The sequence below is a fragment of the Saccopteryx bilineata genome, chromosome 2 (assembly GCF_036850765.1).
Source record: "Saccopteryx bilineata isolate mSacBil1 chromosome 2, mSacBil1_pri_phased_curated, whole genome shotgun sequence".
In the NCBI taxonomy this organism is placed as follows: Eukaryota; Metazoa; Chordata; class Mammalia; order Chiroptera; family Emballonuridae; genus Saccopteryx; species Saccopteryx bilineata.
The window spans coordinates 390,546,554-390,690,732 of NC_089491.1; the positions used below are offsets into that span (position 1 = coordinate 390,546,554).

At 47.2% G+C, this 144,179-nt stretch overlaps 1 protein-coding gene across 1 annotated transcript; it reads right to left on the bottom strand.

Annotated features, from left to right (window-relative positions):
* Positions 1-6,013: 6,013 nt before the first annotated feature.
* HS3ST3A1 (heparan sulfate-glucosamine 3-sulfotransferase 3A1) lies at positions 6,014-91,919 on the bottom strand. Its single transcript, XM_066264291.1, has 2 exons — positions 90,265-91,919; positions 6,014-8,858 (listed from the first exon to the last, which is right to left on the bottom strand). Exons 1-2 carry the CDS (start codon positions 90,864-90,866, stop codon positions 8,207-8,209), a joined length of 1,254 nt encoding a protein of 417 aa, XP_066120388.1. The 5' UTR covers positions 90,867-91,919; the 3' UTR covers positions 6,014-8,206.
* Positions 91,920-144,179: the final 52,260 nt, after the last annotated feature.

Sequence of the window (144,179 nt, forward strand, 5' to 3'; positions counted from 1 at the left end):
TAAGACAATTGTTAATGAGCCCATTCCTGAAGCACCTACAATCTTTACTGACGGATCCAGCTCAGGAATAGCAGGCTTAATAATCAATGGACAGCTTTATACTGAAACAGTCACCTTAAAATCAGCCCAAAGAGTAGAATTACATGCCATTATCATGGCTTTTCAGCATTTGCCATACTCCTCCTTTAATTTATATACAGACAGCAGATATTTACTTATGGTTGTTTCCACTATAGAGACTGCTGTCTTAGGGACAACTGCTGATGAGGAACTATTTCAGCAGTTCCTCCTTCTTCAAAGACTTGTACGTCAACATACAGCTCCGTGTTTTATAGGACATATTCAAGCTCACTCCATGCTCCCTGGAGCTTTAGCGCAAGGCAATGCCCTTGTTGATCAAGCTACCCAAAAGAAAATTATTGGAGCAACCATGACAGATCAAGCAATTCAGTCTCATACTATCCATCACCAGAACGCTGCAGCCCTGCGTAAACAGTTTCAACTTTCTTGGGAAGCAGCACAGCAGATTGTTAAATCTTGTCCAAGGTGCCCTATATTACAATCTGTCCCTTCGTTTGGAATTAACCCTCGAGGACTTCTACCGGGGCAACTTTGGCAAATGGATGTTACTCATATACCTTCATTTGGCAAACAATCCTTTGTCCACGTTACAGTAGATACTTATTCTGGATTTATAGTAGCCTCTGCCAGAACAGGAGAGGCTGCTAAACATGTTATAGCTCACTGCTTGTATGCATTTTCTATTATTGGACTTCCTAAACTGATTAAAACTGACAATGCTCCTGCATATGTAGGAAAAGCATTTACTACATTTTGTCAGACTTTTGGACTTGACCTAAGGACGGGAATTCCTTACAATCCCCAGGGTCAAGGCATTGTAGAGCGTGCACATCAAACACTTAAAAACCAATTGGAAAAAATTAAAAAAGGGGAATTATACCCTCAAACTCCTGCAAATCTTCTTTGTCATGCTCTTTTCACTTTAAATTTTTTAAATACTGATGTACAGGGTCATTCAGCAGCAGAGAGACTCTGGAACCCTGCAAGGAAAGCCTTCCCTGAAGTGCGATGGAGGGACCCACTCACAGGAATCTGGCAAGGGCCAGACCCTGTTCTCTTATGGGGCCGAGGATATGTGTGTGTTTTTCCTAGGTCTGCTGAAGCTCCTCGGTGGATCCCTGAACGACTGGTGAGACACCATGATTCTAGATGAGAGACTCACTTCACAAGAGCAATTGCATAAGACTTATTTTACTATGCTCTTTTCCCTTTCTCAATTATTATCTAATTTTTTTAAATGTTTTAGATCATTTTATTTTCCTGATCTATTGCTTGAAAAGAGGGCGAAAGGGGGGCCTGATTTGGGTATTGCTGAATAGAAATCTCATACGGCCGTCTTGAGATTTTTCGAGAGAGATCTCTGTTTAGTATATATCCTTATTACGTTCCTATTAAGATAGCCCTACTTAAGATCAAGCAGGCCATAGTTCAATCTCTAAAACCCCGGGTTTCACTCTTGATTTGTGTGATTGTATGTGAAGTCTTTGTTTAATGTCTAAGTGTTTTTGTTTATAAGGCCTGAATTAAGTCCTTACATGAAAAGTAATGATGATAATAGTTTTGGAAGTGCCGGCTGTAGTATTGAAAACAAAACGGGAATAATTTCATTTCCCTATATAAATATAATTTTGTTTGGAATAAGTAGAGCACGCTCATTTTGGATCCAAAAGACTTGCTGGTTTGGCCAGGCTGCTCCAGGCCGCAAGTGAAAGGCTTGAAGCAGCATAGATTTACATAATAAAGGTGTAAAGATTTTTTTGCTGTAGAAGAATAATGAAGATCACAATGGGATTTTTCAGTTTTGATATGTACTCTCTAAAGTGCCTGTTAATTAATGTTAAGGGGGTGTTTTGATAAGTGTGGGAATGTTTGGAGGTGCTTTTACTCTATTTTTGTTAAAAGTTAACAAAGTCAAGAATTTCTTGCAATAGAAGTCAAAATATTGTAAAGTGTGATTCAATTGTAAATAATATAAAAAGAAAGGGGGAGGGAGTCATGTCCTGGAGCTCCTGCAGGTCTACCCTGTTACGCTTTTTACTTCAAACAGTTTATCTTGAATGCTGATGTACAAGAGATGCCCAAATTTTTGTCCTGCAAACTACTACCCTTTTTTTTTACTTTTATTTGATTCCAGCTAATGACACTGTTTTGTTCTATTCTGAATAGCTCCAGATATATAGGCAAATAGGGACCCTCAAGCCCCTCAGCGAGATCTTCTGAGCATGGCTTTTAAGGTACCAAGAGGCCGAAAAAGCCCAAAGGAGATCAGGTAAAATACTAGCTCTTGGCATACGCCCTCAGAGGCTCCAACGCTCCAACTGGAACTTCATCAGGGCCCTGCTTCAATAGTGGAAAGGATGGTCATTTAAGCCAAAGCCTGCCAGGCTTACATGCCTTTGCTGTGAGGAAGAAGGGACACACTGGAAGGTAGGCTTCCCCCTCACTCCTCTAAGGGAGGGTTCAGTCTCTTCCAGCCCTGCTCCAGCCACCTGTGACCTAACCTTGCCCAGAATACTGGGATTTGCCACTGAAGGCTAAAAGGTGCCCAGGGCCGTCAGCCCCATCTACGACACTGTGGACGAGCCTGGGGTATTTCTTCCAAGTAGCTGGTAGACTGGTCTCATTTACACAAGGGTCATTTAACTAGGTCTTGCCTGAATATTCAGGTTTTTTATTCTTCCCTCGAAGATCTCTGTTGTGGGTATTGATAGTCCTGTTTTCTGCTGCTTTGATTAATATACAGTCTTTCTTTTATTCCTCCTGCCTCAATGCCCCACTCATAGTTTAGGCTAGGACCTACTCCTAATTCAGAGCTCCTTTTTTCCTTTTTTGCCAATTTACAAAATTACCTCTGCCACCCAGCTTAGTGTATCCCAAGGTTCTCCTCACCACTCCATGGATGTAAAGCTCCAGTATAGGACCCCTGGGTTCATCTTTCCAGTTTAAAGAAAACGGAAGCTCCGTCTTCATGCGTGCTGCAGATGGCTTTTCCAGTCTACCTGGGTCATTGCCAGCTGGGAAGCAGCGGTCATTGGGACTTTGATGCTAGCTGCAGAGTGTGGAAGTGTGACAGCAATTCCAGTGCCATGTGGACTTCTCCTGAAAGTGGACTTTTCCTGGACTCCTGCTCCTGTGACAGTTTTTGATGGACTGAACTGGGGTTGGGTTGCATTTGCAGAGATTTGGAATGGTGTTGGTGCCAACTTGGACTTGGTGAACACTTTAAGGACATTACTCTTTTATAGATTCTTATTGTATTATTAGCTTAAAGAGTTTGCTTAAAGGCTTTAATTACTGTGATGTATTAGTATACTTGTTTTGGGTATCTGTTAGCATTGGCTATACTAATTTTGTGTTTATTCTGTATTTTCTCCGTCTGCCTCCAAATTAGAAAATCAAATGAGTGCAAATCTCCGCACACAAATTAAAAAGAAAAGGGGGATATGTTGTGGACCGGTAATGGCAAAAAGCCATTATAGATTCAAGGCTTGGCAGGGGGCTTAAGTTCTACCCCCTCCATCTCCATATTTGGCTTTGATGCTCTGTGTTTGCACCCACTCCACTTCCTTCCTTGGGTTGCAGGAAGCAATATACATACCCTTCCTCTGACTCTTTGTTTTCAGATGTTTGTAAAATTCACTAATGTATCCTGTTTTTGCCTTGGGAGAGTTCCTGTCTTAGCCTTTGATGTACAACTTTGTATCAGGGTCCTTGATTTGCATAGGTCCATATAATAAAGCGAACGGAGGCTGTGAGGCACTCAGATGCTGCCAGGCAGTTTGAGGAGTCCTCCCGGTCCCATCGGTTTTGTTCTGACAAAGTGTGTTTCCTTAATTCCGCACCATTATTTGGAAGCTGCGCTGGTCCGCGGCAACCCAGTAGTGTTCGAGTGTCCTCAGAGACATCTGAGCAGCTTTTGTTTTATTTTAATTAAAGTTACCGGGGTGACGCTAGTTAATAAGATCATGTAGGTTGCCAGTGTACATTATTTCTATGATACAATATCCATAGATGGCGTTGGGCACCCACCTCCCAAAGTCAGTCCTTCTTCCGCCCCCATATATTTGCCCCCATTCACCCCACCACCCCCTGGGTCTTTTATTTCTGCTATTATAATTTCAGCCACACATTTTTATGTTTGGGAAACCGTAAGCGCTTCCCTTCCCCGGTTCTATGGTGATGATACACAAAGTTCTTAGGTTTCTAGAAAATGTAAGAATTCTCCTTTCTTTGTTATTATTCAGCAACTCAGGGCCATCTGTAAACCACAGCACATCCCTCTGCCTCGAGCTGTGTAATGGAAGTGGAGACATTCACTTTGTCACTCGGCTGCGTGTCAGGTGACAAGACAGACTGTCACAGAGGCAAACTGAAGCTGAGACTTGAACTTGAGAAAGCCCTTAGACGTCGTCTTATTGGAAGGCGATCCTCCCACCTGGAGCTGACTGATGGCACTTCACACACATGCGCTCGTTACAAGGTGTTCCGGCACCTCGGTGATAAGCACCAGTTCACTGATGCTTTTCTCCAGGACTCCTGTCGGCCAAGCACAATGTGACAGGTCGATCTGCTTATTATAATGGAGTCACTCACGGAGTTACAGAGAGAAAGATTTACAGGAGAAGCCCCTTAAACTGGTGAGTGGAAGAACTACCATCAAGCTTTAATTCGAATCTGGTGTTTAGACCTGGGTCTGACACGCACGCGCGCGCGCGCACACACACACACACACACACACACACACACACCTGTGGCTGGTTTACTTCCCCCACCGAGAACCTCGGTGCCACTGACATTTTGGGTGGGGTGACTCTTTGTTCCGGGGGGTTGTCCTCTGAAGCATCCATGGCATGTGTCCACTTGAAGCACCCTGTACTTCTCCACCCCCTGGACAACCCAGATCTCCCCAGACATGGCCCTGGATTGCAAAGTCGTCTTCTGTTGAGAATCACTGTCTTAAGGATTAGTTTCCCCGACTGTAAAGTGGAACAACTGCGAGTGTGGAGCTGCTGGTGGTTTAAGGTGAAATGTTGCATTTGAAAGGTTAATCTGCTACTTACCAGGTACTATTATTTTATAGGCATAGTTATTTGTTCACACACATTAAATTTGGGTATTTTCAAGTTAACAGATTTGACAGGTCTCAGCTGACAGAGGAAGAGGGATGTGTTTAGAGGAAATGTATCTAATACACAACTACCAAATCAGGAGTTAAGAATGGATAGACTCATCAGTGATTTCATGCCCATTTAAAGAAAGCCTTCAAATACCAAAGGGGGAGAAGGGTGTGACCCACATTACCACTGAGGTTTATTCTAACTTTAAAGGTCTTTGAAATTATGAAAATTAGAGTGGGACTGATATGCTTTGAGTAATTAACATCTATTCTCCAGAAGCTTTTTTAAATCCCAGGTTATTAGAATACAATGAATCATTTTAAAAACTTATCTGGAGAGTTTATACACCGTACGCGGCACCTCAACAGTAAAGTGCTGAGAACGATGGTGTAGACTGCCAGTCGTTCTTCCAGACAGACAGCTCTCTGCCTCTAAGTTAAGGGGTCAGTAGGCGTGGCTGTGGAGCAGACAGGGAGACGGAAGGATGGTTGGTTGAGGTGTTCGAATCAAGAGCAACACCTATTATTTGACGTAGCGAAATGGACACAGAAATCTGAGGTCCAGTCCATGAACAGCAGGATTAAGTGCCACACAGAAGGAGAAATGGAAAATTTCCATCCTGGGAGGAAACTTAAGAGTACACTTGACTCTAGATCTTAATATATTTCCCCCCCCCGGGATCTATAACTTCCAACACCTTTATGAAATCTTAGACGTTAGAAGGTTTTCCTGGAGTGCTATTTGGTCATTCACTTAAAAAATAATAATACAAACAAACAAACTACATGCAAGAAGAGATTCTTTGTACTCAATTCTGTTTTTTTATTATTGTTATTATTTCTTAACACACCAAAAAAAAGATGAAGATCGCTGAATACAGTTGTATCCTTGTGCAAGCTACTTTTGCATAATGTCAAGCAAATGCTTATCAAAGAATCAGAAACACAAACAAAATGAGTTAAGAAGAAAAAAAAAACAATGAAAAGAGCTGGACGTGAATATCTGGCTGGCAGTGACAATCCGAATAGAGCAAAAACAGGCTGTGACACTGGAAAGCGGAGGACACAGAGGAAGTCCATGGGAGAAAAGGGACCCGGATTGGGGGTGCACTTCACTCCTGAGGTTGCGAGTTTAATACACAGAGCCAAAGATTTGGAGCAATGATGGGACATCTAGAAACTTCACTGGCTTTCCCCCGTTGTTTTAATCCTGTGTTAGGCTTCTCAAGAGATACTCACTTCACCTAATGCAGCATCTGTGGCAAATGAAAATCGTACTGCATAATTAAAACAGCATTCGTCTTTTTTTGATTGACAGCATTAGGAGAAAAAAAAGAATGCTACTTTAGAATCCGAGAGCGTTTGGTTCTTTAAAATTGGGCGGGTAGGGAGAAGTGAGATTGGGAGACATCTTCCGCTTGGGTTAAAACTTGTAATCAAACATTGCTGACAGACTAACGGCACACGTTTTATATATTCCGGGCATATGTGCTCCTCTCTAAAACAATTTAACTCCATTTAATCCGAATCTTGTTAACCCCACTCAGAGAAGAAAGGAATTCTTTTAATAAACGATTGAATTCATTTGAGCTTTTAAAAATGGGGGAATGGACAGAAACAGATGGGAGAAGAGGAAAAACCACCATTTTATCCCCATCTGCATTTCTAATACTATTTCCCAAATATCAATGCATATTAGGTTATAAAAGGTATGAATAAGAAATGTGAGGAGGGGATAAAGTGTCAAAGTGACAGGCCTCCCCCCATGAAAAATAAGGCCATTGTAAATGCTGTTTATTGATACATTTTTAGTACTAGCTCCAAGGTTAGAAGTGTGATATTAGAAAGAGAAGCAGATTTTTTGTTGGTTTTTATTTTGTTTAAAGAAAAAAAGAAATAAAAATGAGATTCATATTTGCAAGCTTTTATAGAAATAGGTTTTTCTTAGTTAAAGAAATAGGACACTCAAGTCAAAACAAGTAGATAGCTGTGCCCCTAACGCACTTGGTCCTGTTGCCAGGGCGACTGTCTACCTTGTTCTCCATACGAGAATCCAGCCATTTCTCTCAACTCCAGTCAAGCCAAGACTGGCTCTTAACAGGTGTTGTGTTCAGCTCTGAGGGGCTTCCTTGAGATGCTGGGGAGTGTGACTGAGGACCAGAGGGCTAGCCCGGAGCTGAAAAAGTGGTAGGACACCCTCTCTGTCCCATCTAGGTCCTTGCCAACTGAGCTAACCATTTTTAAAGGTACAGATTCTTACTTCCCAGTCTCCTGGGAAGGGTGGTATTGTCGAGATAAGCAACGAGGGGACGACGGGGTTTTGTCCAGGACGCACCATCTGGCTCTAAGATAAGTTATTTAACCTCCCTGAGACTCGGTTTCCTTATCTGTAAAATGGGGATAATAATCTCTGTGGACCATGTTCTGAGACCACATAGCATGATAAGAATCAAGTATGCATGTGCATATATATATATATATATATTTTTTTTTTATTGGAACGCATTGTGATAACTCAAGCAGTATACGACCATACAAGTCTTAATTACTTGGGAACCAGTTTAAGAAAAAAGTAGCTCAAGAAAAAAAAAAAAAATAATAATTAAAGAGAGAGATACTTAAGGCTGGAGAGCAATGTCCTCTGGGTCTTGTACAACCGAGAGATGGACTGATCCTCAGCATCCTCTCAAAGTCTCCACGGCCTCTGACCCTCTCCCTTTGTCATGATGTCTAGGAAACCGAGAACAGAAATTGAAAGTTGAAAAGTACATATTTAGACCAGCGACGGTTTTCCTGCTTCCTTTACCCAGACAGTGGTGGATGTGAGAACCACCTGTGAACACTCACTGGAAAACAAACAAACAAAAAACCCAAAAGAAAAATAAAAAAACAAGAAAAGAAATGATCAAAAGAAATATATGTTCAGCACACATATGATTAACCTGCCTTTTCCTTAACCGATCGGTAAAAAAATATATTATATCTTCTTTTTTTTTTTCTCCTTTTTTTTTAAAAGATTCTTTTGAAATGATCCTGTGATGCCGCGTCCCAGCCGAAGTCGTGGCCGGTCATCTGGTAGAACTTGCGGTTGAAGGGCCGGTAGAAGTCGCGCAGGCGCTGCAGCGCGGCGCGCTCGATCTCGGGGTGCGCGCGGCCCTTGGTCTTGCCCAGGCAGTGCGGCTTGCTGCTGCCCTCGGCCTTCTTGAGGCAGGGGAAGCCCTTGGTCTTGTTGAAGTAGAAGTGCTTGTCCGTGATGATGCGCTTGAGGCCCAGGAAGTCCTGCACGCGGCCCAGCTCGCCGGCCGGGTCGCGCACCAGCCGCTCGCCGCTCACGAAGAGCATCTGGCGCAGCGGGAAGTGGCGCAGCCAGTGCTCCAGGTGGCGCGCGTACAGGCCGATCTGGATGGCGCTCCACGACGTGTCGATCAGCCCCGCCGAGCGGTTCCGGAACGTCAGGCTCTCGAAGGGGGGGATGTCGGGCCGCTTGGACAGCGTCTGCGTGTAGTCCGAGACGGCGCGGGTCACCGGGTCGCGCACCACCACGATCAGCTTGGTGTCCTTGGACATGGCCGAGATGCGCGCGGGGGCCTCGCGGGTGACGAAGTAACTGGGCGTCTTCTCCATGGTGATCTGCCCGTCCAGGGTTCTGGGCATCAGGTCCCTGAGGACAGGAAGGAGTTAAAAATAATAAACAAACAAACAAACAAACAAATAAGGCATCGTAGAGGCTGAAAACTGAGCGACTTCCCCTGGTTTGCAGTCAGCTCATTCCAAGAAAGGGAGTGTGTGTGTGTGTGTGTGTGTGCGTGTGGGGGGAGACCTCGGGTGACCCTGGTCTCCACATAGCGCATTTGCTGGAGTTCACCACACTCACTCCCATAAAAATCTTAAAAAAAAAAAATGGAGACATGAGTGTTTTCAGCTTACACCTGTTCGCCTTGTACTCAGGGACTCCGTGGGCGAACCTTCCAGCCTAGCCTGGAACAATTCTTTAAGGCAGACAGGCCTGCAACAGATCCCGTACCCTCTACGTCAGCTGCTTCTCGAGATGAAACACCTGTAGTGCAGGTGGAATCATCTCCAGCGTCTCCTGCGTGCTCCTTAGGCAACCCTGAGTCACCTGACCCAGTATCTCCAGCACCTCCTGAGCTTCTCCTGCCTCTCCAGCTTCCTCCTCCCCATAGGTCCCTCTCTCCCACCTTGCAATGTCCCTTCCGGTGTGCAAGCCAACCACAGGAATAAAGGTCAGGAAACTATTTTTACACTCATTTTTTGGTCATTTTTTTCTGTTATTACAGTACAGTGTACAGGGCAGTATATTTACATCCTTTTCTTTTTTTCTATGGCTTAGTTGTGTTTCTTTGTTCTAGAGTATGATGTTAAAACTGTGTTAGGATAGGTAAGTGACTTAGGCTAGGGTGTGTTTTGACTTACACCAAAATTTGGTTACGTCACTGTCGTGGGAACGGAACTGTGTCCTAAGCCGAACACCCCCAGTGTATGCGTATTTTGGAGCCAGAACTACCTGAGTTGCAATTCTAGCTCTCCCCTCACTAGATGCGCGACTGCCAACAAGTTGTACAAACACTGTGCACCTCCGCTCCCTTGTGTATTTAATGAGAATAATAACATCAACACGTCATTGTTGTGATGATTAAATGAGTTAATATACCTCAGTAGCTCGGGAGGGTGCTATGTAATTTTTATTTTTCATTATTATCAACCCATAATGCTGTAAGAAAATAACCTTGATCAAATTCTTTAGGAAAATTAGAATATAGCAATAAACACAATTATACTGCCATGAGATGATATTAAAATACCCTGAACCCTTTTTTTTTTGATTGATGTTTTATTCTAATTTCGTTAACTCAATGCTTAGTTCATGTATTTTCAATCTCTCTTCTCATGTTAAAAAAAAAAAAAAGAAGCATTTTGAGGTTACTAATTTCCCTTTAAGGAAGCCTTAATCAAATGCCACAACTTTTGACATATACCATTGTCATTTTAATAACTTCATAAACATTGAGGAATTACACCTGTTATTTTCTTTTTCGTCCAAATATTATCTAGGATTGATTCTTTATTTTTATTTTGAATTCTAGTGGTTGATTTGTTAAGAAGTTGTGTTTTGTGTGGTTTTTTTTGGCAATTTTGTTATTAATCACTAATTTGTCTTTGCAATAAATGAATATACTTTGTGTTGTGTGAGTTTGCTTTTGCTGACTTTCTATGATTTTGTCCCATCTCTACAATTTCCAAGCTGCATATTATGAAAAATTTCAAACTTACACAAAAATACAAAGAACTCTTACATAACTTCCTTGTGCCTTACAAAGAGGTCCTAAAAGTAAGAACTAGTGGCCAATTTGATTTCATTGATAACTTTTCCATTTCTATCTCCCTACCTCCCCAATGGATTCCTTTGAACTCTGTCTCAAAGATCGTATGAACTGGTTTTCAAACATCTGCATTGTACCGGGCGCAAATTCTTCAACCTTTGTGGCCCCAACATAGCCTTAGTTTAATGATGCAGGTTTTCTCCCATTTTTGCTTTACTTTGATATTGTAGTTAGGTTATCTTTACACTCTTTTGGGATAATTAAATGTCTGATACCTGTTGCTATTTGTTTTAGAAGAAATCTGTAGTACCCTTTTCAAAAGAGCTTTTTTTTTTTTTAATTGAGAAGAGGAGAGATAGTGAGACAGACTCCCACATGTGTCCCAACTAGGATCCACCTAGCAACCCCTATCTGAGTATGATGCTATGCCCATCTGGGGCTGATGCTCGCAACTGAGCTATTTTTAGCACCTGAGGTGGAGGCTCCATGGAGCCACCCTCAGTGCCCAGACTGTCATGTTCAAATCAATTGAGCTATGACTACAGGAGGGGAAAAAAAAGGGGTGGAGAAGTAGATGGTCACTTCTCCTGTGTGCCCTGACTAGGAATCGAACCTGGGACTTCACATGCCAAGTCGATGCTCTACCACTGAGCCAACAGGCCAGAGCCTCAAAAGAACTTGTAATGTACCTTATTCTCCATTTCTTAAATACACTTTAAGGTCTGGGTAATATTAAGTAACAAGTTCAGTGTTGACACAAGCCAATGCAGCTATTACCCCCTGAGCTACTCTGGTACCCCTATGAGACAGGGACTCCCAGACTTTGTCACTGTGTATCTCCCCTCAGTGGACTTAAGAAGCTGGCTAGGCCGACCCACTTTGGAAGCTGAGCTTACACTTTCCTAAGATAAGCCAGGGCACCCATCCACAAACTGTTGGGACTGGGGTCGGTCGGGGAAGGAAATCTGATCAAATGTGTGAAAAAGTTTCAGACTGTAAAAGGAAACATCAGCTAGCACTAATGTGGTAAGAAAGATATTGTTGGTTTAAAAAAAATAGACCTGGCCCGTTGGCTCAGTGGTAGACATTGGCCCGGTGTGTGGATGTCCCGGGTTCAATTCCCCGGCCAGGGCACACAGGAGAAGCGCCCATCTGTTTCTCCACCCTTCCCCTTTCCCTTCCTCTCTATCTCTCTTCCCCTCCCACAGCCAAGGCTACATTGGAGCAAAGTTGGCCCCGGGGCTGAGGACAGCTCCATGGTCTCTACCTCAGGTGCTAGAATGGCTTTGACCACAACGAAGCAAGGACCCAGATGGGCAGAGCATCGTCCCCTGGTGGGCATGCCAGGTGGATCCCGGTCGGGCACATGCAGGAGTCTGTCTGACTGCCTCCCCACTTCTCACTTCAGATAAATAAAAAAAATAATTAATTAAAAGTCAGCCTTCCTGCCCCCTTTCCTAGAATCTTTTGACTTTTAACCATTTGACCTCCTGTGTCGGCCAGGGAAGCGGAAGTAACACACTTCCCTCCGGAGCTGGGGAACTCCTGGCCAGAGAGCTTGGCCTTCCTTCCCTCTGCCTCTGGGGGAAGGCGGGTCCCCGCCAGCCCAGCAGCAGAGAGGAGAGCTGCAGACTGTGCTAGGCCAGAGGCCATTCTACTGATATCTCTGAAAAAGAGAAACCATATTCTAAATGATCTCAATGGCCTAGGAAAAATAGCAATCCCAAAGAGGGGGCGTTAGAAGAGGAAAGAGCTAAAATAGAAATTCAGCAGGAAAACACATTAATTACTGTCATCCACAGGATGAGAAAAACGGACTGGCTTCGCGGGGGAGCGGGGGAGTCGAGGTTAACTATAAACGGACTGCAGCCTCCTTTTCTCAACAAGGACAAAGTGGTCGTCTAAACAAATCTTTAATTAAGCTTCCGTTGTAAGGAACGGTAGCTTTGTAAAAGGGCTCACAACAGTTTTCTTAAAATAGCAACCCCCTTCCGTTTCTTTATTCCTTTTCTTGTTGCTATTTGAATGTTAACGTTCAGAAGAGAGTTCATCTATCACCTAAAATGAAATGCACGTATAATCTGGAAAACCTTGTTCCAAAGAGTTCAGGAGAATGTGGAGACGGTCTTCCTTGTCCTGGGCGAAGTGTATAGAGTGGCTCTACTCAGTGTAAGAGCTTGGGCCTGAGACGGGCAGCGAATGCACCAGCCCAATGACAAGGGCGTTGGGAAAGAAGGAGACAGGTTATCGGAGCAGCAATGTGAGGATCTCCGAGGTTTGCCTGAAGACATAAAAATTCAGGGTGGGGAGTGAGAAATGCAACTGGAGGAGGGGAAGGGTGCCTCCTAGGAGGCCTTAATTTCCGGGCTAACCACGTGGGCCATTACGAATTCAATACCACTAAGTAGCAAGAAAGGACAAAAAGGATTTGAAGCTGTTTATAGGTAGTAAGTATTGGGGATGGGTAGATGGGTAGAACCCCCAAATTACAAGAAAAAATCAGAGAAACATATTCGTTCTCTTCTGAAGAAGACCAGGATAAGAAGGGATTTCACAAGCTAATTAGGGATTATTGTAAGGCAGGTGGTACACGGTCGATCTTTGTCCCTAAAAAAAAAACCAAAAAAAAAAAACCCCCCCCACACACAACAAGAATTCCGAGTAATCGAAAGGTAGAAGCAACATGCGTGACTGAGCGGATAAGTAAAGTGCGGTATAGACACCCAGCAGCGTGTTCTTTGGCACATGCCACAACATCGCTGAGTCCGGAAGACAGCAGGCTGCGGGACACAAGCCAGCCACAGAAGGACAGGTGCGGGATGACTTCACGTAGATGAGGGACCCAGAGAAGCTGAATTCCTGTACAAGGAGAGCGAGGTGGTGGTTGCCAGGGGCGAGGTGGTTGCCAGGGGCGGGGTGGTTGCCAGGGGCGGGGTGGAGGGACAGGGAGCGAGGAGTTGTTTGCTGAGTACAGCACGGTTTTCGTTGTGCAAGAGGAAGAGTGACCCCTGAGGAGTGCAGAACGTACCCCCCATGCTTCTGAACGGTTAAGATGGTCCATCTCCTGTGACGACTATTTTACCAGCACTTGTTTTAAAAAGAACTTCCCAAAGAGACAGGGACTCTCCCGTGGCCCCCGCAGAATCTAATTAAATGCAAGGATCCCTCCGGCGTTGACGATAATCGAGCTTTCGTACCAGGTGCTGGAGGAGGCCGCGGTTCGTCTTCCTCTTGCTACACCGAAGGGGGAGGGAACCATTTGTAACTCTACGATCGATATGAGACGCGGAGGCTTGTGGCTGTCCCGACCTGCTCCCAGTCGGGTGACCACGAGTTAGTCATGTAACTTCTGACATCTCAGTGGACTCACCCACCTCACTAGAAAAAAAATCAAGCCAAGGGTTTGCAACGTCGGGATGGTAAATGGGGTGTCGGCGTGACCATCACTACAGGGGTGATACCAAGCACTACAGGGGTGTTCCCAAGAAAGTGGCACCTGGTGTTCCGAACCCCCAGCTCCCAGGAGAAACCAAGTCAGTGCCTATGACTCCCGGGAGATCTGTTAGAAATAACAGAGGCGGGACAGCTAGACTCCATACGCGTCTATTACAGACCCACGCCTGATGTACTTACTCCCTGCATCTCACAACAGCGGGAGCTAGAACTGTTGTCACAGTCTCACCGATGAAGAAATCAGCTCGGAGAGGCGAGGGGACTTGCCCAAGAAACCCAGCAATGTGCGAATGGGCACAGAATGAGAACCCAGATCCCCTCGGCTCTGACCTTCCCCGGACACCCAGGAAACACCAGCGGCGAGTGCTCCTCCGGTTGACGTGACTGGGCCACCTTTGGCCTTTTGCCAGAACACACGAGTGTGTAAGGCACCACTTCCCGTTTATCTGAGTGCAGAGCATCCTGCCTGCAGTGTCGCAAGGAGGTAAGCCACATGCCGTCTGTCCCACTGGTCCTTCTCCCCGGGAAGGGCCTGCTGCCCCATAAGACTCCAAGCTGTAATGCAGACGTAATTCACCCCGAGGAATAAATAAATCTGGCCCGTGGACAAACATTTCTTTCTTTCTTTCTTTCTTTCTTTTATTTTTTTAAAGTCTGTAGAGCCAAAAAGAACCATGTGTCTGTTTTTGAAAGCTTTTTGGGAAGACTTTGGCAGTAAAAAAAAAACCACCCAACTAAAGAACTCTAGGAAAAACATGCTCTTTTCATGGCCATAGCGGGAAGGTAGTCCCCGGGGGTCCCTCACTGCGTGGGCTTGGGGCAGAGGGAAGGCTGAAACCGCTGGTCTGTCAGCCGGCCTCCCCTGGGGCCAAGCCCCAATCACATCAATATTTATCTTCCTGCCGTTGTTGTGGGGGGACCCCCACTCAAAACGTGACTTGTGAAGCTGGAAAGAGCACTCCCCTTCAGGTGTTGTCTGATCTGGCTTCCGTGGAAGAAGACGTATGCTTTTAAACCAGCCCCACAGCGACCAAATCCAGAGATACAAGTCTAACCGTCAAACCGCTGTCAAGATAAGTCACGCCGTAAACCTAAAAGCTGGTCCATCTCCCGGAGCCGGTGATCACGGGCTCCTTCTACATCTCCGGGCCATCCAAAGAGAGAAAGAAAGAGAAAAGGACAGTTCTTCCTCTTCACCAGGCTTCTGACAGAGGAAGAGTATTGATTTCGAGAAAGTAACCCCATGTCCCCCGGCACTTGAGGCAAGGAGAGAAGAGTCGAGGGTTCTTGGCTGATAACTTTGGGGGAACCGCCTATAAAGGCAGAAAACACACCTGGATCCAGGTCAGAGAGAAGAGCCGTTGGGACAGGGAAGGGGCAGGTGTTATCTTTGGGCCATAAATTCAAGCAACCACACTTGGTGTGTGTGGCGGACCCCATCGTTCCCCAGACAAGCCTGCACGCTGGCGCATTCCATGACTCGGGAAGCGCAAACACAGACCACGGTCTTAGAAGCCTCGTTGCTTCACTCTCTGATTTCCTCCTTCTCAGTTTACTTGATTGGGGAATATGTGCATTCATAAGACTGACACGAACATTTCAGACCCCGTTGTGTTACCCTAACCTTTGTTTTAAAATGCTGTCTGGCTCCTGGAAACCAAGGTGTTTCCTCCAGCGTCCTATCCAAGTATCAAAGAATATCCAGAAAATAAACAACAACATAAAAAACTAAAATTCATTGACAAAACTAACAATGTCAGAACGTGGGAGCCAGTCGGAGCCTAAGACACCACGGGCATCCTACCTCTCCACAGCGGCTCTGTCTCGGGATCTGAAGCGTTCTGCATGCAGCCAGCTAAGGTGTGACAGCTTTTCCTTTTACCCCTGTGCGCAGAATTCCACACTTCCGGACCCCGAGAGCAAGCCTCTCTGCAGTTCTTGTGCTACCAGAGCCTCCCCCGAATTCCTTCCTCGAACGCGGTAGACGCACACACTTTAAAAAATATCAGTGGAGCTTTTAGAGACCCGGAATGAAGGAAGCATTTCATAGGCATTCATGAAGAAAGAAAACAACACAGAACAAAATAACACAATAACTAGGTTATTGGCAAATTGGGAAGAGGGAGTTTGGCCTTAGACTTCAGTAATAAGTGCTCAACCGCGGCAAAGATTAAGGGGGAAAAAGACCTTCGTATTCAGCTAAGTTTTACTTCATTTGAAGTCCTCCCAAAGAGACATTTTCAAATATGCATTGACTCAAAAATCAGCACTCAGCGACGCTTAGTATCGAACTTGAGGAAGGCAAACCCTGCCGTCTCATCTCAACTGAACAACAGAGCCCAATTTAAAAGCTCAGGAGTGGGAAAAGTCAGCGTCGAAAAGCCTGAAGGGGCATCTCAGATCAGAACAGAAATAAGTCAAAGAATGATCTCAAATCTAGTGATTAAAAAAATCATAGTAAAGAAAGAGCAGAAATAAAATATAATTAAATATGCCAGGATCCAAAGCCTGTTATTCACAAACTCTTGGAAGTAGTGTGTGTGTGTGGGTGTGTGTGTCCTAAGCGGGACCCTTTCTAAACACTGGAACTCGGAGGAATCTCAGAAATCCCCTAATCTAGCCCCTGCTTCTCACAGATGTAGGAAACGTCATGCAGCTTTCTCCAAATAAAATATGTGCAGGGCTCAACCACCTTGACGTTCGAAATCCCTGAAAACGTGAAGTCCCTCTGCGGAGGGAACATTCCCTCGCGGGGCCGCTGACGGAGGAGAGAGCTCCATCCGACCCGAGCCCGGGGGGAAGGGCGGAGAGGACCCGACAGGCATCTCGAACCGCGTTACAGGTGAGATGAACCATCTAGGGGAAGAACCTGGAATTCTTGCTCCAAGCTGGGAAGAGCGTGGTGCCAGGCAGGGGCACCTACCTCCCCAGCTCTGTGGGGACGCCACAGATCCCCACCCCGCCTCCACTGAAGGATCACCGTGGCTCCTGACAGGGTTTACAGAGGATTCCTCTGGGAGCTGTGCTGTCAGGGCCTGTGCTACTGTGGACGGTGACTTCAGGACAGAGCTCCCCTATCAGCCGGGAGTAATCAGTGTGTGTGTGTGTGTGTGTGTGTGTGTGTGTGTGTGTGTGTGTACACACACGTGTGCGCATGTGTGCTGCCTGAGATAAAGGGAGGGCGCTGCCTCCTGGCCCGGAACCCATGGTCTCAGGAACGGCTGGGTGGGGGGACACGTCTAGGAGGAAACAGGAAGTAAACCCTGACACTTGAGAAAGGGTCTTTGTGACCTTTTGGCAAAGGTGGATTTTTCATCTGTTTCCTTGATGTTTGTTTGTTTGTTTATCACGTTTCGGACACAGAAGAAGTACTAAATCAGTGTCTTTCTTTGAGTGGAAAACAGGAAAAACCACCTAAAATGATGAGTTTCTACATGGTCTGGGGGCCATGGTATGCCTGGGTATTCTTTCTGGCATTTTCTACCAGGACCCCAACATCGGCTCCTCCCGGCGATGATCCGAAGAAAGTGATACACGATCTGTCTCACTTACGTCCAAACAGAACTCCCCCAATACCCTCACTCTTTTGATTTTAATAAAACAAAGTTCCAAAGCAAGGCCGTGCCAGGAAATGAGGCCTGCGGGCCAAACAAAGGCAGGAAAGAAGCAACGTGCGTGTCCCTCAGACACTGTCCCCCAGCCGGCTGGACCTCGACGTGCCACCGGGCAGGAGAAAACCGTCGCTCCGGCAGGGACTCGGGCGAGAAGCATCAGCCGTGCCGCTGCAAAGAAGAGCCCCAGCTCGGAGTCTCACCATTTAGAAAGTCCCACATGGCCCTGGCTGGTTGGCTCAGCGGTAGATCATCGGCCTGGCGTGCGGGGGACCCGAGTTCGATTCCCAGCCAGGGCACATAGGAGAAGCGCCCATTTGCTTCTCCACCTCCCCCCTCCTTCCTCTCTGTCTCTCTCTTCCCCTCCCGCAGCCAAGGCTCCATTGGAGCAAAGATGGCCCGGGCGCTGGGGATGGCTCCTTGGCCTCTGCCCCAGGCGCTAGAGTGGCTCTGGTCGCAGCAGAGCGATGCCCCGGAGGGGCAGAGCATCGCCCCTGGTGGGCAGAGCGTCGCCCCTGGTGGGCGTGCCGGGTGGATCCCGGTCGGCGCATGCGGGAGTCTGTCTGACTGTCTCTCCCCGTTTCCAGCTTCAGAAAAATACAAAAAAAAAGAAAGTCCCACACGACACACACACTTATGAAAGAAATTGTCCCTCAAGCGCCGGCACCACACAAAGCAGAGCCCTGAGCGTCCACTCTGGGGACTGACACGGCTCAGGCCCCAGGAAATCCTCCTCCAAACCTCTCTCCCTGTGTCTTCAAAACAAAGGGTCTGGATGCTGTGAGTGTCGATGGGCCTGTGAGGCTGCCCACAGCAAGATGGGTGGGGGGGGGCATCTCCGCCGGCCAGAGGCAGGTCTGAGCGAGGGGAGCAGCGAGAGAAAAGTCTAAGCAGCTTCGCAAGCGCTTCACGCCGAGAGCTTCTGCTTAAGAGTGTCATCTGCTCATAGGACTGACGGCTTCGACTCCCATTCGCAGTCCCGGAGGTGCGCACGCATTAGCGTGATACTCACAGCGGTCGCACACGGCGGTGGCGGAGGGACAGTTTTATATGATTAAGCAGATCCTGCAGCTCGGAAACTCGTGAGTCTGAAGGTTTAAGGTGAAATAGGCAAAGCCTGACAGATACGAAACGGTTTCCACTGGCAACCAGGTGGGCATTGCAGGTTAGACCTGACAACAGCTCCCCTGTTAGGAAAATCTTTAAGAAGATGCCGTTACGATTTAAAATATGAATAAAAAGTCAACTTGAATTTCGATTTGAAATTTTTAGAGTTATTCATTATTTTGTCTTTGGATGTGGTTAAGATAGCTTGGAATCCTTCAGAAGCAGAAAAAACGACTTTTAGAACTTAGGAAAATAATTTTAACCTTTACATGCTTAACATCGATTGACAGTTTGGATGAAGACAGATCTAAATTTGGACACTTTAGAGTTGCCAAACAATGGCCGACTGGTCAAATCCAATTTATCCAATGCTGATACTATGTTTATCAGTAACGTTAGATGGAAACATAGCCATGCCCACCTGCTTACATGCCGTCCGTGGCTGCCTTTGACCATCCACAACTGAGCTTTGCGCAGCGGTGACACAGACCATGTGGCCTGAAAAGGCTAAAATATGTACAGTTGTGACCATGCCAGACAGTCTGTCAACTCCTGCTTTAGACTGCTATGCTCAATAGAAGAAAATTAATATGAAATTTTGATTGTATCACAATTAGTACTTTGTTGAAATTGAGCATGAAGAGCAGACCGTGATGCATAAACACATGAACTCATGATTTGTGTCGGTCTTCATGACTCATCCAAACACTGCCGGCCCATCCACGGAGGACCCAGCTGCGCAGTAAAAATTAAATCTGGTCATCTTTGAGATTCTGCCAAAACTTTCAGACAGATAAAAAACAGCGGATTTAAGCTTACTTTCTGCTTTGTTGCTATGAAGAAGTAGTTATCAAAATAAGAGAATCGAATGTATTTCATCGGACAGTTTATTAGCTTGATGTATCACTATTTAAATGTTTAGACAGGTAAGGCGTGTGTGTGTATGTGTGTGTGGGGGCTCCATTTGTACTCTTGTCCAGAGTCTGACTATGCTAAGGGGGCATGAAGAGAGTGTGCCGGGGCTCAGATAAGTCGTTATAACAGGAAAGAAGGCAGAAAGTCGAGGCTCTGCTTCCCAACAAGCCTGAGGGCCTTCCAGGAGCTGGACTTGGCAAGTGAGGCAATGCACTTGAAGGTGGTGGTGGCTCTTCCGTAGAAGAGATGTTCACAAGCGTGCTCTCCCGACAGTTCTGTGATTAGACCAAGAGCTTCTCTTTTTCATCCCAGGAAGACAAAGCATCCCAGGCTCTAAGGTAAGAGCAGGGAGAAAACTGCTGCTTTCCCAATGGGTATCTTACGATTAAATGTTTCAAAAACTTGCCTGACCTGTGGTGGCGCAGTGGATAAAGTGTCGACCTGGAAATGCTGAAGTCGCCTGGTTCGAAACCCTGGGCTTGCCTGGTCAAGGCACATATGGGAGTTGATGCTTCCAGCTCCTCCCCCCCTTCTCTCTCTCTGTCTCTTCTCTCTGTCTCTCCCTCTCCCTCTCTCTCTTCTCTCTAAAAATGAATGAATAAATAAATAAAAATTTTTAAAAAAATGTTTCAAAAACTTAAAAGCGGCACAAGTTGAAAAGGTCCATTAGAGAATAATTAAGAAAATTCAAAGCAGCACATAATTCTACAAAATAAAATCACCCACTGAGCACTGAGATAAAACATGGTAAAAATATATCTATCCACACTATTCTATGCAGATCTTGGTAAATTATTTACAAAATAAATCATTTTGTACCTACATTATTTGAAATGCTTTTACTTTTTGCACTTGGGAATAAATTGGAAACACCATTCCTGATGTTCAGTACACGTCAACTTTATTTTAAATGGCTGTGCAGTATCTCACTTATATGGACCGTCACCCGTGTTTTGTGAATTCCTTATTGTGGGAGGGTTCAGTTGTTTCCAAGGTCAAACACAATGTCACCCCCATGTTGAGTTATTTCCCTGAAGTGCAGAGGCAAGCATGCATCTCTTTCAAGATCTTCATTCCTGTTACAAACGTGCTTTCTGTGAAAGTATTTAAATTTTGTCTCTGAATTTTAATATACCATTTTTAATATTTTATTTCTAGTTCAGTAGGTCAAATCATGTTTTCTCATGCACTCATTAATGCTGTGCATTATAATATTGCACAGTTACTGCCAATTAACATGGGGAAAGTGATTTTTCACCATTTCAATGCTTCTGTTTTAAACTAAAGAGTATTAGTGAGTATTGTCTCATCTATTATTAGAAATAAATATTTTAAAGACACCTCCTGGATATGTATTATTTATTATACACATATTATAAGATGTGCACATAAATATTAATTATACTTACCCCTTTTCTTCTTCTTTTAGGTAGCAAACATTTCAGTTTATTTTGTCTCATTTTCCCTTTCTGTGCTTACAAAGACCTTCCCAGCGAGTGGGCAGACAGACTTCATAGCAACTGTATTTCCATAGGAGAATGACTGTAATATAGGAAGGAGTGTTGATCACGTTCAAAGAAGGAATGTCTGATCTGCTAAAGGAATTCGGAGATGACTTCAGAAAGACCACAGTGCTTGAGTGACCGCTAGAATAATGAGGAGAGTGACCGCTAGAATAATGAGGAGCTCGAAGCAGCCTCCCCAACGGTTCAGCCACAAGTGCTGTGGAGAGGTGGCGGAGGGAGTCCGATTTTGGCGAGCGGGAGCCAATCACCAGTGACGTTCTGTGTAGATTCACCTTGTGGTGGGTTTCACTGCAGTGTGTGAGAGTCGAGGGAGAGAGAGAGAGGAATTCTAAAAGAAACGGTGCTTGAGAACGGGGAGGCACAGGAGGTAGTGGCATGGTCAGGGAACTCCAGGTGGCTCAGTTTCGCTAGAGGGTCAAGTATGAGGGATCCCACAGCCTTACTTCTACAAGTTCAACTGACACATAAGCAAGGCCAGCGGAGATCTTGAACTAGCTTGGATCAGCTGAACTCTGGAGACTTATAAAATAAATAACTGCTACGTATGTCTCTGAGGTTTTGTGGTAATGTGAGAAAGCAGTATTTTAGCCATATAGAACGAATATGTTGTGTTTGTATATAATATAGGCTTGCCAAAAATCTGGACAGATGCACACCAAGCTATTAACAGTGGTTACCTCTTAGTCCTGCTTCTACAAGTTCAATGGACAGAAATACAAATATTTCTGTAAATGAGCGTCCTGCAGAGTACTTTGACCAAAGCCCCCAAAACAGGAAACAAATGTCAATCATTGAGGGGACTGGATAAAAACTTCTGGTACAGTATATCCGTATAATGGAACATTTTGGAACAAGTTAAAAACATTGACTTACATCTGCTTCAGATTTTTAAAATTCTTCAAACTAGTTTAAGCCATACAATGATAGGATATTATCTCACATTTGTAAAAACAGGCAATATAAAACAATGTCTATGTGTTAATGTGTTTCATGATGGCTAGGCTGAGTGTGTTGATGGCTCCACTTTTTTTTTATCTTTCTCTGTTTTTACCCTTATCTATGGATTTTGTAGCTTATTCATCATGAGTGCAATCTATCTTCCCATTCCTTGATATTGAGTTCAGCCATGTAACCTGCTTTAGCTTATGAGCACAAACAGTTGGGACAAAGGAAGAGGCTTGAAAACTTTTTTAGTAAACCCACTCACGCTCTTGTGTCTGGCCGCCACTGTGAGCACATGTTGGGACAAGCCTTCTGGATGGTGAAAAACAAATGGTTGAGTCACCCAAGTTATCCCAGCAAAGACCACCCCAGCCGATTCCCCAGACACGGGAGAAGACCCAGCCAATATCAGAAAAGACATCTGGTTGACTTACAGCTGACCACCAGCATACGAGCAAGGCCAGCTGAGATCTTGAATTAGCTTGGCTCAGCTGAACTCTGTAGACTTAATAGAATAAATAACTGCTACGTATGTCTCTGAGGTTTTGTGGTAATGTCAGAAAACATTATTTTAGCCATATACAACTAATATGTTGTGTTTGTATATAATATAGGCTTGCCAAAACTCTGGACAGATGCACACCACGCTATTAAGAGTGGTTACCTCTAAGGGATGGAATTATTGGTCAACAATGTATTTCCAAACACTGGAAGTATTGCTGTACCCTTTAAGAAATAGAATTGCTACTTCTGACTTGATCCAGTTTTCCTTGCTTAACTTGTTCTTATAATGCCAAACACATATTGGATAAGAAAAGAGGTCCCAATCCCAGTAGCTGCCCTGGATCTTAAGAGTAAGTCTAAATAGCCACAGTACTGACTTTGGCAAAACTTATAGAATGGTTGGCTTTTGTTCTTCTCTGCAACACTGTTAGTCTGAAATAAGTAAACAAGCCACCTAACTCCTATGTTTACCTGTTTTTATTTTAGATAGATGCAAGTGGCTCCTGCGGAGGGTGGGGTCCTCGAGATAATAACTGTTGCTACTATGAGTAAGAAAGCCATGGACAGTTAAAGCTATACAAAATGCTGTCCAAATGAGCAAAGAAGTTGAAAGTGCTTAGCATGGCAATGATAATGATGATGAGGATGATGATGTTGATGATGATGATGGTGATGATGTTGATGATGATGATGGTGATGATGATGATGATGGTGTGTTTATTTTTATGCAGTCAACTGCCATATGATCTTTTAAACATCTTGCAGATGATCTAGTTTGGGCTTTCAGATTATTAAATGCATGAGATACTTTATAAATAACTGGATATTGATGTATATAGTTATTTCATTCATTCATGCCAACTGTCTGGGGGAAGATATAATTATTGTTTAAACTTTGTCAAGTCTAGAAAAAAGAAAATAATTACAAACTGTTATTGATTTGGTTGGATCGCTCTCCCCACATTAAGCCTCCACAAACACTGTTCGCTGCCTGCAAGGCATCTGTAATAACTGTAGAAATCCAAAATCTCAGCGGCTTATCCCCTGGTGTGCAGCACAGAACTTAAAGGGAATAGAATAAAAAAAATATATTTATAGTATGAAAATTTGTCATGTTTGGGGACGATAAATATTTGGTGCCATTTCCCAATAACTATGTGGCCCTTAAATGTCTTAATGTTTCTGTCTCGATTTCCTCATCCATGCCATGTAAATAATCAAGGTACCTGTGTTATAAAGTCAAATTCAGCCTTTTGCTCCATCTCCTTACATCTACCCTCAAATCAGTAAGAAGCGCGGCAAAAGATCAGTGAAGAACAGACACGCTATCGCTCTCGACACTGTCCATACTCCTTATAAACAAAGCATTTTGATTCCTTACTAACTTCCCTTTCTGCAATATGCTTTAGTTTTCGAATGTCTACTTTGATGGGTGTCATAAAACAGGATCTGCTGTATTTATGACAGTTCCATTATTATTCCATCCTCTTAAATCCATGGTTTTGTTCCAGAGGAAACAAGCCTTTAGCAATTCTACCAGTCCACACACACACACATACATTTAAATATTACAGGAGACAGAATCATGTGCCCAACATTATGCTAATCAAATAAGAACAAAAATATCAAGGACACTACCTCCTGATCAGGGTGACCTCTAAAATATTTCCCAACCCGTGTATGTCTATAGAACTAATCCATAGAGATTCTAGAGAAGAGTGCCGAAGAATATGTGAAACAATCCCATTTAGATTAAAAAAAAAAAAAAAAAAGAATGCCTTACTCATTCATGAGAAAACTAGACTCTCATCCACACACGTCAAGTTTGGTGAGAGTTCGCCGTGACGACATGGAACCTTCCAACCGAGCGCGCAACTTCATGCTCTCCCTTCCAAGTGCTCTGTTGTGTGCCTGTGTCCTGTTGTGTTCTTCTAGTCCCACTGTCACCCTTTCTTCCTATCCAGCAGCAGCTTCATGTTCACAAAAACATGCTTCTGAGTTCTGGTCACACCCCGCTCCTTGGCCACGTGGGTCCACAGACCACATGAGAAGTCCTCCTCCTTTGTGTTCTGTTTTCCAGATTCTTTGCTGACCTCCTATTTATTTTGAGGGGCACAAAAACTGCCTTACAATCCCTGCCCCAGCAGGCGGGATGCTCTCTGCTTTCGGATGTCTCAGCCCTTCCAAAATAGAGTCTTGATCTTGGGAAAGTAAGTAATTAGCCCAATGGGGAATCAATGGCCATTTCACCAGTCTTCTCACTACCGGATTTCAAAGTAACTGAAGCCCAAGCCGGTCAGAAAGGAGTTGAGTGCTGTTGGGTCTCAGGGCCCCACTGAGCTCAAATACCAATGTGCTGGCACCCGAAGCTCATTAGCTCTAACCCAACGCTGCTAAACGCCTTGATTGCTGACTCAGCTCTCACGGGCATGTGAGGAGGCATTTACTAACGTCTGAGCCTCAAAGTGCCCCGTCTGGCTTGAAGACCCAAGTTCACACATTGATATAGACGTAAGATGGCACACTAAGCACTACAGTGAGGGAAGAGGAGTCCACTCTGAAGGGTCCCCATAAAGACAACAATTGTGTCTATCATTCCTCTTGGAAGAACTTCGGCATTCTACTACAGACGACGTTCTTTTGGAGACCGTGGAATGAAAGTGTTTTGAGACCTGCGGGCACAACCTTTGAGATCAGGGTTTCTCAGCCTCAACACTATTGACATGTTGGGATAAGCAATCCTTTGTTTTGAGAACTGTTGTGTGTATTGTAGGATTTGAGCAGCATCCCTGACCTCTGCACACTAGACGTCTGTAGCAGCCTCTCCGGACCCCTTGGGCATGGCAACAACCAAAAATGTCTCCAGACAGACATTGTCCAGGAACCCCTGGGGGGAGGGGACAAACACCCCTGCTGAGAACCACTCTTTAGGAGATTGCCATCTGCATGAAAAATATAGAGTAGAATAAAATAAGGTAGGATAGAGAATGTCACATTAGATAAGAGAAAGCTCTTTTACATGAACACATATTTCATACTTATTTGTCTGTATGTCTCTGCATATCAATAATGTGAATCGTGGTTAAAAAAAAAAAAAGGTTTGAAAAATACTGATAGAGCATGTGACTCTCAAAAACCAATTATTTATCTGCACTGTTGCTGGGAGATGGCGATCATCTCCCACACAGAAATCTCTATTTCTGTTCTCAATAATTTATTGCATGCTTCTGTTTGGTTGTTTTTAATTTAGTATGATTTTATTTCAGCAATAAAAGGGCACTTTGTCTCCTATCGAATTAAGACAATTGTGATTTATCTCTATCTCAGATAACACAGAATTATCAAATAGAACATCATGAGTCTTCCAATAGATTAGTCAGTCTTGTCTATGTGTTGCGGGAGAATGTGTGAAGTCGAACCTTGCTATCTCAAGTTTATCATCTATTTCACGAGATAAAATCTATTAAACAATATCTAAGCTAGGTCTGTCTTTACAAACAGACCACACAGAGTTAGTTGATCCAGATCAGGTCATAAAAGAAATGGCATCTTCTCGGTTAGGAATGTATAACATAAACACATAAAAACTGAAACAAGTATAAAGTGGTAAAATCATATTGAACACACCACCAAAGCTTCAGTTCCAAGTCAAGCGCCATCGACACCCCCCCCACACACACACCCACACACAAGTGAGTGTGGAAGATATGCTCTTAGTTGTGGCCATGTTACAATAAAAAACAGAAGTTTGGTAAGCAGTGGTAGAGCAAGTTCTCAAGTTAAAAAAACAAAACATCTGGAGTGAACTAGAAATGCTGAGTGTTTGGCAATGGACTGGATAGGGGTAAAATAGACACCAGAGGCAGGAGGTACAGTCAAAAGTGAGAAGTTGTACACACACAGCCTGACCAGGCGGTGGCACAGTGGATAGAGTGTCAGACTAGGACACAGAGGACCCAGGTTCCAAACCATGAGGTCGCCGGCTTGAGCAAGGGCTCATCTGGTTTGAGGAAGGCTCACCAGCTTGAGCACAAGGACGCTTGAGCAAGGGGTCACTGGCTCTGCTGTAGCCCCCCAGTCAAGGCACATATGAGAAAGCAATCAATGAAAAACTAAGGCGCCGCAACGAAGAATTGATCATTCTTATCTCCCTTTCTGTCTGTCCTTATCTGTCCCTCTCTCTGTCTCTGTCTCTGTCACACACACACACACACACACACACACACACAAGTTGTATACACACAAAACAAAGGTTCACAAAAAAGAGAGGAAGAACTATATCTCAAGGGTCCAGCCTCTAAGACTAGAATCAAGCAAAAGATCAAGTGAAGAGCTGTCCATTTTCCCTCTTACATGTTTCCTTTCCAGAAAAAAAGGATGTAAAGATCCGGCCATGGAGTTGTAGCAGAAAGGGGGTGACATAAGGAAAAGACAAAGAACGTGACCCCTCCAATTTTCTGGAGTAGGAAACAAGATCTGTTAAGACAGAGGAATCACCGTTTGTAGGAGAGAGTGCGAACCTCTGTGGGCCCACGTGGGGTCAAACTGCAGGAAAGGCAGAGCAGGGAAGCCCGGTGTCGATGGAGAATGAAACCGGGACATGGGACCATGTTCTACACACTGCTCCTCATCAACAGTGCCAAGTATCATGCGCCAAAGATAGGAACAAAGATGGTAAAAGGTGACAGACTGGGCAAGCTTGGGGACTGTCGCTGCCCTTGGGAAGAACCCTTTACCTAGAACGCGTGCGCTCCGCAGTGAGTTAACGTGACAGGTAGAAAGCTCTAACGGGTCTTCTCAGCAAGTACCCTGTCCGCTTTTCTAGCTTGTTCTTCATTTAATCTGGCTGGTCTTTCAATACAGACGGCCCCTCTGTTTCCTTTAGTGTTGGTGACTTGTGTCTTCCTACACTGCTCACAAACATTGGAGGATATGTTATTACTTGATATTCATTTTTGAAATATCCCCTAATGTTTGTGAGCAGTATATAAGATGATAAATTATTTCAGAAATACTTTCAAGTCACTCTTAGAGAGTTACGTTTTCTAATTTCTATAATATTTTTTGGCCATATCTATTCTCCTTGTTTTATTATTTCTTTATCTTGTTTTGGATTTCAAATCTGAATGTCCACATTATTCATTTTCATTCTCTCGAACTTGATATTAAACTATATAAGGACATGAATTCATTCTACCTATATCAATGACTCTATAATTATAGCAGTATATAATGTTATCATGTGACTCTTATCTAAGTACAGATTTAATTTAATCTTATTTCAAAGGTCTTTTTGTTTGTTTGTTTGTTTGTTTGTTTAACTCCTTCACCTTTTTCCCCAGCCCTGAAAGCTCCTCTCCCTCTGACAGCTACCGGTCTCTTCTCTATTAGTATGTTTCTATTTTGTTTGTTTATTTTGTTTATTGAATTGTACATATGAGTGAGATTATATGGTACTTGTCTTTCTCTGATTGGCTTATTTCACTTAGTGTAATGCTCTCCAGGTCCATCCATCTATCCATGCTGTTGCAAAGGGTGAGATCTTCTTCTTCTTCTTTGTCTTCCTCCTCCTCCTCCTCCTCCTCCTCCTCCTCCTCCTCCTTCTTCTCCCCCCCTCCTTCATCCCCTTCCCCTTCCCTTCCCCTCCTTCTCCTTCTCCTTCTCCTTCTTCTTCGTCTTCTTCTTCCACGGCTGTGTAGTACTCCACTGTGTATAAATATACCACAGCTTTTTAATTTATACATATACTGATGGATACTCGGGCTGCTTTCCGATCCAGGCTGTTGTAAATAATGCTGCAATGAACACAGGTGTGCTTACGTGGTATATGCTTTTGAATTAGTGTTTCCAGCTTCTTTGATGTATTTCCAGAAGTGAAATCACTGGGTCATGAGGCAGTGCCATTTTTAAATTTTTGAGTAACTCCAGACCACTTTCCACAGTGGCTGTACCACTCTGCATTCCCACCAACCATGCCCAAGGGTTCCTTTTTCTCTACATCCCCGCCAACACTTGTTGTATGTTGATTTATTGATGATAACATTTCTAACAAAGAGTGAGGTGATAGCTCATTGTGATTTTAATTTGCATGTCTAAGTGGTTAGTAACGTTGAACATTTCTCATATATCTATTGGCCATCTATATGTGCCCTTTGGAGAAGTGTTTATTCTGGTCCTTTGCCCATTTCTTAATTGGAAATATATATATTTCAACTAGATTTTCCAATATGTTGGGATACAGTTGTTTATAATACTTTCTTACAGTCCTTTGTATATTTTTGGTGTCATTTGTTACTTTCCCTCTTTCATTTCTGATTTTATTTATTTGGGTCCTCTCTCTTTTTTTCTTGATAAGTTTGGTTAAAGGTCAATCAATCCTGTTTTTATCTTTCCAAAGAACCAACTCTTGGTTTCATTGATCTTTTGTATTTTTTAATACTGTATTTCATTTATTTTTCTTTTGTTCTCTACTGTTTCCTACTTACTATTCAGTGTGGGCTTTTACTTAATAGTTCTTTTCTAGTTCCTTTAAGTGTAAAGTTAGATTATTTACTTGAGATTTTACTTGTTTCTCAAGATAGGTTGCAATGCCCTCTCCTTCTGAGCACAAGTTTCGCCGTGTCCCATAGATTCTGGGTTGTCCTGTTCTCAATTTTCATTTGCTTCCAGGTGTCTTCTGATTTCCTCCTTCATCGTATCGTTAACCCAGTCATTGTTTAGTGACCTGTTATGTAGCTTCCATGCCTTTTGTTATTTTTCAGAGGTTTTTTTTTTCCTTGTGGTTGATTTCTAGTTTTATACCGTTATAGACGGAAACCTGATGTCCAGAGCCTTCCTACACAATTCCAGGTAGCAGCCTGAGACGGCCTATCCTGTGTCCAGGGCTCAAGCCCCTGGAGCGGAGTCTGGCTCCGAGGAGATCGGGGCGGGTTCCCCCAGGAACTGATGCGGGGCAGCTGGGCTCTGCCTTCCCTTCCACTGTTCCCCTTCATACCATTCAAGTACGCCCCCACCCCCATTTCTGCCAGGGGGTTTTAAAAGCACGGAACAGAGGCTTCCTACCAAAGGTCCTATTGTTCGTCCGCAGAATGACACTTCAGGGAAAGGAGCGGAAGGGCACAGGGCATGACAAAGAGAAAGAGAGAGAATTCTCAAGGGGACGCGGAGTTGATTCCATCTAATTATATGTTTTATGTTCCCTTAATCGCTCCGTCTAATTGTTGGCGGGGAAAGTGTCTCCTCGTAGGGAGTTGAGTAATCGAGAGCCCTCCGAGCCCAGTAGGGAGTTGAGTAATCGAGAGCCCTCCGAGCCCAGAAGACGGGCGTGCCTGCTCTGGGTTGGTAATTAAGCCGTGATCAGCCGCGGGGAAAGCAGGGCAGCCCCTGGGGGAGAGGGGAGCCTTGCGGCACACTGGCGCAGAGCTCGCCCGCACAGCACGGGGAGCCCGTGAGGACAGTCTCTGGGACCTGCAGGGAAGACAGCCTGGGGTCCAGCAGCTGCTGTGAGGAGCCACTGATGCCCAGGGAAGGAAACAGACAGTCTGCTGAGATCTGTTCCCATTCTGCTCCTCGATTTCCTTCCTGGACAAAGGTTTGTTCATAGACTCCCAATGATTGCTGCCGCTGATCTGGCTTTGGGACTGTCAGCCACCCCACCCCCCCTTTGATATCTGTAATTGTTTGGGGACTTCGGTCACAAAAGCATTCAAAGTGCCAAGCTGTTTGTTTAGTGGGTAATTGAACTAATATTCATAGTGTCAAGATTGTTTTTGTTTAATGTGTCATTGAACAACTAACTATGGCCTCTGCCGATAGCACTCGTAATTTCTTCCTTTTTTTCCCTTTATTTCTTTTTTTTTTTTTTTTTTACCCAACATCCTCCAACATTCATTCCTTTTGGTAGTGAGGAAAAGGCAGTGACTCCTGGGTGGCCAGAGAGCTGGATATTTGAATGCCATTGGAATAAGGGAGTCAGTCGAGGGGGGAATGGATGAACAGATCTGGTGGATTCCGATCTAGGATCCAATTCAGTGCGGGTCACCCAATGAAGGAACTCACAATCCGCTGTGGCTGACAAGTGTTTCTGTCTCCTTGTCTGTAAAATGTGGAGCCCCCCCACCCCGACCCCCACCCCCTTGCGGGATCTCAGCAGTGCCTTCAGTTCTAAGACTCCGAGTGTGTGGATCAAGGCGTGAACACGGGGACAGGTGGCCCAGAGGCGGACGGTGCAGACGAGCGACTGTGGCCTCCCTTCTTCGAAGGACTTGCGGCCCAGCTGTGTGGAGTGTGGTCCGCTGGCAGGTTCCCGGCCCTCGAGCACCGCCCTGGCTGCAGGCGGCTCTCGGCCAAGGTCACACAAGCTCGGTCCAGGCTGCCCTCCTTGCTGGGGTTTCTCTGATCAGCAATCTTTGCTCCAGATCTCTGGGAGGGGCAGGTCTGCCCAGTCAGCTTCCCTTTCTCCTCTTTATGGCTGGTGGCCTTCTCCAAAACACCTTTCCTCTCTTCCCTCCATCTCTGCATCTGCCCCCGAGAAAACCCGAAGCAAGACCGAGCAGGGGACGTCGGCAAAGAGGCAGACGGCTCAGAGGAGAGTGTGAGGACTTCGAGCCCGGATGCAGCCGCGGGGACAAGCTGCCGTCATCAGGAAAGTGGGGTTGATCCTTGAGGAACAAGTGAGCTGCCCGTGGGGAGAGAAGAAGAGCACAGGCATTTCGAGCAGAGGGATGGAGACGCGCACAAAGGCACAATGACACGAAGATGGAGGACGCAGTGTCGTGGGGGCGGAGGCGGGGGGGGGGGGGAGAGCGTGGGTGTCCGCAGCGGTGGGGGGCGGGGATGGGCTGGGAAGATAAAGCCAGAAAATATGGGACCCGAGATACCCAGCTGTCACCAGCGCCTCACGTGTGCCATCCTATTGGTTTGTAGACTCTGATAAGGAAAACGGTAACTCTGCCAGAGTAATGAGCCACCCCGAGCAGTAAAACGGGGACAGTTCCACAGCCTAGTACTTTTGACAGCCATATAAAAAAAAAAAAAGAAAGAAAGAAAGAAAAGAAAAGATGTTTTATTCTATGTAGGTGGTTTCCTTAGAGGAATAGCACCTGCTATTTGTTAGGGAGAAAAGGGCTCGCGTGGCCCAGGCTCCAGCAGCCTCAGGCACGTCACAACACCAATCCATCATGGGCGTTCCAGCTCTGAGACCGTGTCTCCAGGAAAGCAGTTGGCAGCTAATGTTCCTGTCACCCTAAGACCATTACCAGATTCTAACCACCAAATTCAACCATCCTCACACACGTTTCATTTTATAAATCACAATTTGCTTCAATTAAAGAAAATGATAGCCTTTCCCAAAAGGTGTTTCCGAAAGAACATATTGTCCTAGGGGTTTTTATGGTGAAGGCATTCTATTGTCGTAAAAGCTGCATGTGGTAAAAACCCACTGGGCTTGTCAAAGCAAACCTTAGAAACAAAACTCCTAAAAGTCTACCGAAAAAAAATCCATTGACATTTGTTGAATTCATTTCCCATTCACAACTGACCACAAAAATCCCCCTACTTCCATAACACCACGGAAGTAATAGTTCAGTGAATATATTTTGCCGGTTCACATTAAGGAATTCATAAACATTTCATATCAGAGTGTGAGAGCAGTAAACAGAAGAACTGTCATCTAGTTCCATCAAGTGTCACCTCTCCTTCTGGAACATGTCCCTGGACTCAGAAGGAAGTTAAAGAAGGGAATCTGATCCCAGCCAGGAACATGGATGGTCCTTCTCACTGTTCAGGCTGTGGACAGTCTTGGGAACAGTGGGACCGGGGATGGTTCAATATGCCAGTTTCTGTGGTAGAAAGAGAACAGCTCACAGCTTCCAGAACAGTTTAAAGGTCTCAATGAGATGTTCAAGGACCATGATTTGCTCGATTGCCGAGCAATTATCAATGGAAAGAACTTCCTCATCTGCAACATTTTAATAAAGTTGTATAAAGCTGTCTTCCTGACTGTGGCCACAGCACAACACTCTTGCGTTCACTTGAAGTTTCAGGGGTGTGGTAAAGGCTGCGCATTCCTAAGACGGTGATGGAAATACGTCCAGCAGAGCTAGAAAAAGGGCAGCCATGGAGCTCCACGTGCAGCTAACCTGGAGGCAACCACAGAAGCTGCCGGGTAATGTTTCAAGGTAGCTCTACAGAGTGAGACGGTGGGCCGAGCAGATGGGTTCTCAACTCCCTCTCTCCCGCAAGCAATTAGCACAGATTCTATTATATGGTAAGAGTTGGCGATATTAAAAAAAAATGTATCTTAGTGGTCCAAACATTTGAAACCGCATCTGTAAATTATAATCTACCCCCCCCCACACACACACACACAGACACATTGGAAGGTAAGTCTATTGTTAGGAGACAGAGGATGGTGGGGTGTTGATCACAGAGAAAGAAACACCCTCCTCTTCACCGCTCCGAATAGATACAACACAGAGTTTCCAAGGGGTTCTCCTGGTCAGACAAATACAATCCCATCTGAAGTAGAGTTCTGATGGTAACCCTGGAAAGTTAAGAGAAAATTGCAGGTCCCAGTATCTCCAATCACGTTCAGTCTAAAGGATATCTGCTCATGACAGAACCGAGAATTACAGTCTCATGAGATCCTGAGTCACATGATCCCAATCACAACCAGAGAAGCTCACACAGGCACAATCTCGACTCCCACAAAAGCTAAACAAGGCATAAGTTATCTCTACCTTTCCAGATGGCAAACCCAAAGTGTTGATCAGTAAATCAATTTGTCTGAAGTTACCCCAGGAAGAAGGAGGTTATGCTGAGTTTGGAACCCAAGATCAGCAGATTTCAAAGGCAGAGTTGGTACAAAGGCAGTGAGTCACATAGACTAACTTAAAAAACAAAACAAAAACCCTAGCCCTGGCTGGTTGGCTCAGTGGTAGAGCGTCAGCCCGGTCCAGGACACACAGGAGAAGCACCCATCTACTTCTCCACCCCTCCCCCTCTCCTTCCTTTCTGTCTCTCTCTTCCCCTCCCCCAGCCAAGGCTCCATTGGAGCAAAGTTGGCCCGGGCGCTGAGGATGGCTCCATGGCTTCCGCCTCAGGTGCTAGAATGGCTCTGGTTGCAACAGAGCAACGCCCCAGATGGGCAGAGCATCGCCCCTGGTGAGCATGCCGGGTGCATCCTGGTTGGGCACATGCAGGAGCCTGTCTCTTTGCCTCCCTGCTTCTTACTTCAGAAAAAATAAAAACAATTTTAAAAAAAAGCTTTTCAAGGTTAGCTTACTTGGTGGTACTTGGGGTAACCTGTGATTGCCCCAAATTTAAGTGCTCTAAGTTTCAGAAGCTTCTATCCCTGAATCACCATCTTTCTTGTCTTAACCCTCCCATGGGCCACAGTCAGCACGGAGCAGAGTCATTGTGAGTGGAAATGCCTCAACCTGGCAGTTCAGTAAAGGTGACTTTTCATTTTGCTGGTATGATAAGAGAGTTGGGGTAGGCACTTCCTCTCTTCTACCCAGGGGTTCTGGAGCACTGACTCAAGTCTCTTCTCTCTGTCTCTGAGCCCCCTGCGAGGAGAGCCAGCAAGGGTCCTGTTCACTCCAGTCTGCCAGGAAGGACCCCGACTGGCTTTCTCATTCTGATAAACAGAACCAGGATGCTATTGGGCGTTTCTTTCTGATCCAGTCAAACAGCTATTAGGGGGGTCGCTTCCGTGTCATCTGGAATGCAAGAGAATCCATCCCCTGCATGTGCCTGAATTTCTTGGTTAATTCAATCAAACGCTTTAGGGGATAAAGTATTAAAAATAAAAAGTGGCTGTGTAATTTTATCTTGACTTCTCTTGGAAATGAATCCAAGGCAAAGCGTGAGTTGAATTTGTTTGAAGGATAGCCAACCCCTTAGACATGCTTATTAATAAATAGCTCGCTCTTCAAAACCCAGAGCCGGGATTCTTTTCAACAATGCTCGTTATAGGTGCAATTCCGGAGTAGCGAGCTGCCCCCACGTGCGGCAACCCCTCTCATCGGAACCGCTGTTGTGTGTATCGGAGAGAGAGAAACTAAATAGGTCTCGTCCCCTTTAAAAGTGGTTCAGACGGGACAGACCTCCTTTAACGTTATAAACTTGAACAGGAAAAAATGTCTATTCGCCTCCTCGCCCCCACTCTGTTCCCAGCATCTTTGTTTGAACTGAATCTGAAAACACACACACACACACACACACACACACACACACACACACGTAAATCTTGGCCCAGACTAAGCAGATCACCTTAAAAAAGAAGGTTAGAGAACTGTTTATTATTTGAAATGTCTCTCCCTAGACCTTATTTTTGATAAATTGGCTTCAGCTTCATTACTTCATGATATATCTCCCTTGACATTTAATTATACTTACTCCAAACACATTAAGCGAATCAGTCTGAACAGCTTCTTATTAATATGCAAATTTCTTCTTTGAAAACCCAGGAATCTGTGAAAAATCTCTTTGGGCTTCCATTAAACCCACTCAGGAAGCTGTATACCTCACACAGGCACTTGACTCATTCACCGACTCAATGATTCAACGTTTACTAATTGTCTGGAGTTAACTCTGCTGTGGCCACATCAAGGGGGGTGGGGGGTGGGAGGCAAGGGGGGGGCGGGGCAGGGGACCAAATGGGATTCAGAAGCCGAGCACTTGAAAGATGAATGATCGGAAGGCCAGGCCTGAATTAGTGGCTGTAATTGGAGCTGGAAACCGAGCCTCTTGGCAAGCACAACCGGCCGGCTGAGTGAAAAGAGCCCACACGGAGGCACAGGAGCCGCGGCCACCGACCACCAGCGACTTCTCCGGCCGTGGCTGTCCAGGGCCGGGGCCGCGGCTGCTGCATTGGGACTGAGGTGGCCTCTGGCGCATGGAGAGAGCTCTCGTGCATTCATTCACAAAGACCCGCTGCGCCCATGCTCGTTTAAGATGGCATTTGCGAAAAAAACAAGCAAACACCTGGTTACCACGTCACATGGGGAGCCATCGACAACAGCCACTCCTGTGGAGCAGAGGAACATGGCGATGACCAGGAGTGGACCGCCGGGAAGTCCGAACTGCACACGGGCCAGTGGATGGTCCTCAGGCAGTCGAGAACACAAAGCCACAGCAGCAGCCAGCTCTCCCGAACTCTGGAGATGAAGTCTCCTGCTTCAGGAGGCGTCGCGGAAGACCAGGCGACGAGGAGACAGAGGCGTGTCGGGCGAGGGAATGAGTTTTCCAGGAGAACCCAAAGCCTCAGGCGTCAAAACTAAGGGGAACAAGGTAGAGATAGCCCAGAAAAGGAATCTGGATAGTTGGAGTTTAAGACAGAATTAAGAATTTCTTTGGGACTGATGAGGCAGTGGCGCAGTGGATAGAGCGTCGGATTGAGATGTGGAGGACCTGGGTTGGAGACCCCAAGGTCACCAACCAGCTTGAGCGTGGGCTCATCTGGTTTGAGCAAGGCTCATCAGCTTGAGCCCAAGGTCTCTGGCTTGAAGGCCAAGGTCACTGGCTTGAGCAAGGGGTTACTCAACCTGCTGTAGCCCCACGGTCAAGGCATATATGAGAAAGCAATCAATGAACAACTAAGGTGTCACAGCGAAGAATTGATGCTTGTCATCTCTCTCCCTTCCTGTCTGTCCCTCTCCTGTCTCTCTCTCTGTCTCTGTCACAAAAAAGAAAAAATCACTTTGGTATCTGTTGACCAGGTACCCAAGGTGGGGAAAGACCAGCATTCTTCAGAAGTCCTGAGACAAAGTGTGAGATGGGGACATCTGGGAAGCAGCAGATCAGAGTATCAAAAAGCAGCTTCTTAAAGTCAGGTTCCGCTAGTTTTAGAATCTCAGTGGTTTTGATTATTTCAAGGAAACATTTGCTTACTATAGCAATATAGAGACATATATGCTGACTCATGATGAAAACAAAGGAAACGTAGGTTATTTTCCGTGACGTGGTTGATCTTATCTGAATGATCCCATCCTCTGCAGACCCCATCTAATCAGCTCGCCAAAACAAGGCAAGGGCACCTGCTCTGTCCTTTGTTTCAAGGTTTCTGTAAGAATTAAATTGAATAAAATATGTCTGGGGGGTGGGAAGGGGGCTCTGTAGACTCTAGAGAGTTCTACACATGTGCAGTTTCCCTACCTAGCAATATCTGTCCGCGTCAGGTGTTCTCGTTTACACGCTAGTCTTCTAAATGGCCTCCACTGCTAACCAGAAATTAAACTGCTTAATAAGGAGAGTAGAAGAGAAACTAATATTTAATGAGTCCCACTATCATCCAGGTGCCGCTTAAGGTGAGTTTTAGAAATTATTTCACTTTATCCTTACAGCAACCTTGAAGGAACAGGAAAAAGAACACTGTTGTCTTAAGTCCTGATTGCCTGGGAAAGGTCTGGCCCACAGATGCTGCTTTAAAAAGTTTCCAAACTACTCTTAAAGGGAAGACAAGACAAGGAAATAATATCACAACTCCAGTAATCTGAAAAATTATTAAATTCGTTTTTAAAGGATTAGACCACTCCACAGGTACCTGCTATTTGAGGTTGATTATAATCCATTGCAAAGGGTTTACGTTAAAACAATATATACCAGAGGGATCTGATTATACTGGGATACAAAGACGTTACTTTCATGGAAACCCAACTTCCAAAAACTTTGATCAAAGAGGACAATAATAACAACGAAGTTCAGAAATATTTAAAATTGTAGCAAAGGATCGTCTCGAGTATCAAGTTCTTTGCTTACTTGTTTAAATTTCTTGGGTTATATTTAATGCAACAAGTCAGAAGAAGAAGGACCTGTATGGAGAACCGTACATGTTAAGAGCCCCGCTGAGAACATTCTTACAAATATCTCAGATTAAGAGAAAACCAACCAAACACATCTATTTTGGTACCTTCTTCTTCTCATTCTAATAGCGACAGTGTGTGAGTTTTCTTCTTGACGAGACAGATAGAAGAGTATGAAAGAGCGAATGCATGATTTCGGGACTCGGTGAATCTGGTCCAATGCCTGGCTGTGCCAACGTGAGTCTTCGTTCCTAAGACTAGTTCCATGCCCACCTTATAATATTGGTTAGAGAATTAAAGAACCTACTGATAAGGTGCATGGAATAAGTCATTTGTCAAAAACCGGTCACTAGGGTCACTAAAGGCACACCCCTGGCGGGTGGGACGCGCTCCTCCCTTGCAGTGCGCCATGTCGGGACAGGTGAACAGAGCGGCCTCTCAGCAAACACGATTGAGTCTCCTTGTTCAGTGGAGCTCTGTTCTGTACGGCCCCTGTGGATGCCAGCTGAGCAAATCCTGAACTGGTTCCTAAGGGGAAACACAGGCTCAGGTTCCCCAGAGCCTTGGGTCCCCACACTTCATCCACCAGTCAGCACGTCACCTTGTTTTCTGTGAGTCTGCTTCAAGAGACCTTATGGAACACGTCTGCACCATCGCGCATGCCTGAACAAAGTCGATCTAACACACACGTTTTCTGTGGGACACATCACGGCTCTCCTGAGCTTACGGGCACGAGGTATCACTTCAGCGTGACACGTGAGGGGCTCCTTACACAAGAAATCACCTAAGAAAAATTGTAAAAAGAACGAAAAAAGCCCTGGCCGGTTGGCTCAGCAGTAGAGCATTGGCCCAGGGTGTGGAAGTCCCCGGTTCGATTCCAGGGCAGGGCAGACAGGAGAAGCACCCATCTGCTTCTCCACCCCTCCCCCTCTCCTTCCTCTCTGTCTCTCTCTTCCCCTCCCGCAGCCAAGGCTCCATTGGAGCAAAGTTGGCCCGGGCACTGAGGATGGCTCCATGGCCTCTGCCTTAGGCACTAGAATGCCTCTGGCCACAACAGAGCAACGCCCGAGATGGGCAGAGCATCGCCCCTGGTGGGCATGTCGGGTGGATCCCGGTCGTGTCGGGCACATGTGGGAGTCTGTCTGACTGCCTCTCGGCTTCTAACTTTGGAAAAATCCAGAAAAAAAAAAAAAGCACCAAAAATGCACCAAACAAATAAATAAATGCCACGGCACTCAACAGACCAGAAAAAGAACACTTGTTTGTCGTATGCAAGCTAAATCCTGGTTTGACCTCAGCTGGGAACACAGGCAGCTGTTACTCCAGTTTTCTGTGCCCTGAGCATGCCTGCAAAGACCCGGGAACGCCCTGTACGTATTAATTTTGAGGTTACCAATAAATTTAAGCAACTGGACAAGCTGACAGATACAAATCTACGAATAACGAAGGTCAACCAACCGTATTGAGTAAACGGATGACTTTAAAAACCAACTTTTACAAGTAGACCAAATGTATCGTAAGACATTCTGTTCTTCCAGATCAGGTCTTCCCCTTTTACAAAAAAAACCCCCAAAACAATGAACATCCACCACCACCACCAACAAAAAAACATGAATAGGCCAGAGATACACCCATTGATACAGAAGCCTCACTGCTTTCTCTTTGGGAACGAATGACGTCATGGTCCCCTCCACTGGGGGCCCAGGGAAAGAACAGAAAAAGCAGGTCTTCTGCGGAAGGAAGCTCATTCGCTTTTCTCATCAAGACCGGAAATGGAAACATCGGCATGTGTTTCTGGCGGCTCAGGAACCTCCGAACTGTTCCTCGTTCTGCAGCTGCAGGACGCTGAGCGCTGCTTCTCAGGACGCCCCGCCCGAACCTCCGTGTGCGGCTGCCCGGCCCTGGGGCGGTTTCCGCAGGGGTGTCGAGCTCCACCCCGGTCTCATGTGTCACCTCCCAGGAGCTCGACCTCAGAGCCCAAGCCCCTGCGGAAGGCACGGGGGTTCAAGGTCTCTCTTCGAATGGATGACCTGCCAGCGTGGCCTGAAGTGTCCGTTCCAAGATAAATGAACATATGCTTTTTCTTTTTCTTTTTCTTTTTTTTTTTTTTAATGTCTGCTTGGGAACAAAAAGAGGTTTGAAGAGGTTTTAGAAGAAAAGGCCAAGACTAATTTTCAACACAATGGAATGGACTGGATTTTATTTTATCGATATGAGAAAAATAGGCTCTTTTTTTTTTTTTAAGTTCTTTTTTGCTTTATGAGACAAAGGCTGGGAGCGCTGTACGCCCCCCACCCCCTGGGCCCCCAAGAGAATCCGTGGACTTCTCTGCGCAGACACGTGGTTGGAAGAACAGGGTGTGGAGCCCTTAGTTTGGGATGAAGAGTTGAATTCCGTTACTAAGGTTGCTAACGGACTCCATGGACGTTTCTCCCCAAGGTGAGAGCTGCTCATCACATCGAAGGAGTTCATTTTTTTTTTTTTTTTTTTTTGCATTTTTCTGAAGCTGGAAACAGGGAGAGACAGTCAGACAGACTCCCGCATGCGCCAGACCGGGATCCACCCGACACGCCCACCATGGGGCTACGCTCTGCCTACCAGGGGGCGAAGCTCTGCCCATCCCGGGCATCGCCATGTTGCCACCAGAGCCACTCTAGCGCCTGAGGCAGAGGCCACAGAGCCATGCCCAGCGCCCGGGCCATCTTTGCTCCAATGGAGCCTTGGCTGCGGGAGGGGAAGAGAGAAACAGAGAGGAAGGCGCGGCGGAGGGGTGGAGAAGCAAATGGGCACTTCTCCTATGTGCCCTGGCTGGGAATCGAACCCGGGTCCTCCGCACGCTAGGCCGACGCTCTACCGCTGAGCCAACCGGCCAGGGCCGAAGGAGTTCATTTTAACACGTGGAAATGGACGGTCCCGATCAGCATCTTTCTGTCGCAGAGCTGGGGAGCCAGGGCGAGTCTGATGGATGTGGAGCCCGTCAAGCCTCAGGGCCCAGGCTTACCAAGTCTCCGCCCTCAGTTTAGTCCTCTCCTGGGGCAGCCTAAACCTTCTCCACACTTTTACTTTTTAAGGAGGAGCCCTGCATTTTTATTTTGCGCTGTGCCCCTCAAACGATGACCCTGTTCTTGCACGGAGCTCATTAGCGAGGGAGGACGCCACAGAATTTCGGTCCAGTGCTTACCCCACCGACTCGAAGGGACCCGACCTCAGGTCTGTCTGCGTGGGGTCAACGGTGTGCCTGGAGAACCCGTCCCTCCGCCGAGGGCGGGCTGGGCGCCAGTCTCTGTCGCACCACCCGGCGCGAACACACTGGAACCACGGCCTCCGCTCTGCTGCGCACTGGCCCGGCGTGTCTTTACTAAGAGAACGAGGTAATGGACAGGCAGGTCAGGAACACACCGTCTTCCTGCAGGAACGGCGCGGCCTGCAGTCGCTCCGGCAGCCTCAAGGGGCGCCGTTGCTGCACAGGTATTTTTATAATGTAGCCAGAGAAATACAAAGTGGTCTTCTATCCTTCTAAGAACAACAACAGCCTCCCCGCTGGGCCAGCGGCCTGCGACCTCTCCCTCCACAGTGCCTCTGGCCTCCTGAAGCCCTTGGTCTCCTGCCTGTCCCCGTGACTTTGCACAGAGGTGAATAAATCAATGTGAGACTCTTATTATCTTATCCCCCCCACCCCACCCCTATTCCCTCCTACTCTGTCCTTCCCCATCATGAATGCTTCCAGAGAAATTAATGCCAGTGTCTCTGGAAAACGGATTGCGCCTATTAACTCAGCGCTAAAACAAGCAGACCCGCGGTGGCCGAACCTCGTGCAGAAGGTTCATTTCTCACAAGAGTAATTGAATCTTTCCTTTCCATTTTCCTTCGGCTATTCAAGACAACTGATGCCTCGCTAAACACTCTTACAAAATTTCCACCAGAAACTTGTCAACGGAGGGTAGAGTTATCTCTTCCGCGGGAGAGGAGGTGAGGCGGGGGGAGGTGGCCCCGGAAAAGCATCTCCCTGTAGTGCATGGGAAGTGAAAGTAATGAGAAGCCTTTACTCCATCCGCCTCCACTTTATGCGATTCATATTTCTAGAAGGTTCAAATCCGGGGTTTGGGGTGTGTGTGTGTGTGTGTGTGTGTTTTAAGGAGCAACATCGCTGGATGTAACCGAGTTTCAACTAACATGATAAACATTCTTCAGCTTTGCCTGGCCAAGGTTTTCAAAGGTGTTTCCTATCGAGAAATATGTATTTAGTCTGGAAGCGCTGCATTTGTGTGTCTCAAGCGACGCATCAATTTTAGAGTGCTTTTGGTCCAGCAGAAGTAACACCTCTTACTCCGTAACAGTCAGACACGCAGCATCCGCGTTTCACGGGATGGCGCTGGCGTGGTACCGCAGGATAACTCATCTTTGTGTTTACGGATGCGGGTTCCACTCCCCCCTCCCACCCCCACAGACACGTTTCTTTTACAGCTGACTTCAAAGGCTCAGTGATCTTGACTGGACTCCCCGCCACCCAGCTCTGCCCCTGAGGAGAGGCCACCAGGAGAGGTGGAGTTGCCATTTTCCAAGTCACTGCAGCTGTTTCCGGATTTTTTGTGTGTGTGGTGTCACTTTCTTTTCCTAGAATTCATTTACCACCCTGACCCTCTAATTGTCTGCTTTTTCATTTCTGATCCTTTTCACGGCGTCCTTCTCCCCCGGCGGTGACCCCTTAGCGAGTCATCGTGAGCCAACTGGCACGATCTTCCTCCGCAGTGGAAACTGAAGACCAAGTAAAGTAAAATATGGAGTAATGAGTGACATGATGAGGAACGGGAAATTGATGAAACGTACACGCACGGCCTCTCCTACAAAGCTGAGCGCCACACCCAGGCAGTGGGGTCAGAGCCTCCGGCCCCGCCATCCTCTTGACATGGAAGATGAGAGACTGGGCGGGGTCTACCACTGAGGAGTCCCCCGTGTTCTGTTTCGTTTTTGCTTTTCTTCACCGAAAGTCTGGGCCATTTCGGAGAACACAAAAGGAGAAGACTCCACTTGGAGGAAGGAAAAGTATCAGGGTGGAGGTATCTACTGTTACTTTTATTTGTTTGTTTTGACTGTTATCTACTGTTGCCTAAGAAAGCAACAACATCTAAGGCTTAAGACACTACACAGCATTTATCTGCTCACGATTCTCTATTTAAGGACGGGCTTGGCACGGCGTTTCTTCTGCTCCGTGGGAGCTCAGCTGAGGCTACAATGACCCAGGTGGACTTGACTCACCTGTCTGGGTCCTCGGCTGTGGTGGCTGAAGACATGGGGGCTGGCTGGCCTCTGCTTCTAGTGGGATGGTTCTCCTTCTCCTATGGTGGGTCAGGGGTCCCAGGGAGCAAAAACAGGAGCTCTCAGACATCTACGTGGCTACAGGCGGAAACTGTCATAGGGTCACTTCATTGCACTGGCCACCGCCGGTCACAGGGCCAGCTCAGACCCCAGGGGAGAGGAAATAATTAGATTCTACCCCTCGATGGAAGAAGTGGGATGCCCAGGCACAAACGGGAGGACTCACTGGTGGCCACCATCAGAGACAGTGCTGTGCCACCTCCAGTGTCCTAGCTCGGGGGAGGGTCCTGAAGGTCACCCGAGAGGGTTCATGGTCACCCGAGGGGGTTCATGGTCACCCGAGGGGGTTCATGGTCACCCGAGAGGGTTCATGGTCACCCGAGGGGGTTCATGGTCACCCTGCATAACTTCTCCTCACGGGTTAGAAACATCGCCAGACAACACCTTTCCCCTTCAGCATCCATACACACTGCTCCCAAAGATTAGGGGACATTTTATCGCTTCCTAGCCATTTTGAGATAGCTCCTCACTTTTGTGAGCAGTCCTATGTGATAATATTATAGCCTCATTTCAAGTTTGAGTCCCAAGTCAGTGCCACCACCATGAGCCCATCTGTGGGTGAAGTATAGGAAACTCGTAGGGTGGCCTCCTATCACGCGCAATTCATTCCTCAACATAGTCGACCAATCAAGCTCAAAGAGAACAAAACAAATCGCATAGTTATGCTGCCTTGCTCAGTTAAAAAAACGGACCCTCACTTCCAACATCACAGGAAAAGTCACATCCCAGCGGAATCTCAAGATGCGGGATTTGTCTTCGAGCTTCTAAGAGCCTGCAGGACTCTCAAAGGTAGTTTTGACTTTTGCAGCACCTTTACCTTTGACACTGATTTTAGAAGCGCACCGCCAACCATGTATGTATCATAAGATGAGAGTTCACTCTCCACCTTCTAAACTTACCAGCGCGGAGCTACAAAGAGAGGGCGCCCCTCTGCTCCCCAGTCTGGCTGTAAATGATCCTAAGCTTCTTCCACCAACGTGATTTAGACTGTGGTCCAGATAGACTTACCTTTTGTGTTCCCGCAAAAAAAAATTACCCCTTGGGATCTATCTCCAGTATAGAGGAAATACATTACTGCACAAGAGAAAGCCTTTAAATTTGGCTGACTTTAAATTTCTTACTGACCTCTGAATACTGGGATTTTTTTTTTTTTTTTACAACTGATCAAAATGTCCTCGGGCAACAATCAATAATATTCTGGTGCAATCTGCACCACTGACCACCAGCTTGACACCGAGCGAGATATGTTTCTCCCTTTTCTGAGATCCAGTTAGAAGGTTCAGGGATGAGAGATCAAAGGAGTCGTAAAGCTCCAGTAAAAGGCAGGAGGCCAACGTTGTCATCATGAAGGCTTATCTTTGCAAAATGTTTTTTAAGTCACAAGCACTTTCCTCTAATCATCCCATTTGATTTCAATTTCTAGGGTTCTTCCGTTTTCACCAGTGTATGATTGGACGGATTAAGAAATGCATGCTCAATTGATCAAATACACCTGGTTTTCAGAAGTCTACATTAAACAGTCAGATCGTTTTAAATATTTCTGCGACGGGTGAAAATCTACGTCCCTTAATCTCTCCTTAATTTTGTTATTTATGTTAGGAGACCACCTACCAGTTTTGAAATGTTTTTTCAAAACCTGAGGAGAGGTGTGACTTACTACCGAATGATCGGCTTTTGCTCACCTGGGGGTCTGTGGTTTTATTGGAGAAACTCACTCGAGCCTAAGAATCTCCCAGAGAAAGAGCATTCCATCTATCTTCTTGAAAGATCTTGGCATTCGCCCCTGTGAATGTCCACCCAAAAGAGAGAAAGGGAGAGAGGTGGGTGGGGGGTCCCTGAGACCTCACATTCTTCTTGAAGCAGAACAACTTCCCTTTTATCAGTTCTGTTTAATTTTACCTCAAATGAAAAGTTTCATTTGAACCAAGAGTTCTAAGATCATCCAATGTTTGAAACCGGCTTAAGGGAACCCGCGCGGCTGCGTCAATCTTATTAACTCTGCGTATATAGATATAATTCTCCCTACTGAGAGCGTCAAATAATTTCTTTCTTACCAAGAGCTCTGATATCAACTATTCAGACTGACCCTGCGTATCCCCCAAAACCTCCCTTCCAGTCCTACCCTGTGGTTTGAGTGAGTTTTTAACAAATGCCAGACATTTCCTATCTCACTAGATAAAGAGATTAAGACGACACAAGCAGTCAAGCCAAAAAATAATTTTTTTTAAAAAATCCCAGTCCTACAGTTTTAAAGAATTCTCAGATGTTAATCCTGACCCAAGCGCCAGAGTGACTGACTCACTGGTGTGTGATGCTGAGTAATCTTCCACTGGACCTCTTAATCCACGTTCTATGAATAGATTTGAGCCACAGCTCCAGAGGTGAGGAATTAAAGGCGTCGTTTCCACTTCTCTTTGATTAAATTATTCTAACCTCATCCTGGGCAATTCATCACTGTCTCACTCGCTCTTGGTATCCATGTTGGGAACGGAAGGGCCGGTTGATGTCATTGCCCTCTCCACCTTCTCAAACACAGAGGAAGAAAACAAAGGCCGGGTCTGGTTTCTCTGAGAACTGAGACGGAGCGTCTTGTGATTTTATATCCTGTGCTGCGGAAGGGCCAGTGCCAGGAGCCGCGGGCCCCTTGGGAATCCCTTTCCCCGGGCGGAACTGTCCCTCTGGCCTTAGGCTTGATCATTTCCATGTTCACTTAGGCCGAGTCTTTGAACATCATGGCCAGAGGACCACCCGGTGACCCTTTCCGGGGCACATTCAGGGGACACAAATTTGAGGGAAGAAGATGAAGGTCAAGTCCTTCACAGCTGCAGGGAGCTTCTCCACTTATAGAAGGCACTGGCCTTCTGTCTCCTGTCCACGTGACGAAGTATGCTGAAGAACTGAAGGCCTTCTCTTCACTGGACCTGTTATGAGCTGAATGGTTTCGCTCTCCCCTGCTATAAGCCTGTGTTGAAGCCTTAACCCCCTACGGTACTATATTTGGAGATCAGGCCTTTAAAGAGGTAATTAAGGTTAAGTGAGGTTATCAGGGTGAGAGCTTTCATCTAATCGGACTGGTGTCCTTCTAAGAAGGGAGTCCCCAGGGACACGCCAGAAGGCCAAGGAAAGGCGCCCCAGGTTAAACCAACCCTGTTGACATTTTGATCTCGGACTTCCAACCTCTAGAATGGTAAGAAGATGCACTTCTGTTGTTTCCACCACCTAGTGTGTGGTGTTGGCTGTGGCATCCCTAGAGAAGGAATGCAGAGCCTTGGACCTGGCATTGGCCTAAAGGAGATGTTTCCAGGCTGCCTTTAAGTACCGGAGAGGCTACTATGTGGACAATCAGACTTCTTCCATGTATGCCTAGGAAGAAATCAAGAATCAGCTGGAAATGATAAAGATGTTGGCTGAATTATGAGAAAGATTTTTTTTAATTTTGAAGCTTTTCAAAAGAAGCAAGAGCTAGATACCAAAAGAGAGTGAGGGCCTCTCTCAGGAATAGCCGTTTGTCGGGATTTTGAAGCATCGCATAGAACGTTGGGCTACTACAACCTTAGGATGATATGGGGGGGGTAAAGCTAAGACTAAGGAGACCCCCCCCTACAGGGTTACCGCTAACCAGCTCATGGCCTGGGGCAAGAAGCATAAGGTCTCTTAACCTCCGTTTCCAAAATCTTTTTTAGAAAGCAAGTCCAACGTTTGTGAAAATCGAGAAGGGCCATGTCAGCAAAGCATCACAGCAGCGGAGAGCCTGGTCAGCGTTTCCATCGTGTAGAATGTGCCACCAGATCACACCAGACCGAGGACAAAGGCACCCAGCTTCCCCCGGGGGTTGCTTAAACATCTATAAGTGTTTGGGGGAAAGGCCCTCACCTAGACTCATTAAAAACCAAATGGAGAAAAAAAGAACGGACATCCAGGTGCGGCTGGACCGTGTTCCCTTTCTGGAAGTGGGTGCGATGCCATCCGCACAGGCTGTGCGTGTGCAGAATCCAGCATGCGCCCTTCAGCGGCAGGGTCCGGGGTGACCTTCTTCACCGGGCAGACGGGTGAGTCACCCTCGGCTGGAAGGGGCTCTCCGCCCGCCCGGAGCAGCTCTGCCCTGGGCCCCTGCAGTGTCTGGGGCAGCCCCCACCTCTCTGTTGGGACAGCTGGCTCGCGTGGCAGTGGGGATGTGATGTGATGTCAGGAGGCCCTGACTCAGGTGAACCCTGGGGAGCAGATGGGGTCCCCCACATCCCCAGCGTCTCTCCCCTCAGGCCCCGATCCTCGGAACAGCAGTAATGATGATAAACGGGCGGGCAGGCGATGGGATGAAGGAGAGACGGGTCTTCCTGAGGGATGGGCAAAGCTGCGTCCTCTACAGGGACACGCAGCCACCGGGGCGCAGGTGACACAAAGGCTTTGGTTATTGTTCACCAGCATGGTGCCCCTGGCTGGGTGACGGGCCCCACCTGATTAATGGAACGACGATGCTAAGGGGGTGTGTGGCGCGCTGCGTCTTGCGGCTGACTCACGTTGGGCAACTCCCCGCAGAGCATCAATTCTCAGCGCCCCTGTCGGGTAATTGTGTCTGCAGAGATGGATACGCGCGGCCGTCGCCGGTGAAAGGAGACTGAGGTCTGTGTTGCTAAGGATTGAAATCATCAGTCTGGTAATAACCAGCCCGGGTGTGCGCGTCACGTGCCAGCTGAGGGGCATTAGCATTCCTCGGGCACCTCTGTCTGACAGCCCCCCAAGATCACCTGTGAGTCAAGGCCGAGCCTTGCCCAGACGTAATTAAACTGCCAACGCAGACACACCTAAATAACCTTGATGTCCTAATGACACCAGATAGCATTCCCGTCATGAACAGTGTGAGGGGGCCGGGCACAGGAACGGGGGTCCGTGCTCTGCTCGCTCGGCAGGGAGCACGTCCATGGGTCTCTCCTCCCAGGGTGGGCGCACCAGCAGGCGGAAGCTTTCCTCTCGGGATCTCTCTCTCTCTCTCTCTCTGGTGGTTCGCCTTCGCCGTCTGAGAGCCCTTCCCTTCTCGCTTCCTGCCGAGACCTGGGAGCTAGGCAGGTTTATTTTTTCTGTCACACCCTGCTGGGGCCCCAGAGGTTGTGGTCATGTGGCTTCTAAAACCCAGCTGGGCTTGGGACACGCAAGGTCGTGGATCGTGGCTCTCAGGCTGTGTCACCTCTTCCCGTGACTTCCCCGAAGGGGCGGGCTCTCTTCTCCTTCCTGTCTGCATGACCCAGAGCATCTACCACAAAACTCAGAGAGCATCAGATGAGCCTTTGCTTCCCCGCCTCCTGTCCGTCTGGGGGATTGCTAGCACAGGGGATGAGGTCAGTGTACGTCTCTGCTTCATTTCCACCCGTCCTTCCTCTGCAATAGCGTAACATTGACTGTCGACTAAGGTAGACCCTCTCCTTACCACACAGATGTCTTATTCCTTTGTCTCCATATGCCAACCCCAAACTTCATTCCCACATTCCTTCTGTCGCCCTTGGCTCCATGTCCACGACCCCGCGGTGGATCCCCCCACCGGCTTCCTGACGGAAACTGCACCACCCCGTCAGCCTCTCTCTTTTCCTCCTCTTCTTACTGAAACCTGACCATCTGTAGGCCTAATTTCCTCGTCTGAAAAATAAAGAGGTTGGACAAGATCAACGTTTCTCCACAGGGTTCCCTAGAACACCAGGCGTTTGTAGCCCAGCGCCAAGGGGTGGGTGTTCAATAAATCTGTGTGGAATGGATAAAAATACATGTCCCATGAAAAAAAAAAAAGGGGGGGATTTCATAGACAAATAAGCTTGGGCAGAGTTGAGATACATGTGTTTCCTCTTTGCTCTAGGACTTCTGAAACCCTCTAATGCGCCAGGAAACACGGTGACGCTCCAAGGCCCCACGGTGTGCAGCGCTTAGCAAACATCAAACCGCTGGGTTCACGTTCTGCGGATTGCCGAGGGAACCCTCACAGAACACACATTAGACTCACTGATGGCCAAACTTCCTATTCTGTTGACTATTCTATAACCTATTAAATTCTACGACCAAGTATCGTACACAGAGACCCGCCCTCCACTCCCGTCATCTCAGAAGAAGGAAGGAAAGGGGTCTCCCACTCAGCCCCTCTCCCTAGCACCTGGCACTGTGTCTGACCTTCTCAAGTCCCCATTGTTTAGTTATATTAACAAGTCTAAGTCTCTTCTTCATACTCTATCGCCTTCCAGTAACCATTTACTTAGCCTTTAATGACTCTGTAGCTTCCCTGCTTTTATATATTGTCTTAATCAGTTCAGGCTGTTAAACAAGATACCATTGGCCAGGTTGCTTAAACAACAAACAATTTTTTTTTTCTTCTCACAGTTCTGAAGGCTGGGAGGTCCAACATCAAGGTGCCGGCAGAAGTGTTACTTGTTTAGAGCTCTCTAAATGTCTATCCACCTTCTTACTGTTCCTCACGTGGCAGATAAGGGCATCCGTCCCATTCTGAGGGCTCTGCAGCCATAATTTCACCTGAATGTAATCACCTCTCAATGGTCAAACCTCCAAATATCATCATATGTTAATTCTGGGGGAGGAGGTGGGGGGAAAATATTTAATCCATAACAGATAGCCACCATGTCTCTTAGCATCTCAGATATAATTCAGGGCTAAAGACCCATGTAGAACCTTGACCTCTGTCCACCGTCTCCCAAGACTTCACTGATACAGTCCCTACTCCACATCCGCCAAGAACAGAGGTGCAAACCCAGTTATTCACAGCAGCACTCTGTCTCTGAGCTCTGAAACAATTCCTGCTTTTTATGCAGACATCTCGTTCACGTAGACACTCCCATATGGGGACTTCTCCAGGGCCAGGACTGGCGTGAGATGAGTGAAATATTTTCCCCAGACGCAAAATGGAAGGGGGCACCGAAAATTCAGTCATCAAGATAAACAAGATTTTAATGCAATAGTTTTTAAAAAAATCAGAATGGATGCCAAATATACAGTGTGTCCATAAAGTCATAGTGCACTTTTGACCGGTCACAGGAAAGCAACAAAAGATGATAGAAATGTGAAATCTGCACCAAATAAAAGGAAAACTCTCGCAGTTTCATACCTATTCAGTGCAGTTCAATGTGGGCTCACGCACAGATTTTTTAGGGCTCCTTAGGTAGCTGTCCCGTATAGCCTCTACAGACTCGTCACTGACGGATGGCCTACCAGAACAGGGTTTCTCCACCAAACTGCCAGTTTCCTTCAATTGCTTATCCCACCGAGTAATGTTATTCCTATGTGGTGGCGCTTCGTTATAAATGCGCCGATATTCACGTTGCACTTTGGTCACGGATTTGAGTTTAGCGAGCCACAGAACACACTGAACTTTCCTCTGTACCATCCACATCTCGACTGGCATGGCCGTGGGCTGCTCCGCTGTATACACGGTGTTACGTCATCATCTGCGCATGCTCACATGCTGCCGCATCATCCTGCAGAAACTGGGAGGGTTTTCCTTTTACTTGGTGCAGATTTCACATTTCTATCGTCTTTTGTTGCTTTCCTGTGACCGGTCCAAAGTGCACCATGACTTGATGGACACACTGCATATCTATCTCCATCATGAACAAGTCACCGAGCTGTTAAGCACAGACAGGATCCCCTGGCTCTGCTGCAGTGGGCACGTTTCCCTGACTGATGGAGTTTCCCACCGGGCACACGGCACAGACAAACCGTCCACGGCACCCCTTCGGTCACGTCCCTGTCCTGCTCAAAGGGCTCCCAGATAACGTGCCACGGCTCAGCCAGAGCCCTCTACTCTCAGGCTCCAAACCATCACCCCGCTTTAAACGGAGCTCCCTCTCTGAAAAAAGTAAAAGTAAAAGAGAAAGACAGAAAGTAATTTTTCAACCTTTCTTTTGAATGCATTGTTTTCACTTCCGTCCACAGGCTGTGCTGTAACTGTCCCCCATACTCGGATTTCCAGCCTTAGCCTCTTCGTCACACCACTCCCTTCTTCATGAAGGTTCTGCGGCCCCCTTCACGTGACTTGATCCCAATCATCTTTCTCTTTTGCCTTTGCGACATTCCCTTTCCCTCTTTCCTATTTTTCGTGTATTACGTAACTCAAGACTGACGACTGAACATTGCAGGGTCTGAATCTATTCTCTCTGAATCAGCTTCATCCTTAGTGAAGTCGGCACCCTGTCTCCATCCTCTTTCTTGATTTCCACACATCACTTGGCGGGCACTGACTGATTCGATTTAGACCTGAGTTTATGGCCGTCTGGCTGGCAATGGCTGTATTTGGTTATTGAACACGTTTGTTTTCTCCTGGCTGACCGCGGTCCTGCGGATCTAAGTGCCAGGCATGTCGGGGGTGTGTGTGTGGGGGGGAGGGGTATGATTGCAGCGGCGATCAATACACCTTCTCCATGAGAGCGTTCTCCAGGGTGATGTCGATGTGTGCGATGGGGTTGAGAGGGCGGGGCTCTCTCCACCTCTCCTTAGGTGCCTGGCTTCTGCTCTCTCACTGTATCTGTAGATTTATTAACAGAAAGGAGCTCCCAACTGTAAGGAAAATGTATTTTTCTCCAGAACCCTGCTTCCTGGCTAAAGAGACACTGCCCCAATCTACCTTCCTGATCACTCAGTGCTGTGTGTGTTATTCATCTTCTGGGGAGACTTGTTCAAATGCAAATGAAGACAAGGAAAGAAAGAGGCACCCAAGGACACCTCCTCACCAGCAGCCCCGTGGGCTTGAGACGGGGAGTGGAAGCAGCAGACTATGGTGACAGGCTTCCCAGACCTGGCCTCTTCCGCTCCAAGCAAGAAACGTGAAGCTTGGGGAAACCCAGGTGAGTCGTTCCCCTGTGTCTGGTTCCTGCCGCTACCGCTTCCCCTCCCGCGGGGAGCAGAGCTGCAATCCACTGCCTGGAATCAGAGACTTCGGGACCCCTAGGTCTCAGGCTTCCTGGTCTGCCCATGATCAGTGAACTTCAATTCCTGCTGCTGTTTCTGTGTCATGGTGCAAAGTCTACGCAATAAGCAGGAGCTGCTGTGGCCCACAGCTGCGAACACAATCCGGAACCTCATTCACGAGAGCTGAGATGCTGTCTCTGAGGCTGAGTGTGGCGTGGGGGCCTCACTGATGGTGCACGTTTGGGAGAAGTGAGTGAGTCAGGGGCACTGTGGGCTCACCGGACTGGACACTTGGTGCCACCCAACCCAACAGGTATGACGGGGGGATGACTGAGGGGAGCCTCTCCACAGACCCTGTGCAGGATAAGCTGCTTAGAGAAAGGAGCGCTCCCTCAGTGGTAGAGCGTCAGCCAGGTGTGTGAAAGTTCCAGGTTCAATTCCCAGCCAGGGCACACAGGAGAAGCGCCCATCTGCTTCTCCACCCTTCCCCCTCTCCTTTCTATCTCTCTCTTCCCCTCCTGCAGCTAAGGCTCCATTGGAGCAAAGTTGGCCCAGGCACTGAGAATGGCTCCATGGCCTCCGCCTCAGGCGCTAGAATGTCTCCAGTTGTAACGGAGCAACGGCCCAGATGGGCAGAGCATCGCCCCCTGGTGGGCACACCGGGTGGATCCCAGTTGGGTGCATGTGGGAGTCTGTCTGACTGCCTCCCTGCTTCTGACTTTGAAAAAATATAAAATAAATAAAATAAAAAAAGAGAGAGAGAAAGAGGTGTGCTCCATGACAGCACCCACTGATGGTGAAGCTACAGTGGGCCGTCGCTGCAAGCTTTGTGACAGCATTGATAAAGGTGTCTTTGTGATAAATACGATGGCTTTCCCCTTCATTGGCAAAACTGAGATCTTCCGTACCTGTTGTTCACGCAGAGTTCTCAAGACGTGTCCATATACCACTATTCTAAAAAAGAGTTCGAATCCCCCTGGATATCTCTGAGACTGTGCCTCCCTAATGAAGTCCCACCCACACTGCTCATTGCTTTATAGACATTTCCCCTGAGGAGCCGCTGCCAGCTAACATGCCCCTTTCTGGACGCTCCTGGAGTTCTTCCGAGGCACTCACTCTTTCAGGACCTTCCTTCTAAAACCGTCAGTAGGCTCTTGGCTTAACTATCCATCTCTTTATCAAGCATCCCTTAAAATGATATTCAGAAGAAATTTTATTCCTTTGATTTCCCCTTACAGATAAGGATTAGAACAATAGATAATCTAATAATTTTTCTCGATAGCAATCTGCCAAAAAAAAAAATAGTTCAGACAGCAAGAGGAGGGAACAGTGCCATCAATCTGATTGTCAAGTATGGGCAGTGGAGACATCAATCCAGGAGAAGCAGAGCTTCAGAAGGAAAAAGAACATTCCTGGACCACCAACCAGAGTTGGGGACTTCTGCCACCTAAGTAAGACAGCTTAACCATCAAATGGGCTGTAGGTCTATTCTGTTCGGTTACCTTGCTTGTTACTTTGTTTTCTTCTGCTTTGTTTCTAAGAGTTTCTGTTGAGTAATTAGCCCACTCTCCAAGCTCAGAGCTTCCACCTGTCCGGCTGCAAAGCCCACAGATGGAGTCCAGTGGTTTGGGCAGCCCTGAGCCTTCTGCCCATTGAAGAAAAGTAGCAGGAAATTTACTACGCTCAGAGGTTATTGGCAATTATTGCTCTACTGATTCTAATCTTAGTAGCAAATGGGCAATGTATAATGTATCGAGCTTATTAAAAAATAAAAAATGAGAATAAAAAGTGCTCACAAGAGGGAAGGGTGGATCCACGAAGATTTCCCGGACCCAGTGGTTACCAGAGCCAGCATCCGAGACCCGGGTGGAGCTGACTTCCCCACATGCATGCCCCCCACGGATGCCTAATGGTCAGTGTACAGCCCCGACACACACAGCTGCTCCCTGCCCTGTTCACTGACTGCTGGCCACCTACTTCCAGTCAAGTCTCAAACCTACGAGGGCAACCCAGTTAGAAGCATGCTCAGCCTTCCTTCAAAAGTGAGATAAGGCAGGTAGAAGAAAAGCTCACGCCCAAATATGACACGACTCCCCCCTCTGACGTCACTGTGGCACTATTAGATGCAATAACGAACCTAAGAAACATATGTATACACACCAGAGAGTGAATTTAAGTATTTGAAACAGAAATCGAGTTCTCTCGGCACCTCTCACCACACATGGAAGTAAACTCCAGCTGTGTGACGAGGGACACGTGTATTTTAATATGTCGCGGCGTGTGTGAGACCTTGGAAGCAGACGTGGATACGTGGCCATTCCTGGAGAAGTGTCTTCTACGCACGAAAGCGAAGGAACGAATCGTGAAGGTGAAAGACACCTCTGAGCACATGAAATCTCTCCCTCTCACGTCCTTCATCCAATCTGAGGCATAACGCCCGGGGGAAGACGCCAGTGTGAAAACCCGTCCTTTGGTACTGACACCCAGCTAAGGTGACCTCCACGTGCAGACGCAGACCAGACCGAGCTAAGAAATGGTGCCTAGGGCCAGGGTACCTGGGCGTCTCTCCTCAAACGGTGCTGTGGGCGTGACGAGCAGTATGTGCTCACCTGAGAAGACTCCCCTGAATCTCCGTAGCCTGAGGAAGGGTAAGAAAATGAGGAGAACGTCGGCCTACCGTGCGGAGGACCCGGGTTCGATTCCCGGCCAGGGCACACAGGAGACGCGCCCATTTGCTTCTCCACCCCTCCGCCGCACCTTCCTCTCTGTCTCTCTCTTCCCCTCCTGCAGCCAAGGCTCCATTGGAGCAAAGATGGCCCGGGCGCTGGGGATGGCTCCTTGGCCTCTGCCTCAGGCGCTAGAGTGGCTCTGGTCGCAACATGGCGACGCCCAGGATGGGCAGAGCATCGCCCCCTGGTGGGCAGAGCGTCGCCCCTGGTGGGCGTGCCGGGTGGATCCCGGTCGGGCGCATGCGGGAGTCTGTCTGACTGTCTCTCCCTGTTTCCAGCTTCAGAAAAATGAAAAAAAAAAGAAAAAAAAATGAGGAGAAGTCATAAAAAAACGGAGACCCACTCGGGGACGCAGGGAACATGGTGCTGGCACCCAGCGGCAGTCTTCACGGCACGAGCAGGTAGCAGCACCGGAGGCAGGGTCACAGTCGTATCGTTTACACCCGCGGAGAAGGCTCAGCCACACCCAGTGAAAACGAACAGAAACAAAAAGAGACTGCCAACAGGCGAAAAGCCCCAGAGAAGGCAGCCATCAGCCCAGCAGATGCACAAGGATGAGGAGGGGGTGGGCGACGGACAGTCCCGGACCCTGGCCCCGGCGTGCGCTCTGAGCTGCGGCCTCTCTCCCCCTTCTCTCCGTCGTCTCCGTGGCTGAGTCACGTCATTAGAATGGGTCTGTCACAAACAGGACCTCCTGCTTATCGGAGGTGAATCACGCACCCTACTTTCTGAGCAAATTAAAGACCTGAATAAAACCTTGGACAGTCAAGGATGAGTCAGCAGAGAACAGCAGACGTCGGTTCTAGAAAGAGAAGCCACAACGTGAAAAGGAGCAAAGCCCCTACATAAAAAGAGACAACAACAGTATATTTTGGGGGGTTGGAGAGAGAGAGAGAGAGAGAGAGAGAGAATAAACAAGAAATATGACAATAAACAAAACTCGAAGTTTTAAGTGATTCTCGTCAATATGCTCACAAAGTTCAAATACAGACTTTACAAAATCAGAAAAAAAATGAAACACTGAGGATAAGACGGGCTATAGAGAAGCTACTTGAAAGGGTGAGAGAAATGAAGAGAATGTAGGTGAAATCATGAAAAGAAGCAAAACACACAAGTCGAAAGTTAATCATCCTTGTGGAGGCCCAGTGTGAAGTCATCGGCCCTGCAAGGGCAGAGATAACTCTCAGGAGATGAGAACAGGACGAGAGATGGACAGACAGACAGACAGAAATCGGAAGTCAGAGCTCTCGGAAGCGGGGGACTGGGTGTTCCGGAAAGAGTTCTCATCACGTTTCGTCTGCAGAAAGGACAGGTCCCCCACCGACAAGGAAGAGGACTGAAGAGGGAACAAACTCATGAGGTGTCCTGTCTGGTCAACGGTTTTAAAATTTTAAGAATAAACCCAGAAATGCAAAGAGTTGCCTAAAGGCAAGACAAACTAAAGTAAAATTTAAGGCAAAAAAAAGTTGAACAAGCAAAAATGAATAAACGACTTAAGTAGAAGAGTAACAGACAATAAATCAGAGTTTAAGGACGAAGGCGCTAAGTGATGGTAAAAGTCAAAAACCTCTGTTGCCCAGGCGGTAACTTGATACCAAGTTGCAGAAACACCGCCCTGAGCCAGGACGCTCAGTGTGGCTGTGAGCACCGGTGAGTCAGCACGCGCTCCCACTGAGGGAGCCCAAGGAGGACCACTTCATATGACGGACAGCACCTCCCCAAGATATCAAGGCTCTAACGTGTCCATGCCAAACTCTTTTGTCTAGGCTACGTTTACAACTAAAAAATGAGATTAACATAGATATTATATGAACAGTCAGCCCTCCAGATCTGTGAGTTGCAAATACACAGATTGAAAATATTCCAAAACACAGTTGCATCGGTTGTGCCTGTTCTGAATACACGTATGCATGCTTTCTGGTCACCATACCCTAAACACAATACAGTGTAACAACTATCTACATAGCGTGTCATTGTATCAGGTAGGATAAGTAATCCAGAGATGGTTTATGGGAGCCTGTGCATAGGTTCTATGCAAACAGTGCTCCATTTTATATAAGGGACTGGAGAGTCCAGAGTCTGGGATCTGCGGATGGAGGGCTACTGGAACTAGTCCCCTGTGGATAGTGAGGGACAACCGCAGTATATATATTATGTAATGTATACATGTATATTTATATATTATACATGTATAAAGGCTTTAAGCAATATATCATCTCAAGGACATCCTTCCCCTGATAAAATTCTAGAAATGGACACATTGTTAATAGATAGCTTCAGTGGACCCTTGAGGCAAAGAGCGCTTTCTTCAGCACCTTCTGGGCACAAACGTCAGCCCACACTCTCCTTAATGTAACTGAGGAGCTGGATACACAGTACACAGATGTCAGTTGCTATTTACTTACTTGTTTTGCTCAAATTGCATAGGGAACAATAATCCCTTTTCCAGGGATAGTTTACAGTTGGGTCACCAACTTTTTAAAATCAATGCCTTGATTTCTAAAAATTTTTACTGGGAAAAATTCCAAAGTTATAAGACTCACACAACCACAATAGTGAGAGAAAACTGCCTATATATTCTTTACACGCCCATTGTTTTTCTTTTCTTTCCTTTTTTTTTTTTTTTTGGCCACACATCTCTGTATGTGTGAAAAATATATTCTTTTTGCTGAACCATAATCGAGTGGCAGGCATTGACATCTCATACTTAAGTACCTCTGGGTATATATTGTAGGAACAAAAAACATTTCCTAAATAATCATATCACAATTAGCACACTCGGAATATTTAACATTGAGACATGGAGACCTTTTACTCTATTTCTTTTTTTCAGTCATAGCCTGTGTCTATGTTTTTGGGTCAGAGTCTAGGGTTCCCATTCATCTGGAAGGCCTTGAAGATGATACCCATGCTAACGTGATCCGTCCTCTTTCAGCGCAAAATATAGCTCCATTACTCGAGGCTGTGGACAGCTATCTCTAACTAATTAAATAGTACAATCCTATTTTACTCAAAGTACAACAGTAATACAGAGAGATGCCGAATCAATAACCTGCTGCTGAACTGAAGAGACTTGGTGCCACAGGAGAAGCCTTCCAAACGCTTTCTTCTTTTATAAAAGATAAAGACACCAAGGTTGGAAAGGAGACAGTGACATTTCTCATGTCTAAGGAGTGGGGGGAAGGTTTGGTGACACTGAGACTTAAATCCCAGCAGTACTGACCAGCACAGCACAAACACCTTCAAATGCTTAGCCTACGGGGGTGGGGGGTGCAGGTGTGAAAGAGCCACTCCGTGCTCAGAGACAAGCTGCCTCTGTCACTCTCGTTTCTGTTCGTGCCGCATCCAAGCGGAGGTCCTTATCCCTGGTGCAGGGCAGAGTCATCCTGGGACCTTTGAAACGACGCCAGGTGCACTGGAGCCCACCAGGACTGACTGAACTGGAGTCCCTGGGGAAGAACCAGGCAGCAGTAGGTGAAGGTCCCAGGTGCCTGAAATGCAGCCAGCACGGGCCCGATGCCCCGGAGGGGTGGAAGCCCAGACATCTGGCTGCAGCTGTGCCTGTCTGTCCACCTCCAGCAAGGGAAGTGTCTGGCCTGCGGAGGGGACACGAGGCTGTGTGCTTCTCTCCCCGCGGCTGACCCTCTCGCCAGCCACTTGCTCTGCGATTCCGCCAGGCCAGAGCCCTTCCTGAACGCATTGGCCACAGTCCTCCCTCCCACCAGGCTGTGGGTGCCAGGGGACTCGAGCAGGAGCAGGACGTCCCCGCAGCTGCCCACAGCCGCCTTCTCGCTCACGCAAGCATCCGAGAGACAACGGTGCATTCCACCAGCACACGTGTCCCCAAAGGCAGAGCACACGTGTCCCCAAAGGCAGGCGAGGAGAGGAGAGACACCAGCGGAACGACGCTGTGACGTGCGGTCTCCGTGGTGCTGAAGGCAGCTTCCTCAGGGGTTCTTGGCAAGGGCGGCGCTGTCGCCGGGCCAAGGAGATCTGCCGCAGAGGAAGCCACAGCTGACACGGCGCGCTGCACGGGTCCCTACGGGCGGCTGGATCCCCGAGCCAAGGCCAGTGTTGGTAACGGCCTCAAAATACCTACAAACAGGGACACAGATGGGTGGCCATGGCCACCCTGCCTTTTTTTGGAACCAGCAAGTGGTAACAGAGGCTCTGTCTCTAAGTAAGGGGAGCCCGCAGCCTGCCACCTGCCAGGAGATGAGTCAGGCGTGGGCCTGGCCTGGAGGGGCCCAGGTGAGCCCGCTCCGCACAAGGCACCATGGACACGTCCGCCTGGACAGACAGACACCACAGGCCATTCTTCTTTTTTTTTTTTTTTTTTTTTTTAAAGAGACAGAGAATCGGAGAGAGGGATAGATAGGGACAGACAGGAAAGGAGAGAGATGAAAAGCATCAATCATTAGTTTTTCGTTGAGACACCTTAGTTGTTCATTGATTTCTTTCTCATATGTGCCTTGACCATGGGCCTTCAGCAGACTGAGTAACCCCTTGCTCGAGCCAGCGACCTTGGGTTCAAGCTGGTGAGCTATTGCTCAAACCAGATGAGCCCACGCTCAAGCTGGCGACCTCGGGGTCTCGAACCTGGGTCCTCCGCATCCCAGTCTGACACTATCCACTGCGCCACCACCTGGTCAGATCCAGGCCGTTCTTCTGTGAACGCTTCACATCCTGTCCGTGGGGTGGCCGGGCACACACGGAGGAACCGTGGGCAGGAGACAGTGGCCCTATCCGATTCCCGACACTGTGGCCCTTCCCACCCTCGCTGACCCCCCTTACATCCTGGGATGGAACGGCCCCGAGTACGTGCTGTGAGCAGGACGGTTTCAGAAACCGGAGAATCGTTATCGTGAGGGAAGTCCTTGGACACCCTCCCCCTCTGCCTCCCGGCCCCGCCACCGCTCCCCTCGCCCCCACATCTGCCCAGCGGAGAATTTACGGGCTCGATAGTAAGTCCTGTTTTTCTACATGGACGGGCAGCACTGGCCAACATTTCCACGGGGCCAAACGCAATCCAGAGTCCAATGTCAAGGCACCCAGCGGAGCTCCAGAAGTCGGGGTTCAGGAAGCCGGGCGACACCCACCCCGTGACCGTAAACCGTCTTAGCTTTGCTGTGACAGAGCAGCATTCGAGTTCATGAAGAGAGGACTTCTGTCTGATGCTTGTCGCCTGGAAGGCCCTAGCTCAGGGGTCCCCAAACTTTTTACACAGGGGGCCAGTTCACTGTCCCTCAGACCGTTGGAGGGCCAGACTATAAAAAAAAACTATGAACAAATCCCTATGCACACTGCACAGATCTTATTTTAAAGTAAAAAAAAAAAACAAAACGGGAACAAATACAATATTTAAAATAAAGAACAAGTAAATTTAAATCAACCAACTGACCAGTATTTCAATGGGAACTATGCTCCTCTCACTGACCACCAATGAAAGAGGTGCCCCTTCCGGAAGTGCGGCGGGGGCCGGATAAATGGCCTCAGGGGGCCACATGTGGCCCGTGGGCCGTAGTTTGGGGACCCTTGCCCTAGCTCCTTCTACAAAGGGGTCGTGTGTCCGTAGCAGAGACGGCCCCTGAGGAGTCACGCCGGCCACCTGTGATCTGCTCATTTCGTTGGGGTAAAAGAGTCAAGTCAGACCTCCAGGGGCCCCAGACAAGACCCCCTAAAAACCCTCGGGGGTGCACGGCCAGTGAGGAGAACATGGGCTGGGGCTGCTGTCTGCCACAGGGGACGGCAGGGGCCAGGGAGCCCACCTGACCCGCACCCCCAGCTCCTACGCCCTCCAGGTTGGTGTGGCTCCCCCGTGAGAGGGGGCATGGTCAGGGATGGACCCGCATCACGCACCAGAAGCCCACGGAGGGAAGGGAGACCACAGGTGTCTCCACAGTGGCCCCAGAGCTGACGGAAACGGAGGCTGGGGTACGAGGAACTGGAGGGTGACCCTGCAGAAGGGGGCCGGGGGGCTCTCTGCCCTTCCAGTCACCTGACGGCTTATGTGCGGGCTGTGCAGGACGCAGATCACGTTTCACTCGGGTCACTGTGCGTGAGGACTGCCTGTTAGCTGCGGCCGTGGCCACCAGAGGAAGGATTTTGTCGGCCATCTAAGAGCGGGAATGTAGAAAGGTAAACAGGAAATGTCAGAGACGTCCAGCTATTTTGGAGGGGCGGGTGTGGGGTAGGGGTGACTTCCTTTTCTTCATCACCGTCGCAGCTCGAGCGGTTGGCTATTCGAAAGGTTCCTACAAGCTCTGACGAGCTCCACTACTAGGAGCTGCTACGTGGTTGGAGTCCAGAGGACCTTGAGCCCTAGCAAAGCGTCACCGAACGGCCTGACCTTAAGACACAGGTCCCCGACGCTGGACGGAAGGCGGCTGTTCTCTTCCTGGCTCTGAACATCCGTCCCAGGCGAACCCAGCCGAGTCCCTGCCCTTTCTCCGCGGACCTTTCTGAACTTTGTAAGGGCTTCTAATGAGCTGCGAGAGAGTCGCCGAAAAATCACAAAACTGCAACCGGTTCGCAGTGGTGCCCTCGTGAAGTTTTTCCTGGACCTTCAATAAATGAACGGCCCGATCTATTAGGGACGCAACGGGACATTTGGACGCAGCCCCTTCGCCCGAAAATCTGCATTGCCGTGGCTCTGAAGAAAGAAAAGAGTTTAGGACCAGGTTTAGGAAGTTTTTAATGCGGACCCAAGAAAAACAATTCTTCTGTCAGCAGCACCTTAGCACATGTGGTAATAATATGTTTCTATACACAGATCTCTGCTCTGTCTGTGCACAGCGGCGTGTGTGTTTATTCCTTGGTGAAGGCACTCGACGTGAAGTGCACCGAGGAAGTTTGAAGGGAAGCCACGAGTCTTCTCCAGAGATCCAGGTTCTTTGTGACGGAGGCCTGGTTTGTTTTTTTCTGAGAAAATTATCCTATCAGAGAATCTTTCAGTGTCTGAGTTTGATCCACTGACACTCCTTGTCCTGGCTGATAAATGTGGCTTCTGTTTCCTATCACCTGCTTGACCCATCGAGCTTAGTTGTATTTTGATTTACCGTCTCTCCAGTTTGAAGCTATTTGTTTTTCTTTTCGTGGTGACGTTTCAAGGTGTTGCACGGTGTGGGACTTGAGAAAAATCTCAAGTTGGCATTCCTATCCTTCTCGCTCTCCACACAGACTTTACAGTAGTTTAACATTGCCCTCCCTCCCTCCCCCCCCCCACTTCCTCTCTTTCTAATTCTCATGAGTAATCCAACCGATTCCAGACTGACGAATCTTACCACCACGGCTCACTTAGGTGTTCTAGCGTGTTTACCAATGTCTTGGCCTGATCTTGCTTCTGTTACATCAGGGGGAGTCAACCTTTTTATACCTACCGCCCACTTTTGTATCTCTGTTAGTAGTAACATTTTCTAACTGCCCACCTGTTCCACAGTCATGGTGATTTATAAAGTAGGGAAGTCACTTTACTTTATAAAATTTATAAAGCAAGAGTTACAGCAAGTTAAAGCAGGTAATAATAATTACTTACCAAGTACTTTATGTCAGATTTTCGCTAAGTTTGGCAGAATAAATCTTTGTAAAACAACTTACTATAGTTAAATCTATCTTTTTGTTTATACTTTGGTTGCTCCGCTACCGCTCACCATGAAAGCTGGAGCGCCCCCTAGTGGGCGGGAGGGACCGGGTTGACGACCACTAGGGGGTGGTAGAGACCAGGTTGACCACCACTAGGGGGCAGGAGGGACCAGGTTGACGACCACTGTGTTACGTCATGTCTTCCTTCTGGCTTCGGTCTTCCTTGCTCAAGTATGTCGTTTCGTAGTTGGTTCCGTGAAAGTCTGGGTATAGTTAACGCTTTGCTTATCTGAAAGTTCTCCATGTTCTGTCTCATTAAGCCTCTTGGACACAGTCTCTTCTTCGGGGCTACGCACCACCTTGTTCTTGCTCTAGTCCTCCACCTCTTTATCTCTTTGGAGACATTGTTGAATATTTAAGTTCCTGATATCACTCAGCTGTTTTGATCTGGTGTCTATCCAGTTGATCTTTTAGTTATCAGGATGGTTTGCTATTTTATCTTCTCCACTGAGTTTTTCATATCATCTCCGTTTTTCATTCCACATTTTATTTGGCTCTTTTTCCTATCTTCTTACGCTGCCATACTTGTTCACTATGATTTCTTTATTTTCTCTCATTTCTTTAATAATTTGAAGCAAGCATGTATGTATCTTTCAGAATATATATATATTTTTGTTTGTTTTTTGTTTTGTATTTTTCCGAAGTGAGAAGCGGGGGGAAGCAGACAGACTCCTACATGCTCCCAACAAGTATCCACCCAGCATGCCCACCAGAGGGTGATGCTCTGCCCATCTGGGACATTGCTCTGCTGTGACCAGAGCCATTCTAGGACCAGAGGTAGAGGCCATGGAGCCGTCCTCAGCGCCTGGGGCCAACTTTGCTCCAATGGAGCCGCGGCTGCAGGAGGGGAAGAGAGAGACAGAGAGGAAGGAGAGGGGGAGGGGTGGAGAAGCAGATGGGTGCCTCTCCTGTGTGCCCTGGCCGGGAATCAAACCTGGGACTTCCACATACCAGGCGACGCTCTACCACTGAGCTAACTGGCCAGGGCCCCGTGTATATATTCTTGAGGTTGGTCTTGTGGTTTGTTGGGTCTGCAGCCTCCCTCTCATGGTTGATTGCTGTCTTAAAAGTGACTGAAGTTGCTAATTGTGCACTTGTCCTCAGCTGGAGTTGTTCATCTTGGGGAAGTCTCTGGGAAACAAAATTATGAAAACTCATCCGGCAGGTCTCAGAGTTTTCTTTGGCCAGAGACACCAGGGGGGTCCGTTATGTTGACTTCTAAGCGGGTGGCTCTCACACTTCACAGGATATGTAAACGCTGACCACATGCAAACGTATGGGTCTGAACTGTGGTTTTAACTCCTTATGGGAGATTTTAGAAAATTTCCTCCCAAATCCTGTATCCTCACCACTGCGGTCTGGTCCTGGGAGGGGAGTCTCCCCAAGAGCATGGGGGTTTGAGCAGGCATTGGGCATGACAAAGGGAGCCAATTGCGGAGCCCCGCCTCCTGCCTGCAATGGCCCCTCTCCCGCCCACCACCCTCTGTGGGCTACTGCAGCCCCTGTCTCCACGGAGTGCCCGGCAGACGTCCCTTCCTTTGAACTTGGCTTGGTGCGCTTTGTTTGCTGTGGTGGCTTTCTAGTTCATGCGGCTTTCCTACGCGTTGATGGTCGGCGGGACGAGGGAGGCGGGAATGAGACCCCACCCTTCCTCCGCGAGGTCCATCTCGTCGTTGGTGGAAGTGTTTCTGAGATGATGAAGGGTTCTCACTACGAGGCTGTATTGGTATCGCATCTCATGAGCGGAGAGGCTAACCACCCACCATCGGCGGGGCGCTGGGACGTGGACACGACCCGAGCCCTCCCCTCCGGTAGAAACTTCTCGGGAATGCTCTCTGCCACACACACCCGGATGTTCTGGGGCGACGCCAGAAGGAACAGAGCACCCACCACCGCTCGTGCCCCCAGGCTGTGCCGGCTGGCTCCTTCCATTTTCATTCATGTACAACAAACATTAATGGTTTTTAGGACACTCGCTTTTCACAACGACCCACCTCTGAAACTTTAATACAGGAAGTGAGAGTGGGGGGTAGCGGGGGCTGGAAAGTTAAAATAGAACTTTTGCGTAGCGTGCCCTAACAATGTCAGTGCCACCTCCCCCTCGGTGACCTCCTCGGTTTTCACATTCTTCGCTCTAAAAATCTAAATTGGGTCTCTGGCCATTCCATCCGCCTCCCACTTTCCTGTTCACAGAAGCTGTGCTCTGAAGGGTAGACCGGGGATTCTATTCCGGGAGTGGCCGCTAAGCCAGCTTGGAAAGGAGCACCGTGCAGAAGACAGGAGCTGGCAGGGTCATCAGCAGTTCATCTGACCTCTCCATGTCTCCTTGTAGTTTAAAAGTGATTTTAAAAAATCCTCTAGAATTATTGATATTTGAATGTTCTCACCCCACTGGTGAGATTCCATCTGTTACCAGGGATGCAAAATAAACTATATTTATAAGATATAAAAGGTATAATATCAGCGTTACTATTTCGCAAAAAAAAAGTTTCATCTCTATATTTCAACTTATCTCCCAAATGACTAGCTGTTTCCTTTCTCTACTATCTACCACAAAACTTTTTACTTGCTTTTTTTCCTAAAATGATTGAGAACACCAGATGCTTAGTTCTAATACACTTTTCTTTTTTCATGAAAGAGGTAATAACACCTTATAAACAATTTTGGAAACAATAAGAGGAAATTATCACTCATCCATAATTCTAGCACCTGAGCATCTTAATGTACTTCTTTTCAGTCTATTTCTGTCTTATGACGTTTATTTAAACAGCTAAGATCATAGTACCTCATGTATTGTTCATGCCTTTAATAAACCAACAAACAAAATAGAAACAGACTCATAGACAACAGACTGACAGCTGTCAGAGGGAAGGGGTTTGGGAGGCTGGGGGGAAATGGTGCAGGGAGTAAGCCCCGCCCCTCCCAAAGTCACAGACACAGAGGACACTGGGGAGACAACCGAGGGGAAAGGGGGTGGGGGACGTGGAGGAGGAGGGTACAGGGGGCGAAATGGTGATGGAAGGAGACTTGACTTGGGGTGGGGACCACACAGTACAGTATACAGAGGAAGTGTTATAGAACTCCACAACGGAAATTTACGGATATAATTTTATTAACCAGTGTCGCCCTAAAAAATTCAATAAAAAAGAAAAATGAGTTTGGGGTTCTTGAGCATCTCATTCTTTTTTGTTTGTTTGTGTGTTTCTAATCAAACAACACTCTTAACTAGAAAACCAGGCAAAGGTCTCTGGGCACAGTTTCCAGAGAAAGAAACAGAGGCAGACATTTGATGGCAAGTTGCTCAGCGTGACAGGGAGACAGACACAGGAGAAGCTTGTTGTTATCACAGCTCTTTGTATTGATAGATGTCTGCACCCCCCGGGGAGCCCACGTCTGTGACGTCAGTCCAGGCAGACTCATGAGCAGTGAGAGTGAGTGAGAGAGCCACAGCTAACATTAAAGGGAGAACGCTTGACAAAGGGCAGCTTTCAGGAGCAGTAACTATGTATCCAAGCAGTGTCTGCCAGCAAGAAGCAAAGACGGCCAGTTTTCTCATAAGATGTTTAGTCCTGAAGGGAATTTCAAAAGGAAAAAAAATTCCCCAAAGCATACTTTGTGTGAAGGCAATACTGGAACAGGTATATAACCTCTGTGTTAGACTGCTTCAATAAACTTGGCTTATTTGGATCTACAAATTCTGCATGAAAACCAAAACAAAAAACCTTAGTCTCTTTATTTTCACATTTTATATTGTTCAGTGGATGTATTCTATTAGGAAAGGAAGAAAATCTCCTTCAGTGGGCATCCAAGATGGCGCTGGTTACCAGTCTGCCAACCCCCATCTGCCTCAGTGGTTACTTAGCAAGCTTCCCTAACTCTCCCACAGCCCCGGGAGAGTCTGAGCAGTCATCCGTCCTGAGGAACCGTGAAAACAAAGAATCCACATGAACAGAGAATATATAGATGGAAAGATGTATGATAAAACAAGCACAGTAGAATGTTAAAAATAAACTCGAGGGGGTGAGTCATTGAGTGTCTGTTGTAGAACTTCTTTCTGCTATGCTATATACTGAAACTTTTTGTAATCAAATGCTATTTAGCCACAGAATAAAACAGAAGAGAGAAACTTCACAGGAAGCACAACGCATCGACTTTCCTAAGGAGAGACTGCATCGCCGACTGTCCTGTCCTCACCTCACCCTCTGACATGTCTTTATTTTTTATTTTTTATTAGCACTTACCCACTGCTTAAAAACATTTCTCTGAAGATGACTAAATAGGATCAGAAGACATTGAGTCAAACCCATTTTGGAGAGAACAAAACTGAGTCCGACAGAGGGGACTGACGTGCCCACTTCAGAGCGGAGCACAGGTCCCTGTCCCAGGTCACACGGTGTCCCCACCCCCCGCCCTTCGGAGGCCGTGGAGAGCCGGGTCTCTTTCTTGTGAAACTTTGCCTGGGACGGTCAGGAAACCAACACCGCTGGACAGTCTCAGTGGAGGTTTAGAAGAAGATGGGGCGCGAAGGACAGCCCACAGGCCGGCGGAAGGGATCGAGAGCTGCACTGGTGGTCAGATTCCACGGTCGCTACGTGGCTCACGGCTGCGCGGGCCGGTAGCGAACCTCTGGTCAGATTCCACGGTCGCTACGTGGCTCACGGCTGCGCGGGCCGGTAGCGAACCTCTGGTCAGATTCCACGGTCACTACGTGGCTCACGGCTGCGCGGGCCGGTAGCGAACCTGTGGCTGCTGTTCACAGAGGCCGACTCCCCAGAGCAGATGTCCTGGCTGAAGGTCATCTCACCTGCCTGACCTTTGGACCCCTTCTCTCCCTGGAGAGGATTCGGAAGAGGGGGAATGAATTCAACCGCTGTTTTCTGAGTTTCCACCAGGTGCGAGGCCCTGGGCCAGAAACCTCAGGAAAAAAATTTTTTTTTAAATGAGCAAAACACAGATTGAAGGAGCTCCCCATCCAATTAGGGACATGGGAACATAAAAAAGAGGGAGTGAAAATGTCCTGTCTGGAACTGCAGAAAAGCGATGCCCCTTTTCCGCCGTAAGACCGTGCTTGTGTAACGCCCGATCCCCAGTGGGCTGAGGGGAGCGTCACGCACAGCCCCGCAGTTCAGAGGGGCCCCGGGAAGGACACAGCACACCCCGCGACAGCTGCTCCCCTTATATCTGGATCGCAGTCAACGTGCTGAATGTCCATGCGGTGGCTCACCGTCAAATCTGCTTGATTCTTGGAAATCTTGGCTCTTCCTAGCCACCGTCCCGTCTCTGCATTTCAGATGACCACTGTCTTGACCTCCAGGGCACGACAGCTGCCCCGTGTGTCGCACCTGGCCTCTCTGAATGCACGTTCAGATACTGTTCCAAAGCTCCACGCCCCCACGAAGGCTGCTCCCGAGCCTCCTGCCCTCCGTCTGTGGAAAGTTCAGTCCATCGTGGTGTCTCCTCTTACTTCTGAGCTCACTCGCGTCCTCATGTTACATCCCCGCCTCAGCCCCCGACTTCTCTGGGTCTTCACATCCACACCCCCTTGCCCATACTCACCCCGTCTCATGCTTTTCTTGATATGATGTAATAACAGAAGTTTAGGAAGGGTCATTTTTAATTCTCTAAACAAACCACCCGGATCCCACAATGCGGCGACGCTTCCTCTCCCGGCTACCCTGGCTCGGGTCTCCGTTAGCTGTGGCCAGAAGGGACGGCAGTGGTCCCCCTGGCGACGGTCCCACCTGCCGCCCGGTCTGCCCCGCCCTGAACAGCACCCCAGTTAGCTCGGTCTGTCCTCACTGCCACAGCACTCTTCCTAAAACACGGAGGGGCGGGTATCAGTGCTTACTCGGAAACTTTTCTTATTTCCATAGGGGAACAAAAATTAGAAACATCTAAACTAACTTTTGGGGTCCTGCACAGTAGGGTTCTCATTTTCCTTTCTCATCTTATCTCAGAATACTCCTCAGAGACAAAACTGCCAGGCTAGTTCGATTAACCCTCCTACCACTGCCTCCCAAACAGCACCCAGATAGACCCCCTCTCTCCCCCACTTTGCGGGTGCCCCTCCCTGTTTATCTAAGTCCCGTTCCGCTGCCTGATCGCATCTCCTTCCGGATGTTTCCCTCGTCGTCTCAGCACACAGAGGCCTCTGCCAGGCTCGGAAGTTTTCCCATGTTTACCCCGCGCACGCCCTCCCTGGGCATGTACCCGCCACCCTTCCCTGACATTCCTTCTTGATTCCCCAACCCAAGTGCACGCTGGGGCCCGGGGAGGGGGAGAGGGTCCGTTAGTGGCTCCAGAACATCTGGATAATAGTGCTTGAAGTCAGAAAGTGGTCACATTCCCAGCCTTCATTTCGATCTCGTCATTTTGCCAATGCATAAGACAGGATGCCCAGAACTGCACGGCTCAGATAAAGGTGGGTGCGTGCTCTGAAGAGAGAAACACAGAGAGACACAAGCTTGAGTCTGCACCCGTTAGACACCTGCTGCCAGGCAGGAGGGTTTGTTCTCTCTCTCTCTCTCTCTCTCTCTCTCTCATTAGGGTGACGTGTTGGGAAAAACGATGGGAAAACCATTGTTAACTTTCAAATCCTACCATTTCAGCTTCCAGCTTATTCTAAAAATCATCCCGAGATCTTCGCTCCTTCCGCCCTAGTCTAAGAGCCTCCCATACCAAGGGCTATCAAGAATTCTGCCAACAGAAGCTAAGAAAGGAAGGAAACTGTCCTAGGAAGGAGTGAACTTCTAACAAACTAAATATTGGTGTAAAGGTATTTTTCCCCGCCGAGAAGGAAGGAAGAGGGCTCAGAGCCACCAAGTGTGGAATAACAAAAAGGCTTCATTCAGTACAGAGCGTGCATCCCGCCCGGCAAGGTTCACTGGCCCCGAGGAAAGATGGAGGCCAGGGAAGTCGCAAGGATTAAACCGCGTGGGAGATATTTAAAGGGTCCCTCTAGGGAAGTCGAAGCTAATATGATGTGGTGAAATCTCACTGGCTGGCAGACGGTCGCTTTTTTCCAAACAGTTCCTGCGAAGCTTCTTTTGGCGCGCTTGGTTGTGGGTGGTCCTAGCCAAAGTTCGTGGGTCTGGGTTCCCCACGTGACCATCCCCCATTATCCACCGACCTTACAGTTGGATTGCTACCAACGGTCCCAGCAGGTTTCGAAGCCTCAAAAGCTTTCATTGTACGTGTTAGCCTTGATTCCCAGCTTCAACGCTGGGGAGCAAAGAGAGGCTCCAGGTGGATGGGGAAGGCTGGGAAACTTTCCGAGGACGGTGCCATGAAAAGCTCGGCTCTGCTGTGGGGACAGCAAGGTTGTGTAGGCAGCAGGTGATGACCGTCTCGTTGAAAGGACGGCCCCAAACTAGCAGCCTGAGAACGCGTTGTCAGTGAACCACTAGAGCCAGCCCACACTCAAGAGGAGGAGTCAGGTCCACCGCCTGGGAAGGGAGGCAAAGAGCGTGTGGCCATCTTTCTTCTGAGACCACCACAGCACGGCCGGAGACGTCCACCCACCTTCCACAGCACGGAGTACACGGAGCACCCCATTTTCATTAAGGTCTCCTAGTTATAAAATAAGTCATGAGGATATCATGTACAGCTTGGTGGATATTGTTAATAATGTTGTATATGTAAAAGTTGTGCCTGGCCTGTGGTGGCCCAGTGGAGAGAGTGCTGACCTGGGATGTTGAGGTCACCGGTTCAAGACCCTGGGCTTCCCTGATCAAGGCACATATAACAAGCAGCTGGTGAACAGCTAGAGTGAAGCAACGACTTCTTGACCCCCCCCCCGTAAAATCAGTAGTTAAAATTTTTAAAAAATAAAAAAGTTGCTAAGGTAGTTGATCTTAAAAGTTCTCATCACAAGAAAAAAACCGTATACTGTACTCTTAAATTATAAATTAGAAATTGTCTATATGCCCTAAGCCTAATTAGGTTAAAAAACTTCTTTAAAACTATGTGATACATATTTGAATGCCTGCGGAAGGGCATGAACTGCTCAGAAGGGTAGTCTTTACTGTATTTGCTGTAGTTTCTGTAATGGGGCAGCATATACAGTAGCTTGAGCTAAAAACTCCAACATATGCCTTTCTAAAATCATCACATTGTATAAAATCACAATAAAATTTATAGGGCTTGTGGGGGAAGTAAAGGTAAGGTATAATACTCAAAAACTTCATCAGTAGCATGGTAAAAAAAAAAAAAAAGAGGAGGACCTTAATAACAAGGCTGCCCAGTTTTATATACCTTAAGTGGTTATGAAATTCCTAAGTACCTTGAAAAAGCCCAAAGGTCCTCCGGTGAAAGTGGGCATTGGAAGGGCTGCAGCTGGTGAGTTACTGGGAAGTGGTAAAAAAAAAGGAGGGGGTCTCTACACTGGGAGCTAAAGGTGGACACCAGAGGTGTGTGTGTGACTTGCCACTTGTGATGAACTGAGAAGCTGGTAGATATTTGTGGGGTGTGTGTGTGTGTGTGTGTGTGTGTGTTCTTGCCTGGCTGGTTTCAGCTGGTACAGTGTCCGGCACTCACCTAGTGTTTCCAGATGAAAACACACAGAAACAAAAGCAAACTGCACACTTTGCACCAGTTATTTCCTAATAACTAATTCTCCTGGAACGGCTTCACTTTTTTCAAGCATTATAGCAGAAGGGACCATAGTGTCTTCCTAACAAACGTTCATGCGCGTTAATAAAGTCTTATTTCTAAAGCTGTCTAGACACTCCACGTGGTCGCAAAGCAACTAGTCACACGAGTGAAGAAATGTGAACCAGCTCGGCCACCGGAGGTAAAAAGAGCAGTGAGCTGACTGAAGGAAGAGGTGACTCTTCAGATACGTCATGCTGACGTCAGGGTTCTGGAGGCGTATCTCAAAAGCATTATCTGGTGACTAGAATTAAAGCAGCTAGGGAACTGCTCTAATGAACTTTGGTCTATCAGATAAGTATTGGGCTAAATGAGCCGAGGTCACTTTTAAGGCTAATAATGAGATGTTATGAGAATGCACTTTTTTCTTATTAATAAACTACTTTGCCTGACCAGGCGGTGACACAGTGGATGGAGCATTGGATTGGGATGTGGAGGACCCAGGTTCGAAACCCTGAGGTCACTGGCTCAAGCAAGGGGTCACTCGGTCTGCTGGAGCCCCCCGGCCAAGGCACATATGAGAAAGCAATCAATGAACAACTAAGGTGCGGCAACAAAGAATTGATGCTTCTCATCTCCCTCCTTCCTGTCTGTCTGTCCCTGTCTGTCCCTCTCTCTGTCTCTCTCTGTCCCTGTCACAAAAACAAACAAATAAACAAACAAAAAACTAACAAAGTACTTTATTTTGGATAAGAATGAACAAGCCCAGCTCCCAGCAGGCTGAGATTTTGTACAAACTCCATCCATGATTTCCACACAGGAACTGAATAGAATAAAAATAAATCCAGTCACACCATCCTGAGCCTAACTATTTCAAATTCACAAAAATATGTTTAGAGTACAGTTTACATTTCGTTGCGATGTGACTCTAAGCAAACTGCCAATACGCAAACATCTCATTTCTGTCATTTTTATGTGAACGTGCTATGCTGGTAAATAGTCCAGACTACTTGCCTGATTAGGGAAGATGCTTACTTCCTTAAACATCTCTCTTCGCATCTCTCTGCCCATCGAAAACAGACCAGCGACTCAAACTTTTTATTTTCTAAATGTCACCTGAGAACAATGCGAAGTTTCCCTCTGGGTTAAAATCACCTTGACTTAAACAAACCCAGGGAAGCCCTTTCCTGGGAAACAGCTTGTCCCAGGGAGCACTTCCGCCTTTCTGATGGATGTCACAAAGGGGAAACCACTCATCTGGCCGAGCATCCTACATCATTACTCAAACCTGAGTTCAACAGTTCAGTTTCGGAGGCCGTGCGGAGGGAAGAAAAAGAACTTTCTGTTTTCAAGGGAAATGGTTTTGGCCCCAGCTTTCATAACTGAGCTAGTACAGTCTACGAAATTCTGATTGTGGGGGCTCAGCAATCAATATATATCGAAAATGCTCCCGTATCTCATTATTATCTGACGGAGAAGAACTTCCTGTTGGGAAAGGCAAACGAGTTCACCCAAAGCTTTAACACTGTTGCTGGCTTATTATAAGCGTAGAGAGACCTATGTCACCATGTTCAAGCCAATACACTAAGAGATGAGCTATTGGTTTCTTGGCTTCTGTATACAAGAAGGGGGAACATGCTTGCAAGAAGACAGCTGAAATCTCATATGATCTATCCATTGATATGGTCTGCGGAGCCAGTAAGGGGTTGCCCACGGAATGAGAGACTGACCGTCCAATAGAGTTCTAAGCATTTCATAATAATCATCCTTTATCTTTGCATGGCACTGCTCACACATTAGGTCAAGGGTCCCCAAACTTTTTACACAGGGGGCCAGTTCACTGTCCCTCAGACCGTTGGAGGGCCGCCACATACAGTGCTCCTCTCACTGACCACCAATGAAAGAGGTGCCCCTTCCGGAAGTGCGGCGGGGGCCAGATAAATGGCCTCAGGGGGCGGCATGCGGCCCTCGGGCCGCAGTTTGGGGACGCCTGCATTAGATCATGTAATTAATGACTTCCATGCTTCCTTTCCCTGAGAAATCGATAATCTATTCTAAGAAACAATATTTGAAACACTGTCCTAGTTTTCCAAGTGGAACAACAAGTCAATGCTTCTCTTTTTCTTCTCTCTCTCCTCCTCCTCCTCCTCCTCTAAAATCAATACATGAAAAATTAGAAAAAAAAAAGATCAAGTGAACAAAACTATGGTAGGAACTGAAAAGGCAATACATTTAGGGTCTGAGGAAATTTACTGGAAACCCATGGCCAGAGCAAGGACAGGGCTGGAAACACAGATGTGGAGGAGCAGGTATGAACGCGTCCAGATCTGAGGGCTTCAGAGCTCGCAACAGTCCCAGAGGCACCGCTGAAGACATGGAGGCTGACCACGAGCGCGCTCCGGGACGGCTTCCGCGTCCCGCTCCGCCACACACGGGTCTCTCTGCCGCGACCGCTGGCCCTCGAGCCTATTGACTAGTTTGGTGCGGTTTCTCTTTCTCTTTCTCTTCCCCTCCACGTTCTCCGCTTTCTCCACTCCTGCGATCACGACGCGTTCTGGTCACGCAGTTGAGCTCTCTAAAGCTCTGTGACAGGGAGACAGGTTGAGATGACAGCTGGCTTGATTTCAACCAGGATATTAGAGTAGAGAAGGGGAAAATGCAGTTCTTTGTAGGAATGCAGACCCACTAGATTCTTCACTCTTCACTCTCTGGATGTCACACACTCTTCCTCTTCCCTCCTTCCCCATCCTCCCCAGTGGCTCCCCTGCTCTGTCGCCCTGCTGCTGGAGGCCCGTCCTGCCATCTCCGCGTGGGCTGGAAAGCGCAATCGTGGTAACATGGAGCTGTTATTTGCGACACTCCAATACTAAATCCAGAGAGATGTCAGGGGAACAATTCCTGGACTTTCCACACAGCAAATCCCCTTGTGTAAGATATTTCCAGCTTGACACGTCTTCCAAGTCCTTTCTCTATGATCTTCTATGAATTGTGGAGAAATTGTTGCCGTCAACTAAATGAGAAATTTTTTTTTTCTCACCGACCTTTCAAGTGAGGTTCAAAATGATGGAGATTATTAGAGCAAATTTGTTTTTTTCCACACTGACCACAGAGTTTATCAAGGCCGTTGAAGCACACCTTGAACAAGAGCCACTATGTGGCAATAGCGTGAACACGCCTTAATGTAATAAAGACCATCTATGACAAACCCACATCCAACATCATACTCAGTGAGGAAAAAACTAGGAGCATTTCCCTTAAGATCGGGAACAAGACGAAGGGATCCATTATCACCGCTCTTATTCAATATGATACTGGAAGCCCTAGCCACAGCAATCAGACAAGAAGAAGAAGAAATAAAACACATCTAAATTGGAAAGAAGAAGTAAAGGTATCATTATTTGCAGATGACATGACACTGTATATAGAGAACCCTAAAGATGCCATCAAAACACTACTAGCATCGATAAATAAATTCAGTAAGGCAGGATACAAAAATAAATATCCAGAAATCAAGTGCATTTTTATACACTGATCATGGTATCAGAAAGGGAAACCAAGAAAATATTACCTTTCAAAATTGCTTCAAAAAGAATAAAATATCTAGGAATGAGTTTAACCAAGGATATAAGAAAAGTTGTACTTGGAAAATTGTAAGACACTGAAGGAAGAAACTGAAGAAGATACAAAAAAAAGCATATATCATGTTCATAGATACAGAGAATTGACACCATTAAAATGTTCATATTACCCAAAGCAATCTATAGATTTAATGCAATTCCTATCAAGAGATCAATGGTGTATTTAACAAACTAGAATAAATATTCCAAAAATTTATATGGAACCACAGAAGAACCTCTAGCAAAAAAGGACAAAAAAGAAAGAAACTCATGTGGTGTTTGCTGGGGGGCCAGGGGAGGTAGAGGAGGATATGGGGGTAAGGGGTGACTTTGACTTGGGGGGATGTAGACATACAAAACAGTGTACAGAGATGTGCTGTATAACTGGTCACCTGAAACGTGTATAATTATGTTCATCAGTGTCACTTGAATGAAATTCAATTAATTTAAAAAAAGAAAAAGAGCCACTATGCTTTTCCCAAAATTTTCAAGAAAATTAAACAGGCATCGCAGTCACTACTCCTGTTCAATAATTAATGCTGGAAACCTTAGCATTCATCCAAAGTGCACAATTTTCAATCAGAAAGAAAAATCTGGCCAGAATCTTCTGATAAAAAAAGCTGTAGATTAAGTCACCATGCCTATGGAATCATATCAGTGCAGAAAATAGACACACAGTATGGGAAGCGGAACAAAAAGACACACAAAATACATTTTAAAACCTCCTTTCTTACAAGGAAGTTTTATTTACATGGATAGACTAGCCATGATGGTCATAAAACAAGTTTGAGAAACTCACTGGTTGACTCCAAGTCCGGCAGAGAAGAGAGAAACAGCATAGATCAGACACCTGCGTGATGTTCATCCCACTCTGTCTCCTCTGAAGCGTTTCTACTTACTCTTCAGCCTACTGTTGGCTGGCTTCAGTCACCCCACAATAGCCCGTCTGGCCTCAGGGTTACCAATATATAACTTCCTAACTGAAGGGAGAAGCATTCTTTTGTTTCACACCTCTATTTACCCCTTCTGTAGCATCCGATACCACTGACCTTGAGATCATCTCCTCCCCACGACCGCCAACATTTCACTATGAGAATCAGAAACATGGCAAACATTGGAGCGACTTACACAGCAAGCACCGAATATACCCACCAACTAAATGCTAAATGTATATTTCTATATTTTTATTACCATCTCTCTTTCCACCCATCGATTCACCTTATCATTGTTAATGCAGTTCAAAACTGTAGACATCAGGACAGTTTCTTCTGAACCCTTCTGCCTTCATGGCGTAAACTATAGCAAGTGTCTCCTTTTGGGGCAAGATTGTAAACAGGATGTCCTGGTTCCGCTCTCCTTCCAGCCTCTCCTGCGGCCCTGCCCTGCACCTGCACATCCTGGCCACAGCCACAGAATGTCTCGTTGACAAGGTTTTACTTTTGATGGCAGGTTGAAATTGTCGTACTGTCCAGACATACTGGCTTTCATAATAATATTATTGAAATGAATTTCAACTCTTCCTTCTTACTTCTTTTTTAAAGTGGCGACTAGAAACTTTTAAATGGCGCGGCTCCTGTTGCATTTTCACTGGACGGTGCCAAACTAAAATAGAGTCCAAACACCCTAACCAGGCCATAAACTAGAATAGAGTCCAAACACCCTAACCAGGCCGTAAACTAGAATAGAGTCCAAACACCCTAACCAGGCCGTAAACTAGAATAGAGTCCAAACACCCTAACCAGGCCGTAAACTAGAATAGAGTCCAAACACCCTAACCAGGCCGTAAACTAGAATAGAGTCCAAACACCCTAACCAGGCCGTAAACTAGAATAGAGTCCAAACACCCTAACCAGGCCGTTTAATCCTCCTCAGTGACCTTCCTCCGTGCTTTCGTCCCAACCTGATGTCTCGCTCTAGCAGATGGTTGAATTAAACCACATGGTGGGACCGTTTCTCAGAACGGAGGTCGGAGGATGAGGCATTACCTCACTGTGTCTCCGATTACATCCTCCAAATAGGCATGTTATGAAACAAAATTATGAAAGACAAAAAGAAAAGAAAATGGAAATAAACATGTACAAAGTCAAAGAAATGTCAATAAAATATTAAGCTTTAAAAAAAAAAATGACAAAAGATTGCTTCGGTTTGTGTTTATGTGATGTCTTTCCCAAAATAGAACGTTTGCCGTGGAGCGTATAATCACCGTTCCATGAAATGCCGTCATCCTGAACAACTCGACAGATTTCAGAAAGTCCCCCCAGGTCACGGCCCTGTGGTTCTGGGATGGCCAGTCCCCTTGTCACACAGCTGCAAGCAGCTCTGTCCCCTCTGACTCACCTCTCCGGGCAAAAGGTTAATCGTCTACATCGCGCATTCACGATACCTCCCATGAATGTTGGGGTGCATACTCACCCGAAAGTAGCCAAGTCAGTAAGGGAAGATCGCCCTTAGCCTAGCCTAGACGTCTTCATACTCTGACCCAGGAGCCAAGGGCCTGTGTTTGTAAATAAAGTTTTATTGGAACACAGCAATGCCCACTCACTGACACGTCGTCGCAGGCTGTCCTTTCGCTACAAGAGCAGAGCTGAGTAATTAGATGGAGAACGTAGAGCTCACAGAGCCTAAAATACTTACCATCTGTCTGGACCTTTCCAGAAAATAAAAAACCAAAACTGCTCACCTCTGTCTTAAAGGTCATTAAAATTTTTTTTTTCATTAAACGAATAGTGGCTGTATCATGTGACAGGCACAGCTTCCGGCCCCGCAGAGACACACGGACGGAGACGGAGCCCTGGACCGTGGCGTGGGAAGCCCGCCCTCGAGTTCTCCACGGGCCCTGAGCAGAGTCAGCTCAGCCTTTCCCCACAGGACTTCTGTTCACACCAGCTGGTCGCTTCCAAACGTGGTTTCTCTTGAGATTCTCTGCAGCAAACACATCTTCTCGCCCACCATTTCTGCACACACACACACACACACACACACAACGGAACCATGTTGTTGAGATAATATGTGAATGACTAGCTCCCTGAGACTCACTCTCCTATTTCATCCCACTCTAGCCCCTTCCATTTACAAATTCTGATCTTACGGCACGTTAATGTCTTGCGACTCAGAGTGTGAGAGACTCTCGGGACCCCAGCCTCTGATCGTCCAGCTCTGGGCTTCCCCAGCAGCCAGAGGAGAGAACCCAGCAGCTATGGACACCCTAGTAAGAATGATGTGCTTCCTCTATGCTGCAGAATCTTGTCTTGTTTTAGCTTTGGTTTTGGTTTTTAAAACATGAATTATTTCCTAATGTTTGTGAGTATGTGTGTTTTCATCGGTGTCCCAAGATCATTTCAAAAAGTCGGAGGGTGGGCCTGACCTGTGGTGGCGCAGTGGATAAAGCGTCGACCTGGAAATGCTGAGGTCGCCGGTTCGAAACCCTGGGTTTGCCTGGTCAAGGCACATATGGGAGTTGATGCTTCCAGCTCCTCCCCCCTTCTCTCTCTCTCTCTCCCTCTCTCTCTCCTCTCTAAAAATGAATAAAAAAAATTTTAAAAAGTCGGAGGTTGTGGCAACAGCGAGCCCACTCTCCTCCCTGGCCACCCCCACGCCCCCACCTGACAGCTCAGGACTGACCTGGCGCTGGCTCCCAACACGCTGTCCTTCGCCACAGGAAAAACGCACCTGAAAATCCCAAGAATTTTTATCACGAGCATTAACTCCCCAGGACTTCCCTCCTGGAGAAATATAAAACAGATCCAATTTGTTTTCTTTCCGTCATTAAAACCTGAGCAGGGCATTCTGGTAGACCCTCTGGCTTCGAGCAAAGCCTCTAACAGATACTGTTGTAATCCCCAATCCTCCTACACCAAGAAGAAAGCAAGGTCTCATTAGAAAACACACACACAAAAAAAAACCCCCAAAACAAGTGGCCTTTCTTTCTTAAAAAAAAAAAAGAAAAGAAAAGAAAGAAAAACCCACAACATTTGATGAAAGAAACTACAAAAAATAATTAGAGTCCACCAGGAAATTAAAAAAAAAAAAAGTGCCGGTTTTTGTTCACGGAAAAGCTTTGTTTGTGAGATGAAATCTCCTCACCGCTACCATGCCTCTTACCATCCGAACTTTGCAGAAACACAGAGAGCAAACGTGGGTTCAGTTAAGGAAGGTGTTGAGGGGAACACTTCGCTCCGGGAATGTAACTTTAGCGGCGGCCGAAGCCAGTCCCCGTTTCTAAATACCTGCACTTAATGAGAATCTGCGAAGATTTACGGCCGTAACAAACACAGCACCTCTTGACTGTGCCTTTCAAACCAGCCTGGCAACTTTGATATTTTCTGTTGAGAAGGGAGGACTAATCCGAGTAAGAACTCAGGAAAAGGAACAAGAAGTTTTATTCCCATAATTTGATTGATTCCTTCCTACCTTGAACACTCCCGAGAGAAAAAGCAAATGGTTTTTTTTTTGTTGTTTTTTTTTTCCCCTGTCTGGACTCAAATTTCTCTCCCTAATCTTTTACAAGCAGGCAACAACCATAAACACAAATTACTTACAAGGATCCGTATAGACCAATCATGCTAGCGGGGTTCTAAAAATCTGGACGCCTCAACAGATTGGAGAAGAGGTCGAGATAAAAACCAGAAACTCAAAGGTGAATTGAACAAGGACTCCGTTCAAATCAATGCTTTCATTCACTGTTCTTGGAGGAGAAGAAAATAATGCTATCGCTTGTTCCAGTCTCTGAAAAAAAATGTTAGGGTTTTTGGAGGGTTTTTTTTTTTTTTTTTTTTTTTTTTTGGTCCCTGGTGCAAATTCTCCAAAATTAAATTTATGCAACTCATAGTGTGCAATGTTTTCCCAGTTGTAGTCTCCAGACTCGTACCCTGGCGATTAGAAGTTCTGTTTGGCTTAACCTTGGGTAAGCCTCCTCAGTCTCTTCATATGCAGAAGACACTTCTCTAAGTTTTAATTCCAACATCCTTGACAATTTATGAGTCTTTCTGACTAGAACCAAAGAAAGTTCAAATCCAGAGCCCCACTCGAGGCGGGAATTACCTGACCACAATAAGTAAAGGGCTTGGCACGACTCCTGACCAACTCGGCAAGAAATCAATTAGAGGAAAGCGATTAATGACAATAATAATGGAAATAGACACAATAGTGTGTAGAGATAACAAATGGGCCATGTCCTCATTGGGAGTACAAATATATCTAGAGAATTTTTAAAAGTGTCATCAATCAAAAAGTGTAGCTACAGAAAACGGTGAGAAAGATGGACCCAGAGAATGACTCAGCCACAGTCAGGGGGATTGTGGGGGCCTCCCGCAGTCAACAGAGAGCATGGGTTGTTGACAAGAGCAGCCAAGGGGCCCGCCCACCCACTCCCCCCCACCCCACTCCAATTCCAGGAGCAGCAAGCCACTGTCTAATTATATTTCTGATAATATTTGGGTTTCCTTATGTAGCTATTTAGAAGGAAGACTCATACTCATTTGGACCAATGACTAGTTGAATGTTTTCATGGTCGCTGTTCTATTTTAATGGATGGGGGAGGGGGGGAGAGAAAAATCAATGGAATGGTCCAGGATTTCTAATATGCTCAGTAGGATGAGTTCTGTGGATCAGATTACTTCTTCGAAAGAATACCACAAAATAAAGGAGTTGGCTTTAATTATTCTATCATCTAGGGGCCAATGAGCTCACAAGGATAGTTCTTAACTACTTTAAAATTTTTACTTTTTAACCATATGTGGATATGTTGTTTTGTCTTTTAACTGAAGGTTCAAATCTGGTCAAGCCACTCTGTCACATGGGACAGGCTTCCAATCCCTGTCGTCGCTGAGCCACTGAAGGCTTGCTGTTCAGGTGGGAGCCACACGTGGACGCTTCTGTCTGATACTATAACATAATGTAATATCCTCGTGGTGAAGCAAGGGCATGCTGGAGGGAGGTGGATGGACCTGGTCCAGCACCAGCTCGACGACAGATGTGGCCTCGTGACCTTGGGCACGTTGTCTTGCCTTTGTGAGCCTCTGTTTCCTGATCTGCAATCCGACCTACCTAATAATATTATCAATAATATAGTAATGAAACAGCCGGACGATGTGCAGCAGCTCACGTAGCATCACCCAGCACACGGCGAGGGCTCAACAGATGTAGCCATTGCCACACATCTAAAACGATAGGCAGGTCATCCAGAGAGAAGACCAGTAAGGAAACAATGGGCTTGAACTATCCTTTGGACCAGATCGATCGGACACAGAACAACCCAGCCAATGGCGGCAGAAGGCACATGCCTCTTGCATGCACACACAGAGCGTTCTCCAGGACAGATCACATGTTCGGCCACAAAACAAGCCCTAGCGAACTGAGGATCGAAATCACATCACGTGTCTTCTCCAGCCACAATAGTCTAAAACTGGAAGTCGGTGACGAGAAGAAAAATGAAAAACCCACTCACAGGTAGCGATGGAACAATTCGCTCCTGAACAAGTCAAGGAAGAAATCAAAGAGGGAAATAAAGCAGAAAAGAACGGGAGACGCGGCCTGCGGAGATACCGCACATCAAAGCTCAGCGGCGTGCAGCGAGAGCCGTTCAACGGGACGCTCGTGGCGACAGATGTCTGTTAGGGGGAAAAGAGAGATCTCTAAACTACCGAACTGGACCCTTTAAGAAACCGGGAAAAGAAAACAAACAAACAAACAAAAAACCTAGGTCCAAAGTTAGCAGAAGGAAGGAAATAAGAAGAAAACAGTGGAAATGAATGAAACAGAGACTAAAATGATAATTTTTTTTAATCAAATTTTCCTTGCAAGGTTCAAATCTTGGGCTATTTAAAAAAATGGTTCAAAATGCATGAAGAAAAGTGTATACCAGGGGTCCCCAAACTACGGCCCGCGGGCCATATGCAGCCCCCTGAGGCCATTTATCCGGTCCCTGCTGCACTTCCGGAAGGGGCACCTCTTTCATTGGTGGTCAAAGAAAGGAGCACATTGACCATCTCATTAGCCAAAAGCAGGCCCATAGTTCCCATTGAAATACTGGTCAGTTTCTTGATTTAAATTTACTTGTTTTTATTTTGAATATTGTATTTGTTTCCGTTTTGTTTTTTTACTTTAAAATAAGATATGTGCCGTGTGCATAGGGATTTGTTCATAGTTTTTTTTATAGTCCGGCCCTCCAACGGTCTGAGGGACAGTGAACTGGCCCCCTGTGCAAAAAGTCTGGGGACCCCTGGTGTATACCAACCAAACCACCACACCAAACACACCAAACAGCAGGCTGAGAAGGGGAACTGGGTTCAGTCTCAGAAATGAATGCTGTCTGCACGCGCACCCACAGCCTGTGTCTGCGTGAGACAGGGTTATGAGACAGACTTGATGAGGACGAGCGAATCAATGATTAACAACAAATCCTGTTACATTTCCCCGAGTCTTAAGATGTGGCCAGAGCGCTGTCTGTCTTGCTTAAGCAAAACTGTAACGCGGATAAAACTATTTTCATCATCATTAAAAATATCAAAGGAAATGCTTCGAGTCGGGTTTTCATGACTCCACCGGAGCAGACCCTCAGCGGCACAACCGTGTGTTTAGAAACAGAAGCAGAAAACGCCAGCGTGCCACCCAGCAGGCTGTGGGGCCTGGAAGACTGGCATCCCGGGCTGGGCGGTGCCGGCAGGAAGGGCCACCCAGGAGGCCCAGGTGCTGGTGCTGCGGGTGCCGGATGGGACACGTCCCTCTGTCTTCTGCCCTGATCACTCCAGACCTGCTTTGCTCCAGCTGGTCTCCTGAGCCAGAGTGTCCAGCCGAGGGCAGGCAGGTCAAGGTGAAGGAAGCAGACGGAATCTGGAAGCTGGCCCAGGAAACTGGACTGCGTTGTTCACCGAGCCTCAAGGAACATCTCCAGCAGCCGTGAGCCTCTCTCCACCCCATAACCAGCCTCTTGACCCCTAACAACTGCTCCTCCTCTGTTTGTAGCAAAACAACAACAACGCGCCAGACGCCTGACGCCCGTGTCGGATTCTTCTCTGACCCCTGCTTCGGTTCTTCGTCCTCTCGGACACCGGTCATTGGCCTCAGTGTCTGCTTCCCGGCACAAGAGGGGATTCGGTCAGGGGTGGGCCACTGTGAACACCTTCTCCGCACTGGCCAGGGAGAGAAGGAAGACAAAACGATCTCTGTTCTGGTTTCAGAGACGAGAGAGGAGCAAGGGGGCCAGGAGCCAATTTTATTATGAAATCGGCATGTCTGGAAGCAACAGGTGCTGGTTGGCCGAGCGAGGGAAGCTGGCAGTCTGGGGTTGGGGCCAAAGGGGAGGGGAGGGGAGGGGAGGGGAGGGGAGGGGAGGGGAGGGGAGGGGAGGGGAGGGGAGGGGAGGGGAGGGGGAGGGGAAGGGGGAGGGGAGGAGGGATCGGAGGAGAAACACGGAATAAAAGGGAGTTGGCGCAGAATATTCAGCGTGCATCTGTATCCCTTGGTGCTGTTACGCATCTCTTGCCATCTTTGTTGATGGAGCTGTTTTACTTTTTGTTTTAGCATCATGTTAGATGTTAAACTCGTAAAAAAATAAATAAATACAGTAGAGAGGAGTCTCATAGGCACCTGTGCCCTGATTCTCCTAAGGCGATTTATCTTCCACGACTCCGACACAACGGATGAAATCGAGAAATTAATCTCAGTATCATATGATTGACTAGACCAGTGGTCCCCAACCTTTTTTGGGGCCACGGAGTGGTTTAGTGTCAGAAAATATTTTCACGGACCGGCCTTTAGGGTGGGACGGATAAATGTATCACGTGACCAAGACAAGCATCAAGAGTGAGTCTTAGACGGATGTAGTAACAAGAGGGAATCTGGTCATTTTTTAAAAATAAAACATCATTCAGACTTAAATATAAATAAAACGGAAATAATGTAAGCTATTTATTCTTTCTCTGTGGACCGCTACCAAATGGCCCACGGACTGGTACCAGGTACCAGTCCATGGCCCGGGGGTTGGGGACCACTGCACTAGATGACACACACTGCTCACAGTTCTCCACTTTTTTCCGTGAAGGGACCCCTTTTCTCTTCCAGGACCCAGCCCAGAGCACCACACTCGATGTACTCATTTAGTGACTAGTCTCATCTGTCTCTTGGGATGGTTTCTATCAGTCTTACTCTGTTTTTCATAGTCTTGACATTGTTCAAGAACACTGGTCAGGGGGTTTTGTAGATGACCCCTCCACGTGGGTCAGCAGGTTGGTCTAATGTTTTCTAGTGAGTGGAGGGCAGTTGTGGATTTGGTGGGAGACTTCCCTACAGGTGAAGTGTCCTCCTCACTGCCCGGCCCCAGGGGTACATCACACAACAGGCCACGCTAACCGTGCCACGTGGTGGAGGTGGCCTGCCATGTTTCTCCACGGTGACATCCCCATTTTTCCCTTCCCCTCCCAGCCTTACTTTGGCCCTGACCACCCACCGCCCCTCATTCCCCTCTACAGCCCCGGGAGGGTCTCTCCCGTATAGAACCGCCCCCCGCCCCGCCCCGGGAACCAGGTCTGCGACACCATCTCTCAGGTACACCAAGGGTTAAGCAGACTGCTGTGGGGCCGCCTGTCAGGGACCCTGGGACCCTCCTCCAGCGCGTGAACAACACGGGGGAGGACCACGCTGCCAGTTGAAATAAAATCATCTGGAAGCATTTTCATTTTGAAGCTGGCTTTCAGAAACGGAGGCAAAGCACACTAACACAACTAATCTGGGGCATATGGGCATTCGTTTCAGTCCTGTGCATTTCTGATATAAATCTCCTAATCATTTATATCTTGTTTTTCAGATTTATTGTGAAGGCAGGTCTCTTTTATTCCTCTCCAAAGAATTAACTCCCAACCTAAGAGAAGTGAGTTCAGGCAGAGAGTCAAAGCACAGCTCCGCCACACTGAGCAGATCTTAACTCGCTGTAAGTGCTACCTAACACACACACACACACACACACACACACACACACACACACACACTTTGTCAGCTGAAACTGATAATGAGGTTTTTGAAGTTTTAACCCTTGCTGAGTCTCCCTCCCACTAGATGGCGCTACAGGTCACATTCAAAGTAGGCACCGCGCAAGAATCAGTGAAGAAGTTATTTTTAAAATCTTCTCAAGAATATCACAAGCCTGATGTCAATTACAAAACCTCATTCCTAATGAGCATTTACTTCCCTCTTTCTTTCTACATTTACCGTCATCTGACAACTTCTGAAACATGTCAAATCTGAACTCCTGAAATACTTTCCTCAAGGGTCCACAGGATAACTGTAAACATTAGAGGCATGAGAGTCATGACCATATGAATAAAGTAAAAAAAAAAAAAAAAAATAGAAGTTGCAATCATTCGGGGCAAAAAAAAAAGCCCCCAAAAGCTGGGAAGATGCTTCCATTCACTGAACTTGGCATTTCTTCCATTTCTAAGTTCTGATTTCACATAAGTTTATTTATTAACTGTAGCACTATCCCCTGCAGAGATATTTTTTTAACTGTTTCAAATTTAAAGTGCTGGCAGGCATTGGTAAAGACATGTCTTATAGAGAACTAAGATTCTACTTAGGTGTGATTTCCTTGTATTGCCTATTGAAGACATACATTTAATAAGAAACCTCAACTTCCCAAGTGTAGTTCTTCACTTAAGCAGCCACAAATTCCGAAAAGCTTGAAGTCTATCGAATATCATTGGGAAACATGCCTCAGAAAAGGATACTTCTTAGTAACCAAGTTACTATTACTCCGCCGAGGAAAGGCTCTAAGTACCTAAAATTCCCAAGTCAGCCCAGCAATCTGACTGACGGTAACAGCCATTTGCCATTGTTCAGACGTGTCCCTTAGAGATAGGAAGCTCTGTGTTGTTGATATCAAGTTGGTTTGTTGGCTCTGTGACTCTTTTCTTCTCCTGATGTGAACATCTGGTCTACGGAGGGTTAGCCCCTGTGGCTTACACCACTCCCCTGACCCCTCCAAAATACGGATGTGGCCCATGTCTTTCCTAACCAAACAACAGACTTACAAGACCAAGATTTTAGCCAGAGGGTTTTCTTTTTAAGGGGAGGGCAGAAGATTGCAATATAGTGGAGAACTTTTATTCGTAGATGCCTCCGCATTTGACACAAAACATATCAGCTTGTTATAAATCTCACTCTCACGAAGGAATATGCACTCACATGAGGTATTCCGGGGTCAGGTTCTACGTGGTTTGTTTGCTCTTACTGTTTCTAATGCCTGGACTTGGTAGTCCCAAAGCCTGCTCCACACCCCGGCTGTCCGACAGTGGTCAGAAATTCCCTAACCCCTTAAAAACTTTGCTGTTATCAGTTCCACCACCTGTCCCTCCGACTAGGTGCCTGGTCATACGTGCAGAGTGTGTGGGACGGGAATCCACAGCCACCCGGAACTAAGCCATGTGGCTTGTTTGTCGGGCAGTCTACCAGGATGCTGAGTCCAGCGCTCAGACATTCAGCAAGAGGATGGCACTGTGGCTGGTCCAAGGGCCTGCTTTCAACCTCTCAATGGCTGTAGGGCGTCCCACCCCCGAGAGCTCCTGGGAACTATGTGTAGCAGAGAAATTATACCCTCTCCCCCTGCAGACATGTGCCCTAGACTCAGGGTCCAAAGCAACATCCTCCTGAGCCCTCTTCCCCTTTGACCTCCCCCCCTACCCTGTCCTAACTCAGCCCGAAGGACAGAGAGACCTCTTTGGACCTCAGTCCATATGACGTAGCATGGGTGGCCAGACTTTGCAGCTCCCTGGGCTCCAATTTCAGGTCCCACCCTTCATGCAGAAGGGACTTGTGGCTCAGGAGGGTGGGAAACTCCACACGGAGGCACTTTACAGCTGCTCCCAGCTGCCACGGAATGCCCATTTCTCCCGGCAGGAACCAAGATGCCTCTGTTCAGCCTGCCTCCCTGGTGGACTTGAAAAACAAGGAAAGGATTCTCAGAGGCCAGAAAACTTCAAATTTCGATGACACTGGGGGAGAACTAACTCTTAAATACCAGGCGAAGTAACCTTTGATGTTCCCGAATGCTACGGAGTAAAACTATTTAAGTGATATGAATCTCTACCGAAATTATCCAATCTGATTAAAGAAAACAAACCAAAATATAGGAAATAGACCCCGGCCGGGTAGTTCAGTTAGATAGAGTGTTGTTCTGAAACACCAAGTTTGCAGGTTCGATTCCCGGTCAGGGCACATATAAGAATCAACCAATGAATGCATAAATAAGTGGAACAACAAATCGATGTCTCTTTCTCTCTCATTCTTTCTCTCTCTCTCTCTCTCTTGCTCTGTCTCTCCTTTCCTCTCTCTCTCAAATCAATAAGTAAATTTTTAAAAAACCCATAAGAAATAGATATGCTAGTATAAAAGATAGGATAATAAATACTATCGTGTCCCAAAATATGAGATTAACTTGTTACAGAAACCAAGCATTTATATCCATACACATATATAAATGTACATATATGTATACACACATGCACACACCCCGTATAAAAATGCACACGTATCTTTAAGTACTTCATGAGCAGGTACGTTCTGTCTCAGGGGACAGGAAGCGCACCTTCTCATTGGTGCCAATGTACACAAACAGAATGGGAGGCTCTCTTGTTAAATTCTAACCTCACGTGCACCAGAGGCATTTGGTCTTGACTTCCGGAAAAAAATCTGAATGTTTAGAAGCCAATGAAATAGTTCCCCCACTTTCCGTTAGGAAGCCACCACACAGACGACGGAGATGGAGACTGTTCGTTGCGGAGGATTGCTTTCCCATGACACGCTCGCCGCAGACATTTGTTGCTCGTGTATCATGTCTGCTAAATTAAGTAATGTGGAATGTTTTCTAAACCCCATCCGGGCGGAGTTTCATACCCGGAAAACGACACGGAGGGACCCTAAACGATCATGCGCACATTTACTGGCGTATTGAAATCTCTTTGTTTCATTTATTTTAGAGTAATATGGGAGCATTTCAAATGACTTAGAAATGTCTCCTTTATAAAATATTTTGAATAAATTCATTTTCTTTGCCTTTAGGACAAAATTTTTTTCAGACCAAGAAAGGGTGGATCACGCGATTCTGAGGAGGCAGTGTATAAATCATTGTTTTCACCGCATGATAAATTTATGGGAACATCTCAGCGACATGTTTCTAAACTCTTAAAACTCATTCTTCAAGGGATTTTCTCAAACTTCCTAACAGCAACAGATGCCTCCCTCTGTCGGGACAGTAGGGGGCGCCAGCACAACAACCTCTCACGGCAAAGGGTGAGATTTCCTGGGGCCAAGAAACAAGGCTGGACGCTGACCTATGGCTCTCCAATGTCGACGAGCATCTCAGAGACATTAGACAGATTTTCCTCTTCCATAATTCACTTTGGGGTTTTTTGGTCTGTGCTTGTGTGTGCATGCGTGTGTACATGTGTGTGTGCACGCAACATGCACGCACACGTGTGTGGTCATGGTGTGGGGTAAAAGTCCTGCATTACACATTTTGGGCCCACTCAAGAAGGTCTAACTGAATCCCTTATTCTAAAAGACCGGCTAATTATATACAAGCAGCTACCCTGGCACATAACAGCCAAGTGGCACTCCGTGTGGGAGAATTTTTTTTTTCCAGGTTAATCTTCATTCTTTCTCACAAACATCCAACTCTAACTTCAGGGCCCAATGAAAGTGAACTGGGGCAAAATTTCATTAAATAATCCAAGCTCCATGGCTTGGAATTTTTTTTTTTTAATAATAAGAGTCTTCCATGTAATTGAATTAAACTTAAATTTATGCATCCAATAAAAGAAAAACAAAACACATTGCAAATGGTAAAACAAAGACATGGCTCCAACCCTTAGAAAATTAAATTCACCAAACCGTGAAGTCTACCGTGCAGTTATTTTTGTGACCACCATAAATTGCTTTGACGAGTTCCTCTGCTGGGGTAAACAAGCTGAGGAAGGAGAGACTTTTCAGTGTCCCCACAGCATGCACCCCGTTTCCAAGTGAGAGCCTTGTAAACGTTTATAACTCTCTTCTCCTTCCTCCTCTTCTTCGTCGTCTCCTTTTTTCTTCTCTCTCTCTCTCTCTCTCTCTCTGTTTTTTCAGTACTTGTGTGTCTAGTAATCTTGAAGCCTTCCTTCTCTAACACAAGCTCAGAAAGGCCCACGAAAACTTAGACACAGTTCCGCAGATACACTGTGACCCCAACACACACTTCTGGAGAGAGGAGCAACAACCCTACTTTGCGGAAAAATCAAGTCTCAGTGGTAAAATGTAAGCAAAGGGTTCCAGCACTACATAAGTCACCATCGATAATAGCACCCCAGAGCCAAACACTGCCTAAGATATTCCAGGCAGTCCGCTTGAAATGTGTTCACTTATAGGCACCGTACCAGGCCGCATTCAGTGCAAACTGCTACAGATAAGAGTTTTAGGGGGTCTTTAATCACTTCTTTCTTGTGTCCTTGATGGAAAAAACAGAGCTGCCTTTGTGCGAAAAAGAAGGACCTGTTGTTTTCAGATTCAACAGGTCATTTTTATACGAACTTCCCAGAGGATACAACATAAATGACAGGAACACAAGGGAATTTTTTTTTTTTTAAGAGGCTGATGATTTTAAATGATATATACTCTCTATTAAGGGGCGGTTGTTTGTTTTTCTTTCCAACAAATGGAAAGTTACCGTTCTAAAGCCTTCAGCGTTTGAATTAGACTTTTAGGACCGAATGTTTTCTCACGAGTTGGGTTACTGTAAATTCAGCTCCTGAAATCTATCTGAGGGGGCATGTGACCCCCTCATCTAAGTAAAATGATCAAATCATGTCCATTTCTGTTTGGGGGGGCAGGGTTGACTAAGTGAGCTCTTCAAATGTATTTAAGTTGCTGTTGTAACTTCTGTAATATTGTTTCAGTTCGGATGACAAGGAGACTGCACATTTAAAGGATACAATGACAAGTTCTGGCCACATGATTTTTCCTTATTCTCAAGAGTCAAGAAGGCCAGTATTTTACGGCAAACAAAATCCAGGTGACATTAGGATTTATTAGAGTTTGGCTGATTCTACATATTATTTAAAGTGAGCTGAATTTGAGAAGACTGGTAAATTTAAAATTAAAACCTAAATCAAATGTACTTCCTAAACTCTCTTAGGAGGGATTTCACATTGTAATTGATGTCTCTATATTACCCCTTTTTCTTCTTTTTTTTTTCTTTCTTTTTAATATCTACCTCATTTCTAAAGAGAATTGTTTGAAAAGCTTTGGAAAAGTTTTTGCCAGTCCAGAGAAGAGGGAGAAAAAAAAAATGTGCTCCCTCTTATAAATATAGATAACACTTTACAAAACCCATTCTTCGCCCCAGACAAAAGTATGGCCGAGAATGCCTCTTTCAGACACAGCGACCCGTGGCTGGCATTTGCTCCAACATCTACTTTCCAGAGACCGAGACTCTCGCTCTTGACACTTGGACAAAGTTTCTGATACCACTTACCACTCAGGACAATGATCTGGCCAAGGGTCAAGGTAAATAAATATCTTGTGGCGAAGACCGCATTAACCACAGGGAACTAACTGCCCAGAAGGTAAAAGAAGAAATAAAAACAAGCTTTTTTGGGGGGGAAAGGGGTTGACCTTATAATTGATAAACAAGTTCTCACTTAGGAGAGATTTTTTTTTTTTCTTTAGCTTAAAACAAGGATCTTCTCACAGAGCAAAATAAAAAGATGAGATTGGCTATTTGGGGGAAAGGGAATCCCTAGCACGAAAGGAAAAAAAAAATCACAAAGGCCTAAATTTGCCACCCGTCCACCTGGAGAGCAAGAGTGTATCCAATAACCTGGAGAAAGGCAGGCATGGTGGGGAAGGAGACCCTTCAAGTTAAAGACAACTACGGATGACCCTTGGCCTTCTGCAGGAATTGGGGAGGGGAGGTGAACTGGGGGGGGGGGGTCCACGTGGACTCTCTCAAGCCCTTCATCTCCACTCCACCCCCAAACACACCCGCACCAGCTCACCGGTACCAGGCGAGGCCCTTGTCGTAGCTGCGGTCGAAGAAGTGGGGCTCGGCGCCCACGGCGCGCACGTCGGGGTGCACGCGCAGGAACTCGAGCAGCGCGCGCGTGCCGCCCTTCTTCACGCCGATGATGATGGCCTGCGGCAGCTGCTTGCTCCCTTCGTCCAGCAGCAGCGCCAGGGTCCCCGGCGGGGCCTCGACCACGCTGCTCCCGGCCCCGGAGCCCCCGGGTCCACCGGCCAGGCCGGGAGTCTCCTCTTCCCAGGTCGCCTCCTCTCCGCCTTCGTCGTGCCCCGCGGGCCGCCGGCGCCTCCGCCACTGTCGCAGTTGCAAGAGGTGCTTTCTCTGCGCCACCGCGGGCCACACCGCCAGCTCCCTCGGGCCAACGGTCAGGACGCCGCGCCCCGGGGCCCCCGCCTCCTCGCCACCGCCCAGCAGCCCCACGACGGGGCCGGACAGGGTCTGGCTGCGCTCCGCCAGACAGTAGAAGACGTAAAGGGACGTGAGCAGCGAGCAGAGCATCAGCGAGAACTTCCGGGAGATTCTGCGGGACAGCGGCTCGGCCGAGGCGGGGTGGGCGCCGGCCGGGCCCGGGGGGGCCATCCTAGCCGGAGGCGACGTCGGGAAGCGGGAGGGCCATGCTAGGCCGGGACTCCTCCAGGTGCCATGACATCCTCCGGGAGGGCCTGCGCCCTGGACGGAGGCCACATCACCCGCGCGTCCCTGCAGCCGTGCGAGCTGCCCCGGGAGGCGGTGGCCGGGGAGCCAGGCTCGGGGTCCCTGCCTCCAGTCGAGGGGGCGGGAAGGAGGACGCGGGACCGTGCTTAAGAAACCATCGTCTTAGACTCGCCGAGTCCTGAGTCCCGTGGTGGGTCTGCGCGCCCCTCTCCTCTCGGACTCCCGGAGGTGGCGAAAGCGTGCGTCCCAGCCCCGGCCCCGGGCGGCCGCTCGGCTCTGGTCTCCGCTCAGCGACCGCGCATCCCTCGCTCCGACCCGGGAGGGCACGCGCCGACCCGGCGCTGTTGAGCTCGGTGCGCTCCAGACAGCGGGGCGCGATAGCGCCTCCCTGCCCCGGCGTCCTGATTCCCGGGTCCGCCTGGCGGCGTCCTCTCGGCCCTGGCGCGAGGTCCCCCGACCCCGGGAGCGAGTCCCGCTGCCCGAGCGGCAGCCAGCAGGCCCGCGCCCAGCAGTCCGCCCTCTCGGTTCGCGCCCGGCTGCTCCAAACTGCTCTGGCTCCCTACCTGGGAGCGGCGCGGCGGAGCCGGCTGCGCGGGACCTGTCAGCGGCCGCGGCCCCTGCGCTCGCGCGCACTCCCTCGCCGCCTCCCAGGCCGTCGCCGCTGCCACACGTGGGGCTCCCGGGTCAGCAAACTTGGCGGTGACGTCAACGGCCGGGGCCAGCCCAGCTCCCGGACGAGCGGGGTGGGATGGAGAGAAGGTGGCGCGGACCCCGCAGCCGCGGTCCAATGACATCGGAGAGGGCGGAGGCGGCCGGGGCGACGCCCCTTTCCCACTCGGCTTTCCCCACCCGGTCCCCGCCGGCAGCCTCGCCCCCTTGGAGCGGAGCCGCGGGCTGCGGCGGCCCCCGGGGTCCTCTGAGTGACAGCCGGAGCTGGCCGGATCCCCGGGGGCCTGACTTCCACCCAGCGGACCACTCACCGGATCAGGGGCTCTCGACCCCTCCAACTCCGCTCAGCCTTTCGCAGCCGGGACCCCCTCGAGTCCCCTGCTCTCAGCTTCCCCACCCCCACCCCCTGCCTGGGTCGCTGCATCCCTCCCGCCCCCGCCACCGCCCCCGCCCCGGACCTTTGGAAGTTTTGTTGGCTGCGGTTCCCAGAAGCCGGCTGCACGCCACGCCCCCGTTTGTCTCGGGCGAACCGAATTCCTCCGCAGCAGCTTCCACTTGCACCTTCCCCACGGCCCAGGGCGCCCGGGAGCGCACCGGGGCTCCCCTCCGCGGCGTTTTCGTCTTGTGGTCGTTCCTCTGATGATCAGAAGTTCCCCCGGACCTAGAAAGGAACAACCTATTGTGAAATAAGCCAATACATCAAGGGGAGAAATTAAGAGTTGGAAAAAAAAATACAACAGCTCTGTTTCCAAATAGATAAGCTCCGTTTTGGATGAAGGAATTTTTAAAATGTTGGTTGTACTATGAGTGTGTGTGTGTGTGTGTGTGTGAGTGTGTCTATGTGTGTGTGTGTGTGTGAGTGTGTCTGTGTGTGTGAGTGTGTCTGTGTCTGTGTGTGTGAGTGTGTCTGTGTGTGTGTCTGTGTGTGAGTGTGACTGTGTGTGTGACTGAGTGTGTCTGTGTGTGTGAGTGTGAGTGTGTGTGAGTGTGTGTGTGACTGCGCGCGCGCGCTAGCGTAAAGGAGGTTGATGTCCTTGCATAGCTCGCGACTTCCTCCCTCTCTGGCCTCCCCTGACCCCGTATCCTTTCCTTTCCTCCTGGGAGAGCAAGTCAGGAAGGGATACAAATCGCCTTACCGTTTAATGGAGGGAGGTGGCCCGTGGAACCTGCATGAGGTGGGTTTCTTTTCATTCCAATCCGATTTGTTTCCGATTTCTTGGCTTCCTTGTCTCAGCGGGGCGCCCCGCAATGCGGGCGGTAGCCTGGCCCGTGGACGCCAACCCCTGTAAGTACTGGAGGCCACTTTCCGGGCCCACTGTGGGTGGGTGCTGAGCCGGCCCGTGGCGGGCGCAGCGCCGCTGTTGCAGGAGGCTCAGGGCTGCCCAGCCTGGGGACCTTGCAGCCGCCCTTCTCCCAAGCTCTGTTTGAACCTGGAAGTGGAAGTCAGGGAAGTTTTTTGTTGTTTATCTTTTAAACCTTCCAAAGGGGTCCGAGTGTTTCTAACTCTGCCTGGGTGAAACTGGGGTATGTGTGTCCGCTGGAAAAATTCTCAGTGCGGAACACAGGTTTAAAAACGTTTATGAAGTACCAACCGGAACCTATTCTACCAGCCCCGGAAGAGCTGACGAGCTTCTGACACCGTAAAGCAGTGGGCTTTCACAGGGATGAGCAGGTCTTGTCCAGCTTTAATGCCTCCTTGTGTGCTAACACTGGGTATCGACAAAGTAGTTGAGGTTTAATGCCAACTGGAGATGCAGCATATTCTAAAGTTTTTCTCTAGGTATTTCTTTCACTCTGCGTTCCACCAGGAACACAAACAGAACACATTAGATCATTTTAAAGTTACTCTGAAGACTTATGCAACGCCATAAATGCCTACAAACACGCCTCAGTGTTCTCATCCTGAAAACAAGGGTCTCCAATTCCCTTTTAACTTCCACGTGGTAGGATATTGTGTGTTTATGCTTTCACATTTCAAGCTTCCACGACTCCTTAATGTGGGTATTAAGAATATGCATTGTGTCTGAGATGTGGTTCTCAGAACCATTCATTCCTATCTGGGGCCTCTCTGTATATTAGACAGAAAAGGAGCCACAGTGACAAGCCTCATGGGTAATTTAAAATTTGTAGTAACCACCTTTAAAAAAAAAGGTGGAAAGAAGGCCCTGGCTGGTTGGCTCAGTGGTAGAGCGTCGGCCTGGCGTGCAGGAGTCCCGGATTCGATTCCTGGCCAGAAGCACCCATCTGCTTCTCCACCCCTCCCCCTCTCCTTTCTCTCTATCTCTCTCTTCATCTCCCACAGCCAAGGCTCCATTGGAGCAATGTTGGCCAGGCGCTGAGGATGGCTCTATGGCCTCTGCCTCAGGCGCTAGGATGGCTCCAGTTGCAAAGGAGCAACGCCCCAGATGGGCAGAGCATCGCCCCCTGGTGGGCATGCCGGGTGGATCCTGGTGGGACACATGTGGGAGTCTGTCTCTCTGCCACCCCACTTCTAGCCAGAAAAATACAACAACAAAAAAAAAAAAGGTGGAAAGAAGCAGGTGAAATTAATTTTAGTAATGTATCTAATATACCTAAAAATGTGATTTTACATGTAGTCAATATAAAAACGATTGAGGTCACTTAGATCTTTCTTTTCATACCAGAGTCTTCAACATCCAGTGTGAGTTTTATATTTCCAACACTTATATTGGCAGGAGCCGTATCTCCAGTGCTCAGTACCTACGTGTGGCTAGTGAATACTGCGTTAGACGGTACAAATGGGGGTGTTGTTTTTGAATGAGAGGGGGTATCTCTCAGAGTTACAACAGAAAACATACGGCACGTTCAGATGTGTCCCTTTCTCTCTGTGGCTTCTACATTATGTTGTAGTAGCTGACTACACATTCTTGTCTCTCTCTCTTTCTCTCTCTCTCTCTTTTTTTTTTTTTTTGGTTACTCACAATTCCTGAGAATGAAGTTACCAGATGAAAAGCAATTTCCCTTCTTCTGTAGTGTACTCACCCAATATTTCTGCTTAAACCAGTTCTTTCTCTCTAAAGACTTGCATCAGACATTGTGTTGCCAGAAACTATCTTGAAGACCCGGAAGGATAAACTGTGCTCAAGAAATGACCAAGGGACCTTACAGCAATGTCCCTGTTCATCTGAAGGGGCACATGAGGACCAGAAGGTCAACCTTCTGGTCAGACTTCGGTTCTGCCCGTTGAGGCCCACCTTCATTAATTCCAGGAGACATCATTCAACGTTTTGAGAAAGAGGCACCTTTATCTGTGTCTCAAGGACTCACACGGGTGCTGAAACTCCCCAGAAGGAAGTTTGCCTCTGACATGCTGGGTCCTGGGAAGGGGTACTTTCTGCCATAACCACTGAGAAGTCAGACTAGAGATGGGCCGCTATTTTATGCATATTCTGGTAAATAGCCATACTTTTTTGCCTGTTCTTCTAATAATAGCACCTGGATTATTTTTCCGGGCAAACACTCCTCCTTACACTCATGCCATAAAATCTGGATACAGCTGAACTCAGCCTTTGGCTTTCGCTGTCAAAATAGTCTATCCTCCAGTTCACAGGAATCTGCTACAGAAAACGTAAATAAATCAAGCCAGGCCCAGAGGTTCAATGGCAAGACTTTGCTGGAATTACGGAAAAAGCTTGTTTTATGCAGTAGATTTCCTGAGCTGGCAGGACATCAGCCTGGGCTGCTGGTGGCCATACTTTCCTCTGTGAAGCAAACCTTCCCTTGAGCATGAAATCAATACAGGAATACAGAGGTGAGGGAGGAACAGATCAATTCTGGGAGACTTGGTCTGATCTCATATCTATCTGTCCCCAGGAGTAAACTCTGTTGTCATTCATCTCACATTGGGGGCAAATTATTTTCTCAACCTCAAGTGACGTGGTGGCAATTCAAAAGGTATTGATTACTAAGCCACGAGTTATCCAGAATTCAAATAACATAGCAATATCACTAAAGATTCCCAAAGCCAGTGGGATTTCAGTAGGACTTGGTTAAAGAAGGAATAAGATTTTACAGATGAAGACGAGAATGGCGGTGGATCCGGGCTGGGAAGCAACCATCGCGCTAAGGGAAAGAAGCCAGTCAGAGAAGGACAAGTACCGTGTGACCTCACTCATCTGTGGAATCCAGTGAACAGAATGAACTAACAGGGGAAATAGAAACACTCAGACACGGAGAGCAGGCTGACTGCTGTCAGGAGGGAGGGCTGTGAGGGAGGTGGAGGGTCTTACAAAACAGGACAAAATTAATAAATAAGTAAATCAACCCTCCTGGACACGGAAAACTGTAGAATTTGCTGGGGGGGGGAAGGTGGAAGGGGGTACATGGTGAAGACTTGACTTGAAGGGGGGTGGACACACAGTATGGAGTACAGAGATGTGTGGCGGAATTGGGCGCCTGGAACCTGTATAATTGTTAACCAGTGTCACCCCAATCCATTTTTTTTAAGAAGTTGCACTACTTAAGCATTCTATTTAAATTAAGAAGAAGAACCAACTGTCTCAACTGGATCAAATGGTGCCGTTGATCAAAAAGAATTAAGAGCCTGACCGGGCGGTGGCGCAGTGGATAGAGCGTCGGACTGGGATGCAGAGGACCCAGGTTCGAGACCCCGAGGTCGCCAGCTTGAGTGCGGGCTCATCTGGTTTGAGGAAAAGCCCACCAGCTTGAATCCAGGGTCGCTGGCTCCAGCAAGGGGTTGCTCGGTCTGCTGAAGGTCCGCGGTCAAGGCACATATGAGAGAGCGATCAATGGACAACTGGGGTGATGCAACACGCAATGAAAAACTAATGATTGATGCTTCTCATCTCTCTCCATTCCTGTCTGTCTGTCCCTGTCTATCCCTCTCTCTGACTCACTCTCTGTCTCTGTAAAAAAAAAAAAAAAAAAAAAAAAGAATTAAGAGTGAGAATCGGCCTGACCAGGTGGTGGAGAGGTGGATGGAGCATTGGACGGGGACACAGAGGACCCAGGTTTGAAACCCCGAGGTTGCCAGCTTGAGTGCAGGCTCATCTGGTTTGAGCAAGGCTCACCAGCTGGAACCCAAGGTCGCTGGCTCGAGCAAGGGGTCACTGGGTCTGCTGTAGCCCCCCCCCCCCCCGTCAAGGCACATATGAGAAAGCAATCAATGAACAACTAAGGTGCTGCAACAAGGAATCGAGGCTTCTCGTCTCTCTCCCTTCTTATCTGTCTGTCCCCTCTCTCTGTCTCTCTCTGTCTCTGTCACCAAAAAAAAAAGAAAGAAAGAAAGAAAGAAAGAAAGAAAGAAAGAAAGAAGAAAAAGAGTGAGAATCGGAGAAATGTAACTTTTTTCTTGAACTGACAAGAATGGTTCCATCAGAATGGCAGGATCTGTGGAGGGTTTCATCTCTATTAGATGGCAAACATTATACTCATGAAGCACACTTATTTCGTGATGGAACTGATCTCTCAGGGAGGAAAATAATTGTGCGTAACCTTGGAGAGAATTCTGTCAAACAGAGGGTCTAGAGAAATGGTCTGTGAACTGGAGACGGTGGAGGGAAGTTTCTGGAAGGGGAGACAGGTTACAACTTTACATCGATGAGCCTGACTCTGTACATTGGGAAGAGAGATCATTACAGAAGCTACGACCTGGGCAGGTGAGAAACGAGGAGGGCTGCTACCCAGGTGGAGAAAATGAGCTTGGGTGGAAGCAGGCACTAAGGCAGAATCTGTGGGCACAGGTAGAGAGGAATCAGACAGCTGGTGGTGAGAGGAGGGAGCACAGCCATCTCTTAACCACCTCACACTCTGGTCGGTCACCGCTTTCTCTAACCCGCCCTCACCAAAGTCATCCCGCTTTAATTTTTCTCTTCTCGTCAGGACATCCAGGACCTTGTTCTCTGACCAGGTTTTCCGCTGCTCCCTTCTGGGTCCTCCAGGCCGAGCCGGGCGGTCGATGAAGGAGAACTGGGGTAGAGAGGAAGGCGTGAGGTTGTGTTCTCCGAGAGCAGGAGGCTGGAATTACTGGGGAAGGGAGTGCCGAGTGCCCACAGCCCACCTGGCATTCGTAGTGGTCGTGAACTTCACGCACAAGGAAGAGCGAGAGCTGGGTTTTCTTGAGCCTGGTGGAGCGGGACGCCCGCAGGCTGAAAGGGATCAAGATTCCGGACCAACTGAGGTAGAATCTGCTCAACAAAACCTACGAGGGCAGAAAGCAACGGAAGTCAAGGGAGGGATTGTATGAAGCTCGTGGAATCTAAGCTGGGCGGGAGGAAACGGAGGCGTGAACGGCTCTCAAAGAGAGAAAAATGGTCAAACCCAATTTAGAAAACATGGTGACCCATAGCATCCAACTTAATGTAAGGTATTTCCCACCAAGGAAGAAAGAAGGAAGCAGCCGCCAAGTGTGGACAGGCAAGAGCTTTACTTAGAGCGCATCCTGGGTGAGGTGCGCTGGTCCAGCAGACAGGGGCCAGGAAGTCACGCAGATCCCCACGCGGGGGTGGGGGTGTAGTTCATAGCGTCAGTAGGGTGGTGGCAGGTTGATATGACGTGGCGAAATTTCGTTGGCTGACAGACAGTCGTTCTTTTTCAGGGTGCTCCTGGGCCCCTTCTTTTGGCCGCATGGAAGTGGGCAGTTCCAGCTAAAGTCCCCGGACCTGGTTCCTCACCTGACCTTCCCCCATGGCCAACCGACCAACACACTTAATGTGCGATATGCTACAAACGTGGGCCATACTAAGCCCAAAGGAGAGACACACTGTCACTGAAGAGTGACACTAATGAGCATAATAGTTTGTTTTGAGTCCGGCGGATGACGGAGGCAGAGGAGCAAGATCTCAAAGGCTCCAGAAAAGAACAGTTTTCCGGTCCTGTCCTGCACTTGAGATGGAGGCGGGGTGTAAGGAAGATTGCATGAAAGGTGGGGAAAGGCAAGTCAGGGCTTGGATTACAGGACACTTAACAATGTTCTGTGCTCTCTTGAAGGTGGCTCCTGCTTATTTCAAAGGCGTGTTAACCTCTGCACAGCAACAACGGTCAGGACTTGCTTAGGGCAACTAAACCTTTTACAGAAAAAGTGGTACGCCTGGGGTGTGGCTTCTTCCCCCTGCAGCCTGTTCAGTTAGGACTTTGTGATCCAGTCACCCTGTGAGCTTTCTTTCCATAGACCCTCCCCTTATTTTATCCACAAATGACACAAATTTTATTCTTTTTAATACTAATTTTTAGTACGCATGCTCAGTCATTTTAAAAAATATATTTATTTTTCACTTGTCCTTCAAGTAGATTTTCTTACATGAATATAAATATACAATATTTTCTGGATTACTCAATATTAAAAAATTTTATTTCTTTTCTGCAGGGAAAAAAGAGCTTTATTAGGTATATAATATTTAAAATAGTTTTTCTTTAATACTTTTTTATTTTTAAGTTTTTTTTTAGATTTTATTTATTCATTTGAGAGAGAGAGAGAGAGAAAAGAGAGGGGGGAGAGGACCTGGAAGCATCAACTCCCATATGTGCCTTGACCGGGTAAGCTCTGGGTTTCGAACCAGTGACCTCAGCTTTCCGTTCTTCAAACTTTATAAAAGTCCTCCCACGGTTTATTAGTATTTAAAGTTGTAGGGTAGTCTGAGGCTAATGGATTTCTCATCATGTTTACGTAGCCTTTCTTTTCAACTTGATTTACCCAGGTATTTTATTCTTATTAAACTTGTTTGGCATCTCTTCCCTTTATTATTTTTTTTAATTTGAAAAAAAATTTTTTTTGGTGTATTTTGTTTTGTTCAGCCAAAAGAAGTTCTCATGTATTTTAAATTAATTCTTGATTTGGTAAGATTTCTTCTAGAGAAGACCTCAAGAACACTTAAGAATTCAATCTTTTAATCCCTCTTTTAATTCTCAGATTTCCATTTCTATCATCACATATTTTAAATTAGCTTTCTTCTTCTTTTTTTTTTTCCAACCACCCTGGAATCACTAATTTACTCTCCATTTTCTAATTCTCTTCTTGAGGCTAAATTTTGTTTTTACTGCTCCTAATGAATCTTCGATTATTTTAAAATCACTTTTTAGAGATCGTATCATCAAGCCTCTCTTTTGTTTGCTTTGTCCTACAAGCCTCCTCTTAAATCTCAGTTTGTTAACCTGCCTTCCTGTAAAGCCAGCCCCCAGGGCCAGGGCTGCTATCACAGCAGCGGCCCGGCCCATGCAGGTCCACATTGGATTCGGACAGTCGGCAAAGAAACAGCAGAGCCAAAAACTGATGGGCCATAGTCTTTAATCCTAGCTTGCACCCGGCGGGCAAGTAAAAACACACACTGGGCTCCAAAACCCAGTCACATTCAGTGCTCACAAAGCCACTGACTTATCCGAGTTTCCTAGAATCAAAGGTTTCTAGATCACCAGCCTTATTCTCCTCAGTTCCCCATCTCCTTCCTTATCCCAGATACAAACTCTACACAAACTGGCATCTCACTCAGCACTCCGCCATCTTGGCTGCTTCTCCACATGGCCTCTTTCTGCTCTCTGCTCTGCTCCCTCTGCTCTCTCATGTTAATCATCCCAGGAACCAAGAGAGTAAACTCTCGTTCTGCCCCCATTTTATAGTGTAGCTTCACAACCTTTAATCCAATATACAAAATAGGGAAGTCTCTAATACAAAGTCACTTCTCTGAGGCATGATTGGATTGTACCGCCCTACATCAAAAAGGGTGGGAAAGGCTTAATGCCAAAACCAAGCCCCAGGCTACAACGATCCTGCCTGCCCACAGCCCGCCCCAACACACATTAATATCACCTGGGCAACGGCCTCCACGTGGGCAGCGTCATCTTTAACAAAGTGAGCATAATACATTTTATCTGCCCAACACTTCCCATTCTCATCTTTTAGTTTCAGGGATCCAGCATGTTTTATTTACTTATTTTTCTGTTTTTCTTTAAAAGCTAAGCCAACAACATACTCTAAAATATACCAGAGACTGCCGTTATGAAAATGATACATTTCATCATGTATCATGTCCTTAAAGTTATTTTTCTTTTTCTTCGTCCATGTATGATGAGACTGCTATTTAGGAATTATATTTAATTTCCACCAACAGAAGAGAGAACTGAGGACCAGGTACCAGGAGATAGACAGCCAAGAATGGCAGGTAAAATGAAAACACGCATCCCAACGTTTCAAAGTCCAAAGTGGCCCCAGACACCTGAGCTACACGGGTGGACAGACAGCACCACGAGAGAACAGGCAGAGTACGGTGGTTCCAGTTCTATGTGAGACCCCTGGTCACCCCGGAGACTGCTCGCAGACACACTCCTGGGCAATGTGACTCCGGGTTTTCTGTTGATCAGACTCACCTGGGACACAGGGTGGGCATGCTACAGCCCCGTGTCTATTGAGCAAGACTCTCTAGCAGAGGGCCCGGAAGTCCTTTGACATGCCCTAGAGATGATTCTTATCACTTAGGGACATTTGGGTGACACAGCGATGGAAGCGACTTGCAGAAGGATGCCAGGGTGTAGGGTGGATGCGGGGACACTTCGCACGCAGAGGCCAGCCACACGGCAGAGCCGTCACAGGGGGTGACGCGAGCTGGTGGCGTGCAGAGGACACCTGGGTGCGGGCTGTCAACGATGGCACCTTGGCAGGCCTGGCAGATGTCAGCCCGTGTCTGTGGCACGCATGACATCAGCCACAAATCCTGGCAAGGGGACAGTCTGTCCTCGGTAAATGCATCGTAAGTCTTTCTCCCGAGGAACGTTTCTGACGGCGGCAGCGGACACAGACGTCGATATTTCACTGGATCGATGTTGTCAATTAACAGATTTACAATGTAATCAATAATATAGGCACTTCGGCCCAATGAACCACACAGGAATAACAGTCTGAAATGCCTGAGGCAGCATTGGAAGTTATTTATCTGTTTCTTTCTCCGTAAATCTCTGTATATCTTCCTATCAATAGAAAAAGGGAAGGACACATAGGAATACAGATAAATCCCTTCTAACAATGCCCAGCCTCCACTGCCACTTACTTCACTGGTCAAATAGAAAAAAATAAGTGTGGTATAAGTTTGTCCAGCAAATTGGGGGGGGGGGAGGCAGCTGAAATAAAATCTCCCAGCCCCAGAAGGCGAAACTTTTGCACAAGGCAGAGAGAAAAAGACTCGCGGAAGCTCACTGAAGAGCCAGAACCTCCTGTCTTCCTGTGTTTGCATTCCCTAATTATCGGCTGTCGTGCGTGTGGGGGAGGCGTCTCACTATTTTAATATTAACTTGAGTTTCCCGTCCCCTTCGGTTTGCCTGGAGTGCACATCGGCTCGGTCCCTACGGCCTTGCCCACCAAGACAGAAAGCCATCCCAGTGAACTTTCCTTTCTCCCTGGAACTCACCCCGCCGACACCCCTCCCTCCCTCTTGCCCCCTTCACCTTCACCCCTCTCTCAGCCCAGCCCTGCCTTGCCCTTTTAAAAAGAAGTTGCATTAGTTCTTTACAAGTGAGCAAGAACAGAAGAAAATGTTGCACATCTGCTCTCGGAGTTCCCAGATTAGCATGAGAATGAGCAGCCAGTGTGTCCATGAAGCACAGTCCAGTGGGTGAGAATGGGGGGCTCCGGCCCCGCGACCACAGGGCTCCCTGGCTCCTGCCAGATGTCCCGGACCCCGGGACACAAAGGCGGCCAGCCCAGCCCTTTAACAAATCACCTTTCTCTGCGGCTAATCACTCAAGAAAAGGCTGTTTTGTCCAGGGTCTGGCGAGGGTCAGGTTGGTATTTCTCCGGTGATCTGCCGCCTTCCCCAACCCCTCCAGCCTGCCTCCTTCAAGGCTCTCTAAAGAGACCTCTGATTTCTAGCCCCGCCTCCTGCTCCCGGCCCTGAGTGGGGCTCAGGGGACAAAAGCTGCAGCCAGAGTCTCCTGAGGGCACCAGGGGTGGCCGGGGTGCATTCATCAGTGGTGGCCATGTTGCTGGTCAAGCCTTCACTCTCTCTCTAAACAATAAAGACTTTAGTGAGAATTAAATGGCTCAATGGGCGGGTGCACAGTCAGGCTACGCAGCAAGGTGGTTCTGGTGTAATCACAGTCAAAGGCATCCGGACTTTGCAGAAAACTCTACTCTGAAGTAGAGCGCGGTGGATTCCAAGGCACGGCCCCGGGCTGGGGCAGCAGCAGCAGCAGCATCTGCAAACCTGTCAGGAGTGGAATTCTTTGCTCCACCATGAAAGTTCAGGGTTTAAGGATAGTGAGCTGTTTTGAACCTTGCAGGGGATTCTGCAAGGAGGAGATTCGATAGGAGGTCTCCTTATTCCTAAGAAAAGGAACCCAAGGGAAGTGCCTCTTCCTTATTTATGCTAATTTTACTTTCATCCTCTTTTTTATTTCCGTGTTAGTAAGATGGGGTGACCGGCCATCTGATTTGTCCGAGACTGTGGGGTTTCCTGGGATGTGGGACTCTCCACTCTTCTAAAACTGAGAAAGTCGCAGGCAGACTCGGATGGACTGGTAACGCTCTCTGAGGAGCAGGGCCAGTTTGGGTGTTCCTGGACTGACCCGCACACTGTCCCACCCGCATGTGGCTCTGGCCTCTGCAATCCCATCGCCCATTGGATTGGGGGAAGACAGAGCAAAGAGCTTAAAGGGAACCACGGCTGGAGAAGAAATTTTAATAATGCAAACACGACAGAGGGCACAAACAAACAAACAAACAAACAACGATGAAGATGCCCATGGATTGTGTATAAAAACAGTCTCCCCGACCCGGAAGTGTTTTCTGCCTTTGGAGCAAAGGTGCAGAAGCTTCCTTCAGGACTCGGGTTGAGAGGGTACCTTCTTTGTGTGACCTCACTATGACCTCAGCAGGGAAGGCCTGAGGCCACAGAATTCTTCACACGACTGCTCTGCGTCCTGCCTATTTCAGTGAGGACTCCTTTGTTCAGATTTCTCTCCTCTGCTGCCCTGTAGGGAGGCTTGATAGGTATGTGGGTTCTGAAGTCAAAGGTGGGACTTGAGCCAGAAACATCATTTGAGGGAATTCCCTGAATTTGAGAGAGTAAATGGAAAAGGAGGAGTTGTCTTGGAAAGTCAGGGGTCTGGCCTGGCCTGTGGGGGGCGCAGTGGATAGAGCATCGACCTGGAATGCTGAGGTTGCCAGTTCGAAACCCTGGGCTTGCCCCGTGAAGGCACATATGGGAGTTGATGCTTCCTGCTCTTCCCCCCTTCTCTCTCTTTCTCTTCCCTCTCACCTCTCTCTCTCTAAAAATGAATAAATAAAACAAAAAAAAAATGTTAAAAATAAAAAGAAAGCCAGGGGTCCATTAGCGCCAAGGGGATGTAGGGCACGGTTGGAAGGGATGGTCAGTCTCGCCCTGGATAAGAGGGGCTGCTTATAGAAAAGGCACGCAAAGGTTTCAGCATAGCCAAGTTATCTAGAAGCCTCTTTTTTCTTTCTGAGGGAAGGAGAAAGAGACAGACACACAGACAGGAAGGGAGAGAGATGAGAAGCATCAACGCATAGTTGCATCACTTTAGTTATTCATTGATTGCTTCTCATACATGCCTTGATCAGGGAACTCTGGCCGAGCTAGTGACCCCTTGCTCAAGCCAGTGACCTTGAGGTCACGTCTATGGTCCCACGCTCAAGCCAGCAACCCTGCACTCAAGCTGGTGAGCCCACATCCAAGCCAGCGACCTCAGGGTTTCAAATCTGGGTCCTCAGTGTTCCAGGTTGATGTTCTATTCACTGTGCCACCATGAGTCAGGCTTGATCTAGAAGTCTTCTTTCACAGAAGAGACTTGATCTGGTGGCTGAGCAGGGCCGGAGAGGTAGTGCATGGTCCCTAAGACAAGAAGAAGAGGTCTGGTAGTGACTGCGGAATACGCTGGTGTGCACAGGTGTCGATGCATTCTTAAAACCCTGATGGAATTTGGGAATGTGTTGTTTAAAGATTCTAAGAAGAGAAAGAAGGAAAAATTCCAGGGCAGTAAAAGGAGCACAGGTTTGGGAACTAGACGAAGTCCAAGTTCAAATCTTACCCTTTTATTTTTCATGTGATCTTGGACAAGTTACTTCAGCCTGCTTTTACTAGAAATCAGGACTAATAATATCTATGTCAAAAGGATTCTCTGAGGATTACCTAGGGCAGTAGAGACGGCATGCGTCACGGAGTACCTGGTCCGTGGGTGCCCTACGATCGTGGAGAAACAAGCAGAAACCCAAGCCAGGGTTTGGGTTTCTGCTTCGAGAACGACTTAGACCCCACTGTCTAACTGTGACCCTTTTGAGTATATGACTTGAGTCATTTACATTCCACCAATGGTTCAGTTTAACTGTATTTATCCTTTTGAGGATGCTTTAAGGGTCGATGAGGTCGCACACACGAAGTACTCAGCCCTCTGCCGGGTGTCGCCGCCCTCCTTCCCCAGATGGGTAAACCACACCCTTCTTTGAACTTCCCCAATACTGTGCTTGAATGTGTCTCCGCCCCCTGTCATGCGTGACTGCTGGGTCTTTGCCCGTCTCCCTAGTCCTGAATTCCCTTTGTGCACCTGTGTGCGCCTAGCATGACATCTGGCGATGGACTTTGAGATGAATCGAGCCTCGGAGAATGGACATCTGGCCACAACAAGCACCAACCAATTTCACCCAAGCCCCAGATTGAGAAAGGAGGGGTGGTGAATGCCTAGAGGTTCACCACTTTCTTTGGTCACAAAGCCCGGGCTTACTGGGGGTGGAGGGAGCAGGGGGCGGGGCGGGGGGCACTTGCACTCTGCCTCCTGGTGAGGCTCTTCTTCCAGCTGCACTGCACTCCCTCCTGCTGTGACCACCCCCACCCCAAGGCGGTGAACGTGCAGGAGCCAGGTTGGATAGAGTCGAGATTGAACTTGACCAGGCCTCTGGCTTCGTTTTTTTGCTTCTCTTCTCGCTTTTCTTCCAGCAGCGGAGAATCCTGGTTCTGGAGGCGGCCTTCGGGGTCCGACTCCAGGCCCTGTGGCTTCAGTGGCATAAAACTAAGCGAAAACAGCCGCCACCAGCATTTCCCTAGGGAATCTCACTAAGCGCAGCACCAGGCCGGCCGTCCCACCCTGGAAGCTGAGGATGGCTCTATGGAGCCTCCTTCTCAGGCACTAAAAATAGCTCGGTTGTGTGCATGGCCCCAGATGGGCAGAGCATTGGCCCTCAATGGAGGTCACCAAGTGGATCCCAGTACAGTCACATGCAGGAATCTGTCTCTCTATCTTCCCTCCTCTCACATGGAAAAAATAATAATAATAAAAATAAAATAAAATCATTGCATCATAATACAACAACCCTCCCCTGAGGATGAGAAAACAGAGGCATAGAGATGCTAAGTGTCTTCTGGTGGTGGGTCCGTGGCCGAGGCTAATGTGAGACCGTGAAGGCAAAGCCAGCAGGGCTCTGCCGGGCCACGTGGGCCGGAAACGGTGGGCGGGGAGGACCGCTGATCCCGAGCAGGCTTCTCCGTCAGCAGACTCCTCACTCCCGCTGGGCCGCTCGCAGCCTCCGTATCTTGGAGGAGGAAACAGGGAAGAGGTGGGCTTCCAGCAGATCTCCCAATAGCAGTTGCTTATCCACCATGTCCCCTTGTGTCTGTAAATCATCAGTGGAAGATGACATGTTTGTAATCCGAGCCGTGATGTCTGCAGACCAGCCTGCCCGTGGCCCTGTCTCCTGTTGGGGGCGATTCTAGGGACCAGGCAGCGTCCCTGGCCTTGCTGGTTGCTTCTCAGCTCCGAGGAGACCAGGCAGGGTCACCGAGAGCGGCAAACACAGGCTCCTTCCCTGGGCGCTTGTGTGGCAGTGTCGCGAGCAGAAGGCGGCGTGAGTCCTGCCGCGGCCGGGCAGATCCAGCAAGTACCAGGCACCGGCTTCGTGGAGGCTCCGTCATGCTGCCAATCAGGGCAGAACGCAGCCTGAGGCCACCGGGAAGGGGACAAGGGGCGGCCCCACCACAGAGCTGATTGCCCACGAGCACAGGCAAGAGAAAGTGAAGAGACAGGCAGGCCCCGCGCAGAACGGAGCCGCTAAGGGGGCCCAGGCTGACTCCCGAGGCCGCTGGACTCTAAACCTTGAGTTGGGATTCAGGTGCTGTTGGCCTGGGTGAATTGGGACTTGAAGCAGAATTAATGGCCTTCAAACTGTATCTTCCCTCCTAGCCATCCATTAGTTTGCTTGGGCAGAAGGACAATGACACTTTATAAAATGCGGTCTCGAAACCGAGTCTCGTTCACAGGATCCCTGGAATGAACTCAAAAAAAGTAAAATCTTTCAAATAATATATGTATCCCCAGGGTGAGAATAAATCTAAAACCATTAGGTCACTCTTGTCTTCTATTATATATATATATATATATATATATATATATATATATATATATGATGATGACATTTCAGAACCATTCACATAAAATACTGTAAAGGAAGGTATTCTGTTTAAATGGCAGTCAAATTATCTGATCTTTGCTTTTGTTGTCATTGTTTTACCCAAGGTGCATCACCTTCTTGGTGACAGTCACTGCCCAGAAGGCACTGGGAGCCACTGAGGTCAGGACGGTCCTGTTACCAGGTTTCTCCTTCAGAATCTTTCCCACTGCTTTGAGGAATGGGTGGCAAAGGTCAAGGTCAAGACCCTGGCTTCCAATAGACGCTGAGAGTGACATTCATGGGGCCACACTTGGCTCCATTAGGGAAATGCTTACGTTAGCGTGATTCTAAATCCTTCAAAGGCCTTTAGTGTCGAAAATGAGTAGCAGGAAGTGGGTGACAGGTGTCTAACAGTGGTATCCCAACTAGGACCTGACTAGAGGCTGACACGCTCTAGGCTGAGGCGTGCTGGACTGCATACAGTTCAAGAGGGGCGGAAAGGAGCCAGCCAGGAGTGTGTGTAGTTTAAAAGCTTTGTGTTTCTTTCTTTCTTTCTATCTTTCTTTTTTAATTTAGGGCATATTGTGTTTGTAAGCAGAAAATAATATTACCCAATTTAGGTCATTGTTTAAATAAGACTCCCGAGTCAATTGCCCACCGAGGAGACATAGAGCTGTCAGTGATGGAAGTTGTGGATGAGACAGGTAAGCCCGACCATGCTGCTGCCGGGTCGGAACGCAGACCCAATACTCTCTACCCTGTGTTGAAACGCAGCCCCAGTACTCTCTACCCTGTGTCGGAACGCAGACCCAGTACTCTCTACCCTGTGTCGAAACGCAGACCCAGTACTCTCTACCCTGTGTCGAAACGCAGACCCAGTACTCTCTACCCTGTGTCGAAACGCAGACCCAGTACTCTCTACCCTGTGTCGGAACGCAGACCCAGTACTCTCTACCCTGTGTCGGAACGCAGACCCAATACTCTCTACCCTGTGTCGAAACGCAGACCCAGTACTCTCTACCCTGTGTCGAAACGCAGACCCAGTACTCTCTACCCTGTGTCGGAACGCAGACCCAGTACTCTCTACCCTGTGTCGAAACGCAGACCCAGTACTCTCTACCCTGTGTCGAAACGCAGACCCAGTACTCTCTACCCTGTGTCGAAACGCAGACCCAGTACTCTCTACCCTGTGTCGGAACGCAGACCCAGTACTCTCTACCCTGTGTCGGAACGCAGACCCAGTACTCTCTACCCTGTGTCGGAACGCAGACCCAATACTCTCTACCCTGTGTTGAAACGCAGCCCCAGTACTCTCTACCCTATGTTGAAACGCAGCCCCAATCCTATCTACCCTATGTTGATTGGTCAAGAGAAGCCAGAAGTGCTGGGGTTTGTTTTTTTTTTTTTAATGTAAAACTTTTTATTTAAAAAAGTATAATTTTAAAACACACACAGTAAAGCCTTGACTTAGAGTCTTAATATCGGTTCTTGGTCACCGCAACTCGAAGAGAAACGACATATAACAAAATCAACCTTAGCATCGGCCAGTTGACGTGAGTGAATGTTAAGTAAGAGAAGGCATAATTCCCGTCCCGGAAACAATCGCCAAACTTCCCAGCAAAGACCCGAAACACTTCTGATATTAAAGATTGAAATAACTGTGAGCTGTTCGTCCATTTAAGGAAGATTCGTAAAAACAAGTGAGATTATTTCCCGACATGCTCATCCCAGGGCAGGATAGCAGGTGGCCACAGCCAGCCCCAGTTCAGGGCCCACGACGGGCAGGCACCCAGCCTGGGCAGGGTGCCCTTCCATCACAGGACATACCAACATCCACCCACACCCTCCCGGTCTCTGGAATTCAGATGCACCAACCGACCACACCCGCACAGCGCTGGGGTGTGGGAGGAACCTGGAGGACCCAAAGGAGAACACTCAGAAACGGGGAGAATGTGCCCACTCTACACGCAGAGTGGCCTGAGACAGAAATTTGGAAATTGATCCTCTTTCTCATCAATGTTATAATCAAATGACATCGAATAAAACAACGTGATTGGTGGACCTGCTGTTGACATATAACCCCTATCTGTGGACCTGGTCCTGCCCACAGCCCTCCCATTTGAAATCTCCAGTCTAAATAAATGCTGCTGCCTGGAGAAAGATAAAGTCGGTGTTTCACCAGCGCTGGCATTGACAGACTTCCGGTCGCCTGTGCGGGAAGCAAGTGGACCAGCCCTGCCTCTGTGAGCCAGCATGGGCTGCCCCGGAGCAATCAAACGCCTCTGCAGCACCCGCCCTTCCACGCACAGTTCCCCTGTGAAGTGAAGACGCCCCTACCCCGGGTAGGTAACTTCTCTTTTCCCTCCATTCTTTACCCCTAACCCCCACCACCACCGCCACCAAGTTTATGATATTTGAATTTCATTGCTGACTGGATTCTGGTCGTTCAACACAGGGACATAATGACCGCACAACCCTTTCCCTTGGTATTACGTCGAATCAACAGCGAGGCAGTCGAACATCTGGATCTCATGTGGGTTCTTTCAGAATAGCTCCTGGTGTTTTCAGGCGACCTTGGAGGTGTGGGGAAGACGTGCTCCCAGGAAGGCAGGCGCCCTGGAGTGGAAGTGGAAGCATGCCCCTGCCAGCGGCCAGGTGTGCCACCCAGGCGGCCAGGTGTGCCACCCAGGCGGCCAGGTGTGCCACCCAGGTGCGGCTGCTCTGCCTGCTCCTCGGCGATCTGGAAACTGTGGTTGGGAGACGGGGTCTGAGGCGTCTTCCAGTTCGGACAACACGTGGTATTTCCTCGTCTTTTCTTGAAAGGAGAGCGGAAGCTGACCTTGATTGAGCAGGAAATGAACTCAACTTTTGTATCTATGGTACGCAAGCGGTGGGGAGCTTGGTATGGGACTGGATGTGAAGAGGAGGTCACACAGATCAGTGAGGACCTGTAACCCGATACATAAAACGATCAGGAGATACTCTCAGAGGTATTATTTGTTCTCTGTTCCCACTCATTCTCCTCTGTTTTCTCTTCGCCGTCTCTCCAGAACCTTCTGGATGGTGACGACCAGGGTGTAGCCATAGGTAAAAAGGTAAGATTTGTGTACTTTACTTGGACAGTGCATCTGGCTTTTGTGTTCGCAAAAACATAGAGCGGTTTTGAGCCGCACGTGAGCATCATTCAGAGACACTCACAAAAGTGACTGTTGGCTAGAGATTCTCCAAATCAACCAAGTTAGAATCTATGGAATTGTATGGGGTTGGAGCGCTAATTTCTGATGGGGTAGAATTGCTGCTGGAATATTTTACACACGCACACATACTCTCTCTCTCTCTCTCTCTCTCCTTAGGTAATTCTAATTACAACTATCGTTGAAAACCGATGCCTTATGAGGATTTAGTGGTACAACAGACAATTGTCTGGTCAGGAACAGTAGGAAAGATGGGCCCTCCTCCTGCCCTGCAGTGGCCTAAACAGAGATTCCCTCTGGCAGGAGGGGGAGAGAAGTCACAGGGCAGCTCATGGGAAACCCCAGACAGGAAGTGGCTTGAAGTGGCACCCTGAGTGGGAACCAGGCTCCAAGGTGGTCTCTAACGACCCCCACTTCCTGGCATTGGTACTCTTGCATGAGTCAGAGAGACCCCCTGCCTCCAATTGGATAGGGGGTTGTGACAGTGTGTGACTTCCAAGTCTGGTCACGACAGGTACTACAAACTCACAGCCGGGCTCTCTCCAAAGGCTCTCTGCCTGGGAAGCAGGTCGCCAGGCTTTAAAGATGCCCACGCAATCCCGCCGAGGGGATCCCGGGGATAGGCACGGAGCTCCCTTCCCTCTTACACTGCTCTCTTCTTTCTGAGGGTCTCGATGAGCCCTTGAGCATTATCTGGAAGTCTATTCAGAAAGCTCTGCTGAGTGGACTGCGGCTCTGTGACTTATAACCATCACAATGCAGGTATCACGGCGAAGTGTCAGAAAAGAAGAATGGTGCAAATCAGCCTATTACCTTCGATCATTTTTTACTACCCATTTGGCATGATTTATGTCCTGGAGGGCTCTTAAGATGATGCTCAGGAGATCTGGTCCAGATAAGTGATGCAGAAACCGCAAAATGGAAAAAATTTCCCAAAAAGAACAATGATTCAAATCAACCTATGGAACCTGATTATTTAGTGACGCAAATAACGCCTTTTTTTTTTCCCCTTAAAGTTATCTGTATTTTCTGCATGTAAAAAAAGTCATTCCCTTAGGCTGTTCAAAAAAATAATGTGAAGAAAAATGTATATATTTAATAACATGACTATATGTTAAAAATACATATGTGAACAGTCCTGCCTGATATACTTGGACTTACAGCCCTATATAAAGCAGGTGTGGTTTTCTGATTTATGATTACCAAACTGAAAATTCTCCCTTTTTTTTTTTGGAAATGCCATCAATCTTAGTCAGCTCGGGCTGCCTGAGCAATGTACCATAGGCTGGGTTGCTTCAACAGGAGAAGTTTATTTCTCCCAGTTCTGGTCACCTGAGAACAAGGTGCCAGCATGATTCCGTCTATGGTCCGAGCTCCGGTCTTGGCTGGCACATGGCCACACTGAGTGCTCACATAGCCTTCTGTCAGCATGTGCCCGTGTGGAGAGAGAGAGTTCGGGACGTCTTCCTCCCTGATAAAGACACTAACCCCATCGGATCAGGGCCTGACCTTCATGACCTCACTTAACCTCGATTAGTCTGAAAATATGCCCCACCTCCAAACACAGTTACATTGGGCTTTGGCCTTCAAAAGATGAATTTGGACAGGAGGACACAATTTAGTCCATAGCACCTTCTAAAAATGAGTTCGCTGAGTATGAGTAGCTTTTTAAACTACTAACATGCAGAGATTCAATGGAAACCGTTTCCACACAATCGCATGATTCCGTGGTCAAGATATAAACAGCTACTTTCCTCAAATGAATAATGTCATTGTTAAGCCAAATTAAACATATCATGATATTTAAAAAAAATACACTGAGAGATATAAAAAAGAATGAACTTAAGAGTTATTTAAAATGTTTTAAATGTTTTCATGCATAGACTATCACATACAAAGGAACTGGCTATTCAGGGTATTTATTCCAAACTGGTGGTAAATAAACTTTTAAGAATTTGCAAAGTAGCTTGACCAGGCAGTGGTGCAGTGGATAGAGCCTTGGACTGCAATGCAGAGGACCTAGGTTCGAAACCCCAAGACTGCTGGCTTGAGTGCGGGCTCATCTGGCTTGAGTGCGGGCTCACTAACTTGAGCACAGGGTTGCTGGCTTGAGCATGGGATCATAGACATAACCCCATGGTCACTGGCTTGAGCACAAAGGTCATTGGCTTGAAGCCCAAGATCGTTGACTTGAAGCCCAAGGTTGCTGGCTTGAGCAAGGAGTCACTCACTCTGCTGGAGACCCCCAGTCATGGCACAAAAGAGAAAGCAATCAATGAACAACTAAGGAGCTACAACAAAGAATTGATGCTTCTCATCTCTCTCCATTCCCATCTGCCTGTCCCTATCTGTCCCTCTCTCTGCCTTTCTGTCTCTATCACACACACACACACACACACACACACACACACACACAGAATTCTTTATTTTAAGGTATACTTTATTTTAAAAAATCTCAGTACAAGATAAAAATTTTGTAACAATGCTTCCCTAGAGAAACTTAATAAAAACTAACGTTTTTTAAAAAAAAGAACAAAGGAATTTTTAAAAAGCAGGGTCAGGGAAGAGGAGACAAAGTTCCCTTCGGTAAAACAGAAGAGAAAGCTATAAAAAACGACTGAGAGCCGACGAGAATAGGAACTGCATGGTTTGTCCTCTGGCGTTTTAGGCTGAGCCTGTGGGGTGATGATCACCTTGCCTCTGCAGTTCATTCAGAAAAAGCAAAGGGATACAAAGTGTAGAAACCCAGGGCTGAATTCAATCCATAAAACAATTGAGGTAAAAAAGACATAATATAAAATATATCACAGTAACAATTCTCAAGTATATAATTTCAGTAATATTGAAAATAGGTCAACTCATAACATGACCCTGGCCTCAAAGTGTTCAAGGGAGAGTTAGAACGTTTCTTACTTTAAATCAGAAGCTTAGAAGTAATGATTAAGCTTCCTGAAGAAGGCGTGTTCAGAGCCAAGACGGGGGCCAAACGCCAGGGTTCTAGCACCCTTAACCAGGGTTAAGCTGTGAATGCAAAGGAGACATTTTTTAAAGAGAATGGTTAAGTGCTTTCCCAGTGACCACATGGGCGATGAGAAAGCAAAACAGCCCTTATGGCTGATGTGAAGAAAGTTTTAGTGGTTTGGGGAGAAGATCAAAGCAGCCACAACATTCCCTCAAGTTAAAGCTGGCTGCAGAGCGAGGACCTAACTCATGTCAGCCCCGTTCAAGCCGAGAGGTGAGGACGCTGCAGAAGGGAAGTGGGGAGCCGGCAGAGGTTGGCTCAGGAGGTGGAAGGAAAGGAGCCGTCTCCATCACATGAGAGTGCAAGGTGGAGCCTGACCAGGCGGTGGTGCAGTGGATAGAGCATCAGACTGGGACACCTGGGATGCTGAGGACCCAGGTTCGAAACCCCGAGGTCACCAGTTTTAGCACGGGCTCATCTGGTTTGAGCGTAGAGTCCTTGGCTTGAGTTCAGGGTCGCTGGCTTGAGCGTGGGATTATAGACATGACCCCATCGTCGCTGGCTTGAGCAAGGGGCCACTCGCTCTGCTATAGCCCCCTAGATCAAGGCACCTACGAGAAAGCAATCAATGGATGGATAAAGGTGCCGCAACGAAGGATTGATGTTTCTCATCTCTCTCCCTTCCAGTCTGTCTGTCCCTATCTGTCCCTCTCTCTGTCTCCGTCACAAAAGAAAAAAAAAGGGTGCCAGATGTAGCAGCAGGACGCTGTGTAGAAGCCACGGAGGGTCACCCAGAAGTCCTAGCTGAGATAATTTATAAAAAGGCTACTCTGAAGAACCGATTGTCAGTGGAGATGAAAGTCTCACACTGGAAGACGTCAGTCCAGGACTTTCTTCCGCAGCTAGAGGAGAAGTCACTGCAGGTAAAGCTGGGCACTACACTAGTACTTGAATCCGCTGTGCTCTACTGGTCATTCACCTTGCGTCCTTCAGGAGGGAAGCTCGTCTGGGCCTCAGTGTGTGCCCCGGCTCGCCGAGGGGATCAGGGCTGGAATCAGGTGCCCCAGGACAGCCCGAGGACACTGTCCCTAGCTCTGCTGCCCAGCTGAGGGGGCTAGCGGGAGGCACCCCACCTGGGGTGAGAATATGCTCTGTTATATATCACATACGCCAACAGCTCTGGAGCCTGGGGCGCCGTGAGAAGCAGCAACCACGTTCTCCTGAGGGATGGAGACCAGGATATCAGCATCGCCCTGTCCCTGGACAGTCTGGCTACTGATGACACAAATACTACTAATGACACAGTGGCTACTACTGATGACATGGTACTAATATCCACGCTCGGTTAAACTAGGCTCCCCTCGGGGAGACAAGAATACAAAAGAAGCAATGTCAAAACAGCTACCATCCAAATCCTGGTGCTGCAGATGGCAACTGGCCAGGGGGAGGGAAGGGCGAGGAGACACAGCCCTGTGTACCTGGGATGTGCCGGCTGCCCCTTTGGTGCTGCAGTGAGCAGAGTTGTGACGTGTGACGGAGGAAGTGTGTTGGGAGGTGTCACTGTAAAGTTGTGGGTGTGAATGAGACAGAGGACATCTGAGAGGGAGGCCAGCTCGGCCCTTCTCTGATTCCACAGTGAAAAGAACACGGCAGGCAGAGGACTCTGTAGACTGTCTCGTCTGGATGGTCTGTGAGGACGTGGGGCCCAGGTACAATACCGTTACTGAGCTGGGGACCTGGGGCAGGGCTATCAGAGTGACTTCCGATCTTTGACTCACAAATCAGAGCATGCCCCTCTGATCCCTCCAACAGGAATGCCTCCCTCGTGCGCTCTGGGCGTGGCCTGGAGCGAGGGTCCCTGGGAGGGGGTCGGACCTGGGGAGTTGGTTGAGAGAGGGGAGACCGGGAAAATCCGGGGAGAAAGACTCTCCCCTGGGGGGCCTGGGGGAGGCTCTGGGGTGGGGAGGACCGGATAAACTCAGACACAATCCGGTTTCCAAGGGAACACGAAGATTGGGATAATAAGCGTAAGGAGACAGGTTAGTCTGGGCCACGCCTTCCTTTGAAAGGTTGGCGGGGATTTGAACTAACGAGAGAACACGTGAAAACAGCTCAGCGAGGGTGGAGCGTTGAGGTAGTGACCGGGACCCGGGGGGCAGAGGCAGTGTGTCCCTGGACACAGACAGATCAACCACCTCGGCCCCCGGGCACCTGGCTAACTTGGAATAGACAATGCTTGTGTATCATCTTGGCCTTCCAGAAAGGTCTAGTCGTAAAAACCTCTTCGGTGGCCACCCAGGTGCTGAAAGGGGAGGTGAGCCCCTCCCCCACATGACAGTGTTTCTCTACTTATGAAACAGTCGGTTCCGGGGTTCAAGGTCACTGACAAGAGACAGTTCTAGTGGAAAGATCCCGGAGATCGCAATGCTCAGGGCAAGTTCAGCTTCTCTGCATAGAGTTGACCTCCTGACGGTCTTTGCTGGAGCTGCCTCTGTCCCCTGTGACCGTGAGCCAGGCTGGCCTCTGTCCCTTGCTGTTCCTTCTCCCAACTGGACCCAGCTTTGTAGGTGGAGAAGGTTTAGACGTCCTTTTAACCATCTCAACAAGAGTTTATGAGTGTACAAGCCTGGAAAACAGAAAAATCAAATTTTCAGGCCACTCACAAAATGTTACAGCTACGACAGTATCTTCCGGAGAAATTTTTTTTATTCTCTTGAAACTTGGTGTCTATCACTAAAACAATTCATTTTACACAGAATGCTTCCTCCTTCCTGGGAAGATGTCTCTCAGTGACCTCCCGCTAAGGTGAGTCCGTGGTCATCTATGGTCTACGACAGGCATTACGAGAACATTCGTGAGTTTATCGATGGATGTTAGATACGGAGGACATCTTGGAAAATGGCACAAAAGAAAAATCCCCAGTTCACTGGAGGTCAGGCGTGTCCGACTCCGCTGCTACAGTGCTGGGTGATTCTAAGCGCGTCGCTTTACCTCTTCGGGACTCGGTTTTTACGTTTGTAAGATGAGAGTGTTGAACTGAAATCTCTCTGGGGATTTCCCAGCACCAGCATTCAATGCTTCCATGTTTTCGATATTTGTTGATGTTTTAAATAATATTACTCCATTCCCAGAGGCCGCCTGATCTGCTATGCTTTTCTCCAGATTCCTCCACAGATAAATAGTTCCAGGTGGAGTTCATTTAGATTTATTATTATTATTTTAATAGCTACCATATATCCAGGGCTTACAATGTGCAGAATATATATTATCTGACATAATCCATATGTAACCCTAGTGCTAGGCTTACCTTCCTCTATATTTTAGAAAAAGGAAGGTGGGTTTTCTGTTTGTTTGTTTTGTTTTGTTTTAAGCTGTTTCTTGTGCCTACCGGCAGCTGCTTCTCTGGGCTGCGAAGTCCTCTGGGGGGGGGGGGGGCGCTGGGCTCCGCCTTGGGCCACACTCACTGTGCTATCAGCCGTTGTCTGAAACTCAGACCGCTGCCCTCCTAGATCTGATGTTCCTTCAGCTGTGCTCACCTCGGGGGGCTGGGGAATGTGGAGTGACACTTTCCTTTGTTCTTGTATCTCTGAAAGTCTCTCAACCCCACCGTACAAGTCGTTGTGCTTACAAACCCACGTGACTACAGAGTTAGGGATAGCGGTTTCTGTACAACAGAGGACACAGTTGCTCAGAACTGGATGTGACATATGCGTGTGCTCAGAGCCCCCAAATAAAAGACAATAAATAAAGGAAGGACTGAGGGATATAACGAGGTGGAGCTCCTCCCCAGACCCCTTGAGGGGCTGCCTGGTTCATACTCCCGTTCTGTGTCTCCAGACCTCCCTTCTCCCCTCGGAGAGAGGAGCATTCTTTTGTTCCTGTTTGACATCTCTACTTGCCTTTCAGAAAACCACACCTGCGGCCCACGAGGGCTGATCTTAGCTTAGATTTCATCATCTGCCTCCTCCAGGGCAGACCATAGACCACACAGACCTACAGCAATACCCCCCCACCAAATCTGACTTATTAAGTCGGGAATGACATCACAGTTCATTCCAGCAGAGCAGTGCAGGTCTGAGTCTCCAAAATACATCAGACAGGCTCAGGGCGAGTTTTGACCCTTTGATTTCAAGTGGACAACTCAGCAAAACATCATCTGCTCGCTTCATTGTGCACCTGTTTTCTGCAGTTTTATTATCGATTTCTATACTGCTAGATTATGTCTGTTAATTTTTAAAGTTTAGGTATTGATTTTAGAGAGGAAGGGGAAGGGAGAGAGAGAGAGGGAGAGATCAATTTGTTGTTCTACTCATTCGTGCATTCATTGGTTGATTCTTGTGTGCACCCAGACCAGGGATCAAATCCTCAATCTTGGCATTTCAGGACCATGCTCCAAACAACAGTGCTGCCCAGCCAGTGCCTGTTTGCTGATCTTTAATTAAGAATTTATCTCTCTGTGCCTCATGAAAGATGTTATTCTGTAATTTCCCTTTTCTGTATTGTTTTTTTCTTGTGTTAGTATCAGGGTTATCCCGGCCAAAACACAAGATGGGAAGTGTTCTGATCTCTTTTATTGTCTGAAAGAGTTTGTATAATACAGTAATTATTTCTTCCATAAGGAAGCAATTGCAAAGATGCCATCTGGACCTCGTGTTCTCTGTGGAAGAGATTTTAATTTGTTTAAATTTATTCAAAGAACACAGAGATGTTTAATTTTCTGTTTCTTCTTGTGTTCTTTTCCAAATCTGTGTTTGTTAAAACACTTATTCATTTTCTGCCAGTTATCAGTACTGTTCCATAAAAGTTTTCATAACCCTCTTTCTCTTTTTGATTGATTTTGGCTCTTTGTTTTTTATTTCTATTACTTTCTTCAATTTGTTCTCATTCTTTCAATTAATGAAGTTTGTAACTTAGACAAATGATTCTCATTATTTATACATATACATATACACATATGTGTGTATATATATGTAATGTATTATATATATGTATATAATATATATGTATATATATGCTTATAAACCTGTAAATTTATAGCTAGGTTCTGCTTTATTAACCTCACACAAATTTTGATATTTTGTGCTCTCTTTATCAAAATATTTCTTAATTACTCTTCTTATTTTTAGTTTTTGATGAGTAAGTTATAGATACTTAGGTTGTTTAATTTATAGCTATAGTTCCGTTTAGTTTTGATTTGACTTCCTTTGTGTTCTGAGAATATACTCAGAAGGATTTCAATACTTTAAATGTGTTAGAACTTAATTTTATCCAGTTCTGGTCTATATTCTCAGTACACTTGACAATCATTTTATATATCTGTATAAGATTCTTGGCTATAACTTATCAAGATTTTTATTGTTCTGAATGACCTTTACAGTTCTGAGGAATTCTGCTTAGGTATCTTATAAAACTTCTGATGTTTTTCTCACGCTTAGGCAGAGGTTATGGCCGTTCGAGAGGAAGATCACAAAAGTGAAGAAGTACCATTTCGATACATTGTAGAAAGGCTACACACGATCACCATGACAGCAATATTGATGTCAACTCCGATCACCTGGATGAAGTCGTGTTTGTCAGATTTCCCCAGTGTAAAATTATTCTTTTCTCCCCTTTCTAGACTATATTCTGGAAGCATATGTGTCGTCTACAAGGTAAGAAATTGTAGTTCGTGTGGTTCATGTCCTTGAAGATTATTTGAAATTCTTTTGTATTGGAGATTTGTTTACTCAATCATTTTTATTGATCTTTTCAAAGACTTGACTTTTGAGCTTCCTCAGTGTTGGTGTATATTGTTTCTTGTTTTCAAACTCATTGATTTCTGATCTAGTTTTTATTATTTATTTCTTCTCCTAGTTTTAGGCTTTCATTACTCTTCTTTTTAGAGCATTCAAAAGTGGAAATTTAGATTATGAATTTTAGATCTTCCTGCTTTTCTAATAAATACATTTAATGCTATAAATTTTCCTCTAAGCATTGCTTTTGCTGCATTCCATTGATTTTGATAAGTTGTATATTTATTTTCATTCACTTGAAACATTTTAAAATTTCTCTTGAGACTTGGTCTTTGACTCATGGGTTATTGACAAGTGTGTTTTTTACTTCTACCTATTTGAAGACTTTCCAGTTATTATTATTATTTTTGTGTGTGTGATTGATATCTGGTTTAATTCCCTTGTAGTATATGAACATATTTTGCATTATTCCTCTTTTTAAATTTTCTAAGCATGTGCTTTGTTGTCTAAAGGTGTGTTTCACTGGTACATGTCCCGTGTGAACTTGAGAAGCCTACGTATTTTGCTGTTGTGGGATAAAGTATTTTATAAATGTCAATGAAATCAAGATAATGCTGTTCTGTTCCACCAAATCCTTGCTAAGGTTCTGCTTGCTTTATCTTCTAATTGCTGACAGAAGGTTGTTGGCGTCTTCAAGTTTAATAGTCATCCATTCTCCCTTCAGCCTTATCTAACCTGTTTTGATACTCATACACATTAAGGATTGCTACATCTTCTTAGAAAATTAAACACTTTATCATTGTGAAACACTCTTTATTCCTGACAGCCTCCCTTGTTCTGAGGTCTGTTTAGTCTAAAATAAATATAGCTATTCCAGCTTTCTTTTGATTAGGGTTAACGTGGTATCCTATATCTTTCCCCATTCTGGACTTTTGAACTATCTAAATATTCCATTGTGTATACATACTATACCTTTATTTATCCAATCCTCTATCAAAGGACATTTCGATTGTTTCCATGTCTTGGCCACCGTGAAAAATGCTGAAATGAACATACACATGCCTATGTCTTTGCAAATAAATATTTTCAAATTTGAGGTGTTAGTTGCCCAGAAGAGGAATTGCTGGGTCGTAGGATAACTCTAGGATTAACTTTTTGAGGAAACACCATTAAACAAAGCAAAACAACAACAAAAATACAATGTACATCTTCAATTGATGTAAACCCACATTTAAATAATTGAAAAATACTATTCTGCTTCATGTGAAGTGTAGGTACCCTATAACAAACTTTTCTCAATTTCGTCCCCTCATCTCTTATGACATTGCTACCATTCATTTTACTTACCTGTAAGGCTATCGTGACCTAATACATTACTACTCTTGTTACTTCAAAAAATTGCCTTTACACTAATTAAGAACAAGAAAAATGCAAGATTTTATTTACCTGCATTGCTTTCTTCTCTAACGCTGTTTTTTCTTTACGTAGACCCACATTGCTGATCTATATCATTTTCTTCCTGCCTTAAACAAAAGAACTGAAAAACAATACATAAAAAACCTCTTTTAACATTTCTTGCAGAGAAGGTAAGTTAATTTTTTCCTTTTCTTTGGAGAAAGCTTTTATTCTTTATTTTTGAAGGATAATTTTGCTGAGTTTATTGTTCTAGGTTTGTGAGAGGTTTTCTTTTAACCCTTTTGATATTTCACTTTCTTCTTGCTTGCATGATTTCTAATGAGAAGTTCTTTGTAATGTTTATTTTGGGTTTTTTCCTCTAACCATTTTCTCTTTGTCTTTGATTTCATGCATTTTGAATACGATAAACCCATGTGTGTTCTTCCTGGTATTTAGATGGATTGGTGTCCCCTGAATTTGGTGGCTCAGTGTTTTGGTGTTTGTTGATGTTGGAAAGCTCTCAGCCACTATTACTTCAAATTTATCTTTTGTTCTTCTAGTCCAATGACACATATTTTAAGCCTTTTGAAATTATCCCACAGTTCCTGGAAGTTCTATGGTGTTCAGTCTTGGAAGTTGGCGTTGATTTACTTTTAAGCTCACCTACTTTTTCCTTGGCTGTGGCTGGGCTCACACGAGAACATCAAAGACGTTTCTCATTTCTGGGACAAGGGGTGCTGCTTTCCCCGCATTTGTTTCTGATTCTTTCTCAGAGTCTCCGTCTCTCTGTTTGCATTACTCATCTTTTCTCTCATGTTGTCTATGTTTTCCATCAGCTCTCTTAACATATTAATCATCCTTAATGATTCATCATTAAGTTGTCTGTTAAATAATTTCAACGTTTATGGTATTTCTGAGTTTGATTCTGATGATCGCATTGTCTCTTTACACTGTTTTTTTTTTATTATTATTATTTCTTTCCTGTTGGTACATTTTAAAATTCGTTGTTGTTAGCCAGACATGTTGTATTAGGTAATAGGAGCTGAGGTAATTAAGAATTTACTCTGAGGATTTATGGCAACTTGGTCAGGCTGTGTTGAGTATTTGTTTTATATGTATAGATTTTATATGTTTTATATATAAATACACTGCTCACAAAAGTGAGGGGATCAGGGAACGTGCAGATACTCCAGGACTTTCAGCCTTTTGTACAGTGCATTTTCACCAACGGAATAAAGGTTGGTTTTGCATCTCATTTGCATAATCAAACAACTTTATTTAACTTGTCATTGGCTTTTCTGATATTCTTGTTTAATACAAAAATCAAATGCTTTTTTTATCGCTTCATATTCATTTTGAAACATCCCTCAATTTTTGTGAGCCATATATATATATATATAATATAAAACCTCATCCATATGATTTTACGTATGTATTTCACCTAGTGTATTTCTCTAGTGTATTTCGCCTCTCTTCTTGACTTTGGCCTTCCCTAGTACTCCTCCTTAGAGAGCACTCTTTCAGCTGCAGTCCAGTTGCTGTACCGGCACTCTGCTGGTGGGAGGAGTGTGGAACGGTGTCCTCTAATATTATCGACGCTCAGTGTTTCAGTGGACCTGTCTGTCTGCAGTGGGCCAGTGTCTTGAAGCCCATGTACTCCCCAGTTTTATAACTTCCTCCCCCACCCCTTCCATGTCCTACTTTCTTCCCTGGCTGTAGTATTCTGTTCTAAAACCTTGAAGCACTGACTCATGTTGGCCATATTGACCATGTTTTCTCTCTCTCTTTTTGTTTTTTTTTTTTTTGTAGGCAAGATAAGAAGGCGAGAAAATGTTGGAGCAGGAAGAATGCCCTTTCCCCCAACTGAGATAGGACTCTAAAAATATCCCTTCCCCTGGGAAAGGCATGTGGATAGGCTCTGGGAAGATAATCCTTCTCAGATCTTCACTGGGAGAGGCTGGTGGGATTCTTTGAGTGAAAACCCATGAATTTATGGGGGCCGGGGCTAAGACTGTGGTCCTCAGCAGTTTCTCTCTCTCTGTGACGACTCTACACTTCGTCGGCAGGGGAGAAGTTTATGACTCTGTGAGCTTCTGCTTTAGGTAAGCAGTTGCATCTCTGTGTGGATATACCTCTTGTCCTAGATTTCTGGGGGGTGGTAGATCCTGCAACCTCAGTTCTCTGATGGGTCCAACAGAAGCATGAATTTTTAGTTTGTTAGGTTTTTTTCTTGTTAGAAGTGTAGAAGGGATGAGTTTCTAGCTCTTTGCGTGTCAAAGCTGAAATCAAAAGTCCTACTGAATGTTTTCTGTGATTCTAGAATCCAGTTTGACTGTTGTTAGAGTTTTTGTTTTTATTTCTGTTGAGATTTCCCATACATTTATCCATTCTGTCTATTGTTTGTTATTCATTTACGTAGCCATCATAGCTACTAGTTCTTAACTGCTCATTCCGCTGTCTCAACCGTTTATAAAGTTTATCTAGTGATCATTTCTTCTTTGGTTATAGGTCACGTGCTACACGTCTAGTCATTTCTTTTTGCTTCCTGGATATTGAGTAGAATATGTTGTCGAGACTCTGGATTGTGTTATTTTCCTCTAAATACTGTTTAGTTTTGTACTGATAGGAGGATAGGAAAACCTAGCAGCATAAATTAACTTGAGAGTTTCTTTTAAAGCTATGTTGAGGCACATTCATTTTAGTTTTGCACTTATTCTTGAAGAAGGGGTCAGCGTGTTTTTCTATAAAGCAAATATAATAAATATTTTAGGCTACATGAACCAAATGAGTCTCTTCTGCTGCTGCTCAGCTCTGAGATGATAGTGAAAGGTGCCATACGTAATGCATATATGATGGAGCTTGGCCAGCTCTGAGCCTCACCTGGACAGATCTGTCCCAAGGACCACAGTTGGCTCATTGCTGTTTGCAGCACAGTCATTCGTCTCGAGATATGGTCACCATTCCTAACATGTATCCTTTTGGGGTTTTATTAAGAAACCCACTGTATTTACCAAATCTCTCTACTTTGCAGGACTTGAACTCCAAACTCTCTCTAGCATTAAGACATTGTTGAAATCTCTATCGAGTGCTGGATTCAGCTTTCCTACTGCTGCTCTCTGATGAGTTCCTTCTGGTTATTGTCCTGAATTGAACAGTTTAGGAGTCAGTCAGGGGGGATTTCAATGCAAATTTTAAGGCTCCCTTTTCTATATTTCCCACCTTTTGTAATTCCTCCTTCCATTTCTAAGAGCCGTGACGACCCCGAACTCTTGAGTCTGCCTTTTCCGGGTCAGTAACGCTGTCACCTTCTCTTCGTGTTCCATTTCTCTGCGTGCAGAGGAGACGTGGGGAGGGACCTCGAGAGAAGAGCTTGTCGACACAGAGCTCATCTGCTTTCCTTCCCCTCTTTCCCATTTCACGTTCCTGCCACTTTCTCCCAGCTTCGGACTGTTCTGCAACCCTGCCTAAGAGCTCACGCATACATTCTGTCCAAGATGTGTCATTGGCGTTGGCAGAAAGGTGGTCTCATAACGTGGTTCTTAAACAGAGTAGGTAGGGTAATGTATTTTAATGAGACTTCATAGGTCGGCGTGGACGACCAGGTGAAGACACCACGATCCCGGATTTGGGCCTGGGTCGATTCAGAGAGCTAATGATGTCAGACAGCTCTGTTTATATTAACCAACCTCAAGACTAACAGAGAACATCAGAAGACCGTTCTATTAATTTCCCAAGATAAATAAGAGACTTGGACCAGAGGCCTTGCAGCTGCACGATCAGAAACTTTTTTTTCTTGTCTTTTCTTTTCTTCCTGTCGGCAAACTGCGATGGGAAGTCAGATGACAGCCAGGGAGGGTTTGTTTGTCAAGCCTGGGGCCAGAAAATGAGGATGTCGTTGAATGTTTAATGGAACCAAGCTAAGTGTCCTCAGGTGTCCACGTTCCCAGAATGGAACTCCTGGCAATGGGGCAAGACTCTTTCACATTCATTGACCGACCTTCTCCCTTTCCTCTGACAGCTCCTGTCTGTCTCTGTAGCTCTCTTCTTTCCGCACTTCCGTGCCTGGTCTGCAACCGCACCCGGTGACGCTATCCTTCAGCGAACATGTTAAGAACATGGACATGATTTTGTCTTGTATTGGCCTTAAAACTATTTTATATCTTTCTTGTGATGTTTTATATTATTTATATTTATGGAGACTGTGTGTATTCATTCAAAGTTTAATTCTAAGAGAATTATTGTTGGTTTTTTCCCCTACCCTAAAGTGAAAATCAGAGAGGAGGTCTTCCAACATGTCCCAAGCAAGGAGGATAGTATCTACCTCTTTGGGTTTGAAAATTAAATAGAATACATATGCAGTTTTCTGACACTTGTCTGATAAGTTTTTTTTTAATTCTTCCATTTTCTCCTTACTTAATGAAAACAAATATTGGAGAAAACACATCTATTTTCTCTTGTATGTTCTGCATGTAATAATAGTTTTTTTAAGGGCTTGCTGGCCAGAAATACAAGGTTCCTGAAAGCATTTTTCAATCAGAAGCCTAGACAGAGGCTAAAAGATAAAACAAAACAAAAAATTTAAGGTTTTTAATGACCAGTGCTCATTCACAAGACACTGATAAATCAGAACCTTAATCCCCCCTATTAAATATGTACATCAGGACACCCCATATTCTGACTTGTGTCAATCATTAGGAGCTCCAGGCTAAAGATCTCAGTGTTTATCTTGGTGTGCATTTGTCCCCTTCAGCAGTACATTTAAAGGACATGTATGATCACCACATACATAATAACACACTGGTTTTACATCCATCGGTACTTACGGGCATAGTTCAATGTGTGCTATGTAGGATACATGAGGGCGATAACTTTAATCTGTTTCCAGTCATTCTCACAGTTCTGAGGGTTGGGTTGTTTTCCAGGTGAGGGAACTGGTTCAGAGCGGGTGGCTCCGGGTCAATGTCTGAGTGGCAGTGGGGAGAAGCATTAGTATCTGCTCAAGGTCATACATCCATCAAGCACCCAGGCCGGAATGGAAACCCACTCCCGTCGACTGTAGGGCCTGCCTCCATTCCAACACCTCACCTTTGCTGTTAACGACGTACTCAGTTTTAGCCACGGCTTGCAGAGGCCGCGGTTAAAGGAACAGTTCTCATCGTGAAGCTCCGGGGACCTGGAATAGACGTGTAGAGAGTCATTTTGAAAGAAGAACGTTTTTGGTGACGCCCATCGAAAATGGAAGCCTCGTTCATCTTACGCTATTCTTATATCATCAGAGAGACGTTTCAAGCCACACGTGTGTGCTTCCCAAGCGGACGCAACCAGTGTGTGTGCCGGTCAAGGTTGTGCTTGGTGGGAAGGCAGGGTGGTAGAGTGGAAGAGCGTGGAAAAGGGAGTCAGGAACCCCTGGCCTGGCCGGAGAGCCTGCTGGTCTGGCTCCCTCGGGCCGCAGAGGCGGTCATCGGTCCCGGTGATCTTTGAGGTCTGCAGGCCGGGCTCCACGCCTCCATCGCAGCCGTTCTCTCCTCGTGACCCACCTCCCCAGCTGCGCGCGCAGGGAGCAGATTGACAACCGCCACCGCCGAGTGAAATTCCCATTTAAAACACGGTCTTATTATTTCGGTACCAATTACAAGGTTACAGATCATGCTTCAAGGTGTTTAATATGCTGTAATGTTTGGACACACTTGGCTCCGACATTTATGGGAGCTGTTTGTAGCAACAAGCCACATGCTCTCACCCCGTAAGTATGCGAGGCCGCCGTAAAACCAGGGCAGATGGGCGGGAGAGGAAGAGGCTCCGCCCGCCAGGAAGGGAGGCTGCGAGGGCCCTGGGCTGCGGTGGGTTTCACCTCCTGACGAACTGCCCCTCAGCCGGAGCCGGAGTTTATGGGTGTCTGTGTTGCTGTCGCCTCTCCTGTGCTTCCAGCTCTGATGTAGAATACTGGTCAAAACAAAACAAGACAAAACTATCTTGGGGAGTTTTACAGCCTTGTCCAACCGCACTTTGTTCAGGAGTCATATACACACATTTTTAATGAGACGACAGCTCCAATGACAATGCTCCTCTTTATTTCTTCTCACCATATCAAGGGGACAGCTGACTCCTTCCCAGGTGACAGGACGATGCCCAAGGATATCGGGTGGCACCTTGGTAATTGGAGAGAGAGTCGTTGTTGCCTGTAGGTTCAAAAAAATCTTAGTTTTTTTGTTTTGTTTTGTTTTGTTTTTTTTCTTTTTCTGAAGCTGGAAACGGGGAAAGGCAGTCAGACTCCCGCATGCGCCCCACCGGGATCCACCCGGCACGCCCACCAGGGAGCGATGCTCTGCCCACCAGGGAGCAATGCTCTGCCCCTCTGGGGCGTCGCTCTGTTGTGACCAGAGCCACTCTAGTGCCTGGGGCAGAGGCCAAGGAGCCATCCTCAGCACCCAAGGCCAACTTTGCTCCAATGGAGCCTTGGCTGCGGGAGGGGAAGAGAGAGACAGAGAGGAAGGAGAGGAGGAGGGGTAGAGAAGCAGATGGGCGCTTCTCCTGTGTGCCCTGGCTGGGAATCGAACCCGGGACTTCTGCACGCCAGGCTGATGCTCTACCACTGAGCCAACCGGCCAGGGCCAAAAAAATCTTAGTTTTGTTTGGGTCATAGAAGGATAGGGTCCTTGAGGCTAATCCTGCACCTCTCCCTTTAAAAACCTCTGTTCGAATAGGCGTCTAAATGCCGGGAAGGAGGGGAAAGGTACAGTCCATTTGAGAACCGGATCCCGGGCTGAAGCCGAGTTTTATAACTTGGAACTAGAAGGGGCTTTCACAAAGAAATCACTCTCAACGCTCATTAGCTCACAAACGCCAGGCGTGCCAGGCCAGCCTTTTCCAGAGTTGAAAATAGGGAGCCATGGGCTAGCTTCTATAATCTCTCTGTTCAAAAGACAGGGAGAAAGAAAGAAAGAGAGAGAGAGAGAGAGAGAGAGAGGGAGAGAAAGAAAGAGAAAGAAAGAAAGAAAGAAAGAAAGAAAGAGGAGGGCGAGAGGGAGGAAGGGAAGGAAAGGGAAGGGGAGGGGAGGGATAGAGAGAGAGAAAAAGGAAGAAAGGAAGAAAAGGAAGGAAGGAAGGAAGGAAGGAAGGAAGGAAGGAAGGAAGGAAGAAGGAAAGAAAGAAAGAAAGAAAGAAAGAAAGAAAGAAAGAAAGAAAGAAAAGGAAAGAAGGAAAGAAGGAAAAGGAAAACTGTAAAGTCCTCACTGACTTGCTTGCAGACCCCTGCACTGAAAGGATTGCGTTGATGGAGAAGAACTGAACTTGAAGGAACCAGTCAACACGCTGAGGTATGAAGCAGCGAAAAAATTATATTGCAAGGTTGTTAGAGGTGAACCAGATTGGGGGGGGGGGGGAGAATACGTTAGAACAGGCCAGCCTCGCACGTCCAGGGCTCGGTTTCACTCCCTTGTCCAGTCTGCGCTTCCCTGCAGACCGTGTGGAGGAGGGGCTGCAAAGCGCAAGAAACCAGGGACCACCCCGCCCCGCCCTTAGGAAGTGTAACCAGAGCACCTGTCAGCCAACTGCCGCCAGGGAGGCCAAATGGCCTGTTTCTTTCTAGTTGTTGCTATTGTTGTTGTTTTTTAAAATACTATCAGTAAACTAAAAATCCACTGTACATTTTTAAAAAAGTTATAACCAAGAAAAACAAATTGCAAAAGTTAAAATAAAAAAGGGGGGGCACCCCAAACTCTCTGTGGTCCACAAAGTCTGAAACACTTCCTATCTGTCCTTTTACAGAAAAATTAAAAAGGTTATCGATCTGCCCCACGGGGAGGTCAGATCCCTGAATGTGGGTCAGAAAGAAAGTGACAAGGACAAAGGCAAGGTCAGTGTGACCAGCTCAACAGAGAGGTGTCTAACCCCGTTTTGAGGAATCAGTGGAAACTCCTTACAGAACGTGGCAACTCACCTGGGATTTATAGAATCCATAGAGATTGAGGTGGGGAAAGAAAAAGAAAAAGAAAAAGAAAGATGCTGGCATGAAGAAGACGTGAAAGAGAGAAGGAGCAGCTGTTTGCTGCCAACACGTGGACAGAAAGGAAGAGGTCGGAAGAGATGAGGTAGGGGCTCAGGTGTCACGGGGGCGTCTCTGCATTCCCAGGGCCAAGGTGCATCTCCTTATAGCCCCGGACTGTTCTCCCAGGGCTGGACTCCGCTGGCAGCCCGGTGGCGATCAAAGCGGATCTCCTTGCCCTGACTTCCAGGCACGGTTGGGAGGGGAGCACGCCCACCTACAAAAGGTCTGCAGACGGGGGCCTCGCGCGCCCTCCCTCCCCCGGGGCACGCCCTGTCAGCCTGCAGCAGGACTTTCTCCCCTAGGCCAGGGCCCTGAGTCATGCCTTTCGCTTCCCACGACCTCCCAAACTCAAACCTGCACCAGCATCCCTTCCCGGCGGACCCAGCAGCTTCTGCTTTTGAAGCCACAATAGAAAAAAAAAAGTCCCGATAAACCCTCCTCGTCTGGACAAAGGGGCCTCTCTTCCCATGGTCTGTCATCAGCCGGAGGAGGCCGAGACTTACGGCACACCGCAGAAACTAGTCAAAGGTGAACGCATCTGGAAGATTTATAGCAAGTTTATATCCCACGGTGACTGACTTCGATGTCTAATAAAATGCAATTTTGTTTTCTATAATTCAATTGGACATGTGACTCCCGGCCCAGTCTGCCAATTTATTGTAGGCATTTCAAAATAAAGTAAGTCGGTTTGGGGAATTACATGAGGTCATTTTCCGAATTAACCTTGGTCAATTCAGTATTTAACATGCTCGTTTGAGATTCCTCTCCCTCCACGTTTCCTGGGGGAGATGATTGAAGTCCAGAGGGGCTTCCAGAGTCTGGAAGAGGAGCTGGGCCCGTGGTCATCAGCATTCATCCGCTGGCCTCTTCTGAGACCTCCAACCCTCATTAGTCTTTGGTTATTGCTACCTAGTCCTGGACATCTGCGGCCGAAGCATCAAACTCCTCGCTCCGCTCTGAAATCCAGCCCACGAAGGTCACCCTCCTCCTGACCACAGAGCCTGCTCACGGCCAGTTCCCAGCTGCTCTTAGAACACAAGAATGTTTAACGTCCTCCAGGGTCTTAGAGGAACGTCTCAGACTTATTCTGCCTGGAGACGTCTGACCACCATTGCTTTTTGTTTTTTAATTGAAGTAAAATTTACATAACATACATTTAACCATTCACCATTTTAAAGTGTACAACTAAGTGGCACTAAAGACATTTACAAGGTTGCACAACTAACACCTCTGTCTGGGTCCAAGACATTTCCCTCTCCCCCAAAAGAAAACCAACCCCGTGATCTTTAAGCAGTCACTTCTCACCCTGGCCGGTTGGCTCAGCAGTAGAGCATTGGCTCGGTGTGTGGAAGTTCCCGGTTCGATTCCCGGCCAGGGCACACAGGAGAAGCGCCCATCTGCTTCTCCACCCCTCCCCCTCTCCTTCCTCTCTGTCTCTCTCTTCCCCTCCCGCAGCCAAGGCTCCATTGGAGCAAAGTTGGCCTGGGCCCTGAGGATGACTCCATGGTCTTCGCCTCAGGTGCTAGAATGGCTCCGGCCGCAACAGAGCAACGCCCCAGATGGGCAGAGCATTGCCTCCTGGTGGGCATGCCGGGTGGATCCTGGTTGGGCACATGCGGGAGTCTGTCTCTTTGCCTCCCCGCTTCTCACTTTGGAAAAATACAAAAAATATATATATTAAAAAAAAAAGCAGTCACTCCTCATTCCAGCCTTTGCCTAACCCTGTGGTCTCCCCAGTCTTGATTCTAGCTCTCCAAACTTATCTACTCTGGGTGTTTTATATAAATAAAGTCATACACGTGATGTTTTGTGTCTAGCTTTGCTCAGTAAGCATACACTTTTAGAGGATTATCGCATCGTAGCATGTATCAACAATGTGTTCTTCTTTTATAGCTGGATTATAAGCAATCATATGAATATACCATATTGTGTTTGATGCTTGGGTTGTTTCCACTTTCTGGCTACTGTGAAGTGTGTTGCAGTGAACGTATGCGTCCATGTATTTGTTTGACCACCAGTTTTCAATTCTTTGGGGTGTCTAGCTAGGAGAGGAATTGCTGGGTCCTATGTAGAACTGTAAACTCTTTTCCACCGCAGCTGTGCCATTTTATATTTCACGATTGCTTTTTCACCCCTGCAGCTACCCCGGTGTTGAGGACTGTTCTTGTCATTCGTTGCCTCCTTAAGCTAGACCAGGTACGGAGATGCAAACACCTTGATCCCAGAGTGTACAGTACAGGGACCCACCAGGATTTGTACCCTAGTCCTTTGTTCTGCACTTCTGTTCACGTCAGCTCGTTAAACTTGATCTCTTTGGTTGGAAACACCAGGCTTAGGTAATCATGTCCTCTTTCCTTCTCCAGTCTTCATAATACCCCCCTTCATGCTGGGAGCAACCCAGTGAGGGCCCTCTTCCTTGGGTGTGTAGAATTTGTCTCCAGGAAAGCCCAGATCTTATAAATAAGCAACTTTTACTTTCAGGACCTTCCATCAGATAGCGGTGTCAAGAACATGTTGGTGCTTCAAAGACAAGCACCTGATTCTCCTCTCAGCTCCGCTCACCTTCCCCCTACAGGAGGACAGAGGTACTGAATGCCCTCCCTGATTCTGGATAGTGGGGAAAGCAGGCATGGGAAATCCTTGCGTAATATCTTCAGAATATTCCCCCTGTGTGTTTGTGACAAAGAAAGAAGAGAATTTACGGATGGATTGGGTGCCGCAGGTGAGAGAAAGGGAGAAGCTCAGAATGTGACCAAAGTTGATGGTCACCGGTGGTAAGGACTGAGGACATGATGTTCAGTTTTATATATCTAATTGAATACACAAGGACAACCAACATTTGAAGATTCTCGCAGGGCATCTGAGGTGACAGGTCGTGGCATCTCAGATGGAAGAAAGTTAAAATACAAAGGGGAAATAATAATGGAATCACTAGAAAATTCAAAGAACTCGCAACCATGAGATTGAAACAATAGCTGTAGACTTTTACTGCTAGGGCTGGATGGGAACCAGTCCTTCTGTGGATAACTAGAAATACAGACCAAACTTAGGGAAGACGCGCTCCTGGAAATCAGTGGAGAAGTGACAAGGGAGGGAAGAATTTGGGACCAGAGTGAGAAGAGGTCAGCTTAGCAGTGAGAGCCCCTTGTCCCCGGGGGATGCTCTGATCCCCAAGGAAGCAGCTGAAAAGCTGATTGTTACGCGGTGATGTTTAGTCCCCTGGTGGGGCTGACAGGACGGGACTTGGCATGTACCCCTGCTCAGGCAGACCGCAGTACTGAAGACCTGTTTGATCTGAGTCCCAAAAGGCTTTATCCACAGAGGAGGCGTGAGCCAGAAACAGCCAAGCTCTTCTCTAAGGATGTCACCTCAACCTCAAGTGGTCTGAGTCCTTAAAATGAGACGACAGTAATCCTGGATGATGGCACCCCCGGTCAGCCAACAGACACAATGCTTCAGAAGAAGGCCATGTCTTTCTAAGCCTCCCATTGTTTCATAAACTATTGTAAATACAGTATCCAGTGCTCACATGCGCTCACACACAAACAGGCACAAAAGAAAACAGGATGAATTGTTAATGTGTATTTCATTTTTTTAATGATTAAGAAAAGGCTGTAAATATTTTATCTGTACCTATAAAATATAATATATATGCAATAGATGTATAATGCTGGGCCCCTGGTCGGCAAACTCATCAGTCAACAGAGCCAAATATCTACAGTACAACGATTGAAATTTCTTTTGAGAGCCATATTTTTTAAATTTAAACTATATAGGTAGGTACATTGTTATTAACGTAATTAGGGTACTCCTAAACTGGCCAAAGAGCCTCATTCAAGGGACCAATGAGCCGCATGTGGCTCGTGAGCCGCGGTTTGCCGACCACTGTGCTAGGCTATTATTTAGGATAGTGGAATCCATGTGATTTCAAACTAGTAGAACTTGATTTTGATAACATAGCTCTTACAAATCAACGTGTGCTCACAATTCCAGTTCCACTAGTTGTTTTGGGTAAGTTGTATCACATGTCTGTGACACAGACAGTGAGTGCTTTAGCAGGGTAACGTTTTGAAGGGTTTAGATATTTGACCTCATGCTCCCATATTTTGCTCATTGCCACTCGAGAGCAAATACGTCATTGTTTTTTGTTCTCAGAGACAGAATGTGAGAGAAACAAGCAAACAAGAATCTCCTCACAGTACCAGGGTTTCAATAAACGTGTCTTTAAAAGAATAGAAAAATATTGTGATCGAGACCACATATGTAGGAGTAACCCTCATAGTCTTCCTGTTTTCTCTTTCAAGTTAGAAAATGACGGCCCGGATTATTGAGTAAGGCACGAGGAAGGACGCTGGGAGCTCCCAGTCACAAGGACATAGGGGAGTCCCAGTGACAGCTAACCAGACTCAAGGGAGGCAGGAAGATGTCCAATGGGCGTGTTCAAGGCAGAGCCGTGGGCACGGTGCGCCTGGGCATGTGGGCGGAGACTGAGCCACATGGTTCTCCCACTCCATCAGGGTTCCTGGTATCGGAATGAGTTCTGCCCACCACCGCCTACCGTGACGATGCCACCAAGAGCCACCAGAGGGGGAGGCAGAGCGCCAGGGAGAAGCGTGATTCCAGATACCCAGCGATGGAGATCAGAGAGCCCATCTGAGGATGCTGTGGACCAACACTGCACATCTGAACTCATTTAATCCTCATAGAATCCCACAAAACACCTGCTGGGATGGTTATCTCTATTTTACAGAGAAGAAAACTAGAGCGTAAAAATTTAAATAACTGACCTAAACCATGTAGTGACAGAAACAGAATTTGCATCCAAAACTGCCTGCATTCAGAGACCACACCCTGAAGCAATGAAAAGTGCCTTAAGACATATAACTTTTTTTTATCATAAACTTGGTACAGGAATGAGTTATTGCATACTATAGCATCCTTGGTGTCTGTGGCAAAGGCACTAATCATTCACACAATCTAAAGAAACGCATAGTAAGTATCTTTCTGTTTAAAACCATTACCTTTTTCATCCGTCACTCTAACCCCCTTCCATCCAGTGACCATCAAAATTTCTCTGTGTATATGAGTCTGCTTTTGTTCTGCTTGTTTATTTTCATTTATTTATATATTTTTAAGTGAGATAAGAGGAGATAGAGAGACAGACTCCCTCGTGTGCCCCGACCAGCTTCACCAAGCAACTTCCATCTGGGGCTGATGCTTGAATCAACCAAACCATGCTTAGTGCCTGAGGCTGATGCTCAGACCAGCCAAGCTATCCTCAGTGCCCTGGGCCGATGCTCGAACCGGTTAAGCCACTGAGCTCTCTGTTAGGATATCTGTGACCTGCCAGACTCTTCCTCACTAGAAATGGTTCATTTCATGGTCATTAGCACTCTCTCCGCAGGAATTTTCTAGCAGCTGATGAGGCTAAAGGTTGTCTAGGCAAAAACTCTCTAAGGCTGACACCATCCCACCTGGTCCCTCTCCTCTTTCTCCACCTTGTGTCAGGGGGGCAGGGGTCACGTGGCATCTACTTCAGGGTCTCTGAGACCAGCAACTCGTGAGGCAGCTGGAGTCCATAGCTTCCTCAGAGAAACCCTGGTCTGGCGTGGACCCAAGTCAGCTGACGTCCCAGGGGCCGAGCCGGCAACAGTCTGCCACGGGAATGTACTAGTCCACATAGTTTTCGGTTCGTTCTGGTTCCCATTTATCTTTCTTTCTTGGCAGGTAGGGCAGGGGTGAGAGCAAAATGGGACAGGTGGAGAGTGGAATCTGATTGAATTACCTGCCAGGGCTTCAGAAACCCACACAAAAGAAACTCACAATTCAACCTGGCATCTTGTGAGGAGCCCTCCCTGCTGAGGAGATGCCCGTGCCTCAGAAAGCATGAGGGAGGCTGCTCTCGGATGATTCGGGGGCGGTATCGGTGTACGAACGTATTGTTCTTGGCAATGGTGTAAAGAGGCCGCCGAGAGGAACGGCAGGTAGCAGGCGTTCCCCGGCCGGCCCTGCATCTGTCGGCATTATTTACACGCTCACTTCCTTGTTGCTGAAAGACTGAAGCCAAGGTTTTCTGTCCTCGAAAGGTCTGGGTTCAGAATCCTCGTGCAATATTTATCCCTCTCCTTTCTTTCACATCGAACTCCTTATTGTGGGTCCCCGAGAAGCTGTTCCCAGCCCTCCTATGCCATTTGATATTTATGATCGCCCTTTCTACATCGTTCAGTGACTGAGACCGTTCTCTCTCTACTGCGCGGAATCTACAGAGGACACTCACGAAAGCGTTATCTCGGTGATTTTAGTTTCGTTCGAGATTCAGAGCCAGGTGAGTGTTTTCCTCTGCCTTCTGGAATCTTGGAGGGGTTATTGCTTCTAACATTCACCTGACACTTATTCATTCAGAAGTCCGTTCAGCACCTGTTAATTTGCAGCTCTATCCTGAGCAACAGCGCCAGACTTGGCACGGAAAAGCCCAGTCCGTGTCTCCGTCACAGTAGAGTCCTTTGTTGTCCTACCCAGCTCCGCACAACCCAGGCACGCTGCTACCATCGAGGGTCTGAGCCAAGGACGGGGTATCTGTGTTACTGTTGTTCGTCTCAGAGAGAGGACCATGACAGACACACACGGATGTCTCTGTGCCATCACTTCTAATTTCCTCACAATCTTTTCCCGTCATCGATAAAGACGGCATCATCGTAGCAGTGATCAGTCCACATAGCTGCACGGATTCTCGAGCCCACCTGCAGAACTGAGACCTCTGGCCATCTGAGAAGGAGGGTCCTCCGTGTTTTTCTGGCTGTCTCCAGGAGATGTCTCACAAGATCTAAAAAAGACCTTCTGTTTCCATGGCTCTGATGAGCCCCAGAGTTCCTATCAGAATACAGCTGGGAGTCTACCAGCTGTCACCTGACATTCCCTTGCCCTCTACCTAGGTTCTCCCAGGTGCCAGAGACCACCCCCTCCTCTGCCCACCGTGTGACGATACTGCCCTGCAGCCCCCGAGATCCCAATGTTATGCACGGTCTCCGAGAGATCACACAGCGCTATGTCCTACTGCATTTAACAGAGGAGCTCTTTGTGAGTTGAACTCAGGCTGCGGGACTGGGGTCCGGAGCGGGTCCGAGATGCCATGTACTCCAGGGTGCTCACAGATGTCATTTCTCTCTGGTGATTACGGCTCGTTATTTTGTCACTCAGTTACCTGAAACGCCCCAGTTATATCTGGATCCCTGAATGAATACACCTGTGGCTTGAACTTAAGTCCATCATTTAAAAAAATTTTTTATTATAAAAGCAATATGTATTTAGTTTAGAAGAAAATAAAAATCACTTGTAATCCCATCATCCATGCTTAATATGTTGGCATGCATTCTTTTAGTCTTTCTTGCTATTTACTTGAAATAAACCTGGTGGAAAATGTTGTCAACCAAAATTCCTCTTGGATTTATTTGGAGGCATGCTTTGAGCGTAAGACCCCATAAGAAGATTAGTAGCAAAAGTTGATGTCTGTTAATGCTCAGAAAAATAATTAGTTATAGAGTTAGAGCTGCTCTCATGAAGAAAACTGGAGAGAAGGGTGGGGGAGGGTGTGGCCGGGGACATCCTTGCCCAGCACAGAACTAACTGGGGGGGACTGAGAGTTTGGGTGGGGGGGGTGGAGCTGTGGGCTGTGCGCAGTCGACTCTCATCTCTGTTAGCATGAACTTGAGAAAAACAAAGAGCTGTAAAATCAATCAAATGTCATCAAATGTACATGTAATTTTGAACTGAGCCTGACCTGTGGTGGCGCAGTGGATAAAGCGTCAACCTGGAATGCTGAGGTTGCCTATTCAAAACCCCAGGCTTGCCTGGTCAAGGCACATATGGGAGTTGATGCTTCCTGCTCCTCTCCCTTTCTCTCTCTGTCTGTCTGTCTGTCTGTCTCTCTCTCTCTCTCACCTCTCTAAAATGAATAAAAATAAAATCTTAAAATATATATTTAACCAATCGAGAGAGAAAGGCTATGAAAAAAACCCTCAAAATAATAATTACGTAAGAGATTAATTTGTTGCATCATCCCACTGAGTAATAGAGCACCTTGGTTTGTGGGAAATGGTGGAAGGGAGAGAGGCAGCAAAGACAGGGGACGCTCTAAAATCACTTTAAAAATTAGATAATAGTGTTTCTTGAGCCCAAGGAAGTAGGCTGTGAGGACCCCCGCCCCACTACCACCACCACCACCACCACTTAGTGGAAATAAACTTTTTAAATGGCTAAACAGTGACGAGTGTTTTGAGAACTACCAGATTTCATTATATACATTTGGTAAAAAGAGCCGAGATGAACAGAGTACCTTTATCTGCTGGTTCCTGGTTCATTTCAGCCCATGGGAATACCGAAAGAGAGATCAGTGGGAGGGAGAATGAGATCCTTCCCTATGAGGGTGGCCTGGAGCAGCTGGACTCTTTGAGGAAAATTCCTCGTCCTTCCCAGACCACTGGCCACTCAATCCCAGTCCTCTCTCCCCTCCCCCTTGTCCCTTTCTGCTGGGCTTGTAATAATAGCTGGGCTGCCCCTGGCTCCAGGTAATCACACTATCCTTGTGAATCCCTTACACCTACACCTCGTAAAACCGTGCCATCTGTTTTCCTCTTCGGAATTATTCTATTTTAAGTGTACCATCTGTTTTCTGTTGGGAACTTGGCTAATAATTCACTCCAGAAATGGCCCAGGAAGGAGGCTCTCGAAATGAGATTGTAGAGTTGGGTTTTGGCTATGTCGTCAAGGAGAGCAAGAGTAACTTCCTTGCTGAATAAAAATAGAATATAAGTATATTACGATATTAAAAAACTCCAGTGATCTCTGGAGGCCAGAGTGGGATAACAGGCAGGAAGGGGAAGAAGAGGCATTGGAAGAACGTAAGACGGTGGCGATGGGTTTTTTCTGTAGCAAACAGAAATAACAAAGATTACGGAGAACGCGGGCTCCTGCTGAGACCTTCGGGGCTGTGCAAGAGCAAACAGAACTGGAACTCCCTGGACCCACGTTTGAGGACACACACGGAGAAGCGGGAGGCTCTCCAGGGGTGCTACAGGGCCCTTCGTGTCCCGTGGTCCTAGGAAGGATGGCAGAGGCACACACAACCCCACCAAACACCCTGGGACACTGCAGGGACACCGATGAGGGACACTGGGACTCTGAGAGCTAAAGTGAGAACATTTGGGTAAACACGGACTAGACTGAAAACATAACATCCACGTTTCTCTGAAATTCCATTGTAGGAAGAGGCAACCTCATTCCACCCGCAATCTAAGGTAACCAGTCCTTCCTTCCCTGCGTAACAGCCCTTCAACCACAGCACCCGGGCAGGCGTCTCACGGGCCCTCAGACCCACCCCTAGGGTGATCAACTTGTTCCAGTTTGCCTGAGAATTCTGTTTGTTTGTTTTTTAGTTTTTAGCCCTGAAAGTCTCATATTTGAGAAGCTCTCTCTAGCTTAGAAAAACTGGGACAGCTGGTCACCCGACTGGACCCAATCCCTTAATGGCCTCCAGGTCCTAAGGTGAGTTAGAACTTAAGACAGCCCCAGATGCAGAGGTACCAGCTCTGCTCCAGGAGAAGACAGTCTGCCCTTCAAGACAACAGGAATGAACCTCTCTAACGTTCACCAGCGGAAGCCCGGAGAGAACCTGGATTTTGGAGCGTAGAGCGTTAGCTCACACACCTTGCAAAGGCATTAACAGTCTGCCAGGCCGCCTAATCAAATGCCGAGCTTAATAAAGTAGTTAAACGTTAGTGCATTCCTGACAGACCGTAGAAAGGAGAGTGGAGGCTTGGCAACATGGCTATGCTGGCAGAATCTCTCTCAGGTAACGTGTTCATCTGCCCATTCCTCGCCACACCTCTAGGGGGCGCACAAAGAAACGTAGATTCTTTCCAGTTTCCTTGTTCTGATTTGTATGATTTGACTATTTACAGAAAGCATGTGTTTTAAAGTCAGAAAAAAATGTCTCACTAAATTAAATTTTCAGACATATGAGAGAAAAGGCTGGGAAAAAAGTGTAAAATATTCTAAACATTATTGAGTTTTTTGTTTGTTTTTTTTTAAGTGAGAGAAAAGGAAATAGAAAGATTACCCACATGCGCCCCAACCAAGATCTACCTATCAACCAAGCTATGCTGAGAGCCCAGGGCTGATGCTGGCACCTATCAAGCCACTGGCTGCGGGAGGAGGAGAGTGAGAGAAGGGGGAGAGGGGGGGGAAGAGAGGCAGATGGTCCCTTCTCCTGTGTGCCCTGACTGGGGATCAAATCTGGTTCATCAACACGCCCGACCGACGCTCTATTCACGGGGCCAACCGGCTAGAGTCTTCAGGTGAGTTTTTAAATGACATGTTGTTTGTTTTTTTGTAGGTGGCAATTCAGAAATTCCTTCAGAGGAAATGGCGGGGACATTTATGGAGGCGACTCTCTAAGGGAATGTGAAGAGAGGACAAGACTGTGATTGATGGCCCTGGCCGGTTGGCTCAGCGGTAGAGCGTCGGCCTGGCGTGCGGGGGACCCGGGTTCGATTCCCAGCCAGGGCACATAGGAGAAGCGCCCATTTGCTTCTCCACCCCCACCCCCTCCTTCCTCTCTGTCTCTCTCTTCCCCTCCTGCAGCCAAGGCTCCATTGGAGCAAAGATGGCCCGGGTGCTGGGGATGGCTCCTTGGCCTCTGCCCCAGGCGCTAGAGTGGCTCTGGTCGCGGCAGAGCAACACCCCGGAGGGGCAGAGCATCGCCCCCTGGGGGGCAGAGCGTCGCCCCTGGTGGGCGTGCTGGGTGGATCCCGGTCGGGCGCATGCGGGAGTCTGTCTGACTGTCTCTCCCCGTTTCCAGCTTCAGAAAAATACAAAAAAAAAAAAAAAAAAGACTGTGATTGACGAACCTCAGGCTTGTAGACTTAGAGAAAGAAACCCCATCAGAATCATCCACGTGTAGACTAAGGGGTATTATTTGTATGACAAATGTGTTTGGCAGCCTAAAACCTTACTCACAGTATTGTATTTTTTTCATTATTTGGCCAGGGAGGTGAGGGGACAGACACATGAGAAAAAGCCTAGCATCTTATATTTAAAAACGGAAACAAACACACAAACAAGCCCGGGGAAGGGGGGAGAAAGGAAGAAGGTCCTCAGAGAGTCGGCCACTGCGTCCTGCCTGTGGTCAAGAAGGGAAAGGACACAGCTGAGAAACCAGCAAAACTGAAACACTTTGTGGAGCCACTGAAAAGGAAAGCCGGGGAGTATTTTGCAGTTGAAGATCTCGGTTCCTGATCTTTTCTGAGCCGGGAAGATTCCGAGGTTTTGGAGCAAGAGTTCGGTGGGACGTGTCACCGAAGTGATATCGGTCCACGTGAAGGAGACTGACCACACAGATGTTTAAAGCACACCAGCTCCAGTTCAAGCATTTATTGAGAGGGAATGGTCTGGCTGGAACAAACCTAAGGTTGGAACCAAAGCTCCCCTGGAAAGCTGTTTTTGCAGACGTTTAACATTCCAAAGCAGAGACCAAAACTCAAAGACGTGCTGTACCGAGCCCATGGGTCTTGCCCTCCCCCCCCCCCCCCCCACGGATTCAGCAGGACAGACCAGGGGCTCAAAATAGTAAAGGAAGCCACTCTACCGACACTCCTATTTCCCTACGACAAATTGCGGGAAGTCCTTGTCACAAGAACGGATGAGAGCCCTGTCTCTTGAAAAAAGTTCCAATTTAGTTCAATCCTGAGTCGTCAGGGAAAGGACTCAAAGAGAAGCAAAAATCACCAAGTACATTGTGTGTATGATGAACCCTGAGGGGAAAAGAAGAGGTCAAAAAGCAAATGCGGTGACTGAAAAAATTGACGCTATCACAAATTTTGGAACACCAGAAATACTATGTCTAACGTGAACCCTTTCAAAATACAGTACTTCTCAGGCACCATTTGACGCGCCCGTGCTCTCCACTGGGCAGAGCAGTCCCGGGGGTCTGCCTGACATCCTGGAGTCCGGGGCCCCGGCCACATTGTTTCTTTCTCTTCTCTCACATTCTCTCTGTCTACACTCCTTTTCTGATACATCACTAAGTCTCTGCTGGGGGCCCGTACTGAGCAACAGAATCCTAATTTTATTTTCATGGCTAGAGGGCAAGGGTGATTCTTACCTGCGTTTCAACATGATATGGCTGTGACGCGCACCAATTTGTATCTATCCTCAGACACTAAATAACTGTAGAACGCCTTAGAGTTTGGGGCGTTATTTGTTACAATTTTTTTTTTTGCTCCGTTGGTCGAAGATGGGCAACACTGCCACGATGAGAAAAGTAACCTTGACTAAAGCCCAGACATCCTGAAAAGGCAGCGGCCTGAGAATGAGCCAAATATAAAATTTCAGAGGACAGACACTGAGTGCCCTTGATTCCCAGTGTCAGATTTAATTTAAAACGCTCACGGCCCCTGAGAGACCAGATCATGGGAACGTGGCCCGTAGTCAACATCTGTGTGTGTGTTTCTGCCATTAAACTGTTTGTCTGGTACCTGTTGCTACTCCTTTCATAACCCTCTTCGGTGACGTCGGTCAACTCCGTTGGTCCGCGCGGCTGATGAGAATGTGCTCGCTGAACACGGATTAATCACCTCTATTGTCTGAGTGCTTCTCCTCATTCAGTATCGTTTCGTCCCACCTTCGGGGCCGGCTCACTTACCGGCCATACACCGTGTGTTCTCCACCATCCACTCAACAGCGAGAAGGAGTCCCTCAGTCAGGGACACACACCTGGGGCGCCTCAGGACATCACCTGGCGCAGCGCGAACCCTTCCACACTGTAGACCGATTGTGTCCATGATGCGTACAGCAGCGATGAGGGTGACGGTGGCGACAGGCACAGCTGGGAAAATAGGATTCAGTGGAAGAAACAGCCAGCCAACGACACAGACACACCGCTGGTGGCGCGGAACGGTATTCCGAGCCTCTGACCGGGCACCTCACCTCTGTCTTCCTGCGCTCCTCTGCGCCGCGGCGTTTTACACACGGGAGTCCTGGGACTTTGGACCTACCTGCCGTATCATACCTGCCATGCTCCAGCGACTTCCTGCCGGGTGTGCCCCCCCCCCCCCCCGCCCCCCAAGCAAATATAGAGACCTGGGGAGGGAGGAGGGAACTGTGGCAGAATTTCACTTAAATATGTGCAGAGTGCTTTATAATATTTTTCTTGGCCCTGCCACTCAAGTAGTTACCTTTAAATTACTTTATGTGAAACCAGAGAGACCTCACCCTGAAAAGCCATTTCAGGTGGCGTTCAAGCTCACGAACTTTGGATACCTGGTGGGACTGCCCACTGTCCTGCCAGAACTGCTGGTCAGACTCTGACTTGTACTTCTGACCCCTTGAATTCCCCCCCCCAGTATATACCTAATAAATAAGCTACACACACACACACACACACACACAGAGTATATCTCCAACTATAAGATCATTTTCTATTTTCCAAATGAGAGTATCAAATAAATAAATAAATAAAATGTTAGTCAATAAACACATTAGTGATATGGATGAAAAATATAAAATCTCTGTCCCTGATAATTAGTTAGTTACCTATAATATTTAAAAGAACACACTGTATAGAATGATCCCTTAATTTAGAAATATTGCTCTTTCACATTTAATGAAAACTGTGATTCCAACTTTTACCACGCAGGTTGGAGATCAGTAACTTCAACCACTTTCCCTCGGGTCGTCAAACACAGTGTTTCAGAAAACAGCGTCTCGGTGACCTTCCTGCCATGAGTGCTATTTGAAGCTGGGTATAATAATGCCACGCTGAAGTTTTCGTCCTAGACCACAAGTTTCCATTTCCAGAATGCCAAGGTACTTGTTTGTTTGTCCATTCATCTTGGAGGGATTTAAGGGTGATATCTTGCCATGTATCCACTTACTGTTTGACTTCTAAAAATAATATTTACATGGTTCAATTTTTGAAAGAAAAAAAATCCGATACTCCTCAGGAATAATGACTGGATTTGTTTACATTTCTTTGCCTCTTTTTTTTTTTTAATAGATTTTGTCAGGTGCCCACTATAAAGGTCCCAAATTTAGCATTCATTGAAGCAGTTTCAGGCTAATGTGCTTTTCCCAAACAGTATGTTGTTATTTAAATGAAAGCGAGTGAGAAAGCAGGTAGGATATTAAATAATTGGACAGGGTTCAGAGATACCACGACACTATCATTTCTGACCGATTGTTTCTGTTTGGGAAAAGAAAAACGGTGCTTCACATACATCCGTATATGTTTCTTATCTAGAACCCAAGGTAACATCTGTCACAGGGGCATCGATTCCTACTTCGCCAGGGGTCTGGACTTCAAAGACAGAAACTTCACTCAGGCCGGCAAAACGCGAAGAGGATTAGTGGGTTCCATAAATAGAAGACAGGCTAGAATGGGCTCAGGAATCGCAGAATCTAGGAAATGAAAGGAACATGGTATTGACTGTATTTCCTTCTCATGCTTGAGTAATGTCTGTGTCAACCCATCTCTCTCATCTCTACTCGTTTATGTCTGGGGGGTCCTTTTTCTCGCCTTCCATCCAGTCCTTCTTCATATGGACAACAACACGCTGACCAGGGAGCTACAGCCGTCCACCCTCCGGGTCGGGAGTGAGCCACCGCGGTGGAGGAGCGAGGCCGTTTCTCCACCCTGAGCGTTTACGAAGACCCAAGAGAAGGAACCAAGGTTTCTTTTCCATGTTTGGGACTCTTGAGAGTGTGCACGCTAGTGGTTTATTTTTCACTGCCCTGCCCGAGACCACGCGGGGGCCCCTGAGGACACAGCCAGACCCCTCCAGACCCTTCTGGAGGAGCGTGGCCCAGGCACTGCAGGAGGAGGTGAGGCGCGTGCTGGCACAGAGGGGGCGGGGAGCCCTGGGCGTGCAGAACCCACAGACGTGCCCCGCAGACATTTCGGACTCCTTGAAAAGTTAGCACATTTGAAGAAATCTTCCTTTAACTAAAAAATTCTGAAGTTGCTTTATTTTAAAAAATAATTCGTAAACTGCTTCAGACACCTTTCTTGCCCGAAGTGCGCATTCTACTTGTGCTGACTGAATGTCCGGACTATGGTTGGGAAACGGCTTCCGCTTTAGAACTATGATTACCTTAGAGACGTTACATGTGCGTGTCTGAACTGACACAGCGGGAAAGACCCCAATAGTAAATTTATTCACTACTCCTCTTTGACCATTTCTACAATTATCATGCATACTTAAAAAGAAGAAAAAACCATTTTTCTACTGTCCTAGTATTCCTTAGATCCTGTAAGAGCAGTAAAAACTACATGGTTTTAGAACGTAGAGCAGGAACTAAGTCCTAATCGATATTTGACCGTAATTGTCCTCAAAACTGTAGGTCCTCCTTGAGTTGAGAACAGTTATGCTTCGTGGTAAAATCGAGTCCTGCCCCCTGCTCTTTGAGAAAAGGAGTCCCAGCCTCCTTCTCTGCCCACCTTCCACTGGTTTGCCCAGCTGCAGGGGATTAACATGTTATGAGATTTTTCCTAGCAGTAAACTTTCTGAACAAATAGAACAGTTTTTCATTGTGGTGTTTGGGAATTTTTCAAAGCTTTAATTATTTATTTATTTATTTATTTATTTTTAGTTCTTTTCCATTAGGGTTTTAATTTGCAAAGTTTTATAAGCAAAATTAACCAGGAAAATCAGATTTTGCTATATAAAAAGTTTCCAATTAGAAAGGCTTAATTAAACACCGCAGCCCTAGCCCTCTCTCTCTCTCTTTTTTTTTTAAATGGTCTGCAGGCAGGTACTCTGGTGGGGGTGGGGGCAGGGCTCAGGAATCAGGGCAGGACTCCACACTTCGACATGCCCATGACAGTG

Bases quoted from the DNA above. Each gene is read 5' to 3' on its own strand.
- HS3ST3A1 (XM_066264291.1), bottom strand. From the start codon at position 90,866: ATGGCCCCCCCGGGCCCGGCCGGCGCCCACCCCGCCTCGGCCGAGCCG. The intron at 8,859-90,264 runs GTGAGCTGGTGC...TCCTGTCCTCAG, and splicing joins AAGGGCCTCGCCTGGTACCG to GGACCTGATGCCCAGAACCC.